Source organism: Beta vulgaris, chromosome 3, assembly GCF_026745355.1.
Source record: "Beta vulgaris subsp. vulgaris cultivar EL10 chromosome 3, EL10.2, whole genome shotgun sequence".
NCBI classification, from domain to species: domain Eukaryota; kingdom Viridiplantae; phylum Streptophyta; class Magnoliopsida; order Caryophyllales; family Amaranthaceae; genus Beta; species Beta vulgaris.
In genome coordinates this window covers 1971461-2082010 of record NC_079204.1, presented here as the reverse complement: position 1 = coordinate 2082010, position 110550 = coordinate 1971461, and the positions used below count along the sequence as shown (strand labels likewise).

Below are 110550 nucleotides of genomic sequence, written 5' to 3'. Positions count from 1 at the left end.
ACGCTCTTCCTGAAACCCTAATTAGCGACATCTTGGAACGAAATCTAGAGAGAGATGAAATTGGAGAGGAGAAAGAGTGAGAGGAAGAAGAAAGGGGAATTTTGTCGGAAGGTTCTCGGAGAAGAAGCAAAGCAAAGGAAGAGTATGAAACGGCGTCGAAAATAGTTGGGTACTACGTGTGACTGTGGGTGGGGTTCTAACCTATGGAGGATGAGAGAAAACTATCTACTTGTTTTGATGCTATAAGCCTATAACTAGTTTTTTTTAACCGACTAATGCCTCGAGTCAGTTACAATAAATAAATATATTATTATTTTTTAATTTCAAAATTTATTTTGACATCACGATGCGATAAGTAAAAGAAAAATGAAAGACTTGAATTTGAAAACGATACATTTAAAAGGAATTGTGGTAAGAGAATACGATATTAATATTTTCTTATAAGTTATGTAATAAGAGTATTAGATACGTATATACTTGTTTAAGTTTTTTTTAGTTAATTATAATTATTACAAGACTTCATCATATTTTATTTGAAACATTAGACAACAAAGTCATAGTGTATTGATGGTTAAGCTCTTATTTTTCATTTCAAAAGTCACGTGTTTGATATCTTACACTTATAGTTTTTTTAAAGTGAGGAGTACATATAAACATGTGGGGGTATATGGAGATCCCATTTGCAAGAGGTGAGACTCAATCCTACTATCCCTGAGATTAAAAAAAAAATGATGTCAAAGTGGCAATATCACTCGCCTATCAGCCTATCACCTATGAATACAACTATTTCAGTTAACTGGGGAAAATATACCAATAATTATTTTAAAACATAGTACTTCCTCCATTTTGTTTTAAATGCAACAAATGAAAATTTTATATCTCACAAATAAATAATTTAAACATAAATTCTCTTTTGGAAAATTCTTGTTAGTAACCCTATGCTTTGGTTATTTTGATTCAGTAACCAAATGATGTAATTTATTTCATGAAATGTACTATTTCTTATTGTTTGCTGACAAGGCAAAGTTATTCGATATGTCACTATTTTGGAGCATACTTCACGTCTTGGCCTTTTCTTTGCGTAAAAATGTCACTAAACTGTAATCCACAATGATTGGTATGCCATAAATACCTTAAGGATAGAACAAGAAAGTATCACACGCAAAAGTGGAGCACTCGCCTAGTCACAACTCACAAGTTTGGAGGGGGAGGGGAGGAGCAAAAGTTTTAAACATCTTGTACAAGTTGGAAAAGACTAAAAAGATGCACAGGTTCCCTCGTAGTTTCAAAAATACATAAGGTGCCCCTGAGATTTTTTAAATATATCATAATACCCTTAATGACTAATGGCGGTCAATTCCTGTAGTCATTAAGCTTAAATCCACCTTATTAATCCAAATAACCACTAATTAACCTAATTCACGTTAACTAAATCCTAATTGACTAATAGTTGAACCCTAATTAACACCAATTAATTCATTCACGTGTCTCCTCTCTTTCTCTTTCCCTCTTTTACTAGAGCTTTCTTGGATCTTGTCTCTCTTCATTACTTCACTTGCTTCTCCACTTAGAATGGCTTCCCTTACGCCTCAACAAAAGCGACTGGAGGGGTGCCTCTCAACCTACGTATGGTGTTGCACCCAACAATCAAGAAGTTACTTCGCCAACACTTATATGCACACCACGTCTAGACCCTCCTTTTAGAACTACATCGTCTACAGCTTCAAAATTGATAGCTAGCTAATGCATTCAAGAAAGTGCTTGATTCCATTTATACAAGTTCCTAAACAATAATTTTTGAGCATACACTTCTTCTTCCCCTTCCATCTACGTACACGGTATACCACCAAATACTCAGCCTCAAGTTTGTATACACTAACTACTTGTCATTAACATCCTCTTCCAAGTTGCCATAAAATTTATCAGATCACTTCACCATACTGAATCATTAAAGAAACGTACGCCAAGGGCAAAACAAAAGAAGGTCATCATCTGATTATTCAGCAAGTTTACGCAAATTACAAATTTCGATAACCACTAAGATTAAAGGTAAGATAAGAAACAAAGATTAGAGTACTATTATATCTCACAGTTGCATATCATAAATTAAGAACTTCAACTCAGAGAAAACCAAGAACAAGATCAACATAATATGCAACAAGCTATGCAACAACATGCATTTCATGAGCATAGCAAACTTAGTGACTTTTATTTTCTTAATCATGTACACTATATATTTAAAAAAAAGTGCAAACTTAGTTGTCTCTCTGATCATAGATAATATCAGTTTTACTAAGAATTAGATTAATGTTTATATGATCATGTATTCTTAGTCGATAAGGTTAGATGATGAAGCTTTGGTTTCAATTCACTAAAGATTGGTGCCATATCACGTATATAAAGTTATTATGTATCAATTTTCTTTTACGTTGTTCGCGCATGCCTTGCTTTCATTATCTAGTTCTCAATATTACTTCTTATTCCATCATTCTTATTTTATTTAGTTGATATTTTGCAGCAACATGAAAGAAAATGCATCTTTATGGGACATGAGATTTGGGTTGAACGATGATCTAAACGAGATTTTCCCGAATTTAACTACTGGTCCTATTGAGTCGGAGATGACAAAGAAGAGATTGCAAGATAATAATAATAACAAGCAATGCAAAAAAGCTTGTGTAGACTCAAAGTTGGAGATGACAAAGAAGAGATTGCAAGATAATGATAAGCCATAAAAGAAAGCTTGTGTAGACTCCAAGTCAAGAAGAGATTGCGAGATAATAATAAAAAGCAATGTGTTGAGATATTCTAGGCATGATTTGTTATGATTTGTTAGGATTATTTTCCTTAACTTGTATTCCTATCTTTTAGGAAGTATTCCTATCTTTTTGTATGTGCCTCCCTATTAATATACAGGGAGATTGTTTCACATTAATAACACATGTCAAAATCTTCTTCCTTCTTCTACATTCTGTCATGGTATCACAGCAGGTTCTACAAACCATCATCAAAACCTAATTTTTTTTTTAACCAAAACTAATCGGCATGGCTGGCGAGGATGCCCCTCCGCCACTGCCCCCAAAACGATTCCTCTTCACCGTTTAATCTCGGCCCTCAAGATCGGCCTGGTGATTTTCTTACTCCTACCCGACTTCGTCATGACAATTATGCGGATCGGGCTTCTGATATTCAGTTAGCGTTAGTTGCTCGGCGTAAATTCGGCTTTGTGGATGGCCCTATCTATGCGCCTCTTCCTCTTTGCACCAAAAGTGATTGGCTTACCATTCAGGCCATGCTCGTGTCGTGGATCACAAACACCATAACTCCTGAGGTAAAAAGTACATTAACTAAATTTCGTGATCCTAAACGTTTATGGGATCATCTTCGTCAACGTTTTTCAATTGTTAAGGGCCCTCGCATACAACAAATAAAATCATCTATTGCCCGTTGTGAACAAACTCGTACCATGTCTATTTCCACATATTTTGGTCAATTGAATGCTTTATGGGAGGAACTTTCTCTCCTTGAACCCCTTACCACATGTTCTTGTTGTGCTAAATGTACTGCTTGTGATCTTCATAATCAACGGCGTGAAACCTCTAGATTGCATGAGTTTTTGATGGGCTTGAATTCTGAATTTTATGGTAATTTGCATTCTAATATTTCATTCATGGAACCCTTACCGACCCTTGATCGGGCCTATCATCTTGCCATCCAAGATGAAAGGGTTCGAGCCTCCCAATCCGCCCCTCTTGACAAGCCTACCGAAGCTCTCGGCTTCTCTGTTCGCGGCCCCCCACCTGCTGGTCGTGGGTCCTCTCGGCCCATATGCGGGCAGTGTCACAAGCAAGGCCACGATACCTCTTCCTGTTGGGCTCACCTTACTTGCACTCATTGTAAAAAGAAGGGCCATGGGGCCTCTCACTGTTACAAGTTACATGGATATCGTCCTGACCCAAATAAGGGTGCTGGCCGCGGCAAGCCTCCTGCTCGCGCCAACGTCGTGGCTGCCGAGCCTGTTATGGCTGCTTCCAACAGCTCGGGTGCTGCCTCCACCGTACCGGGCTGCAGCTTTGCGGCTCCTCTCTTCATCCCCGATCAGTGGAAAGCTCTTGCGGGCCTATTTGGTAATGCTCCTGTGTCTTCTAACCACTTGAATGGTACGTTTGATAACACTTTGTGGATTATAGATACTGGTGCTACTCATCATGTTACTGGTAATGATTCTTGGTTATTTAATGTAAAATATTTTGACTGTCCGATTGGCCTTCCCAATGGTACTTCTATTGTTTCCACCATGGTTGGTTCGGTTTGCTTAACGTCTCATATAACTCTTAACAATGTTCTTTTTATTCCAAATTTGAACTGCAATTTACTTTCTGTATCGCAACTTAGCGATGATTTACAGTGTGATGTTCAATTTACGTCTTATATGTGTGTCATACAGGACCCCATGAAGGCACTGATTGGAACGGGGATGAGGAAGGACGACTTATACTACTTTACCGGCACTGATTCCGTCCATCATGTCTCTCTTCCGTCTTCCACTTCGTTTTCGGAGCTCTGGCATTGCCGCATGGGCCATCCCTCTGAAAAAGTCGTAAAATTACTCTCTCCTCTCTGCAATAATAAGGGTAGTTTAGATCCTAATTGTGAGATTTGTTTTCGTTCTAAGCATTCCAGACACAAATTTCCTTCTAGTGATACTCGTGCTTCTCGTATTTTTGAGAAAATTCATTGTGATTTATGGGGGCCATATCGGCATGTTTCCTCCAGTGGCTCTCGTTATTTTTTAACAATTGTTGATGACTATTCTCGAGCTGTATGGACATATCTTTTGATTGATAAATTGGAGGTGTTTGCTGTTTTTATGTCCTTTGTTGCTATGGTTGATCGTCAATTTTCTCAAACCATTAAAATTGTCCAAAGTGATAACGGAACTGAATTCAATTGCTTAATTGAGTATTTTTCTAGCCACTGACATTCTTTTTCAAACTTCTTGTGTGGGTACCCAGAATAAAACGGAAGGATAGAACGTAAACATCAACATATTCTAAATGTAGCCCGTGCCTTACATTTTCAAGCTCACTTACCTATCTATTTTTTGGGGGAATTTGTTCTTGCTGCTGCTCATCTCATTAATCGCACTCCGTCTTTATTACTCAATGGCAAGTCTCCTTTTGAATGCTTATTTGGTCGAATTCCTGCCTATGATGCTAATCGTGTCTTTGGTTGTCTTGCTTTCGCTCATAATAAAAAAACAAAGGGGGATAAATTTGCTAGTCGTAGCCGTAAATGTCTTTTTCTCGGTTATCCTTTTGGCAAAAAGGGGCGGAAGTTGTATGATCTTGACACTCGTGAATTTTTTTTCTCTAGAGATGTTAACTTCTTTGAGGCTACTTTTTCATTTTTGTCTCTAGAAGATGTTAACATAGCTCCACAAGAAATGTTTCCTGAAACCCCTACATTCACTATGATTTCGACGAATATGACGCCCCACAAAATTTGCCCCCACTCTCATGTTCGGTCCAGCCGCCCGACACTCCTTCTATCCCTTCTGCCCAGCCACAAAATGCGCCCCATAAAATTCCTCCTACCCAGCCCATCCCCACCGCTCCTATTAATTTTTCTCCTTCACCCTCTTCTTCGGCCCAGCCCACAAATTAACCCCCTGCTACCGATCCGCTCCCCTCTTCCGCGCCTGGCCCAGATTTGCCTTATGCATCTTACCCCATTCTCTACCCCTCACCCGCCTCTCTCTCTTGGGCCTTCTTCTGCTGCCCATTCACCGCCTACTGACACGGTCCATACTTCTCCCCCCTCTGATCCGATTTATCCTTCTTCTCCGCTGGCGGCCTTGGGTGGTGGGCTTCGTGACAAAATACCCTCCACTCGCCTTCGTGACTACGTCACCCATGCCATCAGTGCTCCCGTATAAGTTCGTCATCTCTTTCTCCTTCTCCATCCTTCCAGCTTCAGGTCCTTATCCCTTGACTCACTAGGTAAATTGTGACAATTGTTCTGTGAATTACCGGAAGTTTCTTGCAGCTCTTATTTCTGAACAGGAACCATGTTCTTTCAAAGAAGCTATGAAACATGACTGCTGGCGGGCCTCCATGCGACAGGAGATCCACGCTCTTGAGGACAATGACACTTGGACTCTTGAACCCCTTCTCCCGGGAAAACATGCTTTGGGTAGTCAGTGGGTTTATCGCATCAAATATCATTCCGATGGACGTATTGAACGTCTCAAGTCTCGTTTGGTTGTCTTTGGAAATCATCAGCAGGCGGACATTGATTATACCGAGACTTTTGCTCCAGTGGCCAAGATGACTACAGTTCGGGTTTTCCTTGCTATTGCTGCTTCCAAAAATTTGGAGCTTCACCAGATTGATGTACATAATGCTTTTTTACATGGGGATCTTGATGAGGAGGTTTACATGAAACTTCCTCCTGGCTTTGCTCGTTTTGATCCTAATCTTGTCTGTCGCTTGCGTAAATCTTTATATGGGTTAAAACAGGCTCCCCGATGTTGGTTTGCGAAATTGATCAGGGCTTTGAAAGGGTATGGGTTCTTGCAATCATACTCTGATTACTTTTTGTTCACCTTTACTCGTGGCTCCACTCAAATCAATGTGTTGGTAAGTCTTCCCTGTACCATCTTTTGCTATGACTTGTGAGTATGAGGGTCGATTTGGTTGGCTCTATGATGGTAGAACTGCAAGCTATAACCGGTATGTATATACTACGACTTGGAACTTGGAAGTATATTCAATTAGCTCTTGTACTGTTTCAAGTTTCATACCGCCTTGCTTCGGACAATCATTTCTTTGTGGAAGGTTTTATCTGTTGGCTCTGACTTTACACATCTTGGTATTATATACATATTTTTTGCAATCAATATCGTAGAAAAGCAAATTTAAGTGTTCCAATTATTTTATAATTTGGTCTTTCAAAATCCACACTTTTCAAAAATGCTTAAGTGTCTTTGGGCGCTTTTTTATCTGATGTATACCATCCAGGGATCCTTTTATGGGCTTTCTACAATCACACCTCACATCTATTATAAATTGAAATCTGATAAATGAAATTAAGAGATTAAGGTGACACCTGAACAAATGATTTGAGAATTATAGTAACAAAGGATAGTTAGCAAGCATTCGAGAGGCTCGATTCCTTCCAAGTAAAGTAAATTAATAACATACACAGAATTACAATTAGCTTACCAATATACATACATTATTAATTAATATAGTAAATGATAACATGTTTCACCTTTCTTAATTCCCGTGAAACACAAGGAGCAAACACTATACATTATGAAACGGAAGGAGTATAATTTATGAATTTGTATCATGGTATTTAATTATGACTCCAAAGTTTTAGAGCACTGACTATCATAGTTACAATACCACAGCCATGAGACTAAGAACAGTGAAATCAGTTTGGGATACTCTAGCTAGTTAAACTGTAGTCTTATGTTTCTTACTTCGAATTATACATACCTCGGAGGGATTGTCAGTGGGCAAAGACATTAATCATTAAAAAAAATGAAATTAAGTGTGTTCATTATTTTCAAGAATCAACTATGTCCATTGGATTAAACCGTTGTCGTTCTGTGAAGCAAAATGCAAGGAGCACACAAGACTTACATGGAAACAAGGATGCAAGCACAAAAATGTAAGCTACATTGACATTATTCCCTCAGTTTTCAGATTGGGGAATTACATAGACAAATTGGTAAAACAGTTTCTAATGATGATGATGACCATGATCTTGAACGTAGCGCAAGCCACAATACTTGCAGATTGCTGGTGCGTCCAGGTCGAGACATATGTACTCAATCGGGTGCCCCAAAGGATTCTTAGCTGCCACCAGGAAAGAGAATAAAACATGTCAATTGATTTTGCACTCTAACTATTATAGCTTCCCAATAGGTCATTGTCAGCATAAGAGATTCAAAAGATACTGTCTACTTAAAGAGTGATGACTTTAAAAAGTCTTATCAATTCAATCTAACCTCCTTCACAAGCAACTATTCGGCCTTCCACTTTAATGGGAGGTACTTCGTTGATCAACTCCATTGGAGACTTCTTGCTTTTATCCTAGACAGCAAATAGATAATGTAAACATGCAGTACTACAAAAGAGCAACATATAGATCATATAAATTTTTATTTGATTGTAGGTGGTTCTCCAACCTCGGACAAAAATACTTCGTGGAGCCAGCTAAATTTCCTAAATATTCCATTTTCATGAAAATTAAGTGGAGGCTTTCATATACACTCTGATGAGCCATAACACCAATAAAGAATGTCATTTGGGAGAGAAGTTATCTTCGAGCAGCACACAAGTTCTTTGCATGAATCAATAGAGATAGCAAGATGCCACTAGAACACATTATAACAGATCAAATTTGCAGGAAAAAAATACAGATATCTTATAAATGCTTTCTACGATCACAACATCATTAATGGAAGTAAAACAGGGGAATAACCAAACAAAGATACACATAGAAAAGGTGTGGAGCTGCAACAACTCCCATAACGCAAGCTTGTAGCTAGAAGTAGTGATCACCCATTTGTCTCTGAAGTCAAAATCACATGCAACCCCAACAAAATGGCCACAATAATCGTCAGATAACAATTATTTCTTGAATCCACTTAGTTTTCTTTCTTTTAAAAAGTCAGAAAGAGAAAACTTCTATGAAAACAGATTTGTCTCCATCATCTTTCTTTGAGTAACTGCTCCAAGCTAATAGAATCTTTTAACTCACATACAGACCATAAACTTCACACATACAGAAAATCTACTTCCTCCTTTCCTTTCCTATTGCAACATATACCTCTTTTTATAGTTACTAGTTTCATATCTATTGCAACATTTCCGCTTTTGGTAACAAAAGCTACCCAGTTGGACTACATTGCCCTTATCAAGTCTACCTAAATCCATCATTAATTACCCACCAAGCAATCACATGGGTTCATTTTATGAGCTTCAGCGGAAACCTAAAATGACCTACTTTAGATACAACAAAGCAGACATCTAACAAGGGCTAATTACATTCCACCAACAATTTCACATAAATTTCAAGCACGCACAACATTATGCTATGGATTATGAATTGCTTAAATGAAGGACTTAGTGACATCAACCATAGTTACAAAAGTTATATCTCCTATGTGTTAGGACTTGGGAGAAAGAACAAATCTTTTCAACAATCAGATCAACAAATTACCAGTACATAGCCCCATCAACTCCTTAGGCACAAGTGTCCAACCTTCCAAGCATATAGCAATGGCTCATAACATTCGAAAATCCTCAGAAGATATAATTAAACAAGCAAGATAAAATCTTACTATACAATAAATGCTTAATAGGGCCAAAATGCCATTAACAAATGATCTTAAGATAATCTCTCCTATGTCTTGAGGAAAAAAGTTAAAAAATAATAATAGTAATTTCAAAATTCCTATACGTATTTCAGCGGGATGAACGACTAGAACAACTACCCATCTAAGGCCCTTTACAAAATTCAACACCTAACTTGAATTCGATTCAATTTCAACTAATTCATGAAGAAACACTAAAATTCTCAACATTTATTCTCCTCACATGACTCATCTCTAGGTCTAATTCAACAATCTAATCCCTAATTCGATACAGATGAAATCATAAACCCTAATCTGATAGAAATGATATCATCCCCCTCCCCTAAACATTACAATGAACACAATATCAAACACAAAAGTGTACATTGGGGTTCAACAATTAACGAAAGGAAGCAGAAAATAATCAAAATTGCTCTGATCAAAAGAATCACAAGTCTAATTCCATAACCCTAAACCTTAATTTAATATAGCAGAAATCATACTGTAAAAAAATTGATGGAAACCTAATACTATATTAGATGTACAACAACAAATTCAGATCTAATAATGAAGTAAAAAGATAATTTGAAGCATCAAAACTCAATAAAAGAAAGTAAATTAGAAAAAATTATACGAAGAAAAAAGTAAAATAGTAACCTGCATCCATTTATCAGTGTGGGAGGTGACGACCTCAGTGCTAACGATGCAGAAGCTCTTCGCATTCGAGCGCAAAGCGGTTGATTTTGCCAGAGTTCTGAGCAAACTCAACGCCATTGTCAATTGATCGACCCAAATAAAGGAAGAACCGAAGAATAGGAGAGAGAAAGGTGGTGAAAGAGGGAAGAGAGAGAATATTTCTGGGTTGCTCAAGGTAGATGATGAAATATTTGGGTCTTTTTGATGGCCCATTTTGGTGTGTCAATTAGAACAAAAAAAATAGTCCGTATGGTGAGAAAGGTAAGTATGACGAACATCAAGTATTAGGTTGTGAACATAAAGACAAATTTTAGTGACTGACAAAGATGTATATATGTTCATTTGACTAGTTAGTTATTTATATGTGTTCATTTGACTTGTTATCCATGTACATTTGGCTTATTAGTCATGTACATGTGCGCACCTTACTCATCATATGGACGTGTGCACTATCTACGGATTGATAAATAAGTATAAATTATAATTAATTAATCTTTCAAGAATATAAGTAATCTCAAATCATAAGTAATCCCACTATATTGATCAGTATCCTCTCAGTAGCTCAAAACAGACATAAGTAATCCTAACAATCATTAGTATCCCCTACTATACGTAATAACAAATAAATAACTTCATATGTAAAGTAATCACAGTCAGCCTTTTATATTTCGCAAGTTAAATTTATGCTTTTTACATCAACTTGATGAATTTGTGGTGAAATATAAAAAAGAAAAAAAATTAAAGTTGTAGCTAGAAATGAAATTTTGAATTCAAATCCTAAAATGACCTTTAATCAACTAGAGATTAACTTTATAAATTTAGTTTTCTTTATATGAAAAAGAAGCTTAATAAGTTGGAACTATTCTTCAATATACTTTCACAATAAATTTCAGAAAGAAACGAGAATACAGATGGCCCGAAACTTCTACGGGCGATAGAGAAGAAGAACGAAATAAAAAGAAAGATACTGGCGATTCCTCGGATTCATGCTAAATTTGTAGAGGCACATAATGTCTTATATGCACAAACACTTGAAGAGTTGAAGTTGATTTACCCATTCACTTATGTAACTTCAGGCAGTACTGTCACAACATTGCACAATTTCACACCCGAATCAAGATTCTCTATATAAAGATTTTATTGTACAAAGTGGTAAATGAGCACCACCATGTAAAATACATCAGATGAAACAATGAACTTGGGAGCTATGGCAGACTTCATTTGCCTGAACTGTGATGTAAAAATATGCCAAAAATTTCCCACTAATTGGGGTATTATATTGACAAACATCAATGTAACCAGCAAAGAAAAGATTAAATCTTCCCATGATAATCCTACCCGCCTTCACAGCCCTAAAAACAGGAAGACCCAGCAAAGATAAAAGAAGAAAAAATACGAGAAGAGTAAGACAAGATTGCTACACCAATACTACTGATAGCCGTCTATGATTTCAGTGCGCTACTGTCATCAATCCCAGCCAACTTCCTTCTCTGTTGATGTTCAGCAACCTTGTAATCAACAACCTCGCGAAACAATTGAGGATCAAGGATGCAATTTTCACTGCCATAGACAGCTGCTTGAACACTTGCCATTAGCTTTGCAATCTCTCTACCTGAAAATCCTTGGGTTTTAGCTGCAGCCTCTCTGAAAAGGTCATCAGTTAATCCTTTTATTTCTATTTTCTGCTGTTGTTTCTTAAACAGATTTGAAAATAGCCCAGGTTTTCTTGATCCAGCTTGGGCTATATACTTATCAAGATAAAGTTTCAGTAGTTTATATCTTTCATCCTCCCCCGGCAATGGGAACTCCAGTACTTCATCAATACGATCAGCTACTGCTGAATCAAGATCTCCAGGACGGTTTGTCGCAAGAGCTAGGACTATATCCTTAGACTGGTCACCTGTTCGGAATAGGAGCGCATTTAGTGCACTCCTTTGAGCTTCACTCATATACGTTTTGTTTCGCCTGAAAAAGGGTAACAGAGAGCATCATTATATTCCAGCTCATAAGAAGCTAAATATAAAAGGCCGCTACCATAGTCCAAAATATTGGGCCTTGATAGAATATAAAATATATTAGGATTATATTTTATCAGGCCTGTTCTTAGGAAAAGATAGAAACTTGATGTAGCATGCAAAGAAGCAACTATTCCCTAATCTCCATATTAACCGACGCTTGCTTATCAAGGTAATACTTTGACCACTAAATTCGGCTTATTTTTATAGAACACGCAATTTATATAGGTAATTCTACCATTAAAATTGATAGAGTATCCAATAATCTAATGTTATGAAAGACCGATTAATTAAGAATGTACTCTGTATCTAATTGATGAATCTGAATCAAAGTTATTAGTCAAAGTTCGTCTTCGGAAAGTGAAAACAACAATTCACATAGAATAAATGGGATAAAAACAGAATCAAGGCACAAAGTACACCAAATTATGACGTGACAGGAGACAGTTCTCAAGGCTCAATGGGTAAACCTCCCACCTCTTTGTTCATGATAATGAAGTCCTATGTACCCCAACCTCAGCGGTCATAGTCTGTCTCTAGTAAGGAAGTTTGTAGAGCCAGAGTTCCCATGACTCCACAAAGCACCATCTAGAATTAGACAACCAATAGAACTTCAAGTTAAGAAATTATTACGTATAAGCAGGTTAGGTAACTATGAAGATGTTGACAGTGTGTATTGACGGAAAGTTTCCATTGACAAATAACAGCAGACCCCTATTTGACTTCTTTGCCCAGTCGAACTGGTGATATTAGAAAATGAGTACAGATTTTAGAGGTCGATGTAACTTACTCGCAAAGGAACGCATCAGCTTCATCAATAAATAACAGCAGACCCCTATTTGACTTCTTTGCCCAGTCAAACAACTGGTGTATCTTTGTAACTGCTTGTGCACCTAGTGGTGCCACATCTCCTCCTGTCATCAATGCATAGTCCAAGCCCTAATAACACACAAACCAAAATTCTAATCAGGAAGTGATGCTAGTAAGTTTCAGGAGCATAAACATGTCTACTACTGTCTCCCCTGTTTTCTAAAGCATATATCTGATATGTAATAATACATGAAAACCTGAAGCGCGATCGTTAGTAATCACAACTCTATCAACACTGACTATCCACACTCCCGATGTCCTACTAACTAACAGATCAGTTTTGGATGGACTTTTCGACTCCGATGTCCCTCTTTAAGGTCAGAACACAACCACTGATTCAATAATGCAGGATTCAGCACTGATGTCATAGACAAGTATCAACAAGTTATTCTATTACCCAAACTACAAAAGAAAACCATGATCCGTGCTCTCAAGATTCAAGAAGCTCATTGATCATAATACTATGACTTCAATAACTAAATCAAGACTTAATCAAAGACAAACTGTATGAGATCAGATGTCATACAGATTTCTGAGCTAGCTCTCGTGCAGCCATTGTTTTCCCTGTCCCTGGAGGGCCATAGAAAAGCATATTACGGAATGGTGCTTGATGAGCTTTTGTATTTGCCGTTGCAGAAGCTAGCTGCTGGATTCTCTTCTGAAGTGAGGGATGTAAAATAACATCTCCAAAACCATTTCCGTTCGTGGAAACAGTCCCTCCATTAGAACCACGGAGTGTACTCATGGCACGAGAAGCAGCACCAGACCATGGATATTTTCCTCTCGAGGATTCTCTAATCAAAGAAGGTTGTCCCAGTATCCTGTCTATGTAGCTCCACACTACTTTAGCTCCTTCTCTGCAAAATATATAATTTGAACATCAAAACTTGAAAAAATATGACCAATTAGAAGTTCAAAACAACAACATAACTTTAACCATAAATGCTCCCATGCTAGTGGCTCTGCGCATATACAAACATACACTTGACACACACACATGCAAAATACCAGGTTATTTGTCACAGAAGATGTAGACGATATGAGTCAGACTAATCAACTTTATCAGGGGGTACTCTGTCATTGGGTTAATAAACTCCTTACGCCATCCAGGATGTAGCTGGCTACTCTACTTAGGAATATCAGAAATTTAGAAGGTCTCCTCACATACTTTGGCAAAGACAAACCAGACTGAACCATCAGCTGTAAACTAAAAGCTTCTGTCTGACACCACTAGATGAAGCTCAGTCCCATGTTTCTTCACACCCTGAGCCATGGACTAGAACCCTTGCCTGAAAACCAGAAGATGAAAACTAGATCCACATGCTTTAATCTATAGGGTTGCCAATGTTCAGATTTGAGAGATTATTGAACATTTTAGTCCCAGAATTTTTAGGACACAGGACAGCATTTCATCCAACTAGCAAGGCTATATACTTCCTTACTTCAAACGTAACTTTTTATCAACATGCAGACAGCACAGATCTGCAGTTTGTATACCTAAAAAACTTCACTTGAAGACTATACGGAGGTATTATAACGCACTGTAAGTAGTTACAGATTCAACAATAAACCCCCACCCTTCTCTGCAAAAGAATATGACCAGAAGGTAGAGAAAATTACCAAGACATATAATGCTTTAGTAGCCAAAATATAGCAGTACTTCCAGTGAAGTTTGGCAATATTTTCAATAGAAGATGGTAACTTTTGATTACCCAACCCAGCACAGGCAACTAGAACTAGGCCTCATGACTGAAATTGAGAAGTACCAAAGAGACAGAGATATTGGTAGTCAGCTGAAGTTACATCAAACGAAAGCATTCCTTTTCCTTTAAGCGAGCAAAAGATCAGTATCTCTAGAAGAATCAGACTGAAAAAGTTTAGCTTCCAGCTACAAACTGAGTACAGGTCTCAAGAGCAAACCAAACTTTCTATTTCTTTTCTGCTGAAGGCAACAAAGTCGAACCACAGGGTAACTTCCACTAGAGCATGGCCACCAAGAGCGTAAACTAAGAATGAGCATTTTCCACTGACAGCCAGTAAAACGATATTGCAGGAGTAAAAAATAACATAATAGCTTCCAACAAACCTTGTGGTATATATGCCTGCCGCAAGAGCAGTGACCCCACCAACAGCTACAACAAGCTTATTTTGATCCGTTAATATAGTTCGCAAACCTCCTAAAGAAGTGAATGAAAAAACAAATTAACTATACAAACAAATGATAGTGGAGCTGTGCAACTACTTAATGAAGAGGTATTAACACTGGTCTAGTGGAAAAATATAAAATTTCTTCTAAGATATAACAAATAACCAAATATGAACCGGAATGTCTAGTAAAACATATAAAGAATAATGCTTCCAATCTACATATTGAAGGCTGTATATATCGATAAGTGCTTGTTGGTTGAAATACAAAAACGTGAGAAGTATTAGTTCCCAAGAAATAGAAGTATGTGAAGTTTTTTGGTAGGCGACAATATAGGAAATGTTCTTCCCACAAAATGGAGGAAGTTGCTTACATAGTCCTCCCTAGGTAAGTAGAACTTCCCATGGGAAGTATTATTTCCTTAATCCACCAAACAATTTATTGTACTTTCTAGGAAATAGAGGTACTCCCTCTATATTTTTTTATCTTTCTCACTTAGAATCTTGACACTATTCACAACTAGAGAGAATCTTTTATATTTTTCTCAATACATAAGAAAAAAATATAGTCATGTGGGGTCTTGTTGATTCGTCTCAATGAGTACTTTATTAATATTCAATTATTATAATTTTTTACTAAAATGTAATGAAAGATATTTAACGTAGAATAAGTGCATTGGCAAACGTGCAAAGTCAAAGTAGGAAAGATAAAAAAATACAGAGGGAGTACATGGGTAAAGAAAATTCATAGGAAATTTCATTTCATTGCCTCTAAACGATAAAGGTATCACATGATCACGCGAAAGCAATTATTCAGTAGCTGCTTCATCACCAAATTCAAGAATGAAAAATTCCAATCAACTCAACTCAAATAGCACCTCAATAAATAGGAGACAAGTCATGTAAAGAACATACCAACATGCATGTAGGCGCAACTATACGAAACATGTAGTAACATAAGACATGGTACACAGGTGATCATCTAATTTACGATAAAAAAGGAAAAGTGAGGCCTAAAAGTAGGGAAAGGTTTAAGAATGAACTTCAAACAAATTCATGGAGCCAAGGCATCAACCAAAACCTCCTGTCTCTTAACCTGTCATCTTAATGTCGTCCACCCCCCCCATTTTACACAACACTTGCATAAAAGATCATGCATAAATATTCCATAAGCATAAATCTACTAGAGCGGAATACCTCCAATATGTTCAAAAGTGGTGTTTATGGCTGAAACCCATTTCTCTGTTTCAGCTTTTGTCCGGTCCCCAAGCATACGTCTATTAATTTCTTCCGACAACTTTGCTTCATGGGCTCTCCCTTCTGCTTCCGCCAATGCTCTCACTTTAATGGTTTCACGTTCAATTTCAGCCTTCTCTCTTTCAGTTTGACGTCGCTGAGCTTGTATCTGCTCTTCTGTTGCTCGCTTAGCATCATTTTGTCTTAAAGCAGACTTTTCTTGCAGATCTACAAGCTCCTGATTTCTCGTTCTTTGATATTCATGCTCTGCCTGCCAAAAAGCGTAAATTTATATCTCATCCACTCACATTTATGCGACAAAACTGTAATTATGTTACATACCACCATCCTTTTTCTAGCCAAGTCATCTTCATATTTTGCCATCTTGGCTTTAATTTCCGCTTGAATCTGATTTAGTTTCTTCTGTTCTTCATACAACACCCTCTGCTTCTCCTGCATAGATAGAGAACCAATGCTAACCACATCAAGTCACATGTTTATTTCCCTCGATCAATGTCACTGAAGAATGCTAACAGACAAAGTTGTAGAAATCGAGATTTTAGTTTGAATCGGAAACGACCTTTCGAATCGAATCGTAAGATTCTACAAACACGTATAATCAAGATATTACACTCAATCTTCATTGAATGTGCTAAAATTATAAGTTAAAAAAACCTAAAAATTGGAAAAAAATAGTTGTTTATCCACTATATTGGCAATAACTAACAATACATATCTATTACTTGCTTTGTTAGCATGATTTCAATTTGCGAGGTTCTCGCTAGTCAAAAGAAATTAATCGAATCGTCTACGATATTTTGAATAGTAAAATCGTAAAATTTCAAGATTTGAATCGCGATTTTAATAACTTTGCTAACGGAATCTCCAATAAGTAGTATATATCACCATTACCAATTTACCACCAGGTTCTAGACTAAAGAAGCAAATGGTCCGTTTATTGATTTCTTCCTCGATTCAATAAAAAAAAGTTCAACAATATTTCTTATAAACTTCACTGCCTCGATAGCCGGTACTATCCTAAGGTACACATGAACAAAACATGTTCAAACATGAAAAAATTCAGTGGTGTACTTCAACTAAATTGACCTCAAATAATAAAAACCCACAATTTCATGCCATAGATAACATCAATTAAGCAACCATATGATCAGCAAAAAAAAACCCACAATTTCATGCCATAGATAACATCAATTAAGCAACTATATGATCAACAAAAGAAACCCAAAACTTCATCCCATAGATAACATCAATTAAGCAACCATATGATCAACAAAAAAACCCAAAATTTCATGACATAGATAACATCAATTAAGCAACTATATGATCAACAAAAAAACCTCCCATTCACAAAACATTAATGTCAACTTACTGCCTCAGCTTGAGCTTTCATTGCCTTAAACTCATCCGCCTTCGCCGCCGTTTCAGTCTGCTTGGTTTTTTCCTGCTCCAATATTATCTTAAACACCTGCATTTCAAATCAAAAACCAAACACACTCATTACTTCATCCCCAACACAAATCAAAACTACCCTTTTAAACATCCCAACCCAAAAATTCCATAAAAAACATCAATTATTCAACACACCCAACATAATAATTTCATTTCTAACAACAAACATTCAACAAAAAACATAAAATTGATCAAAAATTGAGGAGAGAGAAAAAAAAAACCTCATTAGGACGCTTAGAGTTCTTAATCCTTTCCACAGCTTTAGCACCTCTTTCCAATGCCTCAGGATCGAACCCAGATGAAGTAGTTCTTGGGTTATCATTTCTCGGCTTAGGCGGCTCACTCGGCTCCGACGGCGCCGTATTTTCAGCCACCGCATTTCCGGCGGCTTGAGCCGGCGCATTTCCGGCTGATGGCGCCGGAGAAGAAGAGAAAGGAGAGAACTTTAAAGGGGAATCAGCATAAGCGTGTTCAACACCCATAGTTGCAGCGGCTACAGCTGAAATTAGCCCGGCTGCACAAGCTTTTGCAGCCGCCATTGTTACAAATGAAGCTTTTTTTTTTGTTGTTGTTTTACAATTTTTGAGTGAATTGAAAGTGGGTTTTTGAATTAATTGAATTAAGGGTTTTGTTTTAAGGAGAGAAATTAATTGGCTTGATTTGCAGGATGAAGAAAAATGTGTGAGATTTTTGTTCAGGGTTTTGGTAGGGTTTGAAACATGGCGGTTTTGGAATGTTTGAGAGTGATTTTTTAGGCCATGTTTTGTGCACTGAACCGGGTATTTGTGGGTAAGGGTTTAATGAATTTCTCTCAACTTCCAAAGTGGGCTAAGAATGCACTAGGGTGTTTGAGTTTGATGATTGATGGTTGGCGATTGGTTGTTAGCCGTTGATGTTTGTATAAGCGTGTTTGGTAAAATCGAAAATAGTGTTAGTTAAATTATAGACGTGTATTTGAAAGAATAATTTAATAAAAAAAGTTTGAATATCTTTTTTATTTTCAGTTGATGAAAAATGTATTTACCAAACAATATTGTATGGGACAATTAGATGTTGAAGTTGTAATTGTGAGGTCTACCAATTGAGATGTATAATCTCCCTCGTGCAATCAGTTTATTACGATGAGATGAAAAGTTATTTTATTTTACCATTTATTTTTCTTGTTGCCAAGTGGAGCATATATGATGATATAATTAGTTTTTTGAAATCATAACTTAGTGATATAGCTTTGTCCATGAGTAAAGATTACGTATACTTTTACATTATTCATATAAAATTATCACGTTGTCTAAGATAGTAGTATAAGCTCCAATTTGTGATTGATTCTTCCAAAATACTCTCATGGTTTATTTGGTTCCATTGCTTTCACTTCTTAAGGGTGTTCATAAATATCCAATATGGTCGATCCGATCCAGGTTTCCGGATATTCGATCTGTTTTTTTAGTTTTTAAGATACTCCGGGTCATAGACGGATCGGGAATTTCCGTTTTCACATATCCGAAAATTCCGAAACGAATAAATTTTCGGTTTTTTTTTAATATTCTATCCGAAATATCCAGTTTCAAGGTTGGATATCCAACGATCAGATCTGAAACTTATTTTAGGAGCTTATCCTTTGAAAATTTTGAGTTTTTAGTTTTCGGATATCCAATTCGAAGATTTCGGATCGGTTTGGATCACATTTTCTCCAATTCGAAATTTCGAATCGGATTGAATATCTGAAATGAACACCCCCACCTAAAAGGATTTTGAGATGGATTTGACAACCAATACAAGATTGATTGATTTCGTGTTTGGTCGAAGAAGAATATTTCACAAACGATTTTTTGGACGAACTTATTTCGATTAGAGATAAACATATGTCAAGCTTGGTAATTGTTTTAGTATATATCTACTTAGTGATGTTTAATCGTTGCTCAAGAATACCACTTAATTAAATGTATTTTCCAGCAAATGTCCAAAATTCCAACTTAATAATACCAATCACTTTAAATCTAATACTCTACAATTGAAAAGGAACAAATTCACATTTATTGATATAATCATTGTATACAACATGTTAAAAGTTAAGACTTAAGAGAGGATCACAAGAACATTAATTAATCTCCCCTTATTATTTCCCTCTATAATATAGAATATTTATTTTTGCAAACAAAGCAATCAAAAAATCACAACTCTAACAGACCAAAGAAACCAAAAAAAGTTACAAAAAATGGAGTAAAAATTCAGCTACAATAATAATGATCATTTTCACATGACATATATGCTGGATTGTCTTGATGATTGTTTTTGTTGAGACTTGAGTGTGGTAGACTTGCTCAGCACCTCAGCATTGCATTTCACATAATTATCATTTTATCAGGTATAACTTACAATTAATTTAACTATGATAATACAAATTAATTCACATAATTATTTGTTCAACCATATAAAAATTTAAAGAGTGGTGGCAGGCGAGGCGGCGAGGCGAGCTCGGAGCTCTTTCCTAAGAATTTTCCCGGAGGCAGATTTAGGAATGGCATGTATGAAGTACACTTTGTGAAGCTTCTTGTAAAATACAACCTGTTTTTCATGAACAAAACATTATTATTAGCAAATAAGTATAGTATATCTTTTACTTGAATAGTTATATGCTAGACACGGTTTAAGTGTCTATTCAGATACGGGTGTTCAAGTGTCCGACTCTGTTATTTTGTAGAAAAAAGTTAATTGTTTATCCAAGTAAAGTGTCGTGTCAGACACGACACGACACGACACCTTATTTTTAGGTAAATGAAGGTGTTGGAGTAACACTGGTTATATGCATGGTTGGTGCATGGAATCTTGCTTAATAATTGTAGTATATAGTATAATCTTGCTTAATAATTGTAGTATATAGTATAATCTTGCTTAATAATTGTAGTATATAGTATAACATATAGTTAGATAATCCATAATTAAGTAACTATGGAGTATTATTAGTTGTATAATTATGATTTATACCTGCTTGGCAATGTATTGTTTAACTGATTCTTCTGTAAGATCTACTCCATTAGTAGATCTAACTACAAAAGCAATAGGAACTTCCCCAGCAGCTTCATCCTTTTGACTGTAATTAATAGATCAAGAGTTTATTAATTAAGTACATAATTCATAATTAATGAGCTTAATCTATGATATTACTCCATAAATGAGACAAAGAAGGGAAAAAATTATGAGACTTACGGGACGACAGCAGCATCAGCAATTGATGGATGGTTAATTAGAAGGGCCTCTAATTCTGCTGGTGGAACCTGAATTTTGACATTCAAAGAATCATATTAATTGGTAATTCTACCAAATGTGTGGTACTTGATACGTTAATGCAATCTATACAAATATATTAAAAGGCGTGCGTAACAATGTATACACGTCACGTGGCACATCTGTTACTCGAGTAAAATTGTCCAATGTGTATATATGTCATGTGTATAAATGTTACAAATCATATAAGTGTGATATCAAACTTTGTGAAACAAATTAGAGAGTGTTCTTTTCATATGATTTTTACTAAACTAAAATAACTTTTAGTCGAAAACGTGATTTGTTTAATGATCAATGTTTGTTGTCACGGTTACTGATATTCAGTATAGTGTGCGTATACCATCATATATATAGACAATATAATACTTTCTTTAGTTGTAACAAATGACTTTTTGGTGAGTATATTAAAACAATCAAATGTTGCAACTAAAAGAAAGGAGATATAGTCTAAATCTTGTGCCATAATATAGTTTGGGTGTGAGAACATAGAACTGATATGGATCAAGAAACAACAAATGAGGTACACTAACCTGAAATCCTTTGTATTTAATGATCTCCTTAACTCGATCAACAATGTAAACTTCATCGTCATCATCAACATATCCTATATCACCGGTGTGAAGCCAACCTTCAACGTCGATTGTTGCTGCTGTTGAAGCTGGATCATTCAAGTAACCTGTTCGTGTCACACGGTTAGTAAAGTTTAAGGACCATGTTCAATCGAGCAAGCTAATAGTGTATAATGAATCAACACAACCTCCCCCAAAATTTTCATACTGTTGGTGCAAAATTAATTTGTTGACCTTGCAAACAAGTCAAATCATACATCTAATAAAAATGGTGGTAACACACATATTTTTAACGCAAGTGTTAGTACCTTTCATGATTTGTTCACCACGAATGCAAATCTCTCCGGGCTCATTGTAGCCAACAGAGGCACCAGTATCAGGATCAACAATTTTCATTTCAGCGTTTCTAACAACAATACCACACGAGCCCGCCTTCGTTGGGAGAGGCTCCTTGGCAAATCCTGGGCACATGGACAATACTGGTCCGGCTTCCGTCATTCCATAGCCCTACACAAGAATAAACATTGTCATTTTACGAATGTATTTTTCGATTAGAATCGAAGAGTTGATTGTCTCTCATAGAAAAATTCCCTATGTCATCGCATTACACAGTCTTTTATTTGTGTGCACATAGTGTAACAAAAGTTGTTAATTTTCAGATTATATGACATGGGTCTCGGTAACCCAATTTTTATTGATGTCATCAAGTTGTAGGAATACAGTAAATAACCAAACATGTAAAGAACACAAAGGGCCCAATAAATTAAAGACTAGAGTATAAAAAACTTCCAACAAACATCTCATTTATCTCATGAAACCAATAAATAAAGCACCAACATAAAAAGTATATCGCCAGAACCCAGAAAAAACGAAGTTAGTTAGGTTCCCCCATGATATGAATATCTCAATTTGAACACAATAGTCAGATTATGATGAAATCGTAATCGATATTTTATAAAAAGTTCTTTGTATCTACTATAATATACACTGTAAAAGTGGATGTATATGTCACTGTAGAATGTCAAAGCAATATTTATATTTGTTGGCTACTTAGAAAAATCTATACACTTAATCATCAAAATCTTCGTATATGGTCATACTATTCTTATATGCACGCGATACATGTACCAATTTAAAATATTTTCATATATTCACTAAAAATGCAAAGTTGAAATGGAAACGATTCTTAAAATGTTTTTTTTTTTGTAATTTTATATTATTCCATTAGATCATTACGGAGAATCTAGTATTTTTAAACGGGACACCATCTTCCTCCCCCTTCCGTAATAGAGATTATATGTTTTAAATTAGTTTTATTACACGTTGATATTCATACTATTTTAAGTCAACCATTTTAAAAACTATGTTTTGAGTAAATTAATTGTACTATAAAGGTAATTTTAGAGCATGTAATTAGATACTTCATATAAGTCATATATAATTTCGCCAGGTTTACGTCTACTTAAAAAAATACATTGAAAGAATATGTTTTATGGACTACTCCCTCTGTTTTTTTTTATCTTTCTCACTTAGAATCTTGACACTATTCATGCATAGAGAGAATCTTCTCAAATGTTCTCAATTTATAAGAAAAAACATAGTCATGTGGGGTCTTGTTTGATTCGTCTCAATTAGTACTTTATTAATATTCAATCGTTATAATTTTTACTAATATATAATGAAAGATATTTAAGTTTTAAAACGTGCATTGGCAAACGTGCAAAGTTAAAGTAGGAATGATAAAAAAAAAACAGAGGGAGTATTACTTAAAATGAATATTAATTGTAAATTATGATAAAAATTTGTATTAATTTATATAAAAATGATTAACTAATACTTGTTTTTTCCATTTTTTTAACTTATTTTATGTAACTTTTAAGACTGCATTTCGTTTTTCTGTGTTTCTTTACCATTAGTAAAATATAACAGAGATCCAAGAAATCGTACTAATGTAACTTCTCATTTCTCAACATCTATATCGCATTAATGGTTTCTTATAAAGCAAGAAGAAGTCTCCTTCAAGTTAGTTAATTCTTTTCATTGAATGATCATAAATTATAATTAGGGAAGACTTTTACAAATTTTAGTGTAGGGCAGTCAACTCTGAGATGGATCTAAAATTAGCGGCCCACATGGCATTACCATTTATTACAACCCATATTTTGGGAGTTTGTGATGTGTTTCCAATTTATCCACAAAAAATTACAACTAACACCCTCACCTAACTCCAAAACAATTAGTAATCACCATAAAATGTTGTAAAATCACTTTTTACCTTCAATCTTATAACAAATTACCCCTCTCTATTTGATTTTGCACGTTTGTCAATGCATTTATTTTACGTCAAATATTTGTTATACATACATATCAGTATAAATTATAATAATTTAATATTAACAAAATACTCATTGAAACGAATCAAATAAGACCCTATATGACTATATTTTTCCTTATATATTGAGAAAAATCTAAAAAATTCTCTCTAATTGTAAATAGTTTCAAGATTCTAAATGAGAAAGATAAAAAAATACTCATTATATACAAGATAAAATAATACGGGAGTTTTGTACTAAAAGGTCTAACAAACTAAGTACTCTAAAGTCTAAACAATACGTGCTATTTTTACTCAACAACTTTTTTAGTAGGGAAAATTTAGGAATCTCACTTTATAAGAAGTAAGAATCGAACTTCTAACATCCATCTTATTAGACAATATTGTAAATACTAGGTGGTATAAGAATTATTTATTTATTTATTAGGAAATTAAGTCAGTCCAAGGATTAACCCCTACAAGGTTAAACTGGTAAGGCATGCATAACAGGTTAGGAAAATACCCCAACATAATGTTAGGGGTAAGGATCGAACCCCTGACCTCAGGAGCTAAGGAGGAGCGCTCTAACCACTTGAGCTAAACTCCTATCCTTAGGTGGTATAAGAATTTTGTTTGGCATAAAATTGTGTGTAACAAGAATATAAAAGTTTACTAACTTCCAATTCATTCAAAAAAAACAACAAAAGCAAACATAAGTTACCCATAAAAAAAGAAAGAAAACAACAAAAAAACAAAGTAAATGTATATCAGTTATTACCTGACCCAAAATAGCCTGAGGAATTCTTTCTCTAAGAGCATCTTCAAGTTCTTTACCAAGAGGTGCAGCACCAGACATAACCATTCTAATGGAGCTCAAATCAAAGTTTTCAACCATTGGATTCTTAGCTAATGCTAACACTAATGGTGGAACTACCATTGCTACCGACACTTTATGCTTCTGAATCAACTCTAACAATGAATTTATATCAAATTTAGGCATGATTAAGATCCCACTTCCTGATCTTAATGCTACCATTAACACTGAATTTAATGAGAAAATATGAAATAGAGGAAGAACACAAAGCAAAACATCTTCTGTTGTTAAATTCATATTTGGGTTTTCACCATCAACTTGTTGTGCAACACAAGTTGATAAACTTTTATGGGTCAAGATCACACCTTTTGGTAACCCTGTTGTTCCTGATGAGAATGGCAGGGCAACAGGGTCATTAGGATCGATTTCGATTTCGGGTAAATCAGATTCATCTGTTTCCGATAGAATTGAGAAATTCAGACAATTCTCAGGTGGGTTTTCATTCTCTGCATCATCAATTGTGAAAACTTTAAAATCTTCACCAATCTTAAACTCTTGATTTTCTCTAAGTTTATCAACAAATTGAGATTCAGTAATGATCATTTTGGTATCAGAAGCTTTAACTTGCTTGAAAATCTCAGAAGAAGTATAAAATGGATTAGCAGTTGTTGATATTGCACCAATCATTGAAGCTCCAAAGAATGTGAACACAAATTCAGGACAATTTGGAAGTAAAATCATCACAACATCACCTTTTTTAAGGCCAAATTTTGATAATCCGGCACCAGTTTTCCGGCAAATGAGATGGGTATCAGCATAAGAGTAAATTTTCCCGGTTCGGCCCGAAATCAAACATGGTCTCCCTGAGGTCTCAGGGAGTTTTTCAAACAAGTAAGAATGAAGTGGGAGGTTATTTTTGATGTGTATATCAGGTAGTCTTGATTTAAAGATATGCTCTGTTTTATGATCCTCTGTTTTTGATGAAGTTGGTGATTTTAGAGATGAGATTTCTGAATCAATTGGTTTACTTTGAATAGCTGCCATACTCATTTTTTTGTTGTTTGAAAATGGAGGAGTAAATTTTTCTGGTAATTTAGAGAGAAGAAAATGAGAGAAGAATGGTAGATGAATGAAGAAATTTAGTGGTAATAAATAGTAAGGGGAGAATAAGAGTTAGGTGGGAAATAGAAAATTCAGAGGTTAGAAAATGGTAGATAAATGTTATTGAGTTTCAGAAGAGGTGGGCAATTTGTTATAATGAGGTTAGTGAGACTACTTGAGAAATTGGTATATAATAATTGGTGTGTTTTGTTTTACCAATTCTTGTATTATGGTGTATGTATATGTGTAATTAGATGTATAGTTTTATCATTATTTGTGAAAAAAGGGTGTATGTTTTTGTCATCTTACTTTGACTTTCTTGATCAGGTATTGGTTTTAGAAATTTTGTAACTATTTGTTTTTAGTTGGATTATTTGTGTTTTGGAAGTCAAATTTGGATAGTTATGTGTAGGGGTGTTCGCTGTTTGGGTTGGTGCGGTTTGGGATGTAACCCAACCCAAATCGCGAATATACGGTTTGATATTTTTCCAACCCAAACTGCACCGCACTTTTGGCCAAACCAACCCAAACTGAACCGCGCGAAATGGTTTGGTGCGGTTTGGTTTAAATAATGATTTATCAAAAGTGTTAAAGTTCTTTACCTCAAACTTTTTTTTCAGTTTTATACTTGTATGCTACCTTGTCATTGTATTTATTTTTTTTAAAAAAAAACATATATAATTGCGGTTTGCGGTGCGGGTTTGGTTTACAAAAATTAAAATCCAACCCAAACTGCAATTTTTAAACCGCAAACCAATCCAAACCGCGAAAAAACGGTTCGTGTTGCGGTTTGGTGCGGTCCGGACCGCACTCTAAACAACCCTAGTTATGTGGTTTTTAAAATACTTTCTAAGAATTTTCATTATTGAATATCCGGTTAAATATCTGAAAATATTTTTGTCCTCTTACTTTGACTTTCTTGATTAGGTATTGGTTTTAGAATTTTGTAACTATTTATTTTTAGTTGAATTATTTGTGTTTTGGAAGTCAAATTTTTTATTATATCATATGAGATCTTGTTAAACTTGTATAGTTATGTGGTTTTTAAAAATACTTTGTAAGAATTTTCATTATCGAATATCCGGTTAAATATCTGAAAATATCTAGTTTTATGACTGGATATTCGAAAATATTTGGTGATTTGATTCGATTTATACTTTTTTTTTCGAACTTTTCTTTGAAAAATCGATATTCTTTTAGTTTATTAGATATCCAACCAATTCGACTCGAAATTTCGAGTATTTGCTTTTTTCAAGTCAAGTTTGGATCGTATTCTCTGATCCGAAATGAACACCCCTTATTTAAGAGTTATATATAACTCCATTTGAAACAATTATGTCTCCTAATTAAAATATTGTACTCATCGGTAAATACTTAATCAATATGAGTTTCTCCCCGAATCTGCATGTGGACTAGCCAACACATTGGTGGACCACTAAAATCAGCGCGTCGATCTATTGTTCTTCTATATATTTTTTGCATGCGTTTAATATTACTCCATTATTACATATCACAATTATGTTTTATCTTTATTGAAAATCAAAATTTATAGTATTTCGCTTATGCAATACTCTATCTATCTATAATCATAATACTAATAAACTCGATCTGTATTTAGTTGATGTTTTCATTGTAGTATATCATAATACTTCTATGCTTCAAATTTACTCTATTAATGCTTATATAAAATCTCTACAAATAAAAAATGAAATTTATTTATGTTGCTACTTTGTGCCCACAAAAAGGGTGGTGAGAGAAACTATTGTACGAATCAAAACTCCATACAAATCAACCAAACCTCACTCAACAAAGCAGACAATTTTCTTACTTCCTCCGGTTTTTTTAGATATTACACTTTCTATTTTAGGAAGTTTTAAATTAGATGTTACAGGTAATAACTTCTCTCTATCTCTCTCCTATCACATGTTCACATGGGGCCCTTTTGTTTTCCATTCTCTCTATCTCTCTCCTCTTCAAAAATTACCTAGGAATCCATAATTTGAAAAGTGTAACATTTAATAAAAAACGGAAGACGTATTAAAATTTGATCGCACAAATATGATTACAAACCTTGGCAAGAGAGCTAAGAAAAGTGGTCCTTAAACCCTAACTAACCCACATCAAGTACACTCTTAAACTTTTCTTTGCAGTTGTTATATATCCTACGTGATAATAACCAATGACCTATTTACCAATTAAACAAAAATTTACGATCCTTGCTTATTTAATTCATTCTCCCCCAAAGCTTATATTTATGTATGTTAAAATATGTCTTGAGTTATGTGGCGCTGATTAACCAAGAACTTAAGAAGATTACTGTACAAAATTGATGGGTTTTAAAATATATACCGCAAATGTACGGTATATGTGTAGCAGAAACTGACAAATACGAGTCGATTCACAGGGAGATGGGTTTTATAAATTTGTGCTCAATTATTTAACTACTTCAAGAGAGGAATTTTTTTTGCTCCAATTAATAACTAAACTAGAATAAAATAGAACACAAAAGAATGGAAGTTTATCAAATAATCAAAAACCTAGGGCAATCGATCGGTCCACCATGCTTATACCAATTTAATCACTACAGTATGATTCAACGATACTTGGATTGTCGTTCGAATAATTAGAGTATTTTGTTAATCCTACGGTCCCGTATCAACAACTCTTAGATCAACATATGCTAATACAGTCGCTCAACATAAATAGACCTACCTATTGTAACAAGCCTCTAATGAGTATGGTCTTTCGATTCTAACTCCTATTAGCTAGCTAAACATAACCCATAATATTGCGCAATTACATGAATTAAACAAGCATGACAAATCAATAGGAATTACTCTAATTAAATCCAAGTATCGAAAAACTTTTACCCACAATCAAATAGGTATAAACATGGCTTCCCTCACTAAGCACTAGAAACAAAAACTACACACTCATGATAATAATACACACAATAAACATAATGCAAGTAGAAGAATTCATCAAATTAAACAAATTAAAGAAGAATACCGAAAGATGGAAGAGCAATGAAAACGAAATCAACGATTTTTATAATCTTTAAAGGAAAGAGTTAATAACAAAGTAGAGATAGAAAACTAAGTGTTTAAACCTAAAAACAAAGAATAAAAAATGGTCTAATCGAGTAAATTAAAAACCTATTTATAGTCTTTACAAAACCGACTAAAAAAGACAAAAAAATATCATTCCTGAAAAATCACCCGGTCGGGCGACAATGTCTTGTATTTACGAGCAAAAGGGGAATTTCGCTCAGTCAATCGGGCAAGGCTGCCCGGTCGGGCGCGTAAGCGTTTTTGGCTCCTTCTTCGCCCGGTTGGCCAGGCGACGGACAACTTGGAATGTTGAACTTTTTGGCTCGCCCGGTCGACCGGGAGAGAGTGATTTCTTGATTTTTTTTTCCGTGCAATCTTCATCCAAATTACTTGTACAACTTCTCAAATCTTCTATGGACCGTATGTGACCATTGAACTTTCGTTCCGCAACTCAGACAAAGGCACTAAACGTCTAATTGGTACAAAAACATCTAACACACATAAACAAGTCGAAATATATTAAATCACTCAAAAATCAAGCTCAAATCAACTACCAAAGCTAAAAAATTGGGATAAATAATCTATATAACATTGGCACATAAAAAAACTATAATTAACTTCTGCCTCTTATTATTCTATAATTTGTACTCTTTCCTAAACCTAATAAACATCAGTAGTTTCCTCCTGTATGGATGTAGCTAACATCTTATCAGTGAAACACGTTAAATTTCTATATTTTCTCCTCTTATCGTTGTTTCTATCACGATAATTTAAATTTATAAAAAGGTTGTATTTCCTCGTGACGCAAGTGTCTAAGTAGATCCCTTGGGACAAGTTCCTAGACAATAGCAAGTGAAGTGAGCTCAAGACACCCAAAAAATTAAGTGGTGGTACGTGTATAGTAATCTCATCTCACCATCCCAACCTACGAGTACGTGGCCTCTTCTTCTATCCATTTGTATGAGCCTCTTCTTGTCCTACCTAACCCTCAACTTGGCCAGTCCCCACCTTCTCTCTCTTGCTTGAACCAAACAAATTTATGCCACGAAAAAATACAGCAAATTCTGAGAAATAGAAGTTTATGATTGTTAAAAAAAAAAAGACTAGAACTCTACTTGGTCTTTCTCATATAATTTGGCTGCGGACTACTACTTGGTCTACTAGCAATTTGGTGGTTCACAAAATTTATGCATGGCAAACAACATGGTCGTCTTATGTGGGGGTTGTTTAAGGTCAAGCTTGGTTTGCTCTTGTTTTTGACAAATTTCAAATCATATAGCCAAAGTTTTGAATAACTAGTAGGATTGGTGTGTACAACGTGTTCTATAGGAAGTGTTGCACAATTTGCGATATAATTTTGAAAAAAATGTGAAGGGTTAGGCAAATCATAACTCATAAGAATTGGACGGACCACTTACAAGTTATATAATGTAATAATTGGGATTGGCGTGAGTGGTTAAGGGCATCTCGCTCTTTAACCAAGGTCTCGGGTTCGAGCCTTGAATATGGAAAAAACTCCAGCTGGGAAGAATAGTTTAATTCAGTTCAGATCAGTTCAGTTCAGTTCAGCTCAGCTGCTCAGCTCTACTTTTACTCTCATATCACTATTCATTTCAGTTCAGTTCAATTCAGTCCAGTTCAGTTCGATTCAGTTCAAATCAGTTCAGTTCAGCTGTTTTATGCCGAATAGAACATGCCCTAAGGGTCTGTTCTCTCTAGCTTATTTTCAGTTTAGTTCAATTCAATTCAATTCAGTTCAGTTCAATTCAATTCAGCTTTGGACAATACTTTCACTCCCACATATCACTATTCTTTTCAGTTCAGTTCAGTTGTTTTATGCCGAATAGAACAGGCCCCTAAGTACTAAAAATGCAAATAAATTAGATCACCTTTAGAACTTAGTTCATTTACTTCATACATGTCCGAACACCATATGAACCACTATCACTAGGGGAAAAAAAAGGAAGGGCTGCGGAGGAAGGGCTGCGCTTTTTTAAAAGGCGCAACCCTTCTGCTATGTAGGGCTGCGCTTTTTTAAAAAAGCGCAGCCCTTCCTGAAAAAATTTGAAATTTCGAAATCGCGGGCTTTGAAATATTGAGCGGGGATTCGTCAAATATATTATCCCTCATTCTCTCTCCTCTCTCACGTCCCTCATTATTCCTTTCCTCCTTCTCTCTCATCCTCTCTTCTCTCTCAAAAACTCTCATAAACATTTGCGACAAAAGCTTGAAATGATTTGCACTAAACATGGCGACGGAGTCCGATTGCCTATTGTGATACTTTTTCGGAAGCGGAACGGCCAACGAGTCAAACTCACCGCATGCCGTGACGTTTAGGCTTTTTAAGCCATCCGAGTTCGTTTAAGCCTCCAAATAGGCATTTTAAGTTTTTCTGAAATTTTTTTTTCCCATAAATTATGTATTAGGGTTTTGTTTTATGTATTTAAACATTATTAGGTTAATGTTTGGAGGTAGTTCTTGTATTTTCAGATCTATAATGTTCTTGTATACTTCTCTTTGTTTATTTTGATTAATGTTCTTGTATACTTCTCTTTGTTTTGATTAATGTTCTTGTATACTTCTCTTTGTTTATTTTGATTAATGTTCTTGTATACTTCTCTTTGTATATAATTCTTGTATTTTCATCTTTGTTTTGATTAATTTCTTGTATACTTCTCTTTGTATTATTATTTTTTGTTCGTTTTTTCTTTTGTTTCATTTTTTTTGTTTTGGGTTTAGTATTTTCATTTTCGTTTCGTTTCTCTTCTCTTCTGTTTAATTTCAGAAAATGTGAGATTATGAGTAAAAAAAAATGTCAAAATTTTTTTTTTATATATATATATTTTTTTGGTAGGAAGGGCTGCGCTAGTTAGGAAAAAGCGCAGCCCTTCTAGCTCAGAAGGGCTGCGCTTTTTCCTAACTAGCGCAACCCTTCTAGCTTAAGGGCTGCGCTTTTCTAGCTCAGCCCTACTTAAAAAGTGAAGGGCTGCTGTAAAAAAGCGCAGCCCTTCATCATTTTTCCACTAGTGATATATTGGGCTTTTAATCCTAGCAAGATCTATTATATTTTATGCTTTCGCAATGTATGTTTCCTCGTTTCTTTTGCTCTTCCTATTTGATTCGATAATTGAGCCAAAACTTTAACATTATAATCCAATCCTCACTATTATATAAAAAGATATGTTGTGACAGAAACAATCGACAAGCAAAGAAAACAAAGAAGAAAAATGCACAAATTATGTGGTTTATCAACAACGCATTAGCTACATCTACCTGCGGTGGAGAAAACTTTATTATCTTTGAGGAGAGAGATTCCATAATATGGAGGCAAAAATGATTAGAAGGCATTTATACTATTTATAGTACTCCTCTAATAACCTTAACAGATTAGGCCAAAAAGTATGATTCATGACTTCAAGATCATAGGACTAAACCTTATTGGAGGCTCTTTGGGAGTAAGATCTTCCTTACCATCTCTCCTCCCTCCGAATAAGTCGGACTATAAACCTAATCGATTATATCTGCAAGCTAAGAAATGTCAGATTTGTAGAGTCATCCATCTTACCTACCTTAAAATGTATTTGGGAGGATTCTACCTTCTAACCTTAAGGTTACGAGGTAGTATTCCTAGTATATATATACTTCCTCCGTTTCTTTTTACTCGCTACACTTCTCATTTCACGGACTCCTAGGCAATTTTTGGAGAAGAGAGAGGTAGAGAGTAAAAAGAAAAGGGACCCATGTGGGAGGAGAGAGATAGAGAGAGTTTATTGTCCAAAAAAGAAGTGTAGCAAGTAATGTGAAACTTCCCATAATGAGAAGTGTAGCGAGTAAAAAGAAACGGAGGAAGTATATAATTATCTCACATCTTGTAGAACTTCAACACAATAAAGGAACTCTCGTCTTTTTTCTTCTTTTTCAACTTTATTAGTACTTGGATAGTAAATTAATAGATATTAGTCAGTTTTGGGGTGCCAAAAAGTTGACGAAAATATAGTCAGGTGACGAAATTATGTTCCGCAACACTCGACTCAAAGAACAGAAACGGACAGACTTGTTCAATATTTCAAAAATTGACTGCTTACCGCTTAGACTAGCATATATATTTTCTCCGTTTCTTTTTACTTACAACGATTTGACTTTTACACTAAACATCAACTCTACTTAGGCTATGTTTAGTTCACCTGAAATTTTCTGATATGAACTTATCTGGTCTGATCTGAACTTATTTTTTCTGATCTGATCTGATCTTAACTTATTTTTTCTGATTACAAGATATTATCTTTTAGATTTTTCTCAATATATAAGAAAAAATATAGTCATGTGGGGTCTTGTTTGATTCGTCTCAATGAGTACTTTATTAATATTCAATTATTATAATTTTTACTAATATGTAATGAAAGATATAATGATTTTTAAATATAAGCATAATCTGAACTGATCTGATCTGAACTTATTTTTTCTGATCTGATCTGATCTGATCTGATTAGATCTGAAATAAGCAAAAATAAGGTGAACTGAACATAGCCTTAGTTTATGTTTGGTGATTTATAGTTAAGGAAAAATATATTCATGTAAAATCTTGTTAGATTCGTCGGAATGTAAATTTTTCAATTATATACTTTTTATAATTATTATTTATTGGTAATTAAACTTATTGATGGTTGAAATTATGCATTGCCAAGCGTGAAAGTCAAACTGTTGCAAGTAAAAAGAAACAGAGAAAGTATTATGTTATTTCGCCTAGTGAAAAAATTGATCCTTATAATTTTAAGATTATGGGATCAAATCTCGTTAGGGGCTTTTTAGGGTAAGGTTTTCCTTACTATCCCCTCTCCCTCCAAAGAGTCTAATCTGTAAACCTGGTTATACCTGTGCAAGGTACCAATTCAATAAAGTCTTTCATCTTACTAATTTAAAATATAATATATTATATTCTTCCATAGTGGTAAAGTACTTTAAAATAAGTACAATGTTTTTGTTTGAAGGTAGGCAGAAGTTTCCTTACAAATAGAGGAAAAATTAGAAACATACTTTATAATTTATAAGAGGCAAGAATTAAACCACGCTTATAAAGATGAAAAAAGGCCTCCAACAAATTAGGTCAATTTTAATTTTCTCATGCTTTAGACTACTTCACTATAATTATTTCAATATAAAAGAGTTCTATATAACATTATACTAAGATCCTGTTCTTTTGGACTTATTTTCAATTTAGTCCCATATATTACTATTTAATATTTCTACTTGTAATAATTTATTTGAAAAAAAGTAACTTGACCATGACTTTTGATCGATATATATGCAACAAAATATAGTCATATATGGATATAATTAGACTCATTTATTATTGCTCAAATAAGTGGACTAAAAAATTGTAAAAAAAAAACAATCATGAACAATAATAAGAAGAATTTGTCCTGTAAAAGACCACTTACTCTTAAATTAAAATTAGATAATGATAAGTTCAATATTAAAAAGAGAATTAGTCTAATAATGACTAAATTAATTTTTTTCGGTGACTGAGCCTGTTCTCTTCGGCATAAAACAGTTGAACTGAACTGAACTGAACTGAATTGAACTGTACTGAACTGAATTGAACTGAACTGAAATGAATAGTGATATGTGAGTGTAAAAGTATTGTCAAGAGCTGAACTGAGCTGAACTGAGCTGAATTGATCTGAACTGAACTGAACTGAATTGAACTGAGTTGAACATAACTGAACTGAATTGAACAGAACTGAATTGAAAATAAGCTGGGGAGAACAAGCCCTAATTTAAATCATTTAGTAATTAAATCTACTTTTATATTAAAATTAGATCGTCTTTTTTAATAATGTTTGTAATAAGAGAGAGAGGGATTACTGGTTTATTGTATTTGATCTTGAAATCTCCCATGCATTTGGGTGTGCATTAGATTAACTGTAACGTGCAAGAAGAAACCAAAATAATATAATGATAATAATAATTGATCGATGACGTGCACATTCCATTATAGAAAGTAGTAGTACAGCAATAACACAACATGCACGCACTTACCAATCACATTCTCAGCCCAAGTATAGTCTACCACCCTAACTTGACATTCTTTTACTTCAATCATTAAAAATTTAAAATCCATTATGGTTGGCAATTACTTTATTTAAAAATATGGAAAAAGCTATATGCAGCCCTTAATAGGGGTGTTCAAAAATATCCGATTCGAATTATTCGATTCGATTTTAAGATTTTGAATATTTTGGATCGGATATGCGGAAAAAATTTTGGGTTTTCGGATCGGAATTTTCCAAAAATGTCAACGACCCGATCCGAAAATTCGGTGATCCGATCGAAAAACCCAGTGATCCTATCCGAAAAGTTGGAATATCTGAATATTTCGAATCGAATTCAGATCACAATTCCCCTGATCCGAAAATTTCGGATCTGATCGATCCGATATCCGACATTGAACACCCCTAGCCCTTAGGGCTGCACATAAGAGGCTTAAAAGAGAAAGTTTTTGAAAAATAAAGCATTGATTACATCGATTTATGTGTGATTTTATCATAAATATTAGAATTTATACCATTTTAGAAAATATATTTAATGTTTATATGCAATCCTAAGTGCTGCATATAGCATTATTCTAAAAATATCTAATGACACTTGCTAAGTTAAACTAATAGATATTGAATGAATCAATACAATAGGTTAGAGATTAACATTTTCATCATTAATACTCCTTCCGTTTCAAAATATAATTTCCATTTCCCTTTTATCACTGTAATTTATGCAAGTAGAATCTAAGAGGGATAGTAAATATTTTTTGTTTATTTAAATAAATATTGTATGGGAAAAAATGATTTTAGTAGAGAGAATGGAGAATAATTGATGAAATAACATTAATTATAACATTTTGGTTGAATGAACAAAGGAAAAAACAAAATTCAAGAAGCAAATAAATGTAGGGACACCTTTTTTCTAGACAAATTGCGGAAAAATGTGGAACTAAATATGAAAATAGGAACTATATTTTACTCCCTCCGTCCCAAAATATAGTTCCCATTTCTATTGGGAGTCAAATTTTAAAAACTTTGACCAAATATTCATACTAATGTATACAAAAAAACATATTCATGAGGGGTCTTGTTAGATTCGACTCAATGTATAAATTCGTAATATCAACTTTTTATATTTTTTATTAATAAGAAATAGAAGATATTATAGGTCAAAGGTACGTCTTGAAGACTGTGCAAAATGAAATGGGAACTATATTTTGGGACGGAGGGAGTAGGACACCTAAAATGAAAATGGGAACTATATTTTGGGACGGAGGGAGTAGTCGGTTTGATTCAACTTATTTGATTTCTTTGAATGAGTGAAGAAAAGTTGAACCATTATCTTATCTTACTTAAACTTATCTTATATTATCTTTTTACTTTATTTTTTCTGAAGTAACTTAAAATAAGTTGAATAGAGTAAAAAGTAATAATTGTAAAAACAAATATAATGAGAATCAGGAGTTCGACTCTCCTTAACCCCAAATTTTTCAAAGCGTGGATGGTGGACTAGAGACCACCTTCCTCTATGCGATCCTGCTCCAAAACGCATGACTTTAAATATCAAACGTAATTTGAAGAAAGGGAAATAAATTTTTTAAAAAAAGGAAATAAATTTTTTTTTTTTAAAAAGCCAAAATGATAGAACTCCCCAAAAATTCCGGATGAAATTCTCCTAGAATTGCGCTAGATGGCGTGGAATTTATAAGAAAGGAGATAAAGAAAAAAGAAAAAAAAAAAACAAAATGGTTAATTTGTGCTGATAAATACCCACGCAAGAATTGCGGATTGTTCCTGTAAACTTTATTTTTAACAAAAAAAAAATTAAACTACTATTATTTATTTGTTTTTGTTTTTGCAAACATTGATATCTTTTATTTTAGTTTGACGTATTATTAAGTATTAACACTAAATTTACGAAGTACTAGATTAACTCATTTTGCAAAAAATAAAATAAAATTACAAGCAATAATGGTTGATTGTGAATTTCGAGATGATTCGGATTGTCGTTTTTTTCTCAATTACATATGCAAATGTTCTTTACTTCTTTTGATGGTCTTCTTGTTTGATACTTTCATGTTTTATTCATGTTTATCTTTGTTTTGTTGTGATTTTTTATATAGTTTTTTGTATCTCAGGTATTATATGTTTATGTTCTTTTATAATTAATATGATGTTCTTTGTTTGGTATCTTCATGTTCTTTCATGTTTTTATTCATCTTTGTGATTTTTGATAAATTTTTTTTTGAATCTCAAGTATTATATACACATGTCTTTTGCAATTAGTATGTTGTTCTTTTTTTATACCTTAATGTTCTTTATATTATTTTCATGTTTATGATTTTAAAAGCCTTTTGTTTCTCAAGTACTATATAAACATGTTCTTTTATAATTATTATGGTGTTCTTTGTTTGATATATTCATGTTCTTTTTTCGATTTTATTCATTTTTGTGATTTTGATATTTTTTGTTTAATAACTACTATATGGACATGTTCTTTTATGATCAGTTCAATGTTCTTTGTTTTATACTTTATTGTTCTTTTATAATTTTACTCGTATTTGTGAAATTTACTCTAAATTTAATTTGTTAAAAAACAGTTTGATGGTTTATGAATTGTGTTAATTATGCCTACTACCTATATTTCATTCTAATAGTTAGGAGCATGTCACGTGGGCTTGAAAGCTCTAACTTTGCGCCACGTGGCCTGAAGATTATATATATATATATAATTATTTTCTATCCAAAATATATCTCTACGACTAATTATTCTCACAATTAAAAATTCAAACTATGTTAATAATGCTATGTTGAAATATAATAGTGGATATTTGTTTTAGTAGTTGAAAATCCCTCCCTAATAAGAAAACTTTGTTAACGATAGCCTATAGGACTCCGCAAATGCCGGCGAGGGTGATGTTTTATTTTTATTTTATATTTTACAAAATTCCTCTTACAATATGACATGTGTTTTGTTCGGTATATTGTGCGTTTTCGACCGAGAGCAGGATGCTATTGGTGGTCACGAGACCACCTACAAATTCGCAAATTTAGAGTGTTTGTGTGGATATTTGCTTGTGCGTATAAATCTCCATTTTCCGAATAAAAAAAATAAAAATAAAAACATATATAATAAAATAAACAACTATCTTTGCATTCAATGTTTCCCTTTTTAAAATTATTTCCTAATAAGGTTAGGTTAATAAGGTGAAGAAGCAGCTGAAAAACATACTAGAAGTATTTTTTATTTTATTTCTTTTACCATAGTCCATCCCTTAACAAGTGACATGATAGGCTAATATGCCTTTCGATAGACAAACTGTTAAAAAAATAATAATTTTAAGAAATGTATGGTAAAACTAAAGTGCCATGTTTTTTTGCTACAATAACTTCATTGTTTTAAAAAAATTATATAATTAATTGATTATGTTAAAGTAACCAACTATTAGAATTACGCTATTTATTAGGTCCAGGCTATGCCTCGGGTAAGAAAAAAAATTCATCTATTAATATAACACTTTATAATAATAATACTAAATACAACTTAGCCTAGTGGTTAGAACTTTAGTATATGTACTTGAGTTCTTGGGATCAAATCATATACTCCCTCCGTGGCTCCGTCCCAATTTATTTGCTACATTTGCTTTATCACAAAGACCAAGGAGGGAGTGGGGACCATTGCCATAACAAGAATTAACAAAAAAGCAAATAGGTAAATTGTGGGACCGATGTACTATATATGAAAATATTTACAAAAACAATGAGGGAGTGATGGCAAATTTGTGGGATCTATGTACTATATATGGAAATATTTGCAAATGTAGCAAATAAATTGAGACACACCTAAATGGCAAAATGTAGCAAATAAATTGGGACGGAGGTAATACTATGCAATTTTTTAATTTTTTATTATACATGGATTATATAAACTAAAACTCCCTAGAAAGAACGCCACGGGACACATTTTCTTGTTTTTGTACGCTTTTAATATATTTGTATATATATTTGTATAGATGTTAAGCTAACAACAAACGTCTACAAGGGTTGGAATTTAGAACGCCTAATAAGCACAGCATATAACAGCTTTTGTTCATTTTCATGTAGCCCACCAGGCCACCAAATGCAAAGACATCGACTGATTAGACATAAAATATGATGAAAGTGTTAGTGAAGGAGATAATTACTTAATAATAATACATAAAAAAGGACGCAAATAATAATAGAAAAAGACATTTGAACATTTCTTGAACGAATTACATTGATTGCTGCATTATCGGAGGAGATCTTTCTATCAGTAAAAAGTATATAAACAGAATCATGGATCATTTAGAAGAAAAGGGATAGGAGGAGGATCACTGTTAGAGGTAGAACATTTTTTGTGAGTTTGTAAATTGTAGTAAAGTAATTTTTAAAATTAATTAGCTTGTAATTAATTAAATCTTTTACAATTATTTGAAAGACATGTGATTTGTCTTGGAGGTAAAATGAATTATGTGTTCAACTGTGTTGTATGTTGTTTATGGGACAATTCATGGATAACGCGGTGTTTTCCAAGCCTTGAAAGTAAGATATGTGTTATCGGGTCCCTTTTCTCTTTTGCAAGTTCAATCTTAGGATACTTGTAGGTGAGGGGATACCCCATCTCACGAACATGTTAGTTCAATCCTTGGACATTGATATGTAAGTATTGAACTTTCCATTTACTGCTCATTTCTCATTTCTTTTTGACTTTGTGTTTGTGGGAGATTGTAAGATTTCAACGCAAAGCCACAAGCCGCAAGCTTGCCGCGACCCACTGTGGGGGCTGCGACTCGCGGTAGCCCCGCGTCTCGTGGTCTCTACTTTATTCGCGATAGATTGCCGCAAGCCTACCATGACTCGCACTATATTTCGCGTCTCATGATTTACGAGATATTTGAAATATTATATTTTCATCTTGTTTCTTGATTTATTTCAAAGTTATTTTATAACCCTCATATAAATAGCGTACTAACCGTTTTTCCTTCATTATTTTTCATATAACCTAAAAACACAAGCCTTCCCTACTCTCTATGAAATTTGAACAGTTCTTGAGAAATACCCATCTTTGATCCGGTTGCACGGAGTTAGAGTTAGTTGTGTGAACCTTGGGGGACGAACGTCATCGTGAATCTGCACCGGTGGTGACAAAATTCGTTTCGAAGGCAGTGGTCATTATACCACGACGCAACTTGTTCTCGTAATTCAGGTAAGTTACTTGATTTCTGCGGATTTACATCTTACAATTGATATAATGTAACAATTAATTCTAAAGTTAATACACATCTTCTATCGTTAGCAGAATCATTGGAAGTCCTATTTCACATTGTAACCACTCTCGTGATGTGACTCTATGCATCTAAGTAAACAATGAGATTGACTACACAGAAAAAGACAAAAATATATGACTAGCATGACTAACAACAATTTAGTAAATAAATATTTGATTGTGATTTGTTAGAAAAGTATGAAGTGGTATAGATTTTGAGTTGCTGAAGAAATTGCTATGCGAAATGTTCGGAATGTCATTGAACTTATGAATGCAATGTGGATTGTTTACAAGACATTTTAGCCCCTCAGGGTAAGAAGATGACAAGTGACTACTTGTGGAACCGTGGAACAAACCTCTACTGTTGGCGTAATCAGTTAGGTTTACAGGTCAGACTCCTTAGAGGGAGGGAGGATAGTAAGGGAAACTTCACCCCTAAAGAACCCCTAATGAAATTTGATCCCATAACCTTGAAGTCATGAGGCCAAATCTTGACTACTAGGCCAAGCCTTGCTTGATTTGGCGTCTTTATTAATGACATCTAGTATTGATTTAAGTCTTTTCATAATACACAATGATGATTGATGAGTTAGTTTGGTCTTTTGTTGAAGGCTAATCCAACTTCTCTAGACTTATTAAAAAGTTTTATTTATTGAACTCACGTTTGTTTTACATATGTGAATTGTCCCACATACCATAAGTTAAAAAAGTTATCTTACTATTGCCAATTGATTTTAGTATGAAACCTTCTTTGGACTTATATGTGGACCAAATTCTTCTCCTTATCTTATTGATGATTGCCCATCGAACTTCATTTTCGACGATGCCTAAACAATTAGATTAGAGGTTTGCATGATTTCAAATGTCTATTGTTGCTTTAGAAAAGAAAAGTTGTGATATCTTTTTCTATTGATATGTAGTAGTAGAGTTTCTACCGGAGCAAGTTAGCAATCTTGTACATGTTTGATTTTCTGTCAACTTTGAGTTGTCTTACAAAACAGAAGTATGCGGGGGTTGGATTTCTGGGTGAGTGAACATGTGCAAAGAATTCATCTTATCATGGATTCTCGAAAGGGGATCCAAAAAAATTGAGTTGATTTTGAGGTAATATGTGTATTCATATACAACGACTTTTTAGAACGGTAAGGAGAAGTATGTTCTCTTGATACGAGTTTTAACTCATTTCAGCTACCTTAAACTTCATGTGACTCACCCACTTAATTAGGTGTGATATGAGTAAATTTATGAATAATTGAACCTACTTTTTAAGAATGAAGAATATCATTATGCTATAGTATGATTAGAAATGTCTGCGAAAGGCATACTAGTACTGTAGTACACATCATTTTCATTTGCCTGCTACAGCTAATGCAATTGATAACACCCAATTAGAATAATTAAGAACTCCAAAAAAAAGGCAGAAGAAAAAAAAATAAAGAAAAGGGCTCCTTAACAGCAGCTTGAGGTGGACAAGTGAATATTCAAATGCAATATTCCTACAACAGCACAAATTTCACCTCCAAAATGTAGTATTGTAGTTCAACTTTTTTTTAGGGAGAGCCATAAGGTCAAGTGATGAGAATCGATTCCAGCATCTCTTAGAACCGAGCTCTTCATAAGTAGCACCATACTATTGATAACAGAACCCAATTTGACATATACCCGATTAAACTCCACTCAGAACCTAAACGATAAGATCCAGATTTGTGTGGCCCAGCAGGCTGTGGCGTAGCTGCAGGAGCAAAAGCTGTAGGAGGCAGTGACGGAGGAGGGGCCATTGGCGAGGGTGGGGAGGAAGAAGTGTTGGTAGGCACAGGCAGTGAAGGTGGTATGCTAGTATCCTGCAATGTTAACACCCCATCTATCCCATGACACCTAACTGAAGACCCAGCAACACAAATATCAGGACTTATAAGCTTAACATTATTAAGAAAGAAGCTCTTCCTTCCGTTGTTGAAGACCTTAAGCATAAACCCAGGATCCGATGACGGAATAACTGAGCCAGTTGGGAAGCGTTTTAGGTAGTCGAATCTCAAAGGGGTTGGGATGGAGTGCCTGAGAAGGAAGTCGAGCACATCATTCTCGGGAATCACGGCTTTTGCTAGTAACCGATTATTGGGCATCAAGAAGGTAATGTTGCTCGGGATCTTATCGGTTGAAACCATATTTAGGAGCATGACAAATGCAAAGTAGTTAGCTCTTTGCATTTCTCCAATAGCATTGTTAATGGTTTGATTTGTCATAGGGGTGTCTTTCGCTATGGCTGAAGGTATCAGCACCATTACAAGGAGTGAGAGAGCAGTGTATATGGCCATGGATAATATGGACTTATGTTTGTATAGCAAGATAGGAGGTTTCTAATGCAAGGAGGAGTGTATAAAATGGGATATTAGATCTTCACTAAGAAAGAGAACCCAGATAAAAAGCTAGAAACATGCAACAGTGCTGGTTCAACAACTGAAAGTTCACAGTTTGTGCATGTTGAGCATTTAGCAACTATTAATTTTATCTTTCATGGGATTTAACACTCAAATTCAGATGAGATTGTGTTAGTTTCAGTTACTGGCAGGTTGGACAACATATCACCTACTCTATCATCTCTTTAATATACCCTATAGTTAATATCTTCTCCGTTCCGTAAATATTGCAACAGTTTGTTTTCAGAAAGTTCTAAAATAGGTGCACACTTCATGGGTTTCTCTCTATCTCGCTCCTCAACACATGGATCCCTCATTTATGTATCCCTAACTTTCTCCTCATCGTGTTACGTGTAAGCTGAATACAATGTCTCTTGTCTGAATACCAAATACTTTAGAGCAAAGAAGGCTCTGATATTGTTGGTTATAATTATCATATCCTACTAGTACGGCTAGATATCTAAATGATAGAATAATAGTTTGTGACGGAAGTTTTTTGACTTCACTTAATGTAGGATCCACCGCTCTCCTATCTCACATTTAGATATCTCGTGTTTTTCTACAGCATTTTGCCCCAGTATACTACTACTTCGGTACTTTTAATTTTTTGGTGAAAGTACTAGTACTTCATGATCACAAAATCATCACAACCACGTCAAACCGGGCAATAAGTTAAAATATGTTACTTCACAAAGTATGCAATCAAATCATCCTCGAAAATGTTCTAAATCATACAAAAATGAACAAATATTTGGGGATGGGGTCTTGCTCCCAACCTATTTCTCTGATGAACCTTAGTAACATTGCTCGGCAACATAAGAAACTAACTCTTAACCAGAGCATTAACAAAGAATTTGCAAGAAAATAAAATATTTTCTAGCTGAAAAGTTTACCTTTCAAGGAAATTGAAATGATCCCCCAATTTGGTCAGTATCTGAAGGAGGTTTGATAGCCACCCAGAGCAGTGATATTGTAATCGCAAGAAGTCCCGACCACACAAAAACAATGGTCGGTGTCTTACCTCTTCTTCCCATCAGACCTTTAGCGAACGGGTACAGATGTGCCAAGACCCAGAAGCTGAAGAAAACCCCGCCAATAAGCTTACTCCACTCAGGTATCGTACTGTATATTGTACGACTAAACCCAACTGCTATTGCTATCAAATTAAGCATCATGATCAGAATAGGAGGAATCATCAAAGATGTCCACTTGACTATGTAAAGGTCCGCAAACTCATCATCCTCATCAGCACCGGATTTAGAAGTCAGGGTAAAAGAGATTTCAATTCCAGCTATGACTTTCAGCAAGCCTTGTAGCACTGCTGCAAGATGTGCACTTGTCCCTCCAATTAACCAAAACTGTTCATTTCGCCACCATTCCTCTAATGCAATGCCAGACCATTTAATCTCAAGCACAGCAAGCAAACAAAGAGTTACCGTGATGGTCAATAGATAGGTAAGGAAAGTGACATCGAGGGTTTGTACAATGAACTGCCCAGAGAAGAGAGAGAGTGCAGGTAGGAAGCAGTATACGATAAGGAAGATAGACGTGAAAGGATAGATACCCACATTCAGGTATGCAATCCTTTGTAGAATCTTCATTTTCGGGCTGGCAAGTAGGGCGTTATTGCGGGAGAAGAAAATTTCAACTGAACCGGTGGCCCACCGGAGAACCTGATGGAGCCTATCTGTGAGATTAATTGGAGCTGTACCACGAAAAGCATCACGTTTTGTGACACAGTATATAGACTTCCAACCTCGGTTGTGCATCCTATACCCAGTAACCACATCCTCTGTAACAGAACCATAAATCCAACCGACACGCTCCCCCCATTCGGTCTTGTCCTCATACCAGCAAGAGATAGTATTGATTGCCTCGGCAACTGTGGACGCATCAAGCAACTCTCGACCGATTGTGAGAGCACCAGGTGGCCTTCCATTCTTGACAGCTGGATGGTCAGCTAACGGACGCCCTTGAAACTCTGCCACGGGGATCGAATCAATGAGGAACCTAGAGTTGCCAAATTTCTTGGGGAATGTGGCAAGAGGCATTTCTTCATCATCTGAGTCACCCATTCTCAGAGCTCTGTTCTCTTCAGCTGCTGCAAGCTTCTTGCGGCGTGGGAAGCAGCAATCCCAAACACTTGGAGCACGGTCTTTAGAGCGAGGGGGATCAAAGCCATAAAGGGCCATCCTTCGGAAAAGACAACCAGTTCCGACATAAACTGGCCCTTGAAGCCCATCAAGGGCGCGCATATTCACGTCAAAGAAAACAGTGTTATTGTTGGCATACCGATCAGAAGGATCAATACCCTCAAACCTTTGAGGGAATTGGACATAACATATGCGATCTCCACCACGGTCCATCATGAAACACATGCCCTCTCTCATTGCTTCGGAGTTATAAATATAATGATCACAGTCCAGGTTGAGGATGAAGGGACCATTGGACATGATTGCAGATGCTCTTACCAAAGCATTCATGGCTCCAGCCTTCTTATTATGATCATAGCCAGGACGCTTCTCACGCGACACATAAACCAGCAGAGGGAGCCGAATGTCAACATCTGTCTGGTCGAGAAGCCTGGGCTCTTCATCAGTGGGCCCAGTACCAAAAAGTGGTTCTTCACTAGGAGGCTTGAGCATAACCTGCATCATTTAGAGAGTCAATATCAGCGGATCTGATCCTCAGTTAAATAATTAATCTATGTAAGGCTTAATAATTACCACTACAGGACCTCCAGGCTCCAACTCCACAATATGAGTACTAGTTGAGCTGTGTTAACTATGGCATTACTTAGCAAAAAAAAATATGGCATCTTAAGAGACCCATATATGGTATGTCCTTTAGACGTTACAACGAAAGATGGTATGGGAGTCCCTTACGCTAGCAGGGGTAAAATTCTAAGGAATAAAGAGGGTCCCATGTGATAAGTAGAGACTAGAGAGAGAGAGAAAGTCATTATCCATAACATTGCAGCTAATTTGATACTTCTATAAAAGGGAAGTGTTGCAACTGATTTGGACTGGGAGGAATACAAAATTCCATACAAAAAGTTTGAATACATATCCACCCCAGTTTGTAAATATATGTTCGACTTTGACTTTTAAACTATTCACAATCTCCACTTGACCGTAATTTTAACTAATTGAATATAAAAACAAATGTTGTTATGTCCCTTCAAAAAAATTGCTGTCCTACATTGTGTTATTAGATTTCACCCAATGTATATTTTCAAAAATATCATTTCTTTACAATATTTACTATTAGTTAAAGATACTGATGGTCAAAGTTGCGAGTTGGTGTATATGAAAGTCAAAGTTGTGAGTTGGTCTATATGAAATTCAAAATTAAATGTAGAAACAGAGATGGACCAAGACACATGTGGGAACTTTGGTGATCGTAATTGTTCATTTAGGGTATAAGAACTGTCGGTAAAAGAGGATTGGTTAGAGGTTCAATCATCAAAAACCGGGAAAAGAAGAGTTATCAAACGCTACCTGTATGATTCCAGCATGGTCTCCCTTAGAGTGTTCAGGAGAAGGGTGATTCCATGTACCAGGCCAATGAGTTCCATCAGCCATCCAAGTTGCTTTTGGAATTTTAACAACCTCGAAAGGTTCATCACTTTTATTTTGTCTCTGAAGTTTTAGAGCTTTTATTTCCTCCCTGGCGTGGTAAGCATCAGAACGTCGTCGAATAGACTCAGGCAACCCGTTTATCCGAACCTTGAACTCATCATATTCTCGCTTTACACGCCTACGGTCCTTTACAAAATCCGGACGGACTTTACTCTTGTATGGATCTCTCTTCAGATTAAAGTAAGAATCAGGATTCCTTGGTTCAATATTATGTTTACGACAGAAAGGGACCCACATATGGGCAAAGCTTGCAGCCTCAGCCATGGCCTCAAAGGTAAGAAGGGCACCACCATCATCAGAAACATAGCAAGAAAGCTTTTCGACAGGGTAATCTGAAGCTAGAATAGATAAAATAGTGTTGGCAGTAACAAGAGGGGGCTCTTTCTCTGGATCTGCAGTAGACACAAAAACATCTATTCCAGGGAGATCAGATCTTCCAGTAGGATTGTTAAGACTAGGTTTCTCAAACTTCTCTTTCAGGACATTGAGATCTGTTGCACGATTAACAGGGCAGAGTTTCGGCATCTGATCAAGAAGCCACGAGAAGGCAAACCAAATCTCACAAACCACAGACATTCCCCACAGCCACATTGCATCTTCATTTTTATGTTTGACTCTCCAGACAAGGAAGAAGCCCAGAACAACCATTCTCACAAATATGAGCAACCTGTAAATAATGAACAATCAGAAAATAAATACTCCCAAAGAAACAGTAGAGAGAGTGCAGTCTCTCACCCTAACAAAAATTCAAGAAATATAAGTTCCAATAAGTTTTGATAAGTATCAGTGAGTTAAAAAACTCAGGTGAAGGGAAGAGCCCTAAGTATATCATTTTTAAACTAACATACAGAAACTTACCTATAAGGACTGAGTACAGCAGCAGGAATCTTCAATTTCCGAGTAAGCGGCCTCCATGGTTTGTTCATCAACTCTTGAGGATCATGCACAGCCCCGTTGTTATCATTACCATCAGTGGGACCCCCCTCCTTCGGCCAAATAGCATTACCATACCCGTAAGTCCCCTTTGTTTCAAATAACCAGCGACTATGATCAAAATCGCCAGTCTGACTTCTCATTAGTACCGACTTCGTCGATTTCATCAATGATAATCTCCTCTCATTCTTCGACATCCCACCTTGAGCTAGAAGTGGAAGAGGTCTTTCACCCGTTGCTTCATCCAACTCAGTATTCTTGTAAGGCTCCTTACAGCCGGGGCAAATTGCCCCAGACTGTACTGCATCGACATAACAGTCACGACAGATCTTGAAATCACACTCACAAGGAAGAATATCACTTCCCCTCCCATCACTCATCACATTGCCATCACATCCAGGAACCGCACACGAGGATCCTTTGGCACCAGCCATTTGGGGATGGCTAGCTTCAGAATCAAAAACCTTGTCCATAAGATGAGCTCTTGTTACACTATTAAACCCTCCAGTGAAAAGAGAGTTGGAAACATATTGCTCCTCAACCCTCTGTGATATTGTGGGGTCCACCATCGGCTGGTTATCAGGTGTCTGAGGTATTTGCACTGTATAGTTTGCATATTCTGAATTTGAAAGTTCACTATCGAGATCATCCCTCGAATAGTTGTTATAGCGACCAGAGGACGTACGACGCGCAAAAGATACAGTTGGGGGAAGGGGAGGTCTGAGTTGCTGCAACTCAGATGCATCTGTGCTCGATGATACATTCGAACGACTTTGCTTGAATGACTTTGACGTCATTTACAGATACCTATCCTTGATCCTATAAATTCAACAATAATATAAACTTACATGGTTTAAGTTTACAAAAATCTTCATCTCAGCATGACCAAACTCCAAAGACATCAGCTCTACAGCAAGAATTCTAATGTTCCAATAGTTAAACTCAACAAGTTTATGCATAAGAAAAGAGCACAATTTACAGAATTGAACACAAAAGAAAGAAGCAAAAGAGCACATAAAACTCAACTGTTACTTAGAGACATTTTCATACTCAAATTCAGATCTTGAAGAAAAAAACTGAACTACCCCATAAAAGTAACACACTTTTAGTACTACTAAGTTGCATCATCTGCCAATTATACACAATCAAATCAAACCAAACCAAATGAATTCAGATCTTATAACCCTACATTAACTAAAATATATAAAAAAAAGTAACCCAGAAAATCCTTTTATCAATCACATCAATAAATCATGATAAGAACATAAAACAAGTTGACAAACCCAGAAACAAAAAGTGCTAAAAACAGTTTGCAGAAAGCAAATTAGTACTAGCAAAACTAAACTAAGTTAATCCAAGAACAGCAAAACAAAAAGGTGGGAAATGAAGAAATTGTAAGGAAATTCAAATTAAAGTAAAAAAAAAGCTTACCACTTTGAGCATAAAGAAAGAGATCTCTTTGTGGGATCTTACTAAAAGAGCTTCAAGCTTACTTTAATGGCGAAAAAAAGTAGCAACATACTGCACTTTCTCTAATCCAGATGAGGAGAGATAAAATATTGTCTGAAAATACCTTATACCAGTAGTTGTAATAATAATTTGTAGAAGTAATAGCAAAAATGGTATGGGAAATTTAGATTTATGGAAATAAAATTAATAAAAATGTTGTAGAAAAATAAAAATAATATTTACTTCTAATACTTAATACTTGGAAATATATAGGAAACAAAAAAAATGGAAATTAGCAGAGTTTGATTTTAACAAAAAAAAAAAAAAAAAGGGTTGTATGTGTTGTTAAGTTTGAATTTCACACGGAAAAGGGTGTAGTGTAGAACAACTGGAAGTTGCTGCCAGTCTTTTTATGTCATTGTTCATGTGGAGGTTTGGCACAATTGCACTGTTCCTCTTCCACGACGTCGTTTCATGAAATAGCGCGTCTTTTTGCACTAAAAATTTCAATTTTTTGAATGTAGTAGTGTAACTGTGTAAGAGTAAGTTCTAGTTTTGACCTTTTATGTTATGTCTCGTTCATTATCCTTTTTTTCTTGGGAAGAGTAATGGTCGTCCTCTTAAAAAAAAATTGGAAAAAAAAAACACAATGGATGGACTAGAAAGTGATTGGATAAAAAAGAAAAGTTGGTTAGGAATTACTCCCTCCGTCCCAAATTAATTGCTACATCTGTTTTTTCACAGTTTACGAGATGCAACTTCAAACACCAATATTTTGAGTTACATATATGAAAAAATTATAAAAATTATATATTTGGAAATAAAAATTAGGACGAATCAAACAAGATCCACCATGACTATGTTTTTTCTTATGTATATAGAGTAAAAGATAGTCAAAGTTATGATGTGAATAGTGCCTACGGTCAAAATGTAGCAATTAATTTGGGACGGAGGGAGTAACCCGTGTGGCTGTGTCACGTAAGGACAATGCTACATTTACCCGGTGGGTAGATAACTCACTAGACATAGAGCATTCAAAAACTATTAGAATTGATGGGTTGGATCCCATTATTTATTTATTTCTATTATTGATTTCAGCATGTATTCTAAATTACTAATTTTTTTTCGTTATTTTGTGAGAACAAAATGAAGGTCGTAATGTGTAAATATGTGAATTGAAAATCGTGGAAAAAACATATCAATCAAAATCTTCGATCCCACAATTCTTTTATCATATGTATTCCACTATTTTTTCTATTAGGGTTGGGTCCCAACTGGTGAAACAATTTTTTTATGATAAGGAGCGACGCCACGTGGCACTTTCCCTTACAGTGGTAACACCATGTAATCAACATACAATACAAAAAATTGAAAATGTGATGTATACGATTCGACCCCGTGATCACAAGCATATATACTAAAGTTTTAACCACTAAACCAAGTAATGCTTGATGTAATCAGTTTAAAGTAAAATATTAATATATGAAAGATATAATTACCGGTGACATAATCCGGCCTAAAAATTAGTTTAATCATAATAAGATGATGTGTAAGCATAAACTTTAGAGTCCCAACTCCATAAGAAACCTGGCATTTAAATTCAGGCTCGGATTTAGCAACGTACTAAGTTATTAAATAACATCACAAAGTATCGTATTGTAGATGTCTATAAGATCGATTAGCAATATTCTATGAATTAGGAATGTATCCCTAATTGCGTTTGCAACCAATTAGTATTCATGGTCAATTAGCTTGTGTACATTGTTGTCCTTTATATTTTTCTATAGTAAAAAGAATGTCTTGCAAAAATTATGAATGCCCTAAATCTGATTTACTTTCTTTTGTAGGGAATAAAAACATTGGAAGATCATCCTCACAAAAGATACACTTACATCGTTTACAAATAAAAATGAAATATAAAGCATAATTATTATAAGAATAAATATCAAAGGAAGAATGAACTAAAAGATCCACATTAGCTAAACTTGTTTTACTAGAGTGGCCACATCTACATGCATGTTACTCCTATTCCTATGCAAGTCTAAAAAGCATTAAAAACGGCTATTTCTGTACCACTAAGATAATCCTTTTTTCATGTTGATAAAAAAGAAAAACTCAGCATCCCTTTTTTTTATTCATTTGACGAAGTAATCATTTCATTGTAGAAAATTTCTCTTAAAAGTAATATACTATCAAATGGACAACCAAGTTGTATTAACATTTAACAAAAGCATTTTCAACTCCAACTCTCTCTTGAATCCCTCTAATTCTTTTGTGATAACTAGGCAGTGGTTAAAAAGATGGCAGGTTAGTAGGTTAGTAATGACAAACTGAGTAAGGAAAAACTTCCAAAGGATGCTACGATGGGTGACCTACGAGGAAAGATCTCTTGGGAAAAAAATTGGCCTTCTGGAAATAGGCACACCACATTAATAGTTGATGGTGCTTGGAAGGAAAATAAAAGTTCTAAAAATGACCCGGGAGATGCTGCTTTTGGGTGGGTGATTAGGGAAGGAAGTTTCGAAACAGCTTCGGGAGGGAAAGCAATTGCGGCCAGGACACCACTACAAGCTGAGGCTTTTGCCCTCCTTTTTGGTATAAAAGAGTGCCATTCCCGCAATATTAGAAACCTGGAAGTCTGGTCTGATGCCAAGGAAGTGGTGGAAAGCTTGAAAGAGGAAGCAAAGATAGCTCTGTTAATAATAAGAAACATAATCTTTGAAATACATTTAACTTTGCATGATTTTGAGTCAGTTTGTATAACTAAAGTTGTAAGGGAAAAAGTTCAAAAAGCCCATCTCCTGGCTAACCAAGCTAGGAAGAAAGGCATGTAGGTTTTGGTCTGTATCTTTGCTATTGTCAAAAAAAAAAAAAAAAAAGTTAACAATATAGCTTAAAATTGTCGTCAAATACTATTTATAGTACTATCAACTACTATCTATAGTACTATCAACTACCATCTATATTATATTAAAAACGTTCCTAAACAAGAAACAGTATCACCTGATGTTATTTTTAGAGCGTTCACTTCATGTACAGATGTACTCCATGTATATTAAAGTCTTAATCAATAAACAAGTAATGTTTGGTCTTATAATTTTAATGCAAAATATTGATAAATGAAAAGTACGATTACTCGGGACATATTCCGAACCTAAAAACTAGTTAAATAGCAAATAAGTGATCGCAAAGGTGGTTCTTGTCCTATACAAGGCGAAGGAAAAGTCCTCCAAAATATAAGGGTCCCAGAAATATATATATATATATATATATATATAATTATATATATTATATATATATATAAATATATATATATATATATATATAATTATTTGAAGATTAGACAAAAGAAAACATTTGTATCAGTAGTAAAAATGTAAGAAAAGGAATAATGAGAACATGAAATTCATCAAAGATTTGTTGTTTAAACTTTTGAAGATAGTCGTCATCATTAGCTAGTTGAAAATATGAATCTCTTGTATCTTTTTTGAACTACAAATGAAGGTCCAATTAAGGAAATTGTACAGGACCTCCATTATTTTTGCACATATTTTCCCCGCCCTTGAGTGATCAAGCAAGAGTTTGTCTTGTAAGAGACCGTCTACTTTTAAATTAAAATTAGGCAATGGCAAGCTCAATACTATTAAAAAGAATATTAGCCTAATAGGAACTAGGTTAATTTCTTTTGGTGATCAGTTTAATCCATCAAACCAGTTGAGGTTGACAATTCTTACATTGGAACTAAAAATCTATAGCTTTCCCCTAATAAAAGAGTTGCCGTATGGATGTGGTAGAAGGAATTTACTCACAAATCTTTCAGTAGCAATAATTATTTGATTATTTACCGAATTTGTCATCTAATGTTTGATGTTCTTATGGAAATAATAAAAAGAAAGGGAATCACTTTACTTTATCTGATAGTAGTATGGAAAGAAGAAAATTAGGAGGCACAGGTGCAACCACTTTGCCACCTAAACTCAATCCTAATTGGTTTTCTAGTGATCTAGTCCATACTCATTTCGATAAACCATCTTCACCATAACAAGAAGTTATGAAAAAGACTTAATCAACAGCTGTGAAAGAACAACTAAAAAATATGATTCATAGTTAAACGTTGATTAATACTTGTAGCAGTGCCACTTTTTTTTTCAATCTGCCCCCCAAAATGCCTCTCGTAGATTTTAATCTCACAATCTTAGGTTAATACTCAATGGCGGATCTTCATGAGGCTCGGGGTTTTTTTTTTTTAAAAATGAAGCCTTGTAGTTTAGAGCCCAAAACCCAACATACAAAAACAACTTACACGGCATCAGATGATCAGATTCTACTATTCTAAACGTTTTCCAAAATCTCAACCTTTGCAAATTGGAAAACCTCAAAAGTGAAAACCTAAAGAGAAAAATCTGCATTTGCAACTCTATGTCTCTGTTAAAGCAAAGTCTGCAACTCTGTGTCTCCGTTATCAGGGCAGCAAATAGGAACTACAATCTGAAATTTGGTATTTATCTTTTTCGATTCATAGTACATCATGATCACATGTTGGTTATTAATTTGTTAATTTTGGTATTCATATCATTGAATCTTAAATTTTGGAATTAGGTGCATCGTTTTTCTATTTGTATGAATCTTGTTAATTGTTATTCACCGTGTGAATCACACGATATTTATGTTAATATGTTGTTGTGGAAAATTTTGACCCCCTATAGCAAATCTTTCAAGATCCGCCACTGATTATACTTAAGATATAAGTTTTACCATTACATCAACTACTCAATCTATTATATAAATGATTAAATTACGAATACAATATTAATAGATTTATAATGATAAAATTAAGCATTAATAATCGGTACTCTCAAACGCAATCAAGATGCAAAGTAGTAATTACATGCTGGCGTTGTATGTATAATGTATTTGCATCAGATCACAGAAGAGTTGGAAGGTACAAAATTCATGTGGCACCGTCTCTTTGCTTCCGTAATCAACAAATTATACTACTACTACACAACCTCAATCATACACGGAGAAAAGCAAGGAATAAAAAAAAAAAAAAATACACATGCAAGATCTAAGCCGCGAAATATGGGTATGAGTCTAATGACTAATGAGTGCTGTCTTTTTCATGTTGGGACCATTATTATCATCATTGTATTTGTCCCCACTATTTATTTTTCTTAATTACCATATACTTCTTCTATTTTCTTTTTACTCATATAAAATTTCATATTAATTTATATACAATTTTGTTAATTAATATTTAATTTAAAATAAATAAATTATAAAATAACTTTATTACTAATACTTGTTTTCATAGGAGTGTTACTTAAAAAAATAATGTCAAAAATAGTACATTGAGAATAGTCTAAAATTCAAAAAAATCATCATTCTTCAGATCTCCTTCATCGTTATTGTTGGGTATTGTTATTTTCGTGTTCTTCATCTTCAAATTTCCGTGTTTGGGCTTGTTTTCACTCTCTATACCTTCTTTTTCTTGCCTAGGCCTCATATACAGGCTTGAGGCCGGCCACACGCGAAATTATAGGTGTGACAGATCGTATATGAGAATTTATGTTCATAATAATGAAATAGAATAAAAAAAATCGAAGAATGATATATAATGAAAAATTAATAGGAACTTTATCGTCCCTAAAATTATATATAAGTATTAAATATATATTTTAAAATATCATTGTTTTCTAAATTTTTATTATTATAATTTAATGTTCTTAAAAAGGTGATTAAATGTTTATCTAGTAGACTAAGGGACTGTTCTCCCCAACCTATTTTCAGTTCAGTTCAATTCAATTCAGATCGGTTCAGTTCAGCTCTGCTCTGGACAATACTTTTACTCTCACATATCACTATTCAATTCAGTTCAGTTCAATTCAGCTCAATTCAGTTCAATTCAGTTGTTTCATGCCGAAGGGAGCATACCCCAATACTCCACATCCCCTCCAAAATATAATAATATTATATGATGCTCCACATTTTCCAGTAAACAAAAGGGATACTCCATATTTCTACTTTCAATTTTCTTTATATTTTTTGAATTTTCTTTATATTGTTAACGAGCACTTGTGTGTGTTTTTTTTTGTCATGAAAAATATTTATATCTTTGACTTGACTTTAAAAACTAAACCTTATTTTTGTGGACTTCTAACGGTCGAAAGTTGGTTGTCCCGTCAAAAAAAGTTGAAATGATTTCGAATCAAGTCCGTTTGTTAATTTGTTATGTTATCATGGACACTGACCAGAATTGGTATTATTTCTACGAGTTTCTGTGTCTTTAGTATAATAGTATCCTTGACGTAATATTAATTGAATGATAGACTAGATTAGACTTGACAAATCCTTGATGCACTGCAAAACATGCGGACTTTGGTGATTTCCAATTACATAATTTGAGATCAAGACTTGTAAAAGGTCAGAATTTCAACAATTCATCACATATTTTCAGAGCCAAAGACACAAGGAAAGGAAACAATGGAGTGGAAATAATAGTCTGTTAAAGAATTAAATGACCTATTAAGAGAAAAGTGTGCCCTTTACCAACAGGAATACAAGAATGACAAATTACAAGCAGAGATATGAGCATATCTATATTCCTGTGATCCTGATGGTTAACATAACGAGAGACGTATAACTGAACTATTAGCGACATTATAAACACATGAATTTGAAACAAGCCAAACTACACCAGCATGAAAAAATTACAAAAATGTGGGGGTTAATTGAAATTGATATTCGATCATGACAAGGCACCTGGGATGCTGGAATTTGAGCGCCTGCATTCACACGTGCAAATGTTTCTGGATCCCTGAACCATGCGTTGTGATCTCCTGATATGAAGTTTGATGTTCACTAGTTTACCAGCAATCTGTAGCATTTTTTGTAAAGTGAGCAGAATTTCGATAGGCAAGTAAGGAGGGAGGGGAGGAATTGTCCAGTATACATGATTTAAGCACGCCAAAGTTCACAGGACAAGGTAAAAGGACCGTGAATTTGAGACTAAGTTACAGGAGCCGTGAAATACAAACCATTCTCCATGTCAAGTCTTCCGGTCCCAAAGGCTGTGCTGGATTTGAATAAAGGAAATGCCTGGAGTACTGAAAAAATTGAACAACCAGAGTCAAATCAAAATGGATCTCCATAGTAAGAGGAACTCAAATAATTAGGGCTCCTCTAAAAAATTTATCTAGAACAAACCCAAACACAATTTGAACACCAAAGGTCTCCTCTTTGTTTTTTTTTTTTTTTTTTTTTTTTTTTGACGAATTCTTCAAATTTATGTCGGAAAGCCAAGATGTTTGAAGCATAGGAGAAGGGGAGGTTGAACCATACAAAAAAGAAGCTTCGATGGATACCAGGAGGTAAAACTTTATTAGACAGCCAAATAACTAACCTTGGCCAAGAATTTCTGTTTTTCTTTGATATCTGACGGACTAAAGCCTTTAAGGTGTGTTAACAGCCAACCGGATCTCAAGGCATCACTTGATGAGACAAATACAGCCATCTGCATGTATGGCAAAAGCAAGAATCTTGATTAAAAAAAAAAAGTGATTGTATTTACTTGTAATGTGAACAGATTCTGAAACACAATGACAACTAACTGACTGACTGCGACAGAACTTGGTGTGATAACCAGGCAATTTATGCAAATGGCAAGAAGCAGCATAAACTTATAACATGAAATGCATGTCAAAGAAAAATTGTGATAGTCATATAATAGTAACAAATTAGAATTAATTGCAACCAAACCACACAATGCCAGATGTCATAACTTTCACATTCTTCGATCACTCGCAAGTGTTCCATTCCCCAGCTTTCCAAGATAATTGTTGAAGCATTATATACATGAGATTTCTACCTTATGGTGCTTTACTCAGTCAGTCAGTCTCTAGTTCCACATATAAATACCATACTACAAGAAAAGAAACACCTAAGTGGCTAAGTCTAATAGTTTCTTTTATCTGAGAGGAAGAGAATCATGGTCCTAGTGTGCAAATTTCTACCTTTACATCCACAAACTCAGTTGACTTCTGATGTCATCTGTATTGTTGACCATACCTTTTCACTCCATAACAACAAATTGATAAGACTAACTACTTCCACTTCTTTGATTAATTTGAGTTGAGATTTGAGAACATAGATTATATATTTTCGAGATTCATCATATTCACGAGATCAGTTCGACAACAACCAGTTCCGTACCATAGAAGTTAGATCATAACCAGTAAACAATAGGAGAAAGGGATGCCAAGAAGGTCATGCACGTGCAGAGACTGGTGCAAAATAATCTTTTGTGCATGCATGTGTGGGAGTGAGTCTGAGCACCTGGGTCACTAACTCTTCGAAGAGTGAATGCTGGGATCACTCGTGTCAAGTACTTCCAGAAAAGCTCAGAATCATCTTTTTTTTGAAACAATTTGGGAACCTTATTTTTCTATTAAATCAAAGAAAGGCTAAACTAATAAGTAATAACTGAAAGCAAAACAAAGAAAGAAAAAGTGAAGCTCATAACCAGATACTTAGTATCCCAAGTACGTCGGTTGCTGAGAAACCCTCTCTTTTTCTTGACATTTCCCTGAGTTAATTTTCTCTTTGACAGATTACCTGAGGTAACAATTCTCTTTTGACCAGTTTCCCAGGTAACCAATCTTTAAAGAGTATACTGAGGTACATAATATACTTATAGAAGCAAAATGCTCTGTGAAACACTAGAATAGCCATAATCGCGTTAAGATGCTTTGTAGTAATTCATACCTTCCTATAGTCAATGAAACCTTCAAATGGAAGCTCCAGTTCATCACTGACTATAACAGGAATGCAGCCGCTCACTATAGCATCAAACAATCTTGCAGATGATGGAGTGTCACCAGCTGGGCTCAGGCAAAAGATGGACCTGACAAACAATAAAAAGCACTTAGCTGCACCCACAATTTGTACATGTAATATATCTCAAACCACTCAGCTTAATATCTTAACAGTTCAAAAAACCAATTCACTGAACACAGAATTAAGTCAACAAAGTCTGTTGTAAATAATAGGTAAAGTTCATATATCTCACTTGCGCATTCCATTTTGGGCTGCAGCCTTGCCAGCCTCTCCGGCTGTTCCTTCCTCGATAACTACATCATTAGCACCAGACAACTCTGAAACAAGTTGTGATCGGATCTTTCCTCCCTGAAGAAAAGACAACAACATAAGATACATCCAGCAATATTCATTTTTCTTTCCCAAGCATAATCAGACAAGAAGTTTATTTCCAGCAATAATCGCAGTCACTATTTGATAAAAAAAACAAGACATGGATGAGGTACCTTCACCATAAGCGCAAATCTGATTATGACAGAGGAATGATAATGATTAGAAACACTATCAAACGCTAATCTTTACCCTCCATCCATCTAAAAAGTATGCCCACTTAAACATTTCACAAAGTTTTAGAGGGTTCATTGGACTTGCATAAACAAAAAATACCGGAACATTCAAGGGACACTTTAGATATACTTAGATACTCTAGCAGCAATGAAGGTAAGGAAACAGTATGGCTTTAAGGGGATTAGAAAAATGGAAACAAGTCCAAAGACTTTGAATAGAAAGAGGCCATTCATTTTGGACATCCGGTATAGAAAAATCCTTATCAGACAGAGAGACCATGCACAACTTAACATGCATGAAAGAGTAGAAAGCTCACTTCATTTACTCCCAAATACGGAATACCCAGTACAAATTAATTTGCAATATTCCAATCAGACTACTGCACGCTAGGTGGTGTGAGAAGGTTCTTACAGCATTTCTTTTAAGCCTCCCACGAAAGAATAGCAGTGTAGTTCTCCTGGATTCATTTTCCCGCAAGCAAGAAGCATCGCAAAAATCCAGATTAGGAACATATGGAAGAATCAGGTCTTTCTCAAGGTAAACCTGGCCAGGCTTGTACCTGAACCCACACATAAAACCCACATCAGCTAAAAATTTTACTTCTTAGCATCTTAGGTGGGAATACGATCATAAAAACAACTACAAACCAGTTTCCTGTGGAGTCCATGTCAGGTAATAGCCAAATTGCGGTTTTCATAAACCTACGAACTGTTTTGAATGACCAAGGATGATGAACCGGAAGTATGTGGTCTCTTCCCCCAGAACGCTTCCATGCTGGCTGATCAGTCACCCACTTTAAAACTTCCTACAGCAAAGCATAGCATACAGATACTTTATCAGAACATACAAATACTTTACCAGAACAATGAGCTTCAGAGGAAACCATCATCTCAAAGATAAAGATGAAAGCAGGACATTGACCGTGATAAAGAGCATCGACTTCGTCCCCACAGCAAATGGAGATTTAAAAGAAATTATAGGCAAACTTCTACTGTTTCATATAACTAAAAGGATAATTTGGTGTTTGCTTTTGAACATTCAGAATTATACAGTTAGTCATATGTTTCATCTACGAACATATCTGCAGATATGTAGATTTGGTACCTGGAGTTTCATGTAATTGGAGCATAGAATTTAATAGCAGTTGGTGTAAGAAATTATTTAGCCAAATTTTTGCAGTGTTTGTTGTTAGTCAACCCCATTCTTCTCTAATCACCAATGAATGATGTAAGACTGGATTGGATCTTTAAACATAGTCCAATCCTCCCTTAGCCTATTACTTAAACACCATGGACCAAAAGTGTTTAGATGCGACAATAGATAAAAGTTTATTTCAGTAACTTCTTAAATCTTTGGGAAGCGAAGTTGAGCATATTACTTACAAAAAGTAAAAGCCTTGAGGGGGTGAAAAAGGACCCTGTATACACATAACAATACGATGGGATTGTGTATAGCAATCCTGATGCAAGTGGACACCCCTGTGAGCAAAAAGTATGCATGATACAGTGTCGATAGACATTCTTAACAGATCAGACTGAGCATAGACTTCCGACCTCAAAGCTGAAACTAAAGCAGCTCTTCTACAAGAGTGATAATTCAAAGCTTTAACATCTAATATTCCCCTAGGTTAATCAGCTCAAACTTGTAGAAATGTACGAGGTTATTTATTAATCTGATACGATACCGAAGGACCCAAATTCCATCTGCAAAACTTCTTTAGTCGAACTATCTTTCCACACCTCAAAATTTGAACCTCCTAAAAACTAAGTAGTCAAATATTCTCAATTAATTGCTATCACAGACTAGTTTTAGTTGTATTCACCAAAACTGAATCCACAAGCAGACACCATAGAAAGATATGCAAGAAGGTTTCACAGCAAAAAAAAATAATTAACAGTGAAATAATTGTAAGCAAAGTATATGCGCATATCACAAACCACACGCCAAGACAAGTTTAACGCGAATAAGAATAACTAAGCCAAGAACAAACTGAAATGAATACCAGAGAAGCACTCACACCCTGTAAAGTGCCTTGCACTGCTGTTTTTCCAACAAGAAGAAGCTGATGGTGGTGAAGAATGGTATATAAAATATATCCGCCTCGTCTTGCTTGTAAACCCGTATCACATTTTTTAACAGCCTCTCTGACTCCGGAGCTATGAGATCAGCCCACAGCCAATAATCAATAGAATGCTGCAAAAGAGTGAGTATATCAGTTAAAATCATCTTAAAGCAAATAACCTACCCAAGGTTAACACAATTATTCTCCACACTTGTACACCAATACATCATTAGAAAGGGAATAATTGGCCTATATGACCCTAACGGTCCGTTTGGTTGTCGTTAATAAATTGCGGTAATGGGAATGAATTTTAAGTGTAATTTTATCAGGGAAGCACCTTTAAGATTTCTATGGGGAGACATTTTTCCTCCATGGGCAAGCAATTTCACACTTAAACTTGTGTTTTTGTCTCCAAGGGGAAGCAATTTTCATTACCACCTACAAGGTGGTATTGGATGGGAATGAAAATTCAAGAAGGAAAGTGGACACTTTAGGATAAATTAGCATTACCATGGGAATGGACAATGATATTTTTCACAAATTTACACACAAATTCATTCCTATTTCCACCATTTATGACCAACTACCAAACGAGCCGTAAGTATAGCTTTCGTGCACGTAGCAGCACGAACTAAATCGAATATACTCCCACACACAGACTACAATATGCACGCAATGACATTACATGTGTATAAGACATCATATTGAGCTTTGTGATAATCTTTCCTAATTGTAATATATACCAAAACAAAATAAGCAAAGTTGACAAACATGTAATATCAATCTGCAGAATATGGTGCAAGAAGTTACCTGTTCAATAAGACGATGGACAGGACTACCATTAGAGGTTAAATTAGAGGTCTCTTTATAAGAATTTCGAAACAACCATAACAGATCATAAGTAAATTTGGAAGGCATCTCATATATATAAACCCTAATCGGCATCGAAACAGCAGGATAAAATGAATCCTCGTAAATTCGCTCATTTTCCGTCTTCCAAATTGAATCATCCAGCTTTTTTACACTCTGATCGTCGGCGAAGATCACAGAATCATCCTTGAAACGGTTGGGGAGCTTGGTAGTGAGGAAATTCTCGAGAGAAGCGACGAAAGAGTATTCGAAATTAGGGTTAGGGTTTGGAATTAAGAAGGGGGGTTTGGAGGAGAGAGAAGCTGAAGAAGAGGAGGAGAAGAAGAAGATGATGAAGAAGAAAGTGATGAGAGAGAGAATGATGATGATGATTGGAGAAGTGTAGATTGGTTTGTCTCTTGAGGAAGAAGAAGAAGAGTGTAGGTGTTTTCCAGCCATAGTTGGAAGGTAGGAGAGAGAAAGAGAGTAGAAGAGTGAAGTATGAATTTGAGATCTCACAGTTAATGGTGAGACACTTTCAAGAGAAACATAATGTTAGAACTTACAAGTTACAGTCGCCCATGTAATTTTATGTTTTTTTTTTTGCACATTAGTTATACTTGGAGGATGGATTGGCAATTAACATCTCTTGTTGGAGTCAGTGTGGCTAAAATGTAAAGTTTAGAGATGGTAATGGTACGATTTGGACATGATTCTCTACGATTCAGATTCACATTCGTTTTATAGGTAAGGATTCAGATCCTATCCAGATTTATTGGGTAATGAGAATGATGATCCATATCTTATGGATCCTACGGATTTGGGTCCAAAACGGATCCTTGCCTAATTTGTATTTTGTTCAAAATACCCTGATTTTCACAATAATTAAATATTTTGAACAATAAATTCATCTAATATCAACCATAAATTACATTCAAATTTTTGAAAAATAACCATTGAAACCATTTACAACTATTTAATTATCAAATTGTAGATTAATCAACTATTTCTAAAAGATTAACAATTATCAACCGATTTTTCGAATTCAGTAATCTAGTAAATTTGCATATCAATTAGAACAATAATTTGAAATTCAAGCAAATTAAAAAGTAATAACTAGCATTATATTATTAAATAATAATATTATTATATGAACACATAAACGGATCTGGATCCGGGTAACAATCAGTCCAAATTCGTTTTTTCACAATGAGGATCCATTCTAACCAGATCCATATGGTCCAAAATTTGAGGATCCAGATCCGTAATGGATCTGGTAGGGTCCATTACACATGCCATCTCTAGTAAAGTTCGGATTTTGATGGTGGTGTGTAGCGACTCATGGAGCATGTGAGGAGGAAAATGAGAAACACGAGATAGAAAGGGTGTAGTGGCGCTTAGGAGGCGACGGTGGTTTTTGACTGCAATTGCAACCGACATGTATGGTGATGTGATGGACGTGGTGGAGAAAGAACGAAAATGGATGAGGGTTGTGGGGAAAGGGTTAATTTGCTAATGTTATTGGGTTAATTAAGTTTAATTGAGATTTAGGGCTAACGTTGTTAGTCTTTAGTTAGTCGAAATGGAATATTGTATTATTTGTGCAAAAGTCGGGGTGTTTGGTGAATTTTCTAAAGTTGGAAGGTACATTGTGAATTATCAATTACTTGAAAATTTGGGAGCATTTGATGAAAAAAAAAAATGTATTTATGATAAAAGTTCATTGAAATACATTAGTTAGTTTTTGGAAATATTAATTTCATCTCAATTTCTTCATTTCAATTTCGAAAATTAAATTATTTATATTCAGTTCTAAATTAACTAGTGGGTAAACAAGTTATTTAAATGTTCATTGGCAATACTTTGGAATTTTGATTCCAAACTTACTTTTTTTATCGATCTTAAATATATTTCAAAGAATTTATCCTTATAAATTTAACTAACAAAATTGAACAAATCTATACCTTAAAATTGTTCTCTCTCCTCTATTACTCTTCAATTATGCTGAAAGTATAATTCTTGATATAAAAAAAGATAATTCTGGAATTAATCATGGCGAAGGTCCTGAAGGAGTGCGCGATTATGCTAAGTCGGGTGTTGGAACACATTTTGAATAAAGTGTCGCTGCCACATCAGATACAATTCCAGAGAGAGAAGAATAATGGTGAGCCAAATGAGATAAAGCGACGAAAGAATTATAAATGATTGTTATGTTTTCTATGGCAAACATAACACTTTAGTCATGTGTTATGTTTACTTTACATTACATTGACTTGGATAACACCTCAAAACTGTTATGTAAATACTTATTTAACAGTTATCTTTGCCCTATTTTGATTACATTCCTTAATTGATTACGTCCCACCTTTTTCATTTAAGTTTCTATCTGGCGTAGTTGATTCAATTTTTAGACGAGCTTAGTTTAAGTGCATTTGTCTAAGGTTTAACTCATACAATTTTAGTTCAACCAATATTAAGTGAAATATTCATTTGCTTATTACATTCTTGAATACAAGAAAATTGATTATTATTATTATTATATAATAATTTTATTTATCGCTTCTCTTTCCATTCTTTCAATAATGTATTAAAGTATAGTCTAGGAAATTATGGATAATATTATGTATATTTTCTTAGAGTTGATTACAACTTATGGAGTATTAATTTTACGAAATATAAAAAGATATTTTTTTTAATAAACATTAATTATTTATAGTTATTACGATGTAAGTATGGTAAATCAGATTTTTCATACTATTAATACTAAATTTATTACCTAAACAAGGTACTATTTGGAGAATTTATCTACTAGTTTGATAATAATACTTGAATGCAATTTATGTTTGTTACGTCTTTTGTAGTGATTAAGTATATAAGGCTAATAATAATACCAAGTTAAGTTTGACTTATCGGTCCTAATCTATCTTCTAGGAAAACTTTAAGGGTAGGAATTTAGCTTATCCCCCAACTCTTACCGTCTGTTTGGTAGTCGTTAATAAATGATGGTAATGAGAATGAATTTGAACAGCCTATTTGGCAGTCGTTAAAAAATGATAGTAATGAGAATGAATTTTAAATGTATTATTACAATGAACGACCCTTGAAATCTTCACGGGGAGTCACTTTCAAAGCCCAAAATTTGTATTTTTTTCTACACAAGGAAGTAATCTCAGCCCTAAACTTGTGATTTTTTTTTTACCAATGGGAAGCAATTTTAATTAACACTCATTACTATGTACAAAGTGGCATTGGATGGGAAAGAAAATTTTAAAAGACATATGAAGTAGATACTTTAAGACAAATTAGCATTACCATGGAGATGAATAATGACATTATTCACAAATTTACATATAGGTCTGTTTGGCAAATAGAGTTTAGAGTTTAGCTGTTAGAGTTTAGAGTTTGCTGTTAGAGTTTTAACTTTTTTATTCAGCAGATTTAACTGCTGATTTGACAACTTTTTTTTATAAATGTGTTTGGTAAAAATTAACTTATTACTAAAAACTTATTGCCATTTATTTGTGTAAAATGACATTTATAGACATTTTAATACATATGTATAGTATTATTATTAGGGGCAAAAAAGTCATTAAATACATTTCTACCTATTCCTCTAAAGAAAAAGCTCCTAATAGGAGTTTTTTCATTTTGAGAGTTTTCATTTCAAAACTCTATCTAAAACTCTCTTTTACCAAACACCCCTTTTAGAGTTTTTGACTCAAAACTCTAAAAGTGATCCAAACCTCTCTTTTTGCTCCAAAACTCTAATTGCCAAACACCCCATAAACTCATTCCCATTACGACATTACCACTATTTATAACCAACTATCAAACGGAACGTTAAATGTTTAGCCTTTTCATCGAGTCGGGTTGACTTGTGCAAGGGTAGAGTGTTGCATTTTCGGACCTTTTGCATCATAGTATTAGTTGTACAACATCTTGCCGGTGCCCAACCCTAGAACCTCTCAGCTTCCCACACAGTGACACAGGTACTTGTTTTGCTCCTCAGATGAATCTACTTGTTTAGACGATTTTTGTTGCGATTTTTATTTTTTATTTTTAATGTGAAGTTGCGATTTTTGAGCAGTAGATAGATGGCAGAAGACGCTGTTTTGGGATATTTGGAGAAGAATGAAGAAATTTCAGATTCTGGAAGTTTCGCTGCTCAATTTAATATCGATCACGAAGATATTGTGAATGTTACCAAAAGTCTTAATGCCTATGGACTTGTTGTTGCTCAGGTTTTGTCTTGGTTTCTCGCATTTGTTCAACTTTTTTGGAACTGAATGATTGCTTTGTGAATTGAATTGAAGTGATTTTTTTGATAGTTATCTGAAGCTGAAATTATGCAGCATATGTTGAAAAAATTGTTCAAAATGTTACTTTTAGTAGGAATTTCACTTGTAATTCATCGTATATGGTGAAAAAGTTATTTGAGAAGGTTGAAAGCAGCTTAGTTGTAGACTCAATTGTGTGTGATAAGAGGAGAAAATGTTGCTACATTGACTGAATTCGAGGCGTTTTGAACTTCTAATGTTGGTTTTGATGAGAAAATATATAGTGTTTTTATGTGAATTTGATGTGAGATCCTTAATGTGAGGAAATTTTGATTGAGATAGATCTCATAGGAGAAGGCAGAAAGTTGATTAGTATGCAGAATTTATTTTTGTATTATATTGTTGATGAGTGATGATTAAAGAAAAGGTGTTTTGAAGTGATCTTAATGTAATTCATCATATTATCGCACCACCTGACTATTGTATGGAGCTTTTAGACTCGGATTGTAATAGGCTATTTGCCATGACTTCTTAATCTAATGATATCGCTTGTTCACCAAAAAAAAAAAAGAAAAGGTGTTTTTGTGTGTGTTTATTGATGGATTTTTTTTATGAGGGAAGCAAACTTAGAATTGACCCCTTAATCCGGAGGCCAACTTGAAACATATTTGCAGATGATAAGGGAAATTCAATATAGTAGGGGGGACACCAATATAAAAGAGAACAATATAAGTGACCCTTATAAGGCATGAAATCTGATGCTTTGTTCGCTTCTCGAAAGCAATGAGAAATCCGAGAACCTAGACATTTCCAAACTACGTTATGAACAATTGATGGAAATTTATTTGCAGTGAGTTTTAGCAACTTCAATATGGCTTTTTGGTAGTTTTTTTGGTTGCAAGTGGAACAAGAGTGCGTATTTGCTCAATCAGTCTGTTAATGACTTCATGTAACTTGATGAAAGAAAGGGCATGTGGAAGGAATTTTTTTTTGTCTTGGCGTGTAGATTTTTGTGCTTGGACAGGGTTTTTTGTGAAGTTAATCGCATTTTTTTTAGCTTAACGTACTTGGCGATTTTGCAGGATATTAAGAGGGAAAGTTGGGTTCTCACTGATGAAGGAAAACTTTATGCTGCTGCAGGATCTCCTGAAATGCAATTATTCTTAGCTATACCACCCGAGGGTATCTCACCTGATGAACTTCAGGTTGGCAGTTTTTGATTGCTGCATATATGATATGTTCTGTCCATAGAAGTAGGTCTTTGTGAAATGTGATCTGATTGTAATTTTCATGCTGGATGCAGAAAAAGGTGGATCCTTCTACTTATAAGATTGGGTTCTCACAGGCTATGAAGAATAAGTGGGTGGAGAGAGGAAAACAATTAGTATCTAGAAAGGTGAACTTCTTTTAGTTTCTGGTTGGAAAGATCAGTGCTTTATAAACTCAACTGTGTCCATTCTGCCAGCAAATTTCTTGTATATTGCTCCTGAAGCTCTCAACTTTGTTGTTCTTGTTTTCAATATTGTGTTTGTTCCCTTTTTTCTTAAATTCTCTGTTATCATTGATATTTTCTTGTCTCCACTTTCCTTCGGTTGGAGATAAGATATCTGATATTGGACCATAGATGTATCTTTTGGTTATACTTGAGGACTCAGGGAGGAAAACGGTAGTTGTGTTTTCCTGTAAGTTGTGCTACATTAGGCATGCAGTATAGACCTAATTCTTGTCTGTCAATTTTTTTTAACGCTCTGTTCTGTTATGTGCTATTGCATTGTCATTTATATCGGTTATAATATTTGGCCTCACTATCAGAGACATTCTAAGGTGGTGGTGGCTATGGTGTAGAGAGGTACAAATGTTCTACGGGAACAAATATATTTGTATTTTTTATGTATGTTTAAGTTTTATGCAGTTTGAATTTTATAAATATATAATTTAGTTTTCTGCTGTAGGTTGAACATGTCGATGACAAGATCAAGGAGCTGCTTGTACGGATACAAGCTGGGGAGGTGAGATGGTCTCTCTGGGTTATTCAACTGCTGAAATGGTTTATGTCATTTGGTCTTAGGCTTAGGAAGTAGAAGCATTTTCCAGAGTGTCGATGTTTGAACTGTAACAATGTCCTCTGACTAGTTTGTAAATTTTGTAGTTATAGTTTGTGGATATTGTAATTCTGCTATGGTGGAGGTGCTTCCATAAATTTGAAACGACGTTGAATGCCATTTCTGACAACTGTCTTATGAATAATAGCGGATTCATTTCTGTTTTTTGATGTTATTTGACTGGGGCATCTTGTTTTCTACCAATTCTTTCTTTAATATATTTTCTTCAGAGTTCAAAGTGTTATCTTTGCTATGGTGAAACTAATTATTTTGTAAAGTAAGATATTTTAATCTTTTAGGTATTATGGTTAACCTGTTGTGCTTTGTGCGTGCTTGTCTTTGATGATCTGTCTGTCTTGCTTTATGGTTTGAGGGTAAATTTTGTTTTAATGTATTCATATAGTTTTATTCAGTAACTTTATTGTCTGCAGATAGTTGAGCATGAGGACATTGATGCTCTCAAACGGAGAAAACTTATTACCTTGCAGTAAGGATTACTCTCTTATTATACTTTCTCTGTTTTCAACTGAAATTTTATACAAGCACATTATTGCAGCTGCTTCTTGTTTACTTTACTTGTGATTGTTTTTCTACTGTGTGTACATCAGAACCATTTACTCTGCTATTATTTATGTGCTAGGACGTGGAAGGGATACTTAATTAGAAAAGGTGCAAATTATGCCCCGAAAAGAAAAAAAGCTGCAACTGATCTGACTCGAGAGCATTTGCAAAGGTATTTCGCTCATATGTATCTGCATGGGGAAAGTTGTTTTATGTAATGCTCAATTTTAGGTATGAATGTTACAAATTCATGGCGCATTACACCCATCTTATAAAGTGAAGAGCATTAACCATTTAGGGCTACTGGGCTGTTTTTGTTCTGCATAATATGTCCACAAAAAATTAAGGAAAAATAACTGTTCATGTTAGAAATTAGATATAAAAGCACGAAATCAAGTTTCTTCCTCTACTAGTGCCTAAGTGAGATAACATTCTGCTGTTATGGCAACTTCTTATGACTTGTTGACTTGGTGGTGGGAATTCATCTCCAGAAGGTTGTTATTGCCTGCTTATTGTCTTGCTAATGTTTGTAATTTTTTATTTGAAGCGGCGCATGGAAGGATCTGGAACTCAAAGAATACAACTTTAATGCTAAAGGTCTTCCACCTGAAGGTGGTCATTTGCATCCATTACTCAAGGTTAGATGTCAGCATTGTCTGAATTCTCTCCTGTGCAGATAGTTGTGTCACACCATGTGCATTTGGTTGCAAACAGTTTATATTTAGCTTGAATGCGATTTACTGACTAATATGTGATTGAGGCTGTCGGATGCTGATTATTTGGTTAGAAGGTTTTCTTGCACTATGTTTAGTTACATTCTCTGCTTCTATCTGAGTACTACGTACTGGAAACCATAAAGAGTGATCCAGATGGAAGTCAAACAGGGTGGTCCACCCAGGCCATCACCAGATAAGCTCCTATTTGGATGCTCCGATCTGTCTTATGTATGTATGACTTAGTTATAATACGGGGTTGTTTCCAAGCTCATGTCATTATGTGTTTCATGTTAATGCATGCTACTTTGTCGTGTCTTGATGAGAATCAAATGTCACATCTCTGGGTTTAATGAATGTATTTGAAAATTAGTTCTCTTTGTCAAATGTTAGAACAGAACCAAGAGAAATAAACAATTAAATTGATAAAATATGTCGATATGAAACTCTACGGTAGAACAAAGAGTATGATTGTGGGGAAGCAGATGAAAGGGCTGGAAAGCCTCTTTCTGCTGTATGTAATGAACCAGTCAGGGTATGGAATGTACTAGATTTTCGTAATTTTTTTTATTATCCTCAATTTCTTGAGTTGTCAATACGTAATCTTTCTGGAACCACTTTTGACTTCATCAATGTTTCAGGTACGAAAGCAATTGAAAGATATTTTTCTCCAGATGGGGTAGGATCTCATTCTTCCCTGTCTTATATGGTTGTGTTGTATTCTTTGAATTCAATTTCTTGGAAGATCTTCTACATCTTCATTGATTTGTCTCATAAAATTTGTCTTGGTCTCCTTGCGCAGCTTTGAGGAAATGCCTACAAACAATTTTGTCGAGAGCAGGTAACTCTGTTGTTTTATCTAGTACCTTTTTGTCTATCGGTTCAACAATCTGACTTGCTGATATATGTTGTTATTGTCGCTTAATTGTTGATTGATTTATAAGTTGCTCATACTGTCATGCTATTTTTTATAAGTGAGACTTTGAACAAGGGTAAAAGTAGGTCGTTGCTAATTCCCCTAATGTCAAATAAAAGTCCTAATTGTCCACCTAAATTAGTCAAGTGGTAAGCTAAGGGTCGAACCACAAGGATCAAAGATCTCACAAAGGTAGAGTCACTAAGAGTAAGCTAAGTCAAAGAAAATGTCAAGTTTTATTAAACTAGGTAATTAAAAGTAATGGAATCAAATTAGGAAAAACACTCGGAGTGGGAGAACACCACAATGACGAATCACATCCAAAAATCAAGTAGAGCTATGAGGATCAATATGTAAAGGGGATATGCAAAGAGAATAAACAATCCTAAACACCTCTAAAATCTTTCTTATGGAGTTCAAATTCCTAATTATAGTAACAAAACCTATATTTCCAAGTGTTATCACCTACTAGGCCAAGTGAGGAATTGAAGTCGAACCTAATTCAATACAAATCAACAAGTGATGTATAACAACTAATCAATTATTCATGAAGGCCAACCACCTAAAAATAAATTATTAAGGGGCAACAAATGAATCAAAAGGTGACGGAGCTCACATCAACTAAGTTAACAATCAACATTAATGATTGAAAATGCGCAAATTCCAAACATAACAACCCCAACAAACTCTACTCGTGAATATAGAATGGAAACAATGATTGAGCTACTCCCAATCCTAGTTAATGAACTACTCACTATCTATTATACTAGCAAACATCCTAAACATGAAAAAACTAGCAATAAATCACCAATCCGAAAATAGCAAAACCCAAAATCAAGACTTTAAAGCAAAGACAAAATAAAATCTAAAGAACAAACAAAAAGAAACTAAAAAGATGGAAACTTCAATCTAGATTAAACTATGAAACATGAAGAGTAAGCAATGAAAACATGAAACTAAAGCATGAAAATAGCAAACTAGAAATACATAAATAACATGAGAAAGAAAGAAAGGATTGAGAGGTTACTAAAGAAACAAGAGCTTCAAAGAAATTCATCACTGTTCATTGATTTTCAATCTCCAAATTACACCTCTTGAGGCAAGTTTTCTCTCTTCTACACTAGTAGCTAAGCTTAGGGTTCTAAAAACTTGAATTCTTTTCCATAATAGGGTAGGGGAGTATTTATACCTCTAATTACAAACGTCGTGAAGGAAAAGAAACGCGAAAAAAGGCCCGACGGACAATAGCCTGTGCGGGCTTGTGTGAGGGAGCCCGGGCAGCCCGGGATAGAGCTCGGGCTGTGCAGGGTGACCTGGCTTGAGCAATGCACCCGGGCATGCACCGTACCTCCAGAAAGAGGAAGGAAGTTTGGCTCCTGAAGAGCCGCGGCGGGGGCGGCCTGATAGCCTGGGTGGGTGTCTTGCCCAGGCGGGCTGATGGGAGCTCGGGCAAGCTTTGGGCTTCCCGGGAAAGCTTCTTCCTCTTTGCTTCCCTTTTTGCTCCCTTTTAAACTTGTAGGAACTTGAATTCCTACACATCAAAGATCAAATGGAAGAGTAGGGGAGGGGGATGCAAATACATGTATATATATGCTTAGAGAAAGTTAGGTAGAAAAAGAGGCGAAATTAAGGGTTAAAGAAACTAAAATAGGAAATAAACCAAGTTAATACTAGTGAGATAAATTTCACTCATCAGACTTCTAACTTTATGGATTTGAAGAAAGTCTTTCAAAACCTACCATTTCTATTGCTATATGATTTTGCCTATGACTTGTAACCAAGATTCTCACTGCTTCATATTTTGTTCCATCAATTATAGTTTCTAATGCAAGCATCACGGCATATGACATGTTATGTTCTGTATGATAGCCATAGGAAGTTGAAAGTTGTAGAAGTTATTTGCCTTGAAGAGAGTACTCCATTTCCATTGTTTCATTTACAATGATTTAATGGTGACTAGTGGTTAATGAATAGTTTCGGTTGCCTCTTGGTTCCACAGCACCACGTGTGAAGTGATGTCCAGTAAGGAGCAGCCTGTTGTATATTCTATATACTGGAATGAAGTATCAATGGTCCCATCACCGGTCAACCAACATTTTGTTTTTTAGTGAGGGCTAATCTGTGTTGAGAGTTTCCCAGTTGTCCTATTTGCAGTGTGTATAGTTGATGAGTTAAAGGCCTTTGAGGAGAATGATTAGTGAAGGGGCTCCCTTTGCTACAATTGAAGTAGATTTCTACAATATTGGCTGTATTCACTCTTCTTGTGGTTTGTTCTTGGAACAGAAACGTGGATGTCTTCTTGATTTGAGTGTTTGACAGAAGGATGAATTCCAATCATATTAGTTATCGTTTCTGAAAGGGATACATCCAAGGTTAGGGTATGCTTGGATTTTCTCTTTACGAGAATTTGACAAGTAGATTATCGAAACCCACATGCTCATCTATACCATTACCATCTCATGAATAGCAGTTTCTTGAAAGTCAGCTGAGGTTTGGATTTGGCATCACAACATTTGTGGTTAACTGAGTGGTTAATGTGTTTGGAAAAGCATGGTTACCACTAGTCCACTACTACTTTCAACTTGGAAACTGGACAATGCAGTACTAGGTGATGGATGAAAACAATGCATTTGTGTAGGGACGGGTTCCATGTCTCTTACTTTAGAAATTCAAAAGCATCAATGGTTTGGTATTTCAGAGACAGTATTGCAAACTTAGAATGGTGCGGATGGTGCTGCACATTGCGGGGTATAAGAATATAGTAATAAAAATAACGTCTCTTTTGGGAGACATAGCTTTAGTTGATGTCTAGACAAAATATTGACAGGAGATAAAATTGATAATATACATTAAGAAAAGATGTTACATGATTTATAATTGCGTAGTATTTTATTCTAGCCCCCTTAAATATGTTATAATTGCGACCCTTGTTTAAAATATTTTGCTTATTCTGCTTTTATTAGCTTTTGGAACTTTGATGCGTTGTTCCAGCCACAACAACACCCAGCTCGTGATTCGCATGACACTTTCTTTCTCAAAGGTTTGTTGCGATTCTTCCTGTTTATAGCATCTGTTAATACTTTCATTTGTTGTTTTCTTGTATCACATTTTCTCAGCATTTTTCAACATATTCTTCAGTGACAGTTCTTGAAAGTCTGAGCAATCTTGCCCTCCTTAGATCCTGCTTCGCCAGCTATAGGTTGCAGAAGGATCTTATTTGTGGCCTTAAGTGAATGATGTGCTGGGAGCCTGGGTTAATCTAAATGCATGGTGGAAAGTTGTGATATTATGTGCACTAATATTATAGTTGAATAGCCTTTCTGCCTTCCCACAAGGGGTCATCTTAAAGGCTTGACGTCTCTCCTCTAAAATGTTCTTGCACAAATATGGGGATGGCAGTTGTTTGCAACTTCATATATTGTTCATCTTGCTTATTCAATTTTGTATTGCTACTCCGCAGCTCCTTCCACTACAAATTGGCTGCCTGAAGATTATGTTGAGAGGGTAAAGCGCGTTCATGAATCTGGTGGTTACGAGTCCAGAGGGTAGATATTTCATTTTCTTTGTTTTGTTCTACCTCAGTCTTCTAGTAGACCTGTTACTTTAATTTTGATCAAATTGGATACTAGTATTTTCTTCTTTCTTTCCCTTGTGTTTATAAAACCTAAAAGTAATCAAACTCTTGCAGTCTTTCAAAGAGCAAACACCCTTACAGTACCTAGATTCTGCATTTTTTTTGCGAAAATTTTGTCACTGGATCAAAGAATTGTCACACCAATTACTGTTATAAGTTTTGTGCTGTCCTTTGCATTTTTATTTTTTTTCATTTATGGACTATGTTTATTGTAGTTATGGATATGACTGGAAAAGAGAGGAAGCAAACAAAAATCTTTTGCGAACACATACAACGGCTGTTTCTTCAAGAATGCTATATGCACTAGCAAAGGTAATTTATGCTGGGAATGACGCAGCCATATATATGCAATGTTTTCATAACAGCTAAACCCTTCACCTTGTCACTAGAGTTCTCTTGTATTTTATTTAGAAAGTTGTTTGTTTGGCATCATAAATCATTATGTCATTCCGGTTTGCTAGACAGTAATGAAAGGCGGACGCTGGTAATGAGATCATGTGTAATTTGGTAAGGGAATTCCTATGCTAATGTCCATGGCAAATAACTCCTAAATTTCATTTACCACTCAATACCACCTAGAATGGGAATGGATGGTAATGGAAATACATGTAGAACAAGAAGATTTTTGTAGGTGGACAAACATTATCTTGGACATTGATATGTGTGACATCCTGTACATAATTACTCCAATAATTACCTGCCAAACTTACCCTAAATGTTTTATGTCTATCGGAAATTGAATGTTTTTAACTTTTATGCTGTTATTGAACAATTACGTGCACAAAAGCAATATAACCTTTAGTATGTCATTTTATTCTGTATAACCTATATTGCTAGGAAGTTCTCCCTCGCTTGTAAGCCATTGGCTACTTTTTCTTTTCACTGCCATCCCATAATAACAGAACACTTCAGAGATTTAGTAAGTGGAACTTTCTATAATATCCTTAATGTTACATTCTACTCCCTCCGTCCCATAATATAGTGTTCATTTCTCATTTTTCACAAGAATTAAGGAAAATGGGAGGAGTTTTAGGATTTCACAAAAATATATATATTTAAGTAAATGTCTATTGGGCATTTTTGTCTTGGAACTAGTTTTTTTCTTCTTTTTCCTTTAAAATTAAATGAAAGAGCAATAAATATTCTTTGGGATGATGTAAAACAATAAATAGGAACACATATTTTAAAAGAAAGTAGGGGGTATTTTGGAAAGTTTTATGTAGAAATAAAGGATAATTTAGTCCAAACAAATTGATAAAAAAGAAATAGGCACAACATTTTGGGACACCCAAAAAGGAATGCAAGCACTATATTATGGGACGGAGGGATTATTAAATAGAAAAGAACTTTTTGTATCATGATTCATGGCGAGGACCTAAAATTTCAAATAAAGACATATATATGCCATTTTAGTTTTAGCTTTTTGAAAATGACCCTGACCAAATGTCACCCATCAGTTAGAGATGGAGCTGAGGCGGTATAAGATTTGCTTCAAAGGAGATGAATTACCTTGCTTTTCGTGATCCTTTTTTCAGGAACTCTTTGTTCATATTCTTTGGTGATCAATGCCAATTATTTAAGGGACTATTGATTCAAATTTCCTTCTAGATTCCTGTTCTCCCACTTGTTTATGCTGTTCTAACCCTTTCTTTTTTTGGCAATAAATGGGCGATAATAGATATACAATTATACTGATATATCATTCACCTAAACAGAAGCACTCATGTTTTCGTATATGTTTCTTCATGCACATACAGAAATTATGTGTGTGAGTGTGTGCATTTATATACTTTAGTCTTCATGTTAATATATGTAAAAGCATGCAAGTGCTTAACAATTTAGAAAATTGAATCTCATCTCTGGTGGGCCCTCTCGCGCCCCTATTATGGTCATTGATGCATAGCGTTACGATTGTTATGGGTTTAAGAGAGAGAATCATCTTATTAGGTCTTAAACGTACTTGGGATGTGACGAGTTCTTTTTGCATAATTTTCTCCATTAAGCAATTTCATGTCCGTTTTATTTTTCCTACAATAATTTACTTTTCAAATAATGTATATCTTTCTTATGATTACGTCTTTTCTTATGCTTGTAGAAACCATTCGCCCCCAAGAAATACTTTTCAATAGATCGTGTATTCAGAAATGAAGCAGTTGATAGGACACATTTGGCTGAATTCCATCAGATAGAAGGTGAACAAGTCATTTATGTCTTAGTAGCTAGCTAAGTTGGCACCTTACATTGAATATTTTGACATGGTCTGATTTCTGTCTGCTGTCATTTTATTGTGCCAAGACTTTCTTCCTCTGTTTTGAATAATTTGCCATATTTCTCTGGCAACTTCGGCTGCAAATTTTAATGATCAAGCGTTTGCGTTGATTATTAAATAATAATCTTCTTCCAGTAAGTTCAACAAGATGATCTTCTCATTGTAGATGAGTATACATTTTCTACAAATTCATTGTTAAAGTTCAAAAAAGATATTTGTTCCAGCCTATCGTTTTAAAATTAAAAGAATAAATGAATTTGTATAGCTCTCTTTAATTTTAACGTTCATGAGCGTGCCCAAAGTACCTTTGATTTAGCTTTATCAATAATTTCTTTGAAAATATAATTAAATTTTCTCTGTAAATTCATAACCTGATTGGCTGATTATAAATTTTCTCGTTTCAGGGCTTATATGTGATCGAGGGCTCACCTTAGGAGATCTTATCGGCGTACTGCACGACTTCTTCTCTCGTCTAGGTAGGATTTCGCTTGTTTCCTAAATCTTGTTGTCTGACAACTTCCATGAAGTGAGATTGGAAAGTAAACACATATCATAAACAAAGCTTTGGTTGGATGCTATGCAGCATTATTTTTAACATATTGATTATGTATCTATGAAAGTATATTATAGCTTTGAGAAATGTTCTTTCTTAACCTGGATGACTAGTAGCGATATGAATAAGCGTTTTGATAATTTGTGCAGGAATGACGAAACTTCGTTTCAAACCTGCTTACAACCCTTACACTGAACCTAGCATGGAGATATTCAGGTAAGGGGATTCTCAAGATTGCTATAATTATGTCGAATGAGGATAGAGGCTGCATTTTCAAATTTGTTCAAGGAGTTTATGTTTTCTTGGATGCCTTTGTTCTCACTTTCACATACCATCGGTTTATGTGACCTGTTTGGCAAGGAACTGGGGGTGCCCAGACCCGGTCTGGACTGGTTGGAACGTGCTATCTATGCTTAGCGAATTTGCCAAACTTTGCACTAATATTAATATCTATGATCTTTCATATGCCAGTTATCATGAAGGCTTCGGGAAGTGGGTGGAGATAGGGAATTCTGGCATGTTCAGACCCGAGATGTTGCTTCCTATGGGACTTCCCGATGATGTTCGTGTAGTTGCATGGGGTTTGTCCCTTGAGAGGTGAGAGCAAAACGGCTATCATTTGCTTAACAGTTACTTCATTTTGTGGTTCCATTTCTCTGATAATGAATACAAGATAGACAATTACCCATGTTTGATAAGGCTCTAAGAATAAGGCTTCATTTGGCTCACAAAGGAGAAAAGGGAAAGAAGGAGAGTAGAAAGCAAAACCCTTAGATATACTAGGTTGTTTGTTTAAAAATATGTAATGGAGACCCTAATATAACACCACCACAATTTCTCTTTCAAATTAAACAGCCTTGCCGCGTCCCTGTTCCCCTCTTTCACCGCAGTCGCCTTCCTTCCCCTCTTTAGCGGCCGCCGACTCTGCCCCCAACCCTCCGCTCTTTCTTCGCCGATGCCCCCTTCTTTTGTCGTCGTTTGGTGGTGTTTGTAGGTGGCAGGGCTGGTTTCCGAACGGGTCGTGGAAATTTTTTGGTGGATGTTGAACTTTCCGGTGAAAATTTCCGGTGGTGGTTGGGCGGTTTTCTGGTGTGAGGATTCCGGGCAGTGTTGGTGGTTGTGGGGGTGTTTGTGGGAGTGAAATGGGACAATGGGTGGTAAAAGTGGTTTCCCTTACCCCTGTTTCTAAGTGGAGGGGGGTGGAGAATCAAAGTAACCCCAACCAAACAACTTTTTGAGGGAATGAAATCAGTCTTCTCCCTTTCCCTTTCTTGTAACACCCTAACCAAACTCCCCCTAAATTGTGATAAACAAACACAAAGTGGCTGTTGTTATAACTTAAGAAATACAATTGTGTCCTATTTACAAACGTAAATACAATTGTGTCCTATTTACAAACGTTGTAATTTGTATTTGAGCATCGTGGAAAGAGGGATTGTTTAGTTACTTAGCTTCTCTTCTGCAGGCCTACGATGATCTTGTATGGAATAGATAACATAAGGGATCTGTTCGGGCATAAGGTACATTTGACATTTATTCTTACAATATTCTAAATTACTACGACAAATCTTGTGGCATTCAGTATCAACAATGTCTTTTTCTTGTCTTTCAGGTTGATCTGGGACTCATGAAGAAAAATCCTATCTGTAGAATTGGGCTTGAATAGGTTTCAATTTTGATCCCAGTTACAAATTCTGAAAAATACTTTATTTGATTGTTTATTAGTCCAATTTTTAGCAAGAGAACTTTGATTTTGTGACATTGTTCTCCTTTGGTTGGGTTATATTGACAGTTTCTGATCTTCTGGGTTTGTTATTTGACAGAATCTGATCTTCTGTTTTGTGATTGGTCGTTCCTAATACTTCTTCTCAATACCTATTGATCATGCTTTCTAACTACATTCAACTTGGGGCACGACGAGTGCTAACCAAAAGATCCTATCTTTTCTCATGTCAAAAGATCTTGTAACACCGTAGCTCATATGGTGGCTAGATCATATACAAGAGGTAGTGAATAGTGATGAACTTGTTTGTATGGGTTTCTTTCCTCCGAGCATTTCTGCTTTGGTGGACATTGATTTATTATAATAAAAGCTCGTGTAACCCCGTTTCAAAAAAAAAAAAGAAGCCGGAAAGCGAAGAGTGCTAACCAATTCCAGCTCAGTTCTTCAAACTAGTTTGTTATGAAGTTTTAACACTTCATATTGTGTAAGATGACAATTTGGATGACCAAGAATTTTGTTGATGGAATTTTGATCTCTCATTATTCAACAATTTTGGTTATCAAGTATTAGTGATCTAGTTTTCCTGGTTGATTAATTTTGTTAAATATCCCATTTGTGGGTTTGCAACAGGTTTCAAATTTTTTTATTTTAACATTGTCAATGTTATAAATCTTGATCGAAAGAAAACAGTAAAATCATCTGTATAGTATAACTAAAAAGTTATCAAGAACAAGATAGAACCTTGAAAATCATCGGATGAAATGCAATTATACTTTTCTCTCAAAACATGTGACCCCATTTATTGCTTTACACCATTCCAAAGAACATTTATTGCCTTTTGATTTTATTTAAAGGAAAAAGATAGTAAATAACTAGTTTCAATACAAAAGTATCAAAAAAGCACTTTATTAAATACTTCCTCCGTTTCTAAATAAGTGTAACATTTGCATAGTGTTTACTATTCACAGTTTAAACTTTAATTAGCTTTGTTGATTTACAGTTTAGGAAAAACATAGTCATGTGAGATCTTGTTAGATTCGTCTGAATGTGAATTTTTTTAATATCAACTTTTTATAATTTTTACTTATTGATAATTAAAGATATTAATGGTTAAAATAATGCATTGGCAAACGTGAAAACAAGAAGTGTTGCACTTATTTAGAAACAGAGGAAGTATATTTTTGGAAATCCTACCGCTCATTTCATTTTCCTTAATTCCCGTGAAAAATAAGAAGTAAGCACTATATTGTGGGACAGAGGGAGTATTACATATTGTTCAAAAGCAAGAAGATTTACTGTACAGTGTACATCCTGCTTAATTTTTGAGTTTTGCCCGAGCAACAAGAACAAACTATCAAGTTTTTGCTCAACACAATAAAATAATCGACGAATGGCACAATACATAAAATTCATGCAAAACGAAAGCACAACTCCTAATGACTTAAAGATTACTGGATTTACAATCCAAAGTATCCAAGATGAATCTACTTACAGAAGAGCGGCTACTCCAGACACAATAAAATTCTTCTCACATTTATAAAGTTCTTATGCATATATTCATGTTAGTCTCAAACAAATGTCCGACATCAAACACCAATATAGAACACCAAGATAAACCCCCCAATCATAGATGTAAAGGTCAGAAGGAAATGAGGTCGTCTTTTGCTGACTCTGGTTTCTTGGGCTCGATGCCGCTAACATCTGATGTGGTACTGGTACCAGACTTCTTGCCAAAGATCATCTCGTCTAGATCATCCATCATGTCATCATGTTGTCCACCGTGAGAATTGCCTCGGGATCCCGCTGGTCTCCTAACAAGTGCATCTTCTTTGCCAGCATGTGGTGACTCCTCAGGTTCAACAGCAACTGGAATTGTAGCTACCTCTGGTACTGACGGGACAGTAGAGGTCTCTTTCATATCTTCATATTTGGAAAGGGTTTTCTGGATCTCGTCGTTTACATTAAGGGCCTCAAAAAGGAGAGCCTCATCATCACCAGAGGTCTCAATGATTCTCTGAACAGTGAACTGGGACTGTCGACACTGCTGTACCAGCGTTGTAGTCAAGTCATCCTGCCACAGAGGGGAAAACCCAGACTATCAGGCAAGCAGTACAAGCACATATCAGAGCATGTATACTGGGTAGCAATTAACTACCAAGAAATAACGGGAAACAGAAACAGAGCACAGAATGCAAATACCCAAAACAAAGAAAGGTACAATGATCAATTTTAGAACAAGCACTAACACTGACCGTTAGCAATACTGGGAAATGACGATTAACAGCTGTCTGCGGAAAATTTATTTCACACAAAACGTAAAAGTTTAATCTGAACGCTAAAGAATCCTATGCAAAAGACATGGAATTCAATCTTGTGTCACAGGCACACATCATTAGTAGTAGTGGTCAGATGAGAATTCCCATGATTATTTTAACTCTGTTTTAACATCTTTAGCCTGCATGAATCTGGGCAGTTAATGAACCGTACAGTGGTTCTCTCATGACAGACAACCGAAAAACAAAAAACAAAGTAATTATAATATTATATTTCCCAGATACTACTGCAAATTCACATATAGATATTGTAATGAACCGAACTAGTTAGTAGGGTAGTACAGGTATTGCATGATTAGCTTGAAGAGGAGGCAATGAATTAGAGGAGGAAGAGGGAAAAGAGAGTCAGATTCCCATTAAAGAAAAAGAGATCGGAGAGAGGGAAGGCATGTGGAATGTAGTGAGGGTTCAGTTTGCAATTACTTTACTTGAGAGTAATCAAGCCTCTCGAATGCTTGCTAACTATCCTTCGTTACTATAATTCTCAAATCATCTGTTCAAAGTCCACCTTAATCTCTTCATTCTGTTTATCAAATCTCAGTTTATAACAGATATGAGGTGAGATCGGAGAAAGTCCATAAAGGGATCCCTGGATGGTGTACATCAAATAAAAAAGCGCCCAAAGACACTTAAACGTTAAACATCTTTAAAAAGTGTGGATTTTGAAAGACCAAATTATAAAATAATTGGACCACTTAAATTTGATTTTTTACGATATTGATTGCAAAAAATATGGACATCATACCAAGAAGTGTAACGCCAGAGCCAACAGATACAGCCCTGCACAAAGAAATGACCGTCCAAAGCAGGGCGCTATGAAACTTGAAACAAGAGCTAATTGAATATACTTCCAAGCATGTACATACCAGTTATAGCTTGCATTTCTACCATCATAGAGCCAACGAAATCGACCCTCATACTCACAAGTCACAACAAAAGATGGTACAGGGAAAACGTACGAACAAGTTTTTTATTTCTACTGCATTCAAATGCACATCCAACCAAGAAGCCTTGGTCAAATCAAACTCCTAACTAGCTACCAAAATATTGACCAGTATGCTAATTGATGCCCAACAGACCAAGAATCCTTGTTTTGAAAGCTTTGGGTTCGACAACAACCTTAGCAACTGGAAGATATCAGCTCAGTCAGGGTGCAAACGAAGACATGAAGCTTGGAACCACGGATTTGACAACAAATATATATCTTAAACTCATTTTCATAATGTTAGGTATTTTTTACAAGCAAAGCATCTATGTTCATCTGCCACATATATCTAAGTGGCCAAAATAAAAAATACCCATTTAAAAAAACCCTTCAATGCTAACATCTACAACTGAGCTACAAAATATCGCACAACAGGACAGAGATGTCTTTAAGAAGGGGCGGAAAAAGGCACATGGTGGACACTATATAGCTAATGGTTGTGAAATTAACCATAGTAAGTAGTCCTGGAGAACAATTTTCAAGCTTAAAATTATGATAAATTTTAAGCCAAGGACTCAAACTAGATTGCTCGTAAATCGTAACCAAAAACTACTACCTTAGAAATGGAAATTGGTTCTTCTTTATCATCAATCTAATTAGTAATTACTTCCCTAACTATATCATGCCAAACCTTGAGAGTCAAGAGACAAAAAAATCAATATATAGAATAGAAGAAGGTCCCCGCCCCCAACCCTTCATCATCCATCACTCATCAACCATTGAATAGTGCCACAAAAAAATAAAAAGATTCAGGCAGGTGGTATGAATGGTGCTCTAGGAAATAATAAAACGATTCAGCAAGCTGCCTGTAATAGTGCATGAGTTACATAGTATATGTCCTGTTAGCCACCAATAATTTATAAACGCCAAACAGGAACCTAAACCTCCAGGAAAAGAACATGGTAGCTGGTCTCTGAATCTAGTAAAGAATCCTGGAGAGCTCGGCTGATTACCTGCTAGAGCTCCCTAACCTATACTGCTGACTACAGCATGTGCAATTGTGCGTAGCATACTATTCAGCAAGGGCACAACCTAGTGTCACACGATCCAGTAATCAAACAGAACATGTAAAAAGTTAATACAGCAATTATTAACAAAACTACATCATGAAAAACAGTCTATACTATATATTGTATGCATATACCATCATCACAAAGCAAAGTACGCTTCTCAAAGTTCATGATCCGTAAATTCAATCACTCAATAAGGTTAATTGTTTAACACAATCCTAGTCTCTAGAGAAACATTTGATGCTCTAGCAGAAGCCAAATTCATATTAATTTTAGTGGACAAGAGTAACAGAGATGAAGGTTGTAGATACCTGCAGTACATCTTGTTGAGGAGAAGATGATAAAACAGTTGAAAGTAGATCGATGCTATTCTTAGCCACATTAAATGCTTCTTTTGAGTCTTCAGCTAAGAAGCCTTGTACAGGAACATTATGCTGTTCAAGACTTGCATTAACATCTGCTTCGGGGACAGAGCGTGCAGGAGTAAATACAGGCGCCAAGCTCTCATCATCACGCCCTGGGAACCGAATTCCTCTTGACCTCAAGCTCTTTTAGAGCAAAGAATAAAATGTTAGAAAGCATGTGAAATGTAGTATGTAAGTTCTGCATTATGCTGGCAGTATGTCAAACTTAAGAGCACTTTTAAACCCAATCAACATCATCAACCATGAACTTCCATAACAAGGAAGAAAAAGTGGATAAGAGAAACCATTGTTCACCGGAGAAAGGAGAACTCACAATTACCCTAATTCAGGAATAATACTGAGAATGATTAGACAAAACATTGCTGACGTGCAGAGAAATAGAAGGTACACATTACATAGTACAACCATTTTCAAGGTCTCCACATTACAGAACCCTTTGTTTGGGAAAATTGATGATTTGAGATGTAAAAAAGCTGGAATAGCTTTCAATAAAATAAAAGTTCAAGAAATATATTTTGTTCAGAAGAACTTCTCGATTAAATATTGCCTTTATTTAGTCTGGAAGTACTTAACCAGAAGTGATTTACCAAAGTTATCGCTTAAAAACAGTGTACTTTGTTTAATTTTAAAAAAGTGACAAAGGTGATAAAGCTCGAATTTTAGATGCACTCTTATGTATTATACTAAGGACTTCCTTAATCATCAGCAGGCAGAAGATGGAAAAATACAATGAAAGATAACATCATTCCAATCAAAAGCAAAGAGGACAAAAGATGAATATGCATCTAAAATTTCGGTCATACCTTGTATGTTTCTTCAAAAACAGGCAAGTATCTAAGCTCGTTTGAGGACTCCCCCCAGGATTCGATTAACATAAGTGCTTTATTTCTATTCATAACAACAGTTTGAGGGTCATCAATCAACTTTACCATCTCATCAAGAACCCTTTCAGACGCGACCTCAGAGAATGCCTTCTCACAATTCTTAACAACAGTTTCAAGCAAGACCAAAGCCAAATACTGAATCCTCGCAATCTTCAACATAATCCGTTTCTTAATTCCTCGAATCAACTCAATACTACTGACTTTCTCCTGATTAATCATATCACATATCTCAAGATTAGTGGCCCAATCCGGATCCTCGAGGGTCTCTGCAGTCGCCTCTTCAACAATCTTATCTGCCTGATTCGGCCCTTGGAATAGTTCCTTCATTTTGTCACTCATAGAACTCACACCAGCACTCATTTTCTTACTAACCTCACTCCCACCGATCCTTAGACGCTCACCCAAAGAGGTCACTTTATCCATCAAGTTATCACTCATCTTTAAAACCTCTCCAAATACAACACCAACTACAAAATATAACCAGCACTACTTCTCAAAGCAGCGGCAGCGGCAGCAACGACAACTCTCCCCTAATTAATGTTAAACAAACCAGCAAATATTCAAGACGTAATCCAGTTGAACACAAAACTGAACAATTACAATATCAACAGATAATTCCAAGTCAACTAATAACTCGTCAAACACGTTATAATCTGGAAAAAGTGATATAAATCAAGAAATATGCAACAACAATTAAAACAGCAATAACAACAGAAACTGTATATTATATATAAAGATTATTCGACACATACAGAAAAAACGTACGTAAGAAATTTCAAAGAGTTAAAGAAACACCAAATCATTCAATTAATACCAAATTTTCAGCAAATTGTGCTCGCAAAACGAAGGAACAAAGAAATTTCAGCGTTCAAAGACCTAGAAAAGTCCAAGCAATAAACAACAAAAATTCAAGATTATAAGAACATTTGATCGAAATTATCAAATTAGGTACAAAACAACCAAAACGAAATTCAACTAATACACAGAAAGTGATAATTGATTATCTTAAACACCGACTAAATTAAGTATAATCCAAAGATTTGAAGCAATAAAAAAAGGTCAAAGAAAAGTTGACTACGCAGATCAAAGAATATAGAGTAAGATGAATCTTAAATTTAGAGGAGAGAGAAAAATTAAGCTCGTCTTACCTTGAAATTGAAGGCGAAGAATGAGGGAAAGTAATTCCGTGATTTGGGAAGAGTGAGAAATGGAGAAAAAGTTGCGGATATATAGAAGAAGAAGACGATGATGAGTTGATGACTTGAGATAGAAGGTTCTTCCGACGAAGTTTGAGTACTTTTGGGGTCTGAGGAAGTACTTTACTTTGTCCTTCGCTTTCTTGTGCGTTACCTACTTTGCCCCTTTTCCACTATAGTTTTTCATTTTTAAAAAATTCTAATACTATACTGTATACTTCATTCGTTTCTTTTTACTTGCGACGATTTTACTTTTACAATATTCGCAAATTTCACTTATATTACATCCATCTCTTAATAAGGGTCTGTTCTCCCCAACTTATTTTCAGTTTAATTCAATTCAGTTCAGTTCAGCTCAGAAAATACTTTTACTCTCACATATCACTATTCATTTCAGTTCAGCTATTTTATGACGAAGAGAACAGACCCTAAGTGAAACACTTCCGTTATTTGGAATAGTCACAACAAGTGCAACCTAAATGGCAAAATAAGTTCACTCTTATTATATATATCATATATACCACCAAAAAGTAAGAGGAGACCACAACTTTTTCGTTTCATCACTCTATTTTATTATGGTCTCAATTCATGGTTCAAGTAGATATTACAAGAGCGATATCATATTAGATGATATCGCTTCCTCTAGTGGATCACCGGGATATAGTGACTTGTGTCAGAGTATTTTCGGACAACTAGGTGTGAGAGTTATTCTGATACCAATCAAATCCAAACCAAACCAGTAATTCAAATTGGACTCATGGCCTATTCTCCCCAGCTTATTTTCAGTTTAGTTCAGTTCAATTCAATTCAGTTCAATTCAATTCAGTTCATTTCAGTTTAACTCTGGACAATACTTTTACTCTCACATATCACTATTCATTTCAGTTCAGTTTAATTCAATTTAGTTCAATTCAGTTCAGTTCAGCTGTGTTATATCGAAGAGAACAGACCCTCAAGTTATATTCAAATTAGATTCAGATTAAAATGAATTTTTGAAACGGATCGAATTAAGGTGATTGGATCCTAAAATCCAAAAATCAAAACAATAAACAGGCGTTCAATTGTTTAATTAGAATTGGGCTTAGCAAATTCTTTGTAAAACATAATCAAATGGTTGGGCGACCTTTTCTTTAACACTTTAACTATCTAATTTCCTAATCACTATCTAAAACTTTATTTTGATACTCGTTTCTATTGAAAACTTCATTTTGATGATCATGCCTAATTGTTTGATAAAGTAGTTTTACTATCAAAAATTTTACTTTGATGCTCTTGCATAATTTACCATCAAAACCCATAAAAAAACAAAAAGGATGGGGGTAATAGACTAAAAGTTTGAGATTATATTAAGATCGATAAAAGTTGAGATTATTTTGCGAAAACAGTCAACAATTGGGATTATCCCCAATCGAAGCGAAGATGACCAAGTCAATTCTATGTCTCAAAGATCTTAAAATGGGCTCGGATTCGGACTTTCGGATCATAACTCATTTGGTTTTTCCAGTCTTTTCAGAATCCACCATTATTCTTTAACAGCAGTTATTCCCCTTCCACTCCGCCTCTCTCACCACCATTTTCTCTCTCCTCTCCTCGAGCTCCCCACATTGAGCTTGCATGCTCATGACCGTTTGATCTTCAAGCTTTTTTTATTCATTCACAAGATTATTTTTGATGATGACGATAATTTTATAGGTACTATTATTTTTGCATTTCTAACTCCAATTTTATTTCGCTGTTGCAAAATTTAATTCACTCTCACCGGTATGTAATTATATTGTTGTTTAATTTGTTATTGCAAATTTTCGATTTCTTGTTAATCATCTTAGCTTAATTTATTGTTGAATCATAAGGACATAAGTTCATGAATTTAAGAGTTAAGAATCTGAAGTTTTTCGTTTTGATTTATTGAACACTGGATTGCGGTTGTTTATGCTTTATTGATGCAAATATTGAAGTTATTATGTAAGTATATAATATATATTTGGTTAATTTACTATAGTTTTGCTGATATTATGAGTAAATCATGGTTAAAGGTGTTTGTCTTAGCTGTAATGTAGGTTTTAGTATCATTTGTGAATATATTGTACTATTGTAATACATAGACGTATTGCACTATTGTAATACATAGACGTAGCGAATTCGAGAGGCGAGGCACTATGCAGTAATTGCAGTGTTTGATGATGTTGTAATGGATGTAGATTGAGAGGTTTTGTTAGTAGTAAAATGTTTGAGCATCTAGGTTGTTAAATGTTAATTCATGTTATGAGGAGTTGTATTTGTAGCTAGCATTGTGATTTTATGCCGGATACTTTCCTGTCACTCCGGAGTAGCTTTTCTTGGGAGTATGTTTAATAAGATCGACTGTCAAGCTCATAGGAGGGCGTAAGCATCTAATATAATTTTGTGTTGTTAACATTGTACTACAGCTTGATTTGGTGATGACTGATGAGGCTATTGTATTTGCATTGTCGTTGCTTTCTATGTTTTTGTTATCGTATTTCGAACAAAATTTGGGTTGATTGGTGGTATGTAATTAACTCATCTGATTTTCTAGGTCGCTATTATCTGCTTACACAAATTAAGTGTTGCTCGAAGTAGTGTTGTGGCCTCATGATGATGGCTCTGACATGGCTGAGTGCAATTTTAGTTGGAGCAGGATGTCTTGCATTGGGATACTACTTTGGTGCACGTCATCCTGCTCAATTCTTTGTTTCAGCTACATCATCTAAAGATAGTGTGACTAGTAGTGGAAGCAAGAAAAAACGTGCCCAAGATCCCCTTGAGATTGAAAAGCTTGCTGACATTCTCCAAGATTTTAAAATGGTGCATTGCCTTTCTACTCCTTCCTTTTATTTGGAAATAGTTGCAACTTAAGCTGTTTATAAGTCTACGAAAGGTAAGAAGTCCACGAAGATATGAAGTTCTTTTTATTTTTATTTTTTATAAAGGTATTGGTAGTGAGGAATGACTTGAAGATGGGGAAAGGAAAGATTGCCGCACAATGCAGGTATTGGCCCTAAAACTCTGATCATGCAATCTACCATTCACATTCTCATTAGTTTTTACTCATATTTTGTCTGATTGACATGTACATGTTTCTAGGAGCCTTACTGTATTAGGAATGATAAAGGGGATTTCTGAGTGTCATTTCAGGCAGTAAGAAGGTGCTAATTTGTGCCACAGGCCTATTCTGTCATTGCTGCATCCTGTCGATTTTATTTTTTCTGAATCGTTTCGTATGCCATGCATGGTGGTGGTTTGGGTATCTTGCAGCAAAGACTATTTGGTTGTCTTATAGAAAGCTGTTGTCTACAACATCCCTTTGTGGCATATAAGCATATTAGCCAGTCTAGTCCCTTGACAGTTATCTCATTGTGTGCTCCAATGTCTAGATTCTAGATTTGTGAGTATATATTGTTTTCTTCCCTTCTATGTGGGTGAAAACCATGCGTTTGAGTTATCCCTAGTGCTCTTTAATTATCATGGTGTTCTTGGTGTCAGTTTTGTGTATTTTTTTTTCAGTCATGCAACCTTGGGTCTTTACAAGAAGCTCCATAACCGGGCACCAAAAGCATTAAATAGGTTAGTAAACTTGTCAAGCTTCTTTGTTGATTTGAGTTTTCATTTTACATTCATGTACCCTACTTACTGTGAGTTTATAAACATGCAGGTGGGAGATGTGTGGGCAGGTTAAAGTAGTTGTCAAAACTGAAAGCGAGGAAGATATGTTAGCTTTACAGGTGAGAACGGGTCAAAATTATTTGTAGGTTGAGTCCAGTTGGATGTGCTGTCTCCATTTGTATCTACTAGAAGTTACAAGAACATTCCGCTCTCTGCCTTTCCCCCCTCCCTCCTCTCATTGCCTGTCTACATAGATTCATCAAGTCACTTCTTTTGTGAGCAGAGGTGAACTCCTTAACCATATCCACATCTTATACTCAATCTTTAAAGGTTGAACTTTGTATTTTTTATCATATGTATTTTTGTACAATTCTAATACCATTGGGGAATGTGTATTAGCCTTGCTTGGTTGATTACTTAGTATATTGATCTTGACTAATAGATGTCCTTGCTTGATTTCATTGAGTTACTACTTCTTTACTACTTGTTTTCTGAGTTTTATCAGTTTCCTTATGTCTTTGGACTCTGATATCTGATCTCCTTTCCTTTTATTCTTTTGTTTTTTGCTGTATTGCGCTCTTCACTGTAATAGCCTTCTGTGGTTAAAAGTTATCTTGCCTCGTAAGGTTATGACACTCAATTAGTACCATTGAGTCCTTCTGATGGTTTTACTGTCGATATTAAGTGCTTGTGTCCTAACATGATGCCATTTGCAGTAGAATATTTGATGAACTTTTTGTTGTACTTGTCTTCTCGTGAGTCATGGATTTGCTTTTTCAGTATCAATGATGACTGCCCATGTCCTAATTTTGGATGGTGATGCTTTCTCTTTCAAAATATTTGATGTTAATTATGAACTATAGTATAGATAGTCATTATATCCTTGCTCTTTTCAGTGCCGTACTTGCTCATACTGAAGCCCAGTAGCCTGTGGAATTTAGAAGAACTCCATTAGTTTGTGAAACCTGATCTACATGGTTTTATACTTTTTGAGGGAGTGGGTTTGGGTGAAATCCCGTCTTTTACATTAGTTTAAGTTAATTATTTGCTGATTCTTGATTTTGTCACATTCTCATTTTAGCACTATGTTAACTGCTATCTTAATTGGAGGCAGAAAGTCAAGAGAGACTCACCAGAAGTTGCTTCTATCTCCTATCTCTTTAGTCATTGTCCTTGATAAAGTTGATATCTTAGGGTCTATTCTAATCAACTTATTATAAATAGTTTCAGCAAAAGTAAGTTCAGTTCAGCAAAATTAACTTAAGTTCAGGAAAAACAAGTTAAGTTTAACACAAATAAGTTAAGTTCAGCCAAGTAAGTTAAGTTGAGCAAAAAATAAGCTAAGTTCAGCAAAAATAAGTTTTAGCTAAGCAAAAAATAAGCTCAGTTCAGCAAAAATAATTTAAATTCATCAAAAATAAGTTCAACAAGAATAAGTTTAGCAAAAATAATGTTAAGTTCAGCAAAATTAAGTTCAATTAAGCAATAATGAGTTCAGTTGAGCAAAAATAAGTTAAATTTAGCAAAGATAAATTGAGTTCGGCCAGACCTTTAATTTTGTCATATTCTCAGCTTAGCACCATGTTAGCTTTTGTTTTGAAGTTGGAATCAGAGAGTCAAGAGGCCTAAATCTCCTGAAGTTGTTTCTTTCTCTTTAATTAATTTTCTCCTTGATAAAGTTGATATCTTGACTTTTCCAGGACTTGTAGTCTCTGCTCCTGCTCAGTGAAGCTGCTTCTTTTTAGGTGTCTTTACCCTTTGTTGATGCTTCAGTTATGCATTACGTTTTCTGATTTCTGCCACAATTATATAGCTTAAAGTTAGAAAACAACCAAAAAGAAGAACAATGAGTACTGCTAGTATGCAACTACTATTTGGTAATTCAGTTAGGTTTTTTTTTTTCTGTATTTGCTCTGCAATAGGCAATAACTAATTTTGGTCTTGTAATTCCGTGCTTCAAGCTTTTGTGGTAAATTTTTGTTTTCTACACGAGATGTGCTGTTTTACTGTTTGTTTCCCCTTTCTCTTTGTTGGGTTTTGCTCAAGGAAAGGTGCTCTTCTTCTGAACTTCCGCTTAACATTGTTAATTTTCTACTCGCTGTATGTTTCTTCTAAATGCAGGGAAGGGCTAAGTCAGTTCATATACCTACACATATTGTAATAGACGCTGGAAGAACTCAAATAGCGCCAAGTAAGATGCTGAATCATTTAATACCAGTATAGATCATATGGTTTCTTTATTTGATGAATAATCAAAGTTGATTATAGCTCTTATTAGGCATGTGTCATTTTATTATTAGTGCAAGCTGCAACTTAACAAACTAAATCGATTTGGCTTGTAACCGTTAGAACAATGCTGTGACTACTATACATATGTCAGTTGTTCCATATTGGAAGAAAGTCTAGGCCTATTTAGATCTTCTCGAATGTAACCGTAGATGTTTTACTTGTCTACCTCTTTAATGCCGTCCATTGATCTCTTGCTTCTTTTGCTGCAGATTCTCGAACTGTCATGGCTGTTCTAGGTACGTATTAGCTTTTGCTGTCGTAACAATCACCATTCACCACTGCTCATTGTCTTAATGCTTGTTTGGTTAAAATTACAAAAACATGGGAAGCAGAATTTCCTATGAAATGATAGATTATGGAGTTGTTCGGTTGACAAAACCATAGGAAATGACGTTTCCTAGGAAGTTCCTCTTCTAACAAAATGCTACTTGCACTTAAGTTTCCACCAACGACGACTTATTATATAAACTCTAAGCCTGTCTATCTAAATAACATTGGCGCTGTAGGACCTGCTGACATGGTTGACGATGTGACGGGTGGACTGAAGCTTCTTTGATTGGCTGCCACGAGGCCCACGGACAAGGCCTATTAAGCTTATTATGATAATCAGGACTGGGGCCTGGAATGGCGAAGCTGAGGATCTTCATAGCTAACAACATGTGAAAGTATTATTTTATGGGGTAAATTTTTCTTGAAGTTGAATCAATTGAATGAATATATTGTTGTTTAGTCATCTTGTTGGCTTTATAAATTGGTGTTACTGTTATTATTTGAACGTAGTTAATCCCTCCCTACATTTATTGTCTAATAGTAGTTTGCCAATGGCCTAGAGGGTTATCTTTGAATGGAACTAAGTCTACTAAGATTTTGTGAGGCTACCCATCTTTCATGTACTGTTCTACTTATTTTAACTGAACACCGTACATTATTAAAATTTAAACATTTGGATATTGGCTCGCCAGCGAGGCGTCGAGGCGGCGATTGCAAGGAGTTGATTGGCCCTTGCCTGTTCCTGTCTTAAAATGCAGATAAACTTTATAAGAGAAATTCAACCTGTAACCATATAATTTCAAGCTATTGGAATTTGTTAAAACTTATCGAAACTTTATTTTAGGGCATTGAACTTGTTGGAACTTATATATGGATTCATCTAAACGTTTTAGGTCTTTTTAGTTGGAATTTATATGAATTAATTATAATTATTAGACATGAATCTTGTCTTTTTAGGTGAAGGAAATGTACCTTTAATATTTCAAAAGATACATGATGAAATTATCACATGAATTACTTCCATATCTCAAGCTCACATTTATTTACAAACTTTCAGTAATCGAAAAAGATGCAATTGCTTAAGTGGTACTCTAGTTTGTTAGTAGATTTGTGTTGGGAATGAATATAATCTCCCAGTTAGTACTTTACATCTTTTTATTAGCAGATTTGTTCTCTTTGTTCACATTTTTTGTGTGTTGTTTTGCTTTATAGAAGTAATTAACTCTAGTTATTTTTAACATTCCTAACGAGGGGGTAATATTTCCAGAAGAACCTCCAACATTTAAAAAATTATTCCTTCAATAGTCTTTTTATGTTGTGTTCTCTTTACCTGAATAAGATGATTTCGTTTGAATTTTCTATGTATAATATGGTATAGTTTGAATATTTCTGTTTCGATCTGGTTTGGTAATATGATTGAACTTTGACTACATTTTTACGCGAAAAACATATTCATATGGTTTTGTTGAATTTGTTCCAACATCTAGATTTCAATTTTTTTTTTTTAATTATTACTAGTACGAAATTAGATATATTTTGTAATTAGTAAATACTTCATCTGTTCCTTTTTACTTGCAACAATTTGATTTTCACGCTTGTCAATGGATAATTTCAACCATCAATAAGTTTAATTACCGATAAATAAAAATTATAAAAAGTTTATATTCGGAAAATATATGTTCAGACGAATCTAACAAGATCCCACATGAATATGTTTTTCCTTACTATAAATCACCAAACATAACTTAAGTAGAGTTGGTAAATAGTGTAAAAGTCAAACCGTTGCAAGTAAAAAGAAACGTAGGAAGTAAAATTAGGGAACTTTGATCTGATATGGTCTGGATTTTTTCCAATTCGATCTGATTTGATGTGATTCTTGAAATTAAGTGGATAGAACATAACTTAAGTTTCGCTTTCACCATCAAAGCGCTATGTCATGTCCTTGTGCTATCATCAAGTTGCAATGGGAAATTCGAGACCACAGCTACGTTATCTCATATCATCTCTGTAAAACAGCCACATTGCTCGGCCTTTCTCCCCACACGGCCACACCATCTTCTATCAACATGTCGATCGCCACACCACACTACTTGTAGTTGATTTTCACGTGTTGTAATTCATTAATATATTATAGCCTAGACAAACGGCTAAGAGTTTGCCTGGAAACTTTTGAACATAAAAGCACTAAAACAATTTTGAGCTGGTTTTGTAAGAGACCGCTTATTTTTAATTTAAAATTAGACACGGTTCAAGTTTAATATTAAAAAGAACATGCCACCTTTATTTTAATATTGTGACTAATTTAATCTATTTAAGAATTAGTTTAATCTATTTTGTGATCAGTTTAATCTATTTAGTAATGATATTCTTTAACACATTCAGTGACTAGTTTAATACATTTAGTGACTAGTTTAACCCGTTTAATAAAACTGCTGCGTTATTTTTTGAAAGTGTTTGTTGTAGTTTGAGAATCAAGAAAACAAAGGAAGGAGAAGAGAAGGGATGACTAGTGTTTGGATAGAGTGAAATGGAATGTGGTTGTTAGAAGAATTCAGTATTGAGCTTGTCCAGTTTTATGTTAAAATTAGATCGCCTATTCTAATAGTTTGTGAAGAACTTTTGATTTGGACGTATAAAAAGAACCTTTTATCTTACAGTATGAAGCTGAGGGCCGATGGAAAGAGTTAAAAAGGGAAGCATAAGAAGTTTATAAGTACGTTACAGAAATACTTTGTCTATTTTTTTTTTTATTATTATTTGCATCGTTTTTTCTGTAAAAAGAGACCAAGGTGAGAAGAGAGATAAGAAGGAATCCTATATGCCAGTGGTGGAAATTTGGGGGTTCAGGCAGCGGCCACGACAACCCTAAGTTTAATTTTCTTTTTGAAAAATTAAGGTAAATTTTGCCGTAGTTTTTCAAAAATAGGTAAAAAATATAAAACATGCCCTCTTAATCTTTTGAAAATTTCCTTTGGTCCCCTAAAAATAATTAGAATATTTGCTTTTAATAATACAATTTTTTGACCATTCGCAAATAATGAAATAATAATGCAACATTTTGATTATTTCTAGATAATGCAACCTTTATAGTTTACATCCCATTTTCTTTGAGTAGGATAAAATCGGATAAAATTTATAAAAGAGGTAAAATTGAACACTTGATGGTGAACAATTGGTGAAAAGGTCGCATATAAAGGGGTTTAGAATCTATAAAAGGAAAGAAATTACCAAATTTTAAAGTAAAATTTCATTTTATCATACTCAAAGAAAATTGGGTATAAAGGTTGCATTATTCAGAAATAATCAAAAGGTTGCGAGGTCAAAATGTTGCGTTATTAGAAGCAATTATTCTATAATAATTTTTTGTTTCCTCTCTTGCTTTTGTTAGGAGAGGAAAAGAGAATATATTGTCAAAAACATATGCGATGCAAGTAATATTAGAATTATCAAAAATAGTATCCCCTCAAAAAAAAAAAAAAATCAAAAATAGTAAATGATGCAAGTAATAAAAAATGAATTTGTTGCTGAAATAGAAACAACGCAAGTAACAAAGAATTGTGAAAATTGATAATGCTTTAATAAAAATATGAAGCAAGAATATACCCATGACAATATTAAGAAATTAAAAATACGAAGCAAGAATATACCCATGTAAATTTCTTGCTTTTTCCTTACACAATGTAAAAGTGGGTTTTAATTTTTTTTTTTTTTTGGTGTGTGTTGCGTAAACCGCTACTTCAAGTAGCGGTTCATTACTCAAGTAGCAGAGTTTAATTTGTGCTTGCAATATTTTGCCCAAGTAAACCGCTAGTCAGAGTAGCGGTTTATATTTATAAACCGCTACTGTGAGTAGCAGTTTATGTGGGCAAAAACAAAAAAAAAAAATCAGTTTCTCGCGTGCCGTCCTACGTGGACGATACGCAGGGATTTTTTTTTTTGGGCATATTTTGGAAATTAAAACCCACTTTTGTATTATTCAAGTAAAAAATTCGAATAACAATCCCACAAATATATTCAAAAAATTTATCAGTATTAAAAAAGCTTGGCACGTTCAAGAAATAGTCCGTTATTAAAGCGTTTGTTGTCCGTTTGCTATCATCTTTCATCAACCTTTTGTGGCATATGCAAATATTAAATACTACTAGTAGTATCAAATATTTGCAATAATGCAAATATGCAATCTTGCAAAATCAAACACTCGTGTCGTTTTTCGCCCCCGGCCCATCCTGCCATCTCTTATTAACGATACTCGATCGTCCAGATTTGATAAATATATAATCGGTAGATTAAATTTGTGTGTAACAAATGTTGTTTGTATATGTAAAATTATTGTTTATTTTTCGTATAACAAATAAGAGAGAAAAAACACGAACAATATATTTACATACACAAACAATATATGTCATATACATAAACAATATCTGTTTCACGAAAATATGTATCTAGCACATCTACCTATTAAATACTTATCATTCCTCCTCGACCGCCACACAATAAATAAGGGTCCAACTAGAGATAGCAGTGGGTGATGAACCCTACTCGAATCCGTGGGTCCAGATCTATTTTTTACGGATCTGAATCCTCAAATTTTGGACCCTATAGATTCAGGTAGGGTCCTAAATTATTACCCGGATCCAGATTCGTTTACTCATTTTTTTATAATAATAATATTATTATTTAATATTATAATATTAGTTATTACATGTAATAACTGATTTTTGCTTGAATTTCTAATTAATGTGCAATTTACTGGACTATTGAGTTCGAAAAATAGATTGATAATTGTTAATCTTTCAAGAATAGTTGATTAATCTACAGTTTGATAATTAAATAGTTGTAAATGATTGTGATGGTTATTTTTCAGAAATTAAATGTAATTTTTGGTTGATATTAACCCGAAGCCAACACGAACACTCCTGATTGTTCTTGTTTTCATTTTTTAAGATTCAATATGATGTTAGGGTTACTAATTTTTGGTTCTTTTTTTTTTTAGTATTTTTTTTTAATGTCTTTATTTTATATGTTGGATTTTTTGTATCTTTCATTTCTTTTACTTCTGTGTAGGCATTCTTTGTCATTACTTTCAATCAATAGTTTTTTGCTTTGTTCCTACATTATTTTTTTAAAATTTGATGGAAAAGTGCATTTTTTTTAGACCTATACCAGTACCTATTGCTACGGTTTTAGAACCGCAACAATAGATTATCAATTGTTGCGCCTTGATTTGCGGCGGTGTGTAGTTCGCCGCAATAGACCATTTAAGAACAACTGCAATTAGCAATTATTCTACTAGTGATAGTGAGACATTGTCAAAATGGAAGCATTGAAACTAATTTAGGACAAATATGAAAGAAAAATATTCAGATTGCTATTCTAAGATGGAGGGAGTATCTTTTTTTTTTTGAATTAATTTTAACATAGTAACATTTTTTTGCCAACTACATTATTGGTGGATGCACATATTAAAAACTTGTTTTTTTGGTTTGCTAAGGACATATTAAAAACTTGTCACTGTGGACCTTAGTAAATTTGCAGGTTAATTAATTGAATCACTAAGGATGAAGAGTTCAATTAACATACTTCAATCATTGAAGTTTTTTTCATAAAAAAAAGAGTTAAGGACGTGTAATATATCTCTATTTAATTTTTTTTTGAATAGTAAAATTATTTCATCAATAAAAAGTCATACGACATCTACATAAGCAATCGAATCAAACAAATACATAAGTTGAATCAAACAAAAATTTCCTTCATAAAAACTACGATCGTCAAACAAATCTTGCAATGTGGAACATCTCCCGCTTATATCGCTGGAAAGTACAACCTTGTTGGAGAGACAATCTAACGATCCTTGTAGTCGTGAGGATGATTTCCGTCGGATTCATCTGACCGTATTCGAAAAATTGATAACCTTTGTGATCCCGCATAATTCTTCACCAACAAAATAATTTCACGGCGATCCATTAGATCCCCGAATTGTAACCTGTAGAAATTCCCCCTCTAAAAGAGGAGAAAAACCCTGTCTTTCGAAGGAGGTCGAAAAACCTTGTCTTTCGAAGGAGATCGAAAAACCTTTTCTTACGAAGGAGATCGAAAACCCTTCTTTCGAGTGAGAAATCGTTATTGGAACCTAAAACAAATAAAAAAAACAAAGGTGGGGGCTTTCCAACGGTAAAAACCGATGGAAGCCCCTTTAAAAATCAACAATGGAGGCTAGGGTTTTGAAAGTAGAGAGGAGAGAGGGGAGAGAGAAAAGTATAATAGGATTATCTTTATATGTTGTATATCTCTATTTAATTGATTTTGACTCATATAAATTTATTTTAATTTACATGAACTTATTTGAATATATTTTTAGAAAACTTATCTTAACTATTTGAAATTTATTGTAACTAACTTAAATTCAATTTTTTGTGAAATGAGTAGAATGTAAACATGACCTAACAATATAAATATAGAGGTGCAAACAATAATAAGAGTAACTTTATTTAGAGAACAAAAGAGAGGAATGTGAATGTATGAAATCAAAAGCAATTTCATCTTAAAATTATATTGCAATAATAGAAGTAGTCAATTAGCATTACAAAGTCAAAAATTATCTTTTATCATCAACGAGCTAGGAAAACTCACCGGCCTATAAGATATATTATGAGACAAAATTTTTAAGTAGTCTTAAAATCTCTTGACAACCCCACTACAAACATAAATATATATACAAAAATGTCATTTTCACATAATCCCTACCTAACATGATTGTATAAAATAGAGTTGTTTTTATATGTAACAAGAGCATATTGGAGTAAAGTAGTGAAGTAGAGGTGGTAGGTTAGCGAACTATTATTTCGAATTTTAGGATATTATCCATATTCAATCTTTAATATTGTTATGTTATGCAGGTTAGTATTCTAGTAAGAGTTGATTTTCGAGTCTGATAAAGTATAAAACTATTTCTAAGAGGTTGAGACTCCAACCATTTACTTAAACTTTTGGTTGAGTTGGTCATCTGACATAATACCCGAGCCAACGTGACATAAAGGTTATGGGTTCAAATCTCATCTACCCCTCCTCTTTAAGTGGAGTATTTAACTGCGAATATGAGAACAACCTATACTACATCCACACTTCGTTTTTAATTGAATTGGTGCTCTGACAGAGCGAATTATCTTTGCTAATCAAATTTTCTTTTGCAGTAAAGCAGTAAAAGCACCATGCATGATGCATTATTGTAGGGAAGAAAAAAGAAATTATTGTTAGTTGATAGCCGACCGTAAAATTACTCCACTGCAAATATAATACGAAAATTACAGAGTCACGTTTTTCATGTTGGAACCACAACACGTCAAACAATCAATGAGAGATCACATATTCAGATTATATATTCATCACATCGTAGTTCTACATCCTTGCAAAAAAATATAACCATCACTTTATACTATCATATAGTAAATCATCTACCCAATTAACATAATGGGCTCTAAATATGCAATAATATTAGCAATGGCTATAATGCTGCTAGTGCAAGTGCAGCAGAGTATGCAGCTGAAATTCAATCATCCACTACATGAAGTTGTGGACAGTATAAACAGGCGAGGTTCTTATCTTGGACTTGCTCTAGCCTTTCCCGCTGAAGGAAATCCCCTTCATGCTTCTGGCTTGTTTATTCCCACACAAAATCATCCAATCGTCGAAATCGCCGGTATTTTAATTTTCTCATCTCTTCTTCATAAAAAGTTTAGATCGTAACATTATGAGTTACGATCTTATAATGTAAATAGGCGGTCTTACACAAGACTTGCTGTTAGAAGTATGTGTAAATGGGCGGTCTTACACAAGACTTGTTGTTAGAAGTATATAAAAGCGTATGTAATAGTAAGAATGAAAGAAAAATGAATGAGCTAGTAGTTAGGAGAAGGATCACAATATAGTCATATAGGGTTTTGTTTTGTTAGATTCGTCCCCATATATACATTCAGAATATCAATTTTTTTATAATATTTACTAAAAAAACCTAAAATATTAGTAGTTCAAGTTCTGCATTATAGTTTTAGTTTTTTTACAAATATAGTAATTTGATGTTTTTTCGGCCCCCAGTAGCAAAAATTTCAAGATCCGCTACTGGATCACATGATAATATAGGATTATGTAAAAGACAATATAGGATTATATAGGAATTATATCTATTTGGAAATGAAGGGGGTACAAGTATTATTAATGTCTTATTAATTATTGTTAATAATGTATCTTTTGCTTGAAATTTTGTTGTTGTGAACTTGGTTTGACTTTATTTTTTTTGCTGATGATCAGGTAGGAAATTCAATGTTGGGACAATCAAAGGTGTAAAAGTAATTTATGTCGTAACAGGAGAGAAAGGAGTAAGTTACTTTTGTAAGATTATATCATTCACATAAGTTTAGATCTTATGCACGTTAATTGCACAGTTTTGCAACATGCTTGGTCAACTCAAATCACTATAAATCAACTTCGTAAATGGTTAACATTTTTTTGTACTTCTTGTCATATATTCCCTACTTCTATGATTATATAAGATTAGTATTTAGACTATTTACAGTTAGCGGCGACTATCTTCAATAGTTTAAACAACAAAACTTGATGAATTTTATGTTCTCATTGTTCCTTCCCTTATATTTTCACTACTGATCCAAATGTTTTTCTTTTGTCTTTTGTTCAAACAATTGTACATATATATATTTTGGAGTCCTTATATTTTAAGGCCCTTTTCGATCGCCGTGATTGCATGGGTCAAGAACCACCCTTGCAAATTGTATAGTATACAAAACTTTATGTTATCCTAATTCTTTTTCCGGTTAATTTCCTCAGGTAAATGCAGCAATTGGCATACATACTCTTTTACAAAACTTTAATATCAAGGGGCTAGTTTACTATGGCATGGCCGGATGCGCTAATATTTCGATGTCTGTTGGTGATGTTGGTATTCCATATCAGTTTGCATTCACCAGCTCCTGGAGATGGCTGGTAAGACAACAACAAATATTTTAATCACAAAAACTTGAATGAATTGGAGTCACAATAACTTATTGTGCACCAGTTTTCTTTTGATAGTCGGTTTTCGTTTGGTACAGTCGGTTTTTTATATGATATAATCACTTTTTATATACTTAGTTTTTGTATGCTATAGTCGTTTTTTTAATATACTCAGTTTTCGTATAATATAATCGGTATTTCTGATAAAGTCCGATTTGTGTGATAAAGTCACAGTTTGAATGCACAATAAATTATTGTGAGCCTGATCCACCCAAGGCGTTTTGAATATTAATTATTGTGCTTTCATACTCTAAACTGGTAATCTATACAAATATATTAAAAGGCGTGCGTAAACAAAAAATTTATAAATTGCATAATATAGGGATTTGATCCCAGACCTCAAGCACATATACCAAAGTTTTAACTACTAGATTAAGTAATATTTAGTGTTATTATTAATTATTATAAAGTATTATATTAATAAATGAAATTTTTTCTTACCCGAGGTATAGCTCGGGCCTACCTAATACTTCATCCGTTTCAAAATAGATGGTACATTGTTGACTAAAACGCTTGTCGAGGCACTACTTTGACTACTAATATCTTTAATTATGTATTAGAGTAAAGTATAAAATTTTGATTTTCTGAAAATATACATTAAGACAAATCCAACAACATATTACATTATAACATTTGATTTTACCTAATAGTAAATAATGCATGGTCAAACCTCATTCATGAATAGTGGAAAAGTCAACAATGTAACATCTATTTTGAAACGGAGGAAGTAACTAGTTTGATGATAAAATCGCGTTGTTCTACGTGTTGTTTGTGTAAAGGAATTTGGAGCAACAGATACGGATGAAAAGCAGTTGGATTTTGGGGCGTACAATCTTCCAAGACCAGGAAAGAATTTACTGGAAAAATTACTTCCAGAACCAGTAGAGCTCTTGTCTGATGGGAAAGAAGTGCGAGAGCAATATTGGTTTCCTGTTGACCCTCATTGGTACAAACTTGCTTCCCAACTTCAGGTATTACAAATTTGTGTTTATTCACTTGACTATGTTCTTTACTAAATATATTGACATTTTTACCCTTTGTCGTGATCTAATAAGGGTAAAAATGTCCTTGAATGTAATTATATAACGGCTGCTAGGTTCACCCTGATTGAAATTTAATTTGAATAACTACCCACCTATTATAGATGGGTATATATCGGTTGTTGCAATGTTACCAGAATCCAGATCCTACTTTGGATCGTAAGGGTTGGTAGAATCGAATCGGTGGGATCGGATAGTAAGATCCTACAATTCCGTAAAATAGAGATAATTATGCTAGAATATGATAAGAAACTCATGTTAAAAATTTACACAAATTAATAATGACTTATTTCATTAAAAAATGGTGATAGTTTCTCAACACTATAAGATTTAAGTAACATGTAACCAAAATCTAATAGAATAAATATAATATGTGAAATTGCTTTATGATTTTTTTACGATAGAATAGGATCGTAGAGTCGTAAGATTATATTAAGATCCTATTATGTGATTTTTTATGGTTGGGTAAGATCAAAAGATCCTATGTAGGATCGAGATCAGTAAAGTCTTTCCTAATTGTAGAATCGTAAGATCCGGATCGAAATTTTAACCACAAGGTGAATATGTTGATGATTTTATTTCGTTTTGTGTTGCTGTAATGAAATTATTAGGTAATATATAACTTACGAGTTTCTTGAAAAATGACAGGGAGTGAAATTGGATAGGTGCGTTAATGCAACTACTTGTTTGCCTTATCAGCCACAAGTAGTATATGGAGTGAGAGGTTCAACATCTGATATATTTATGTCTAACCTTGAGTATGCAAAATTCCTTATTAAAGAACATGGCGTTTCAACAGTAGACGAAGAAAGTGCTGCAGTTGTACACGTAAGTTTATACTCCTAGTCCTAACTCCTAATCCCTCTATAAAAAAAGGTTAATTGGAGAACTTGTCGTCCACTGAGCAGAGACGAAGAATTGGTATGTGGCCCGCGCCAAGTAAATTTACTAAAATACTCCTACTCGCATATTCAGTGGAGAACACTTTTCCTAATTGGCCGATTATATTCAGTTATTCACTATGGACTACGTACAACTCTAAATTGCTAAAATGAATTTTGAGATGAAAAGATATATGATTTTCCGTTGTTTGATTTGGTGCAGGCATCGCTTACTAATGGAGTGCCAGTTATCGTGTTCCGTGGTATTTCGGATGTGGCTGGTAAACAGCATATATCAGTGGCTGGTATCAGTGCTCTAGCTGCTACCAATTCATTTAAGGTTGCTATGAAGTTCATTGACCTACTTATCAAGAAGAAAGCTACTTATACCATTTGAAGGCACCTTTAATTTTTGATGTGTCTAATGTTTTGATCCTTTGTAATAAGTCTGGCAGCTTAGTTTCTTCTATTTTGTACTACTTTTCTACCTTTAATAGTGGGAAAATAATGTCACTTCTTAATCAAATAAATTAATCAGTGTTCGACAAATTGGTGTTAGTTTTAATGTCTTACAGATTTTCACCAAAAGAAAATAAAAATGTGTCTTACAGTCAATTAGTGTGACACAGTCAGAGTAATTGTGAATGTTCAATTCTCTAATGGAGAATTGGCGCAAAGCTAAACAATCTTTAGCTATACTAAAGGCCTCTTCTTTTCAGCATAAAACAGATGAAATGAATTGAACTGAACTAAACTAAACTAAACTAAACTGAACTAAACTGAATTGAGTTGAATTGAATTGAACTGAATTGAATTGAATGTAATAAATATATAAATAATATTTAAACAATAATAATATGAATATTAAATAATATATAATGATAAGTAATAATAATGAATAATAATATTAATAGTATTTTGGATATTTTTAAATGATAGTTATAAATAAATAATAATAATAATCATAAATTGATAATAATAATAATTAATAATAATTATTTTATATTATACGTATTAATATATTAATACTTGATGATGATTATATAATAACAATAATATCTAAGAAGTAAATTAATATTACTATTTTAATAATTAAATTTAATAATATAATAATATTTAGTAATAAAAATAATGATTGGATCGGACCGCGAAAATTGCATCATAAACCGTTTTGACGCGATTTGATTGGTTTATGGGCTAAAAAACGTGGGTTTATTTGTGTTTTGACCTAAACCATGTTCCTCCTAATAATAATAGTAATAATAATGAGTAAAGCTATAATAAACAAAATAATATATAGAAATAATAATAATAATAATAATGATATAAAAATAAATAATAATAATAATAATAATAATAATAATAATAATAATAATAATAATAATAATAATAATAATAAAGAGTAATTAGTAAAATAAATTATACCAACATAATAATAATATTTAACAAAATGGTTATAAAATAATGGAGCTGAACTGAACTGAACTGATTGTTTACAACAGTTTGATTAATAATAAATCTGTTTCTCTAGGATGTAATTTATATGCAAGACAAGCACATCTTTTTTTTTCCTTCTCCTGCATGATTTGCTGTGTATCAGTTGTTTATAAATACTCATTTTAATTGCAGAACTAGTTATTAGGCCCGGGCAATGCCCTGGGTAAGAAAAAAATTTCATTTATTAATATTTTACTTTGATATGATAACACTAAATACAACTTGGTCGAGTGGTTAAAACTTTAGTACATTGAACTTGAGATCACGGGATCAAAACCTATACTATGCAATTTCTAATTTTTTTTATTGTACATGGATTACATGAACTAAAACTCCTTAGGGAAAGCACCACGTGGCTCCGTTCCTGGTTTATGCACGCCTTTTAATATATTAGTATAGATTTCATTAAATTCTTATCAGTATGAGTCTAAAAAACTATTTTTAACGTCCCTATAACTTACTTATCAAGCCTTTTATCAAGCCAAATATGAGTTCTTAAGTTGATTCATTATACGATCCAAACAAGTTCTCCCCAATTTCGAATTGTTGCGCTCTTGGCCCCAATGGGCCTCATATAGCCAACTTATGTTATAAAGAGTACCTGATACTCAGGAGTAGAGCTGGGCATGGGCCGGGCCGGCACGAGGGCCAGCCCGACACGACATGATTTGAGCCCGGCCCGGCACGAGCACGACACGCCGGCACGAGTGGTGGGCCGTGGGCCACGCATGAACAACATTCTAAAAGTTTGGCACGAACCCGGCACGAGCACGACGGGCCGGCCCGCAAGTTGGCACGCTTATTTTGGTTAAAATTTCATAATATTTAAAATTTGTATAAGGCACGATGTCACGGCACGAGCCGGCCCGGCCCGGCACGTGGGCCTTAGATTTTACAACTTGGCACGAGCCCGGCACGGCACGAGCATTTCTTGGCCCGTTTTGGCACGACACGTTGTGGCACGAGGCACGCGGGCTTGGCACATGGGCCGTCCCGGCACGGCCCGTGCCCACCTCTACTCAGGAGGTTCCACCTTAAAATTATATGACAATAATGAAGTAGCCCTTTACATTAAAAGGTGAAATCATTTATCTTCTTATATCAATGTGGTACACTCACATGTGTTGTGCATAACTTCATTCAACCGATTTTTAGTTTACAGATAAGAGAAAATTTGTTAGTTTATTCAACATTTAGGAATCGCTCACTCGCCCAAGTTCAAAAATTAGTGAAAGAATTATACATCTTTAAGAGCAAGGAAATAACCGTCCATCAACCAAATCCACATGATGAAGATTATGTGACATGAAAAGTGATTGGCGTGCACCAATTTATTTTTTGTATTATCCTAAATTCATAAATTAAAGCCAACTAATAGTTTTTCCGAAGGGAATTGATATTTTTTTATTTTTTTGGTTAAAATGGCAGAGTTATGACTTAAAAGCCTACAAGAAAATCCATAAGCTTATTCTTTTCATGCCTCACGAATGCGAACTTAATTTCCTTGAATTCCTGTTTGTATGCCCTACATTTCTTTAATCACATAACAACACACATCATTATACATGATAGTTGATACAAGTATACAATACGTTAATATATTTGCCACGTGGGAATCAGGAAATAACGTCTTTAACGTGCATAATTTGTATTATATTATGTAGCGAATTACCCACCTCGTTTATGCTAAAGAAGCTAAGTTCATGCATGTATGCTTAATCGAACGAATATAACGTCTAATTTAACACGTTTGTCTAGCAAAACTTGTGGTTAGAAGAAGAATACATCTTACACTTTGAGTTAATTATGAAATAAGTTACTCCATTCGTCAAAGTCGTCGACTTCTACTGTTTGTTTTTGTGATGATTGCAGGCTCTTGTGAAAAATTCGTACTAAGTTCTTCATGCTGTTGTCATGTTTAAAGGTGAAGATACACCTAATCCTCGATGACATACTTGATTGATCATTCATGGTTTAAGGGAAGTAATACTTGATGACATATTTAGATATATTGACGTGAGAAAAAAATTGTATCGTCAAGTTTTTATATAATCACGTAATTCTCTCATAGCCACATCATAGTTCATTAAACAGTTTTTTCACTAAGTACCTTCGAGTTTTCAAATAATTCACCAGGTATTCCTATGTTTTCAAAATTCACAGGGTACATTCGCAGTTTTATGTAAATACACCCACATATCCTTAATGACTAATGACAATCAACGTTGTTAGTTTTAATCCTAATTAAATCCTAATTAGCCATAATTAACCTATCTTAACCCTAATTTCTAACCCTACCCTAACCCCTAACCCTCCCCCCACCCCAACACCCGCATCCCCCCACACCCCTCGTGTGTGCGCGTGTGTCTATTATTATTTCTTGATTAAGTATATAGCTATATGTTTTCTCTTAGATTGATTTAGCCTAAAACGTCAAGAAATAAACTTAAGATTATGAATAACTTAGATAATCTATAGCAAAAAAAAGCATTCTATACATCAAAAATGCGTCTTAAGTCAATGAAGAATTAATGATCAAGTTGACAAAGTTCTTTTCAAGCTGCATATCAAAACTATACTCATTCATATATCATATACTTTTATGTCACATACATGATGATCCCATCTCCAGCCTAATTATTTTCACCAATCTTTTAACCCCTTTATAATCTCCAACAAATTCTTTCATATTTCCTCATGACAACTTTGCTTCTCCTAATTCAATATACCAATATGCTACTCCAAATCCTAGAAAAAAGGGCAATGCATCACTTGTTTCTTTTCTTGTTCACTGTCCTATCTTTTCCCACCTTTATTCAATCAATTCATGTTCCAAATCCTCAAGTAATAGCTCAACAAGTGCAAGAGTATGACATAACATTTAAATTAACACTTACATAATCCTAATCGAAGTCGAAAATTTAATACTACGGCTTCGTTTGGTAGGGCGTAAACGTTTTTCTAGAAAACCGTTTTCCTCTATTTTCAGTTTTACATTACCATTTTTCCTTAGGGTAAAATTACTCTCCTAATGATGGAAAACCATTTTCCTTTCCAAACGAAGGAAAAACTATTTTTCCTTATCTTTGTACATTTCTCTCACTACCTCCTTACTTTCCCTTTCATTTTCCTTTAATTTCATCATTTTTCTTACATGAAACCAAACAACGGAAAACTAATTTTGGAATTATGTTTTTCATTGTGAATTGTTTTCCATGAAAATCATTTTACACTGAGAATACTTTACGCATTACCAAACGAACCCTAATAGTTCAAGAAATAATGCAAGAATTGCTTTTATTTGCTATTAACATTCATAACTCTCATAAGGCTACTTACAACATTATTGTCCATTCTTTTTGCAGGGCTATCAATGTGTCTAGGAGAAATTTGGCCACAAACTCGTGCAAGACCGGTAATCCTATCGACGATTGCTGGCAATGTGACAAAAATTGGGACGAAAATCGCCAACAATTAGCTGATTGTGCCATAGGTTTTGGTAAGAATGCTGTAGGAGGTAAAAAGGGCAAAATCTATATAGTAAAAGATCCTAGTGATGATGCTATTAACCCTAAAAGAGGCACATTAAGATATGGAGTCATACAAAATGCACCATTATGGATAGTTTTTGCTAAGGATATGGTGATCAAACTTCAACAAGTTTTGTTGATTAATTCCTTCAAAACCATTGATGGAAGAGGAGCTAATGTGCATATTGCTGATGGAGCATGTATAGTCATAGAAGATGTCAACAACATCATCATACATGGCATACACATACATGATTGTAAAAGAGGAGGTATTGGTTATGTGAGGTACACCCCAACTCATTATGGTTGGAGAAGTAAATCAGATGGTGATGGGATATCCATCATTTCGTCACGCCATATATGGGTGGATCATTGCTCTCTATCTAGATGCATTGATGGCTTGATTGATGCCATTCGTGGCTCGACCGCGATAACTATATCTAACAATTACATGAGCCATCATAACAAGGTCATGCTCTTAGGGCATAATGATAATCATAAACAAGATAAGAACATGCAAGTTACTATAGCTTATAATCATTTTGGAGAAGGCCTTGTTCAGAGAATGCCAAGGTATATATGTTAGCTAATTATTAATATGCTTATGCTTTGTTTGTACTCCTGTACATGTACATATATATGATAGAGTATTAAACTATTCCTGGGACTCCAACCATCAGCTTAAGCTTTTGGTTGAGTTTGTCCTCTAATATAGTATCGGAGCAATCGTAACATAAATGTCACGGGTTCAAATCTCATCCACACCTCCTTTCTAAGTGGAATCGTGTGAGGAGGCGTGAAAGAGTTTTAACTATTCCTGCGACTCCAACCATCAACTTAAGCTTTTGGTTGAGTTGGTCCTCTGACAATATATATATATGTTTTATCTTGAGTTGGTGCAATGTTTATATGTATGTATTATCATTTTCAATGAATTCTATCCTTTTGTAGGTGTAGACATGGATATTTTCATGTGGTGAATAATGACTACACGAAATGGGAGATGTACGCTATTGGAGGAAGTGCAGAACCAACTATCAATAGTCAAGGCAATAGATTCCTAGCTCCTGACAACCGGTTCACTAAAGAGGTGAAAGATCTTCATTCTCCAATCCTCAACTTTGTGACTTTTTCGTCTCAATTTAGTTGCAACATTTACTATTCCTGGCTAAAGCTTATCAAATACACACTCTATTTCGGATCAGTTTACCAATATAAAGTCTCCAAAACAAATTATTGAACATCCACATATTCAATTAATGTAAGAACTCGAAAAGAAACTTTGTACCATGGGTGCCTAGACTTAGCAAAGCTAACACGTACTTGATTACCCCGTCTGAATCATATTCAAACATGTTCCAAACTCAAGTTACGTAATATGTAACACGGATACTTAACTTAATAGCATCTCATACGGTCATACCCATTGAGTTATAATTTTTTAGATTTGCCGTTTTATGTCCCTGTACTCGTTTTTGTCCCCATATCCGTTCAGTGCGACCGCCTAATGTATCATAATCAAATATTAACAACGTGAATGATCGGACATGGTTTTTGTAACAGGTAACTAAACGAGAAAATGCATCAGAAAAAGAATGGAAGAAATGGAATTGGAGATCAGAAGGGGATTTATTTTTGAATGGAGCAAAATTTGTAAATTCTGGAAATGAATCATCCTTACTATACGCTAAGGCCATGAGCTTAAGTGCACGACCAGCTTCACTAGTGGCTTCAATGACAAAGAAAGCAGGTGTACTCATATGTCACAAAAACAGAACTTGCTCATCAATTAATTAAGCACCCTAAATCTACCTCTATTAATTACTAAATTTGCCAATTATGTAATTGTTTCATTATAAATAGTCATCTTATTTTTTTATACAGGGAAAGAAGTAATTAAGCTCGAATGTTTTGGTGCTTCATACTATAGAATAGATTGTGTCCAGATGTTTATTCTACAGTGATAAAAAATACTCGTATGATCTAATTCTTTATATCTATCTTTTCTACAAAAAAGAAACTATTGTCTGTTTCATATTATTTGCAACGATTTGACATAAAATGTGAGTAGAAAATGTCTAATCGTTGCAAATAATATGAAATGAAAGTAGTATAAGTTTCTCAAGAATTTCGTGTTTAATTTAACCGTCCATAATATTTTATAGCATGAAAACGGCAAAATTCAAGGCAATTAAGTTGGTAGCAAAAACTTGAAGATATACTCCCTCCCATATGAATTAATAGTCATATTCTCCCAACATTTCTTAGTGAAGAATTTCCCAAAACTAAAAAAAAAAAAATTCAATAATAGTTGTCTCCTCCACATTGTCTCTTCACGTGTACATTTAACTAGGATCAGAATTTCCTATGTCTAGTGTAATTGAACTCCGGATACCCTCGCAGCAGGGTCAGAGGTCACTAAAGAATATGACTTTCTTGTTAGTTGAATCAGAAGAATCCCAAGAGGATCATCAAGGACCTTGGGATTTCGCATCTAGTAGACATTGGGATCTACTAGGTGTTGTTCGACAATCTCTCTATGAAGACTGTTAGGATTTTGTATCTTAAGAGATTTCTTCTCAATATCCAACCTCACCCGTCATCGCTCAAGACAAACTTCTTTCGGACTGGACACATAGTAGTTAGTGTTTTCTTTACCAAGCATGTACGAGTTAATGTAGTTTTTCTCAGTGATAGTTGTTTCTGTTTGATTGTATTAGCATTAGGCTGCACTCTAATTTTCAATTAATGCAAATTTCCTCGATGTCAAAAAAAACTAGAATCACATCTGAAAATACAATTATAGTAATTTATTTCTAAATCTAAGGGACATTCTAAAATAGACTATTTTACTACTCTTCCATGACTTCCAAGTAAGAGAACATACATATATCATTACGTAGCTAAAGATTGGGTAACAAATCAAATTAGATATTCTTTATACGAGACTATGAGTTCTAGTAAGGTTAAGGTAGACAAATTTTCATGTTCAACAAAAAAAAGTCTTGACTAAAGTTCAAAGTAGCTACTTTGAAGAACTTATATTAGAAAATCAGATATATTGGATATTAAAAGATATTGGTAGGCACATAAAAGTACTTAATGCAAGACCAAGTCAATAACGAGTTAAGTCAATTTATGTCATTTGAAGTTTGAATTCTTTATAAACCACCACTGTCACCTATGTCAAGAAAAATCTAACATGACAGAATATTAATTTAGTTACTTGTGATATAATTAATAAAAGTAGTGGCTAGTAAGTGGTCCTCATAACCTGGGCCATTCTTTCACTAAACTAGAGAAGAAACAAAAGGAAATGCATCTCTTTTTTCCCTTCTTGTTGACTGCACTATCTTTTCTCATGTTTACTGCCTCATTTTCTGTTCAACATCCTGAGCTGTATGATACAAAGACATTTACATCCATTGTGACAGTCAAATGCTTTGGAGACCTATCCGATTCGTTTTAACATACCTTGATTCTTTTCCTCAGAGATGTTGCCAGTTCCTGTAGGACTTACATTCGTGTTGGCGATTGCTGGAGGTGTGATCAGAACTGGACAAAAAACCGCCAAAATCTGGCAGAAATACGGTCACAAGTCCTGGCAATAACCCTTAGAAGTTAGAGCCCTAGACTGAGGACATTAAGGAGTTGGGTTATCCATTATGAACCATTATGGATAGCTTTTTGCTCAATGATAGATTCATTCAAGAGCTTTATTGGTGTCAACATTGCTGATGGGTTATGCATGACGAAAAGTTGTGATGAATGTCACCACACATGGAATTTAAA

The 110550-nt window shown here is 34.6% G+C and overlaps 12 protein-coding genes across 16 annotated transcripts in view; 4 read left to right on the top strand and 8 right to left on the bottom strand.

The window, feature by feature from the left end:
- The window catches only part of LOC104888014 (chaperone protein dnaJ GFA2, mitochondrial), a 13925-nt gene extending 13702 nt beyond the window's left edge, over positions 1-223 (bottom strand). Inside the window, exon 1 of one of the 2 annotated variants that reach the window (XM_048640779.1) lies at positions 1-223. This exon is cut by the window's left edge and continues 86 nt beyond it. In XM_048640779.1, the coding sequence (XP_048496736.1) occupies positions 1-31 (31 nt within the window). In that variant the 5' untranslated portion in view covers positions 32-223. The other variant, XM_048640780.2, reaches the window with a different exon arrangement.
- A 7318-nt stretch (positions 224-7541) lies between these two features.
- LOC104888012 (NADH dehydrogenase [ubiquinone] iron-sulfur protein 6, mitochondrial) lies at positions 7542-10278 on the bottom strand. Its single transcript, XM_010672819.3, has 3 exons — positions 10028-10278; positions 8021-8105; positions 7542-7868 (listed from the first exon to the last, which is right to left on the bottom strand). Exons 1-3 carry the CDS (start codon positions 10142-10144, stop codon positions 7753-7755), a joined length of 318 nt encoding a protein of 105 aa, XP_010671121.2. The 5' UTR covers positions 10145-10278; the 3' UTR covers positions 7542-7752.
- Positions 10279-11167: 889 nt separating this feature from the next.
- LOC104888011 (uncharacterized) lies at positions 11168-18610 on the bottom strand. Its single transcript, XM_010672818.4, has 8 exons — positions 18024-18610; positions 17723-17818; positions 16675-16785; positions 16294-16603; positions 15038-15128; positions 13478-13808; positions 12872-13020; positions 11168-12031 (listed from the first exon to the last, which is right to left on the bottom strand). The coding sequence occupies exons 1-8, from the start codon at positions 18339-18341 to the stop codon at positions 11509-11511; spliced, it is 1929 nt and encodes a 642-aa protein (XP_010671120.1). The 5' UTR covers positions 18342-18610; the 3' UTR covers positions 11168-11508.
- Positions 18611-19810: 1200 nt separating this feature from the next.
- On the bottom strand, positions 19811-26068 carry LOC104888010 (4-coumarate--CoA ligase 2). The gene is made up of 6 exons (XM_010672817.4): positions 24743-26068; positions 21962-22160; positions 21615-21760; positions 21007-21074; positions 20785-20890; positions 19811-20364 (listed from the first exon to the last, which is right to left on the bottom strand). Exons 1-6 carry the CDS (start codon positions 25826-25828, stop codon positions 20239-20241), a joined length of 1731 nt encoding a protein of 576 aa, XP_010671119.1. The 5' UTR covers positions 25829-26068; the 3' UTR covers positions 19811-20238.
- Positions 26069-41533: 15465 nt separating this feature from the next.
- On the bottom strand, positions 41534-43197 carry LOC104888009 (FAS1 domain-containing protein SELMODRAFT_448915). Its single transcript, XM_010672816.4, has one exon. The coding sequence runs from the start codon at positions 42567-42569 to the stop codon at positions 41868-41870; it is 702 nt and encodes a 233-aa protein (XP_010671118.2). The 5' UTR covers positions 42570-43197; the 3' UTR covers positions 41534-41867.
- A 142-nt stretch (positions 43198-43339) lies between these two features.
- LOC104888008 (cellulose synthase-like protein D2) lies at positions 43340-49006 on the bottom strand. The gene is made up of 4 exons (XM_010672815.4): positions 48677-49006; positions 47171-48064; positions 46172-46979; positions 43340-45319 (listed from the first exon to the last, which is right to left on the bottom strand). The coding sequence occupies exons 2-4, from the start codon at positions 48040-48042 to the stop codon at positions 43568-43570; spliced, it is 3432 nt and encodes a 1143-aa protein (XP_010671117.2). The 5' UTR covers positions 48043-48064; positions 48677-49006; the 3' UTR covers positions 43340-43567.
- A 6177-nt stretch (positions 49007-55183) lies between these two features.
- LOC104888007 (probable arabinosyltransferase ARAD1) lies at positions 55184-61549 on the bottom strand. Its single transcript, XM_010672814.4, has 9 exons — positions 60948-61549; positions 60095-60268; positions 58723-58880; positions 58487-58634; positions 57762-57877; positions 57458-57596; positions 56097-56207; positions 55732-55800; positions 55184-55571 (listed from the first exon to the last, which is right to left on the bottom strand). Exons 1-9 carry the CDS (start codon positions 61443-61445, stop codon positions 55443-55445), a joined length of 1542 nt encoding a protein of 513 aa, XP_010671116.2. The 5' UTR covers positions 61446-61549; the 3' UTR covers positions 55184-55442.
- Positions 61550-64820: 3271 nt separating this feature from the next.
- On the top strand, positions 64821-77826 carry LOC104888006 (phenylalanine--tRNA ligase alpha subunit, cytoplasmic). Of its 3 annotated transcripts, none has more exons than XM_010672811.4 (19): positions 64821-64975; positions 65074-65227; positions 66346-66468; positions 66567-66659; positions 67216-67272; positions 67797-67852; positions 68006-68098; positions 68474-68564; positions 69281-69318; positions 69442-69480; positions 72519-72595; positions 73016-73100; positions 73405-73501; positions 75285-75381; positions 75863-75934; positions 76161-76227; positions 76483-76608; positions 77477-77531; positions 77624-77826. In XM_010672811.4, exons 2-19 carry the CDS (start codon positions 65081-65083, stop codon positions 77675-77677), a joined length of 1467 nt encoding a protein of 488 aa, XP_010671113.2. In that variant the 5' UTR covers positions 64821-64975; positions 65074-65080; the 3' UTR covers positions 77678-77826. The 3 variants fall into 3 exon arrangements, with proteins under 3 accessions (XP_010671113.2, XP_010671115.2, XP_048496735.1); XM_010672813.3 differs by having other exon boundaries at positions 64833-64975; positions 65077-65227; XM_048640778.2 differs by having other exon boundaries at positions 64837-64975; positions 65057-65227.
- Positions 77827-79114: 1288 nt separating this feature from the next.
- On the bottom strand, positions 79115-84678 carry LOC104888005 (TOM1-like protein 1). The gene is made up of 4 exons (XM_010672810.4): positions 84520-84678; positions 83291-83901; positions 82374-82610; positions 79115-79805 (listed from the first exon to the last, which is right to left on the bottom strand). Exons 2-4 carry the CDS (start codon positions 83807-83809, stop codon positions 79374-79376), a joined length of 1188 nt encoding a protein of 395 aa, XP_010671112.2. The 5' UTR covers positions 83810-83901; positions 84520-84678; the 3' UTR covers positions 79115-79373.
- A 1367-nt stretch (positions 84679-86045) lies between these two features.
- Positions 86046-91246, top strand: LOC104888003 (uncharacterized). The gene is made up of 8 exons (XM_010672808.4): positions 86046-86259; positions 87122-87390; positions 87516-87574; positions 88090-88149; positions 88238-88307; positions 90310-90379; positions 90687-90713; positions 90984-91246. The coding sequence occupies exons 2-8, from the start codon at positions 87178-87180 to the stop codon at positions 91031-91033; spliced, it is 549 nt and encodes a 182-aa protein (XP_010671110.2). The 5' UTR covers positions 86046-86259; positions 87122-87177; the 3' UTR covers positions 91034-91246.
- Positions 91247-98135: 6889 nt separating this feature from the next.
- LOC104888004 (bark storage protein A) lies at positions 98136-102261 on the top strand. Its single transcript, XM_010672809.3, has 6 exons — positions 98136-98443; positions 99052-99119; positions 99586-99741; positions 100590-100781; positions 101499-101678; positions 101955-102261. Exons 1-6 carry the CDS (start codon positions 98215-98217, stop codon positions 102126-102128), a joined length of 999 nt encoding a protein of 332 aa, XP_010671111.2. The 5' UTR covers positions 98136-98214; the 3' UTR covers positions 102129-102261.
- Positions 102262-105636: 3375 nt separating this feature from the next.
- LOC104888002 (probable pectate lyase 5) lies at positions 105637-108637 on the top strand. 2 transcript variants are annotated; one of them, XM_010672807.4, is made up of 4 exons: positions 105637-106095; positions 106594-107331; positions 107710-107848; positions 108322-108637. In XM_010672807.4, the coding sequence occupies exons 1-4, from the start codon at positions 105926-105928 to the stop codon at positions 108553-108555; spliced, it is 1281 nt and encodes a 426-aa protein (XP_010671109.3). In that variant the 5' UTR covers positions 105637-105925; the 3' UTR covers positions 108556-108637. The 2 variants fall into 2 exon arrangements, with proteins under 2 accessions (XP_010671109.3, XP_048496734.1); XM_048640777.2 differs by lacking the exon at positions 105637-106095 and having other exon boundaries at positions 106232-107331.
- The last annotated feature ends 1913 nt before the right edge of the window (positions 108638-110550 follow it).

Coding starts and splice junctions, on each gene's coding strand:
- LOC104888008 (XM_010672815.4), bottom strand. CDS start 48,042: ATGACGTCAAAGTCATTCAAGCAAAGTCGTTCGAATGTATCATCGAGC. Junction 46,980..47,170: donor GCTGTACTCAGTCCTTATAG/GTAAGTTTCTGT, acceptor CATTATTTACAG/GTTGCTCATATTTGTGAGAA. Junction 45,320..46,171: donor ACCATGCTGGAATCATACAG/GTAGCGTTTGAT, acceptor TAAATGATGCAG/GTTATGCTCAAGCCTCCTAG.
- LOC104888010 (XM_010672817.4), bottom strand. CDS start 25,828: ATGAGTATGGCAGCTATTCAAAGTAAACCAATTGATTCAGAAATCTCA. Junction 22,161..24,742: donor CTCAGGCTATTTTGGGTCAG/GTAATAACTGAT, acceptor ATTCTTGTGTAG/GGCTATGGAATGACGGAAGC. Junction 21,761..21,961: donor TGGTGAACAAATCATGAAAG/GTACTAACACTT, acceptor TGACACGAACAG/GTTACTTGAATGATCCAGCT.
- LOC104888007 (XM_010672814.4), bottom strand. CDS start 61,445: ATGGCTGGAAAACACCTACACTCTTCTTCTTCTTCCTCAAGAGACAAA. Junction 58,635..58,722: donor ATGGACTCCACAGGAAACTG/GTTTGTAGTTGT, acceptor GTGTGGGTTCAG/GTACAAGCCTGGCCAGGTTT. Junction 57,597..57,761: donor GCCCAAAATGGAATGCGCAA/GTGAGATATATG, acceptor ATTGTTTGTCAG/GTCCATCTTTTGCCTGAGCC.
- LOC104888002 (XM_010672807.4), top strand. CDS start 105,926: ATGACAACTTTGCTTCTCCTAATTCAATATACCAATATGCTACTCCAA. Junction 106,096..106,593: donor ATAGCTCAACAAGTGCAAGA/GTATGACATAAC, acceptor TTCTTTTTGCAG/GGCTATCAATGTGTCTAGGA. Junction 107,849..108,321: donor ACAACCGGTTCACTAAAGAG/GTGAAAGATCTT, acceptor TTTTTGTAACAG/GTAACTAAACGAGAAAATGC.
- LOC104888011 (XM_010672818.4), bottom strand. CDS start 18,341: ATGGCGGCTGCAAAAGCTTGTGCAGCCGGGCTAATTTCAGCTGTAGCC. Junction 16,786..17,722: donor TGAAAGCTCAAGCTGAGGCA/GTAAGTTGACAT, acceptor CTATCTATGCAG/GAGAAGCAGAGGGTGTTGTA. Junction 13,809..15,037: donor GCAGGCATATATACCACAAG/GTTTGTTGGAAG, acceptor TATATTTTGCAG/AGAAGGAGCTAAAGTAGTGT.
- LOC104888006 (XM_010672811.4), top strand. CDS start 65,081: ATGGCAGAAGACGCTGTTTTGGGATATTTGGAGAAGAATGAAGAAATT. Junction 73,101..73,404: donor GGTGGTTACGAGTCCAGAGG/GTAGATATTTCA, acceptor TGTTTATTGTAG/TTATGGATATGACTGGAAAA. Junction 75,382..75,862: donor TGAATTCCATCAGATAGAAG/GTGAACAAGTCA, acceptor TTCTCGTTTCAG/GGCTTATATGTGATCGAGGG.
- LOC104888012 (XM_010672819.3), bottom strand. CDS start 10,144: ATGGCGTTGAGTTTGCTCAGAACTCTGGCAAAATCAACCGCTTTGCGC. Junction 8,106..10,027: donor ACACTGATAAATGGATGCAG/GTTACTATTTTA, acceptor TTTGCTGTCTAG/GATAAAAGCAAGAAGTCTCC. Junction 7,869..8,020: donor AATAGTTGCTTGTGAAGGAG/GTTAGATTGAAT, acceptor TCCTGGTGGCAG/CTAAGAATCCTTTGGGGCAC.
- LOC104888009 (XM_010672816.4), bottom strand. CDS start 42,569: ATGGCCATATACACTGCTCTCTCACTCCTTGTAATGGTGCTGATACCT.
- LOC104888004 (XM_010672809.3), top strand. CDS start 98,215: ATGGGCTCTAAATATGCAATAATATTAGCAATGGCTATAATGCTGCTA. Junction 100,782..101,498: donor AACTTGCTTCCCAACTTCAG/GTATTACAAATT, acceptor GAAAAATGACAG/GGAGTGAAATTGGATAGGTG. Junction 101,679..101,954: donor AAAGTGCTGCAGTTGTACAC/GTAAGTTTATAC, acceptor GATTTGGTGCAG/GCATCGCTTACTAATGGAGT.
- LOC104888005 (XM_010672810.4), bottom strand. CDS start 83,809: ATGAGTGATAACTTGATGGATAAAGTGACCTCTTTGGGTGAGCGTCTA. Junction 82,611..83,290: donor TTTTTGAAGAAACATACAAG/GTATGACCGAAA, acceptor TTGCTCTAAAAG/AGCTTGAGGTCAAGAGGAAT. Junction 79,806..82,373: donor CTCAACAAGATGTACTGCAG/GTATCTACAACC, acceptor CCTCTGTGGCAG/GATGACTTGACTACAACGCT.
- LOC104888003 (XM_010672808.4), top strand. CDS start 87,178: ATGATGATGGCTCTGACATGGCTGAGTGCAATTTTAGTTGGAGCAGGA. Junction 90,380..90,686: donor AAGAACTCAAATAGCGCCAA/GTAAGATGCTGA, acceptor CTTTTGCTGCAG/ATTCTCGAACTGTCATGGCT. Junction 90,714..90,983: donor AACTGTCATGGCTGTTCTAG/GTACGTATTAGC, acceptor TTGGCGCTGTAG/GACCTGCTGACATGGTTGAC.